We start from the raw sequence: 103,889 nt of genomic DNA on the forward strand, positions 1-103,889 counted from the left end.
CAGGCTGCCTCAACCGGTGTGACACTTTCTCCACCAGGATCGTATGGAGGATGATCCTCCATCTTGCAGTCAGCATACAAAAGGCCTTTTCTACTGTAATGCGAGCCCTTGACAGCCTGTAGTTGTACGTGCAATTAGAAAACTGCCATTTCTCCCAGAAACGCCTGGCCACCATAGCCCAGGTTTCTTCTGTTGGTTGGTCAATGGCCTTGGTTGTGTCCAGGATGCGTCTATCGTTTTCCAACCCAGTTTAGATGAAACCAGGCCCACTTCCGCAGTATACGGAAGCCGAAACGCGCTCGTTCGCCTCCTGCCTGGTCTTCAGGTCTCGCCCGCTGCGGAGTGTCTTATGACGGACCTCTCCGCCGTCCTTTTTTTTTTTTTTTTGAGGGAATGAAGTCACCAATGCAATGTATGGTAACTAAATACTTTGTAAATAAAGTAATTACAACAGTAACAGTAACCGCGGCTTCCGCATTGTTCCACAACAGGGCAAGTAGTACTCTGAGGCGTTTGTTCTCTGACCTGGAAAGGAACAATGCGGAAGCAATGCGAATTTTGATTTAATTTAATTGTAAAGTGAATTTTTAAATTCAAATGATGGTCAAAAGGACGTTACTTGCGACCACGGAACAATTTTTAAATTAGGCCGGAGCCCATTAATCAACACAGAGAAAAAACGATAGATTCTTGAACAAAAACGAATATAAACGTCCACACGCTGCAGTTGGGAGTATGGATGGTATGAAATGAACTGATCATAGGTGACCTGATATCTGAGGTAAACGCCCAATGCACAGCATGTTATGTTCTAGTTACTGAAACATTGAACAGTTGGACATGTGCAATTAAAAGTTTAGAGAAGGAGGAAGAAGGTCAAATTACGGTCACAGTTTTCACGATAACTTATATGAAATCCTCCCTTAAAGGTTCATGAGGCAAGAAATGCACATGCGTTTTAAGTTTTTTACTGCTAATGGGCGATGAAGCGTTCAAAACCAAAAAGAATGAGCCCACTCGCGTATCTCTCCGTTGCCTTGAACAGGCTGTGTGCTGCATAATGCGCTGCAATTCTGGGTCCGAATTTCCCGCGCTGTCCGCGGATGTGACGTCAAATGACGCTGCATGCGCGTCCTCGACAGCTTCGGCTTTCCAGCGCTGGATGTCTTGCAGCCTGAATAGTCATGTGAGCAGCGAGTAGAGAAATAACGTCACTTTTTTAAAATTTTAATATTTTTTCATGCGAGAAAGTGACAGTTTAGAGTCCCAATCTGTTGTCAGTTTATCCAAATAACGTCTGACTGTAAGTAGATTTGCTCCGACATTTTTCGGAGGAGTGCAGAGCCACACACACGCAGCAGCAGCAGCGGCTCGTCACAGAGGCTGCAGCCGGGGAGCTGAGCTCATCGGCCGGGCAAACTTTGTCCTCCTTACAGGGAAGAAAACGAGCCGAGTAACTTCCCCACAGGTTTTTAGAGGTTTTCTGCCGGCTGGTTGAATTGTTTTTACGTACAAAAATCACCACATTTAGGCTACTTCAATAAATAAATAAATAGTTTTAGCCGATTGATTCATCCGTGGTCAGTTTATCCAAACAACGCCTGTAAGGAAATTCTCCGACGTGTTGGGAGGAGTGCAGAGCCACTAGAGCAGCCGAGCGGCACCAGCGGCTCACAGAGGCGGCGGCCGGTGTGCTGACCTGATGCCTGGGCGGTCAACCTCCGGGTGGCGCGGTAAATTGAGCACTGTACAATGAGAGCGGCATGGCGCATTTACTGTAACAGCCAAGCGCGACGTGTGTGTGTGTGCGTGTGTGTGTCGTGAGACAGCAGGTAGAGGGGCTGACTGGCAGAGATGAGAGATAGTGAAAGCTGTTCTTTTTTTCTGTGAGAGACTGCTGCGGCGGACCCAAACGAAACTGTGGCGGCTGATTAATGTAAAACACTGGTATAGTAACGTTATGCCGTTTCCAATTCAGCCACAGTGTCACTGTCACAGCATCAGCTGCACTGCTGTGGAGAGTTGATGCGCGCTCCCGCACCAGCTTGGCTGATGGCTGCAGTAACCCTGACGGCCGCTACGGCCGTTGTATCGCTAGTGAGTTTTATTTCTTGATCTTGCCTCAAGCTCCTTTAAGTTTGGAGCAGTAACATAGAGTTACTATTCGTTATTATTTTATTTTCTTAGTTTGTTGTTTATGTTTACTGTAATGAAACGTGTGTTGTAATCTGTGTGTGTTTGTATGTGTCTGGTGAAACGAAATGTGAAGGAATGGTCATGTGAAAAAGAATTTCCTAGAGGGACAATAAAGGTCTAAAGTCTGAAACAACTGAATAGAAGGCTCAGCGTTGACAGGGCTGTTGGATGAATTACTGAAGGAAGACACACACACAGTCCAAGTCAAAGTTCTTTACAATAAATAGTGTTTATTACTGCAGTTATCAATCTAAATTCCAATGGAAAGCATTTCCAGTGTAAGCAAACTGTGGACACTACCACAGCTTGGATAGAGTAGACGTTGAAGTAACTTTATTTTTATTGCACTACACTAAAGCAGAGCAGAAGGCCTGACATTCATTTAAATATCTTTATTTACAATAAAGCAAAATGTGAACTCCTCAAACAAGGAGAAATGTAAACAGGGTTTGTCATTCAGTAAGCTCTTTTTTCTTCTCTCATCTAAAACAAGAAATCTGTAAAATTCGAGTCTTGCTTGAAATCTACATTCAGGATCTAAAGACATACTCTGCTCCGAGTCCAAAGTGGAAGAAAAATAAGGTAGCAAAACCTGCTGTCAAATGTTCACAAGGACATCTGATGTGGTGCGGACTAACTGCTGGGTGCAGTTAATCAAGTGTCCACTTGGAGGTGCTGGTCTGACGTGGCAGAGGGGAAGTAAGAGGGTCCAGTATCATCATGCAGGAGACCCAGCACTCATTCTTTTTCCTTTACTGTGCAGTGAAAACCAAACACCAGCTGACAACCTGGAAATAAGAGAAACTACATGGCAAGTCCTGGAAAACATTCAACACTGCGTTTTATGTCTTACTTTTATGTTTTACTGCTAGAATCTTATTTTCTACACTTGTTTCAGTCATTTCTGTCATGGCAACTCTTTGTCTTTCCTTTGATCCTTTGATGGGCTTTGATTTGGGGGGAAAAGAAAAACAGACATTACTATAGCCTAATGTTTCCAATTAAAGTGACTTGGCCATCGAAAGACTTGAAGTGAATGAAAGACTTCTCTTCTATCAAATAACCTGCTCTTGATGTTAAAGTGCACTACTGGTTTATTACTGCTGCTGCTGCTCCTCACATTTTCACATACGTTTAAAATCAAATTAAACTTTATTAAATTATTTCTTTTACACCCGCATAATTAGCTACTAAATGAATTAAAATTCTACTTGGGAATGATAATTATTTGTAATTAATTTTCAATGAAAAATTATTGTGTGAGTTTTTTTGAGACTTATACAAAACAAACATGTTACTTTATGCATGGAGGATATGGTTTGTAGTCTGGGACATCTCTGTTGAGACACATTTTACCCTTAACTAAAATAACTGCAGCTCTTGTGATTTTTCACTCACTCATAATATGATTTTTGATAATCTTTTCCATTAATTGTGTAGCCCTCATAATTTTTGAAACATTGGCTCTGATTTTAGATGGAGGTCGACCAAAGCAGACTTCTCATCTCACAAGTTTCATCATGATACGATATTAAATCGATTCAATGTAAAACGATTTGATGTTTGTCGATATCACAAAGCATCTTATCTAAAAAAAATTAAAAATAAAAATAGGCCTCCTGTTTATTGTGAAGTGTCACATCCTGAGTTATCGAGCTTACAATTTCACATTGAAAGAAAACTGAAAGAATATTAAATTCCTTTTTTTAGTGTAAGATTTAAGTGTGATCTTTACCACTATTTAGAGTCTCAAAGTAAATATTTTGTAAATGCAAATGAAATATGAAAATGCTGCAGTGATACTCATCACATGCCTGGGGAATTTCAAAATAAAGGCACATCTGAGAAATGATCATGTACAGTATTGATGCCTGATCAGTGTTTTCATTTTGGATTGATGGTATTGACTCGTCGATCATTGAATCCATGTATGGATGCCGATCGATGTAGGCCTATGGTTACAAACCTAACTCCTGCGACATGGCTGTCGATTATATTATATTTTAGCACTATAGCTCATTAACTAATTAAGCAAACATTATCTCCATCTCTCTTTGGTAGGAAACGCTAAGACTAAGACTGACTTTATTTTTTTCCAGATGACTTGATTTTAAAAGTAGATGAAAGTAGATATTGGAGTACTTTAACAAATGCTACCTGTCCCAGAGGATGTGTTACACAGAGGACATTATTCTTCTTTCATTCTCTGGAAAGAGACTGTTATTTCCTGTTTTGTCATATTTAATGTTACAAGAGAAAAGGCGTTAGGAAGATGACCACCAAATGACAATAGGCCTACTAATTGCAACAGGCTTTTTTAAAGGTCACCTACAACAACTCAACCTTAACCACTGCAGTTTCTACTCATTCAATTCCTTACCCCTTAGATTTTTTGTTTTTATTTTGGAAAGGTTGCCTAAAAAATGTTACACATTGCTCCAAAGCTCAACACACACTGCTCCATCCTGACTGACCAGCTGTGCCTAGTTACGGTTGCTAAGCTATGATTGGATAATCCCTGTACAGGGGATGGGTTTATCTTATGTTAAATTCCTTTTGCTTGACATGGTAAATAAAACCTCACACACAAGTCACAAACAGAGTGGAATAATCTCTGTTTCTCAGTGTCTGGTTGTACCAGTTGGTGCGTTCAGGGCCACTCCTTGTGATGGGCCCTGTCCTTCTTCTTCTTCTCGTTTTTCTCTTTCTGCAGTCTCTCCAGCTCGGCCTCGTACATCATCTCCTGGATCAGGTATTTCTCCCTGCGCATACGGTCCCGCAGGTCCTTGGGAAGGTCTGGGATCAGGTACGCGATCAGGGTCTTGATGGCAAAGACCATGTGCTGAAAAAAAACCAAAGCATGTTATCTTGAATGTTAACTAACACAAACTATATTATATTGGAAAAAGACATGCTTTCTATTTTAAAAGAATCAAGTTTTTGTAGCCCACCGGTCCATATGGACTGTACAGAGGAGCTGCAGCAACGTGACTCTAACAAAGGAGAAAGAAATAATGTCCTGTTCTCTGATATTATGTTTTAAAAGCTTAAATTTGAAAGCAGTGTAATCCTATCTGGAGGAGAGAAGTGTCACAGGATTGCACTAGTTATGTAACAGCGATGACACTGGTTGGGCTTCCTGGACAGGTCATAAATGAGGCCTGAGTGTTATGACCTATGAGTTAGGAATAGTTGCATCTGCATTAACTGACTGATAGTTGGTTTTCCAACATTCATTCTCCCTTTACCTGCTCTGATCTCTAGTAACACCAGGTGTTTTAGCCGCTAATGTCCTGCCAACTAGTTGCTCATTTTATCTGTCAGCTGTTTGGTGCTCAGTGCAGGCAGTACACAGCAGGTTTATCAGAATTTATTTAGCTGAAATCACCTGCTGCATCTGGCACTGAGGTCGATGAGAACAGAGAGAGTGAACCAAAACAGCAGGGCTACATGACACAAAACCACAGCCAGGACACTAAAATGCTCCATAGAGCTGAAGGCAACTGCAGATTGAGGCCGTGGATTTGACATTGTGAGCTGAATCTTTCATACTAGACATAACAATAGTAAAGTAGTAATTTGATCCATTGCAAGGCAAGTACAGATTTAATCCAGTTTTGAGAACTTGCTTTTTTCCTGTCTATGTAGTTTGGGATTTAACAAGATTATCTATGTTAAGTGGTCTAGGGTCTAGTCAGGTCAGTGAGGAAAACACAGAACATAAGAAGCAGAACATTCAAGTTAAACCCTGCAGTTAGTCCAGCTGTGACTGTAACACTCCTCCAGCCCAGTAAGTCAAAGTCTTGATAAATCTGTAAGACCTTTTGAAACTGATGTCAGTGCCAGTTTGAATTAATCAGAGTTAAAAGGGCACACTACACCTTTAAGTCACTTTAAAGGTCCCATGCAGTATAAATGTAGATATGTTTTTTTTAATTAAAAAGCAGCTCTAGGTTATTTATTAATACCCTCAGTCCACAGAGAAATACACAGTCTGTATTCATAAACTGAGCCTTAAAAGAATCCGTTAGGACTTCTGTAACTTTATGATGTCACAACAACACATTCGCATCCAGCCATGCAATCAGAAGAGAGGCTAACAGCCTCCTCCCTTCTGGACCTCCTCGAAAACGAGATGGCTGCTCATCTCAAGGGGCTATCCGTAAATAAATCTGAAATATGATTGGCTCAATGACCTGTTGTATTAGAGCTCCAGAGAGAAGTCTGAGATAGGAGATGTAAAACTACACTCAGGTGTTTTGTGGTTTATAGATTGTTTCATCAAACAGCACTCCAAACAACACACAAGAGAACTGTCACATACGAACGTTTACGACTTCATCACCAGACGTCTAAATAATGTCTTAATCAGTCCGGAGCAAATTTGAGCAGAAGATGATGTAGATGGACACTTATGGTTGGAGACAGAAATATAAAAGCCATTGACGAAGCAATGCCAAGGAATCCAATTCCAAACCCAGCCTCCTGTCCGGAGTCATTTATCACAGCCTGGAAACACTGACCTCAAAAACAATAATGAATGCCAGTCGGGCTGCCAGGACGTGCCAGAACTGCAGGGTGTATGAGTAGGGCTCAGCTGAGTCTGGAGGCTCCCTGTAGTCACGGTACCTGGTGGGTCAGAGCTTAGGTCAGTGCTCATCACAGAACAATTCAACACATCACTAACACTCAGCTAATGATGCTAATATTAAGATCCAAAATAACTTGAAACATGTTTTTAATTTCAGCATGGAAAATCTGCATAGTTGTGGTTCATATTTTATTCGGAGCACAGCGAGAGCCCCCGTGTGTGTTGTTCAAATGGGATCATTAATAAAATGATGGATGAACACACAATATAGGTCAAGTAATCCATGTTGGAGTTGCACAAATCCCGTTAAAAATTAACACATTTCTGAGATATTTTTGTGCAACAAATACTCAACATTAATCTTGCAGTTAATGGTATATTTGTAATGTCATGCTTGAGAACCTTAAACACACTATACCTGCAGTACTTCACAGCTTCACCAAAAAGCATGGAGCCATTAGAACTGGGTTGAGACCTCATCTCAAAGTCCGACACCCGGAAAATTGAGAGGCTGGCGTTGACGTAACCCATCATACAACTGAGGGACACACAGGAAATTATTTTATCTAGCAATTACAGTAAAAAAAAGAAAGAAAAAAACATAAATAATAACAATGAGTGTTGGACTTGACTTCACTCACCCCTCCCCTGCACGGCCCTGACCAGCACATGGACCATACTTGTAGGCATAAACAAGGCGAGGGATGAAGTCTGAGGTAACAGCGATGACGAAGGCGTTAGTGATGACGGACAGGATGCCAATGCCTTCCAGAATGCCATACCAGATCCCTGCCACAAACACACAGATTCATTGTAACAACACATTCAAAGAAAACAGGAAAAGTGTCCTTTGTAACTGAGAAAAAAGAAATTTGAAAATTGTAGATACCACTCATTTACCTATGTCTTTGGCTTGTGATGGCAGAGGGCGCCGCCACTGTGTGACAAACTTGTAGGCGTCTAAACGGATCTCAATGATGTTGTTGAGCAGAGCTAAGAGCGGAGCCAGAGGGAAGGCTGCCACAAAGATGGTGGTGAAGCCAAACTGTAAGACTGAAACACAAGCACAGAGAAGCTTTACATCCCATTTTTCTTCAGGGACGAGTTATAATATAGACAACCAGAAACATGTGAATGGCGACACAGGAGGAAACACATTGAAGTTCAGAGTCCAGGCTTGCTGTTGAAACAATGCTCCATCATCATGTACACAGAGGCTAACGTTAGCTTGTTTCAGCCAAGTCATTAGCAGAGTTTACATTGTTTAGCGCTTCAGTTCACTCACTAGCACTTTGAGCAGTAGCCTGGTGTTCGGTGTTAACACACTGTTGACCTGAGGGAACCTGCAGATCCTTTTTTTATGGCTTTGACTTTATCACACAACCAATTCTTCCCTTGTTTACGTAAATATATTGAAATAAAATAAAAATATCAATATTACAAACATGTTGATATCAATAGAGAGCGGGGAGAAAATGCTAAAGCTCTGCTTAGATTCATTTCACTGCAAATCATTGTCAAGATTACATAACAGGGGCTGCAGCTGCTACATCACCAAATGAAAAAATGTATTAGGACCTACTGCTCAAAAATGGTATGATATAAGATTAAACAGTGGCGTGCGTTTGGGATATCCTAAAAATATAAACCTGATCACATGGTCAAGTTGTGGGTTTCTCAGTACTAAAGGCCAAATACATGCGCTAGCCTACTGTGTTGGTCGTTATAGTCAGCTAAGAAATTTAAATAAAGCTGGTTATGGTTAAACACTTTAATCGTGCATGTTTTTGTTTTACTTTTTCATGAATATTGTTTGAAGATACTGGGTTTTAAAAGGATGAACTTGAGTACAAGACAGGATGCATTTTTAGACCTCATGAAATGTTGCCTCCATCCAAATAGCACCCACAGAATTACACCCAGGGAAGCCCTTAACACAGTTTTGTAACAATGGATAAACTGCACTTGAGTTAACACCTCATAACTTATAAACAGTTATAAACAGTGTGATAGTCAGTGCCAAATACTAGATACTATAGTACACTAGAAATTGAAGCTGATCTTGATGCACTGGCAGTGATGCTGATACCAAGATCATCAGTTGGCCAGTCATCAATAAGTTATAACCCCCCCCTGTTGACCCACCCTGCCCAAGTTCCACTGGCAAAGATGCATCCAGCCATACAAGCTACCCGGACCCTTAGCAACAACTGACCTTTCTAATGGGGTCAGAGACACACCTACTGCCCTTAAAGAAAAGCCAGTGGCCATTGCTCTCACAACAATGTCCATACAATTATCAATTATTTGCCAGTTGGCAGTGGTGACAGACCATCGTCTGACACTGTCCCACCTTGTCAAGCTGCAGCCTCTGTCTTCAAATGATGGAGCTGCAGTTGTATAACACCTGATGATCCTAAGAGTACTGAGACTGGCCCTGATATGAACTGTATTTCGATGGATTGGCAATGGGTGTGTTCAATAAAAAAATGCACATAAAAATGTGAATATATATGGTTTATTATTTTAATGAATTCAAATTAATTTTGGATGTAAAAAACTGGGTTGGCCATGTGGGATTATTGTGGGTTTTGCCCTGCAGTGCCCACACTGTCCCACGGCAAACCCACAGCTACCCACAGAGAGCCCACACAGGCATGTTTGCTAACCGTGTTTGCGGTACAACATACTCATCTCCAGGTATTCATCAAAGAGTCCATAGGCATTCATTGGCTGCAGGTTGTAATCCTTCTCCCACTGTGGGAAGCTGGCCTTGGCCTTCTGTCCATACTCTCTCCTCAGCCTCCGCCGCGTCCACCAGTTCTGGATCAGTCTAAAAAACAACCACAAGCATCATGATACTGTATGTTTTACATAGGCAGATTAAAAGAAAAACAACAACTTGGAACTCACGGGTAGCCAAGCTCCATGAAGTTATTCCAGGTCTGTTTTAGCACCATGATGATCCCCATCTGCATGCACAGGTCAATGAGACAGCCACTGGGGTGGCACTGCAAAGATACAGAGATACAGAGGGTCAAATGTAGTTCAGTCTTGACTAACAATGATCAGTGTCTCCATCCTCAAGTGTTGTAACCCTAACTCATTGGACTGTTGCTAAGCTTCTGTATTTCTAGCAGATGGACACATTCTCTGGCTGTGTCTCCCACACCCAATACAGTAGACAATTTATATGCAATGTATTAAATCTTAATAGTATTCTGTAAAACCTTTGGCATCAATTCGCCATCATGATGAATCACAGCACGGACCAATGGTGGAGACGTTTGTCAAGTGGTGTGATGAGCCTTTCCTCCAGCTAAATACATCAAAGGTCAAGGACATGGTTACTGACTCTATGACCAAAGAAAATCAAGTGTTTAATATTGTTAACAGCCATGTGATTTTCATAAAATACAAGACATATGATGGAGCTCTGGTTGGTTGGTGGTGCATAGAAACATCATTAGAGGTTATTACTGGCTCCATCAGATTGAGCTTTATCAAGATGGAGAGCTGCTAAAGTCTCCAGTGTGACACACACTGAACTGGCTGTTCTTCTCCTCCATGTGTTAACTCGTGTATTTATTAACAAATGGATTATAGAATAGATTGTTTTTGCATCTGTAGAGCATTGTCTACTTCTGTTATCAGAGTGTGAGATAGAAATAAATTAGAAATACCTTACACGGGTACTTTTGCCAGCTCATTTACATTAAGTACACATTACAGGGCTACACTGTACTGTAACTCCACTTTATATTCAGTTCATTCATTTATGCATGTTCTTTTTGTACAACCTTTCAGACTAACTATAAACCCTGAGGCTTTTAGCAGCTCTGCAAACACTCATTTAAGGTGCTATACCCTCCGAGCACTATTGTGACACTGCACGGCTACATAAAGGCTGACTGAAGCTACCCTTGTACCGAACATGTCTCATTACAGAGTTTTTTTTTCCATTTCCACTCCTTACAGCTCAGGGAACAAGCAGGAGCACATTAGCTCAGCACCTAAAAGCGCCAGCTCAGGGCCTCTGTCCCCTTAGACCACTTCAGTGTGTATTATTTCCCTGCGCATTCCCATAAGTACCGCAGGCAGCAAACTCTTTACTGCTGATGGGGGTTAAATGCCTGGTGGTTGGGCGTGCTGTAATAGCTTAATGTCCAATTTAGGAATACTTGGATCCATAGGGCTTTGCTGTTATTGTCCCATGGTGATGCAAATTAATGACTCACTTCTTCCAGTTTCCAGCGGTTGATGAGGCGTAGATATGCACCGGGCCGGCCTGTGAATCTGTCAACAAAGGAAAAGGTGCTATCACGTCAGGTATCAGGTGAGAGTCCTTGACATCTCTGCTTAAAGCTGTGTACACTGGCACGCCTGACTAGTTTATCTACCTTTTTTTTTTTTAAACTATGTTCCTCAAGGAGCCTCTGAGATGACAGAGTAAACTGTGGTCTGCCCTGTCTGTCTATAGGCATATCTCAGATGATACACACTACACTTCTGTTTCACCCAGAGAGCTCAGTTTCATGTTTGTGAATTTGACTATGACAGGATCCCCATGGAAATGAGCATTCATGATTGACCTTACAGTAGCTGACCTGATGGTCACCATGAACTTCCTGTGACTTCAGCAGCAGAGTATTAAATGAGTCAAGATGGACAACAGTCTCCTTTCTATAGCACGAGTGAACACAATTGTCACAATGTGCGGCAATCACATGACTGTTGTCACAGAGGTTGTTCATGGTCATAGCTGCCAGAGCAGAGCTAACTGTAGCTGCCTGACTCAGAAAACTGAGGGCACCTTGCGCTCATGATGTTTTAATCTAAGTGAGTCCCTGTAGATTTTTATGAGTCACCTGTTTATATTTCATTAGGGCTTTAAATTCTGTGCAGTAAAAGGCATGGCATCTTTAAGTGACAGGTTGGTGCATGCAACAAAGTCTCACCTCTATACAGTACATGTCTTTGAGGCAGACAATGCCTAAATGGTGAGTTTCTACAGAAACCCGTGGGTGAGGTCATGGAGGCTAGATCCATCTTTATCTACACGCCACATAAAGTTTAATGCACCTAATATCATCATATACCATCACATTACTCACTGCAGTAATGTCTCCCCATTGGTTGTTGGGGTACAGTAAGCTGTAGAACAGTGATTTCCAAAGTAATTATTACACCTCTGCATGACTTGCTCACCTTCCCAAAAAGAAGGCGATGTAGAAGGTTGAACTGTTGAGGTTGACAAACTGAAACAGGAACATCTTGAGAGTAAAGCTGTTATCCCACTCTGACTCTGTCCTCGGCTGCTCTGTGGACGCACAGAGAGAGAAATGTGGAACGGTCACATGAACGTATAAAATGAGACACATAGATATGGATGTATGGATGTATTCTTTCACTCATCCACACAAAGTCTAGATGAAAAAAGTAGGGATGAAAAAAGAGTCATATCAAAGTCAACTGATATTAATAATATTAATGTAAAACAGTAATTAAGCCTGCAATTAAAACACTGTTTCAGCTTTTATCACATTCAGCCTGTTGGTGCAGTTGACTTACCTAAATTGGTGAGAAGAAGAGCAACTTTTTCATAGAGCTAGAAAAGACATAAATAAAAGTTTTTTTTAATCATTTAAAATGCAAAATATGTAGCATTTTTCTATGCGTCATGGTCATGAAGTGCGAAGTGTTGGATGGTCATTGCCTGTCAGTGAGCAGCAGGTACTTACCACGTTGAGTAGCATGATGATGCAGAAGTTGATGCAGACCGCTGTGCCCGTGGTCGCCACCTGAGAGTTGTTCCTGATGAGAGCCCAGCCGAACGCTGCGAAGGTGCTGACGGTGATCACGCGGTAAATGACGATGCCAAACACAGTGGCGATCACCAGCAGGATCTGTGATGTCATAGTCACATGAAAAACACAACCTTGATTTTGTGCAATTCTGTGCTCGGAAACACCGATCAGATGATGACTCTTTGCCATTTGAAAATAACACACATTTGGATTTTGTGACAAAGATTATTTACATTTACGGAGAACAAAAGTTGTCCTAGTATGGAACCCTGGGTCACACCCCTGCAATAGCTACACATCAAGAAATGGATTTGAAAATATGACTCTCGTCTATACAGGAAATGTGGTTACACGACTTTCCATTAAATAAGAGAGGCTGTACTGTATGACTGCCTAAATACAAACAATGACATCTACTTGTTGACATCTATTTACCCCTGACACGCACCATGAAGAAGATTCCAGAAGCTGAGACGACGAGGCGACTGTATTTGTCAGTGAAGGCTTGGTAAGGCTCAGGCTTCCCAGATATGGGGTTCATCCTCTCCTTCTTGGAATATTTGGCCTCAAACTGAGGGCGAATTTCATCCTGAAAACAATGGACAAGACACAAATTATCAAAATAAATGTAAGAGAAAATAATGGACATCGTTTGTGAAACAATAATAGAGAAACTATCCTAAAATTAAAATTAAGCCGAGCATTAGTTCTGAATATTTTAATCTTAGCTTATTATAGGGACATAGATTTTGTTCATTTAACCTGTTGAAGAGGTTATTGGTTAAAAACTAGTGCAGGAACAAACTATTTATGAACAATAGCTCTTAATAATTTGGTAACATTTAACATGAGCTCATTTAGTTGGAGCCCCAGGATGTTCAAGATTAATTAATTATACAAATAAATGAGTAATTTATATAAACAAACCAATAAATTATAAATTTGATAAATTGCAAAATTCACTGTATTCATTCAGATATATCTGAATAATAATACCATTTCATCATTAATAGTTTCATAAAAGCATCTTTAACATTGAACATTTAATCTTCAGAGTCACTAGGTAGCTAGCTAGCTGTTGGGCTAGTTAGGACTGTTAGGCAGCTGGTAAATAGTTATTCAGATGAGTTATCATTTCTGTGGTTTCTGGTATTGTTGTTTATCATAATTAATGGGAGCTAATTGGCCTTATTTATTAGATTTTAATGAGCCTACTCAAGTTAGACAGGCAGGAGGCATGTGAACAATCTTACAACCTTATGCAATTGACTGGTGATTTTTGGTAGCCTACATTTTGGAGAAGTTAGCTCTCTGATTGGCATTCTCAAGTTGAGCACATTAATCAATTGTCAACACCATTTATTAACAACCATTCAACATGATGGGACAAACAAAAGTGGAATCAGAGAGTTCATCATCTCGGTCTTGTCGTTTGTTCTGTAAAGCAGACTGAGACTCTGAGTCATTTTCACACCCACAGACATCAGTCTGTCAAAGAACACATTTACCAGCTCCAGTGTGACGGACAGACAAGGGCTTGAGGCAAGAACATTATACACTCCCCAAAATGTCTGACTCAAGCAAATTACACTGACGGATGCGTGGGGGGTTTGAGTCTCTAACAGCCTTTATTGTACAAGTGTTAAAATTGTCCATGTTCAGTGAGTCATAAATTGATAGTCTGAATTTGATAGACTCTCTAGGTCCAGGCTCTCAGGACAACGATTCCACGTTTTTAAATATACTGACTGAGTGAAACACGACGTCAGCAAAGATCTCTCAAAGGCAGAACTGCTGTGAAAACCTCTACAGGAAGTCATCCATCCATCCATCCATACATAGCTACATCCATCCATCCATCCATCCATCCATCCATCCATCCATCCATCCATCCATCCATACATACATACATACATACATACATACATACATACATACATACATACATACATACATACATACATACATACATACATACATACATACATACATACACACACACACACACACACACACACACACACACACACACACGCGCACGCACGCACACACACACACACACACACACACACACACACACACACACACACACATACATACACACACAAAATTACAAAACTGAAATATACCGATCAGGCATAACATTCTAACCTGCTGTCTAATACTGTGTTGGTCCCTTTTGCTGCCAAATACACAACAAACTGTGCTGCACAGTGTATCCGGACAGCTTCCTATCAGAAGCAGCATGAACTTGTTCAGCAGTGTGAGCAACAGTAGCTGGTCTGTTGGATGGGAGCACACAGGCCATGCAGCCTTCTCTCTCCACGTGTATCAATGAGCCTGTGGCCGCTTCACCACTGTTCCTTCCTTGGACCAACTTCTGATAGATCCTGACCACTGCAGACCGGGAACAGCCCACAAGAGCTGCAGCTGCAGCACATGAGAGACCCAGTCGTCCTTGGAGAACTGGATCAAATCCTTACGCTGAACATTTTGAACTTTGAGTACAAAGTGTTGCCTAATATATCCCACTTGCCAACAGGTGCCACGATGAAGTGTTATTCAGTGTTATTCACCTCACCTGTCAGTGCTCATAATGTTATGCCTGATCAGTTTATAGTTAATTTTACCTCCTCTTCCTCCCAGTCAATGAGGTCCCAGTCGTACGCTAGAACGGCTCTGCGTCTTTTCCAGAACTCCAGGAAGACGGTTGCTGAAAGACATCAATAAAACAGCATCAGGGTTTTGTATGTGACTATATGTGTCATTGATAAAAGATATCCCTCACTCCTCATAAGAGCTTTTACTTACAGTATCCTCAAGAGTATATTACAAGTATATTAAAGGGATATTTCAACATTTTGGCAAATTCGCCGACTGCCATAATCACTATAGTTTTAGGAGTAGGTTCATTTCCTTTAATTGTCGGTGCAAGATGTTTTTAGATCGGCGGGGCAGATGTGAGCTCTGCACAGCGTGCAGTATTTCCAGGCTTTCCCTCATCAAACTCATCAAATACACAATCCAACAACTCCAAAACGCTCTCATGGACAAGTTGTGACCTGCACATTCACCACACTGAGATAATAATGGAGTTGTTTTCAAGGTAAATACTGGAACTACATTCCAGACACGGCTGCTCGGCAGAGTGACTTTAAAAGCAAAAGTGGTTCTGAGTATTTGCTTAATGTGTCCCAATGTTACATAATTATTATTATACATTATAATGTCATAGCGTGGTGAATGTGTAGGTCACAACTTGTCCACAAGAGTGTTTTGGAGTTGTTGGATTGTGTATTTTGTTTGATGAGGGAAACCTAGAAATACCACAAGCCTCTGTTGCATGAGCAGCTTATGTCTCTTCCCCGCCGATCTAAAAACAGCTTGCACTGACAATTCAAGGTAATGAACCTACTCAAAAAAAATAGGGATTATGGCAATACGTGAATTTGCCAAAAATGTTAAAATATCCCTTTAAGGACCAAAAACATCTCAATGTAGTTTTACACCTCCTCTCTCAGACTTTTCTCTGGAGCTCTAGTAAGAACAGGTCAGTGAACCAGAAGAGGACCTGCTGATGAATCACACTTTACAGGAGCATTGAGCACATGCACATTCTGTATTTCTTTAAAACACTAGAAAAGAACAAAAACACATGTATCACTGTGTCAAGAGCTTTAAGCTTTGCTGAATGTTTTGGTCCTGGAACGAAGTGTAACAATGGGAAGTTAATATTTTACTGTGAAAGGTCATCACACGGAGCTTTGATGGCACTATCAGTCAGTATCAGTGTTGACATCCACCCTTTTACACCCTCACCTCCATCCGGGACAAGGATCCAATATTTATTTTGAAAACTAAAAGGATCAACATGCTAATGTCAAGATAGTGACAGGGCAAAGTGACTCTGAGGGGTAAAGTTTATAGAGTATAATGTAATTACCACATGAAGAGATCACTGCCAGAGACAGTTGGGCTACTACTGAACAAAGTCCTAGGATAGCTCACTTATTGCATGTTTACCTGCCTCTGCTCAGCAGCATTTCTGCAGGGACTTCGCTCTGATCAGAAACTTTTATTCTCTGCGTTTCAAACACATGCTTGTAGGTTATTTTCTCTAACTTGTCCACATCCCAGTTGAGCACACAGCTGGGTGAGATGTTTTGAATGTGAAGGCCGAGCCTTCTGAAAGGCAATGCTTCCCGCGAGGAGCCAGCAGGGGAGCACATGTCTGAGAGGAACCTTAATGAAGGGATTTGAGCTGATTCTCTGGTGCAGCTGAACCTAAAACATATTCACTTGGACAGCGCCGGCAACAGCAGCTTCCGACACCGCGCCGAAGTCACTGTAAGGTCAGTACAGTACATTGGTGAGGTTTTTAAACTGGATCAAAATGTTAAACAGGAATGTTTGTCGGTAAGTGCAGCCTTCAGATACGAGTCTGTGCAGCTGTGAAAACAACTGTTGTCTGCCTCAATGCTTCATACTTAGTACTTCATGTCAATTTGGCATATTTTTAATTATGCTGTGATCTCTACATGTAAAATGTCATGTGTGTAGTAATGCATACATATAATTAACTAATCCCTAACCTATTGTAGATGAGAGAAATGTTGTTTTGACCATTCCAGGGGAAACACAGGAGATGGAAAATTATAGAATCTACCAGGGCAGGTTGATCTTTTGGACAATATGAAACTTTATTTTAAATATCAATGTCAGTTCAGTTAATTTATCCGTAACACCCAAGTACAGGTAATACAGTTGTATTTTTCCTCTGCCAGATAAGTTTCCTGAAAGGACACACACCTGCAGGGACTACTGTAGTGTGATCACATGTATTTGCAGAGCACACACACACACACATGCAGGGAGGAGCCTGGAGAATAGAAAGTGCATGAACAATTTTCTCAAGATCAGTAGCCTGTATATAGCAGCATTTTACTGAAAGTCTTCACATCTTGGCTGTACAGGAACTCTCCTCTGGTACCCAGACTGTCTGACTGATGGGGCTCCTCCGGCACCAGAACCTGACTCTGGGCTTCTCCCCGCAAGAGGTCACCCACTGGGAGTCAGCACCACAGCTCTCACCAGCCGGTACCATCACATTTACAATCAATGTCCTACTTCACAACTATAGGGGATCCAGTTCCTCCGAAGAATTTGGAAACCTAAACCATCCAAGGAACGCTATGTTACAGAAAACCTAAATTCAGCTCCACTACATCTACAAATCATCATCAAATATTAATGAGTGAGGTAGATAGAGTTACTGCAGCAATGAGGACAATATCTGAATATGTCTAAGCGTCTGAATTATTAACGCACTCTAATGCAACAGGGCTTGAGCTGTTTCCCTTAGCAGGTATACTGTGGAGTGAGAGCCACATCACAGGCTGTCCATGAATTAATCATCTGCTTTACTGTATGCTCTCAGTCTCAAGTAATGTATCTTACAGTATATTTTAAGCATTTGACCCTGTACAGGTTTAAATGAGGCTGATGCAGAGATTCAGTTTCTTAGAACTCTAAATCATATTAACCACAGTGCCTCTCCTCTTTACTCTCAACAGCTAGCGACGTCATCATTGTCCTGGTTGTGTTGACATTTGCCCTTCAGCTGTGTTTGGTTCTGTACTTCATGCTGAGATGTTGGAGGCTCGACAACAGAGTGAGGGAGGCTCTCAAACACCCAGACACTGTCAACAAGTTCAGCGGTGAGTATTCAGTTTGCTGTTGCAGCTGTTTCTGAGGTTGGTTTTTATTAGACCATTTAATTAAAGAATCTGAAAATAATGAAACTTCGCTGTTCAACATTATTTAAAGATTCAGAGCTTTTATAGTTGGCGGTTTTTGTCAATATACTTTTATTATAAAATGAAGGGTTCCAAATTCAGCCTCTAGATGTCATGTGATTGGCTGCTGGTGAGTCACTGGCCAGATGACATCCAATTATCTGATAAGATATAACTTTACAGACATTTATAGTAAAGTGGTAGATGTCCATGTGTTTTTTAAGTTATGAAGCAGGTCTAGGTTCTATAATAAAAGTATTAAAGCCTCCGTCCACAGAGAAATACACACAGCCTGTATTCAGAAACAGAGCCTTAAAGGGATAGTTCAACATTTTGGTAAACTGGCCCATTGCCATAATCCCTATAGTCATAGCAGTAGGTTTGTTACCTTTAATTGTCGGTGCAAGCTATTTTTAGAACGGCGGAGCAGAGCCGTGAGCTGCTCAGAGCTACACTACGGAGGCTAATGGGATTTCTTGGTTTCCCTCATCAAACTCATCAAATACACAATCCAACAACTCCACAACGCTCTGGTGGACAAGTTGTGACCTGCACATTCACCACGCTATGAGATAATAACGGAACGTTACAAGACGTTGTTTTAGAAGTAAATTAATGCAAAACCGCTGATGTGCATTCCCGTCGGGGGCAGTTTTTCGGCAAGCAGTCTCTGCATTTACCTCGAAAACAACTCTGTTTCGTAACATTCTGTTATTATCTCATAGCGTGGTGAACTCCTATGACTATAGGGATTATGGCAATGGGCCAATTTGCCAAAATGTTGAACTGTCCCTTTAAAACCAGCTGTCAGGACTTCTGTGAATTGTGAAAAAGCAGTCATTGCTCTCAGCCATGACTCAATCCCTGCCCACCTGGACATACCATCCAACCTTTCAAGGTTTAGTTTCTGATAGTGTTTTACCTAAAATCTGCTCTATTTTGATTGGATCACTCAGAAAACAACCAGCCAATCAGAAGACAGACTCCTCTTTGGGAGCCCCTACGTTTAGAGCTGCAGAGAGAAACCTGAGAGAGGAGATGTTAAAATACGTGCAAAGGGTTTTTGGTTCCTAAAACCACAAATATATCTTCATATGAATAAACACTTCAGAATAAACATGGAGCTTTAAAATCTAATTCATATTCACTTCAAGTGGAATTCATACAAATTGACTGCAAAGGTTCAGGAACACAGGTTTCCTGTGACTGCCTGGCCGGAGTCAGCATGCAAATACAAATCACATATTTTAGTCCTCCAGGGCTGATTTTGCAGCAAACACTTTATCCATATTACTCAGATTACATATGATTAGATGAGGTCTATTTAATGTGGGGTATTAACTGAGAGCAGCCGTGTGAAGGTCACAGGGTGAAAGCTCTCTCATCTGCCACAGAATGAAAACTGCCTTGTCAGTCACTTTGCTAAATTGAACTGTGCCACGTTGGTCAAATAGTTGATATAAAAATAGAAGGACATTTTTCTCATCATTTCTAGCTATATATTCTTTTCTCCTCTACTCTGTGTGAAGTGAATTTTTCTTTCTTTTTGTTTTTCTCCAGGCTCATCAATCTTCCAGCAAGACATTTATAAACAACTCAGCTATCCGCTATTTGTTGCAGCTGCTGCTACTGCTGCTGGTGGTGATGGTTCATCATCTGCAGAATATGAACCCTCCACAAACTCAATTTTTGCTCCTTCTATACCCTGGGACCTTGTTCAGGGCTGACAGGCTCCTCATTCGCCAAAAGTAAATGACAACATGGACATTTAAGGGTCACAAACATCCTCAAAACAAAGTGTAATCTACACACAACGTGTTTTTCAGACTGTTTTACTGCCTCAAGGTTGTGTTCCTCCTCCACTCAGATTAGTTCAAGGTTACATCCTTTTTTATCCAGCCAGAATTTGTTATAATTGATTTGTAAAGGCTTGATAATGGCTAAAAAGTTGTTTGTGAGGTCACACTGACATTGACCTGTGGCAACCAAAATCGAATCAGTTCGTCTTTGAGGTGGACTAATGTGCTAAAGTTCAAGAAATTCTGCCAATTCATGACTGAGAAATCAATGTTTCCAACAGATGGACAGATGTATACTTAGACAGACCCAAAACAATACACCTCTGGGTCTGTCTGTTGCCAGTGCAGAGGTATTAAAAACCTTCTCAAAGCTGCTGCTGTGCCAAGTTAAAGCTTATGCACTTATTGATATTTTCACAGTGTAATAATATAGGAGGTGTTGCTCATAGTGATGAACCTCCAGGGAATTATCACTGAACTTTGTTGTTCCCCTCGGCTCCGCGGAGCGTTTTAGCACATTTCATCTCATTGTTTCTGTTTTATGATCCATGACCTTAATGTTTTGTTTCAATCTCATCAGAGTCATCTCCAGCAGAAAACAGCTTCCAATAAACCTGCTCTATGGCCTCGTTGAAATCTGGTATCAACATAATGAAATAGCTGGAGAGGCGACGCTGTAACGTAAAGTGCCTGACTTACCCCAAACTGCCATGAAAACAGCGAAGAAAACTGTCGCCCCATTGTCGAAAAGATGTGTAACCTGACGTGGAGAAAAGAACATGATGCTAAAAAAATTAACACGGGAGCACAATTTAACACAGTTCACAATTTAAATGTTTATTTTTGTCTTTGTTAATGTAATTAATTATTTCAAATAAAAGTCACATATTGATAACGTAGTTGGCTGGAACCTCACTGTAAGAAGTGCTGTCGTACCTTGGCGTAGATACAACTGTCAGACAGCCTCAGGTAGGGGCAGTACTCGTCACAGATGGGGCACATGATGATGTCAGTGGCCTGGCAGATTTCTTTACTGGAGAAAAACCAACAACATTAAGATCATCATGTTCTGGTAAACCTTGAGTTAGTGTGAGTGTCATTGGGTAACCAACCAAAAAACCCCAACATTATGAGGTGACAGAAGGAATGCAAGTAGGCTGACTGCATGTGTTTGTGCCTTTTCAGTTCTTAAAAGAAAAGAAGCCAAATTATCCCTTTGTTAAGGGATAAATGCCCATATAACTCTTCTGCTATTTATCTGCTTTTTATTTATTTATCATGTTGCTCCATTAGAAAACATACTGTATTTCCATCGCAGCTCAAAACCTTGAATGGTGGGTCTAAGTGGGTGGGGCTTGCAACTACTAAAAATGAGTAAAAAGTAGTGTGGACTAATAAATCATATCATGCAGGCCTCATATACGTATTATGATTGTTGATTTATCATTTTTTAACAAACACATGTACCACTGTCTGGGTGTGAGAGCAGGATGCAGTTCTGTAGTGTGAAGTTTCACTAAATACTGCGGGCCTGTTGGAGCCATCTGCGCCAGTAAGTTAATATGACGGGTCACATGGAACTTTACTGGCACAATTATAAGTCGCCATCAGTGTTTTACACCCTGCTTTCTCCCTAACCACTATCCCCTATGTGAGCACAAAAGGTGACTCTACCTTTGTACTATATGGGGCATTTAATTTCCTGTATTTCATTTAACAGATGCCCTATATGTTACAAGGGACAATTTCACACCCCACTGCCTTATCTGCAACACCACATTAGTTTTGCAGTGAGAAAAATTGACTTTTTCACAAAATAAATTGAGTGTCTGAATGAGCATTTGAGCGGTATGTAATGTAAAAACAACACAGCTTGTTCCTCCACAGAAACTGACAGTATATATTTTTTAAATGCTTCCAGAGAAATCTCTTTTTTTTCGGAGAGAAAAGAGGAGGTGTGTTTACTGTACCTGACCTGGCAGTGGTCCAGAGTGAAGAGACCGTACAGAAATACCAGGAGGCCAACCAGAGCTGCAGGAAACAGCATCCCTGTGTACCAGCCGAGCCAGGCGAAGTACAGGCCGATCTTCTCCCCGAAATACCTCCTGAAACAGCAGCACAATGCGTTTTTACAATAGATCCTATATTTCTTTAAAGGGATATTTCAACATTTTGGCAAATTCGCCTACTGCCATAATCCCTATAGTTTTAGGAATAGGTTTATTACCTTTAATTGTCGGTGCAAGCTGTTTTTAGATCAGCGGGGCAGGGACGTGAGCTCTGCACAGCACGCAGTATTTCTGCTTTTCCCTCATCAAACTCGTCAAATACACAATCCAACAACTCCAAAACACTGTTGTGGACAAATTGTGATCTGCACATTCACCACGCTATGAAATTATAATGGGACGTTACGAGACAGAGTTGTTTTCAAGGCAAATGCGTAGCCACAACTACATCCCAGACACGGCTGATGGGCAGAGTGACTTCAAAAACGCACGTACTGTAGTTCCAAGTATTTGCTTCATGTGTCGTAATGTTACATAACTATATGTCATTATCTCATAGTGTGGCGAATGCGCAGGTCACAACTTGTCCACCAGAGCGTTTTGGAGTTATTGGATTGTGTATTTAGTTTGATGAGGGGAACGTGGAAATACTATGAACCCCCGTTGCGTTAGCTGAGCAGCTTGCGTCTCTGCCCCACCGATCACAAAACATCTTGCACCGACAATTAAAGGTAAAGAACCTACTTCTAAGACTATAGGGATTATGGCAATAAGCAAATTTGACAAAAACACAGCCAGAATGTAGAAGTCTGAACGTTGTTACCTGATGAGGTCCAGTGGTTGATACTTGTACCAAACCCCCCACCAGGCCCAGCACTCATACAGCAGGTGTCGGTGGTTGTCCGCTCCGTGTGTTCTGATGGAGTTTTTGCTGTGGTAGCTCCCCTGTTAACATAATGCACACACACACACACACATAGATATGGACCTGCATAGTGTCATCAGTGAATGGAAGTTCCTATTTTAAGACATCAGCCACCACACACACATGTGAGGACTCAGAAACAGGTGACGTGATTAAGCGAATGAACGGCTTCATGGAGATCAGTCAAATTACCTCGTGAAGAGGGAAAGCTGCTTCGTATGAATTATTGCTCAGAAGACGATTAAGCCCTGGAAGCATACAGAGCAAAGACAGAGAAACACATGTGTCAATGCAAAATGCAACAGGCCTTTAATTACATCTGTAAAATGCAGCGATCCCCTCCAGCTTCCATTTTCTCTCCGTTTTCATCTTGTGTAACATACAGAGAAAAACTCACCCATCTTATTTTTACCCTCCTCGTATTTGACCCTCTGGAGGATGTGGTGGACGATGCGGCTCCTGGTGGCATTGTTGAAAAAAGTGTCTTTGTTGTGGATGATGAAACTGCAGTGAAAAGAGCCGGTTATTACAAATCTGTCCGACGAGAGGCGACAGGCAGAATTTCAAGTGGCAGAAGCACAAAGGAGGAAATGGAAAAAGTAGCAGCCAGGAATATGCGATGAAGCGAAAATCACCAGGGGCTGAGTGTTTAAAGGGCCCTTCCGTGAAACTTACTGGTGTATCCTGGATCGGCTGAATGGGGCAGTGAAGCTCTCGTTCTCCTCCAGGTCGGGCAGCGTGTTGTTGTCAAACTTCATGGGCTTGCGTGGAAGCCAGCCACGGAATTTGTTGATGCGCTTCTCCATCCTGTGGGTGAAGCCTCTGTTTAAGCTGCCACAGCACAATCCAGCTTTGTCAGCTGATCTCAACGTTAGCAGCCTCTACAGTAACACTCACCTGCTCATAAACTTGTGCCGTCGGTGTCTGTAGAAGATTTTCCTTCTGGAACATGGAAGGTTGAGAATAATTAGCTTAGCACAAGATAGTAATTCAGTATTGAAGAGAAGGATAATGATCGATACAACTCTACACTACCACTATCTGCAATACAATCCAGCACTTTATTATGGGCATCAAGCAATACAAGCACTTTACAATCTTGTGGAATAATTTCATGTGGTCCCCCAGCTCCTGGTTTTTGTTGTGTTTTTACAGTCTGCTGTAATGTTGTTTGTCTTCTTTTGAAATTGTTTATTTTCACTGTTTTTATTTCTAACACCAACATACCAATGGTATAAGAGATGGAAATTAGCCACGTGGCTATAAACTCACATATTTACATACTGTGGTGGAACTTTTATTGATGTTAGTAAATGATTCTATGAAGTTAGTCTCTGTAGTTTTAGCCTTGTACAGTAGTAACCTGTTAAAGTCTATTAGAGGTAACCTGACCCTGACTGCAATAAACCTCAAGGTGAGTAAGACAACAGGATCACCTCTGTACTGTATAACCTTTTTGAGACTAAACTGTGACATAGATAAAGCAATAAATGGGGTTACCATAACATCACCTTTGAGACACATCTGTTGATTATTGCACCCTGATTGTTGATTATTGCCTAGGAGAGCTCATCTTATGACTGGGAATGAGATAAGCAGAGGCATGAGATGGAGTATAAGAAGAGGCTGCAACCACCGGTTAGTGGGCACAACCCTGAGTTACACTGCCGTGTGGTTCTGTGTGTGTCCCTCTCTGTAGAGAATAAAATCATTGCGCATGATATTTTGTTTGTCTTGTTTTTCGACTCTCCACAGGCAAAAAATTTTCCTCAACAATACTAAATGCTGATTGATATATTGTCCCATTAAAAATGAATAAATCATTCATTCATTCTTTACTAACCCTGTCTAGGAAGTAGTGCTAGTCCTGACATTCCCATCACAACTACTGCTACTTATAGTAATACTGACAAAACCACTAACAACAGAAACACTAAAAGGTACAGCCGGGGTCAGCTGGTAACTGTGGCTACCAGAACATAATCGAAGGCTTATTTAAGAATTTGACTGTTAAAAATGTTCACATTTGATACTGTGGCTCACAGTCAGTTTTTAACTAATTTGCTGCTCTCCTATACTGGTCTTATTTTTTTCATATGGAGTATCGTTTGTTAAGCATCAGAATCTTTAAAATTTCCTCGGCTCAGATCTGGCCTACATACTTCCACATCTGGGCAGAGTGAGTCCCTGGTATTTCTGTGTGGTCCAGATGTGGAAGTAGCATCTTAGAATCATGCTGTAGATGTACCAGATCTGGGCCATGTAAACAGGTAGCTACATACTAAAAGATTTATTCATTTTTTGTGGAGAATGTGATGCGAGCTGGACAGAGTGAAAACAGCATATGCTGAAATTCCTGATGTAATCGAAATATGAGATGCATCATAGAGGCAGGTGTGCATTTTCCCCACTATAAGACACTTAGGAGTGTCCGCTGACTCACCTAAAAGGCATGCGGATGTTCATGAGCTCTGCGTAGCGACAGAGAACATCCCAGGGCGCGTGGAGCTTCAGGAAGATCACGTCACTGTTTGTTAAGGACGCCTGACAAAAAAAAAAAAGACAAACACACAGAAGTATTTAAGTCTGGAAACAAATGTGGCTGTTAATCTGAGCTTCCACACAGGGACGGTGTAGGCAGCAGCTACTCGACATTCAGTTTCCTGAGATCTGCCATTGTCCTCACCTGTTGGTACTGACAGAGTGGGAGTGAGTCTAAAGGTTCGTGAATCAGCAGCTAAAAGGAAAGGGACCTAAAAATAACATAATGGCTCCAACACAAGAAACACAGAGAAGTGGGCTGAGAGAGACAAGAACCATTATCGCTGCCTGCAAATTTAGACCAAACCTCACGATGACCTTGGCGCCGCTGCACACACGCACACACCAGGTCATACCATCCACGTTTTCAACTCTTTCGAGTGACACTTCTGCTAAATAAGAAGCAGCAGGGGGAGAGTATTGCCGGCCTCTGTCTGCTCACCAACAAACAGCAGAACAGCGCTCAGCTGTTGGACCTGCTGAGACTGGGCACAAAGGCTCTGAGCATTTTAAAAATTGAGATTACATGCATTACAGGCCCGAGCATTAAACTGCGTCTGCAAACAAATTGATATTGATGTTTCTCGTGTTGCAAGCTATGAATACAGCTGGGGGTTTGCCAGAGTAATCACAGTAATGCTAATTCACCGTCTGTCAGTGCAGGAACCTATACAATACAGCAGCATCAGGTTTTGAGAGGTTAAGAGTTGAGCATGTTTTGTTTTACAGCACCTAACCAGAATGTTTTCCTAATTACAGATATGGAGGTCTATGTATATAAACAGTTACTGCACAATAATACGAGTTTTTTAGGTGTAATATAAAATAAACTAGTCACAGTGCTGTCTCTTCGTACTGTTGGCACCTTTACATTGTGACCAGTCCAGTCTTAGCACACCCACGAAGAAGCAGAGTGAATCACAGCTCCTCAGTGGAGTAATGGCACAAATCACAATGTTAGAAATATTTTATGATATATGATGAAAGGTGTGAATAAATCACCAACGCGTTATGAAACCGTGGCGACAAAATGTGGTGATGAATGTGAAGCATTTTACAAGTAGTAAGAAAGAAGCTTCTCTGCAGAGACGGCCGTGACATGTCACAAAGACGCAACGGCCTTCCTGAAGTACGCTTCATAATGTTCCTCTTGACCTAACAAAACATTTATAGAACATTTTCTGCTTGTGTGTAACAGGAACATTGTGCGCCTGCCAGTGTAGGGGTATATTAGTGTCTAATAATAACAGTGAAATACTGCACCACTGACCCCAAACCATGTTTTTGTTGGTCAGTCACCCTACGCTCAACACACCAACAACGTTCCTGACCACAACTCAATGAAAGACCAACACACTCATGGCTGAACAGGTGAACTTGCTATTTAAACAATGTTTAAGCTGGACGAAGAAATGAAATGAATAACTGCACTGATCTGAAACTAGCAAAGACACTTGGTGCTTGGTTAAGATGAAGCAAATGGAGGACAGAAAAATATTTCATAACATTTTTAGTTTGATTATTTATCAAGTGAATATAACATTCCAAGCATCTTTTCACATCTAAATATTTTCTCCCTCTCCTGCATTATAAATCTGGACAGGTAGCCAGATGAAACTTTTCCAGCTGCTCCAATCAATGTTTACAAAGCAATGGATCAAATGACTGATCACTGATAATTTGAGTCTCTGAGGCTCTGTGGAGCTCAGTGGTTTGTTTTACAGTCTGCATCTTTATTGTTTTGGTTCACCGCTCTCATCAGTGTTGTCTCCAGCTGAGGCAGGCAGCTCTATTTCTCCAAGTGATGAAAAACAAAATCTGCATTTCACACAATAGTGTTGATATTTAGATTCATTCTAAGCACTTGAAGGACCAATCATCACTAAAACAAGAGGGCCAATGAAACTGAAATGAATTGGTTAAAGGGATAGTTCAACATTTCAGCAAATTGGCCCATTGCCATAACCCCTATAGTTTTAGGAGTAGGTCTGTTACCTTTAATTGTCGGTGCAAGCTGTTTTTAGATCGGCGGGGCAGAGACGTGAGCTCTGCACAGTGCGCAGTATTTCCGCCTTTCGCTCATTAAACTCATCAAATACACAATCCAACAACTCCAAAATGCTCTCGTTGACAAGTTGTGATAGCGTAGCTCTGAGCAGCTCGCAGCTTGGCTCTGCCGTTCTCAAAATAGCTTGCACCGACAATTAAAGGTAACGAACCAACTTCTAAGACTATACAGAGTAGGGATTATGGCAATGTGCCAATTTGCCAAAATGTTGAACTATCCCTTTAAGGTTGTCCTACTCAACAAAACCTTCCTCCTGATATGTGTCTAGCAGCTGCAGGAAGCCTCTGAGCTGCACAGTGAATTATATGAAAAACATCCTTTCACTCATTATTTTCTGATGATGTAACTGTTCATAAAAAGGCAGAAATGGGTCCAGTACATGCTGCAAGAGAAGCAAAGACCCTGTTATACACATATATAAAGCTCTACTCCCTACCTCAATATGTCCACTCCAGTAAATTAACAACACTGTGTGTTGCATTTAATGCTTTATGGACAAAATGTAACAGATGTGGGTCACCAACTGTCAAAAGCCAAGCACAATAATGTCCAACAACAGAGGATAGGCTAGTGATGTAACTTGATTATTCAGCCGACCAATCATCAAAGTAATAAGAAGCAAGTGTGAAACCTTCTTTACCTCCTTTTCCATTTGTAAGCCCTCAGCACGGATGTTCCGCTCAAACACCTCCCTCTTCTCTGACAGCGAGCTGGACTTCCTGTAGACCAGGATGTAGTCAATGCGGCTCTTCCCATCGCTGAAGTAAAGGCCACTGGACTTACCCTGCCCCTGACAACGGACATCAAACACATCAGGTTATCAAAGAGGAAGCGTCTACCTTGCCGTACCTTGTCTTCTATGACCTCTCATCTATTATTCATCAGAGTGGGTGTTAAACTAGACTGACAGACCAGAGCTGAGTTTCACAACTGACCTCTGGGGGACCAGAATCAGACTTTGTGTTGTCATCGAGGATGCTGCTGTGGGTGCCCGGGTTCAGCAGGGTGGAGTCGTCGTCTCTGGATGGAGTGCTGATGCCCTCTGACCTCTCCCTCTCCAGCCGCATGTTCACATCCTTCACAGCTGGAGCCACAGCACCAGAGACATGATAGTAAGAGACATTTTACAACAACAGAGTCTGTTATGCGTTTGTGTTTGCAGCTTGACATTTTAGAGTGACTGATAAAGTCATTACTTTAATGCAATTAAACCTGTAATGAATGCTTTTGGTCACTTGGCACCAGTACAAACAGCTGTTTTTTTGGCAAATTAAAAAAAGTTAGTTAATGGCCATGACTTTCTCCATACACCACAGAGAAGTCACTAACAATTCTCTGTGGGGTCATCAATAAAAGCAACACCTCTTCCATTACACAGAGCAGTTCCACCCATTCCTCATAACACAAATACACTCTTTTTTTTTGCTGAATGTTGAACTGAGCACATCGATTTCACACCAAGTTAACAACATTAACTCACTGTTAACACATTAGTGCAGTAATTCCAACTCTCTGAAAACAGGAGAAAGGCAGAAAAACTGGCAGCACCAGAGAATTTATGGTGCTAAGCAGTTAAAGTATTTTTTATGAAGAAATCATTTCATCTTTTCAGATTACAATGGGAAAAAATGTCACATTTTGTTATGCAAATTGTGTCTAGTCTGAAAAGATGCATTTGACACTAAGTGAAATTCATTAGGTTTGGGAAGTGGCAGTAATAAAGACTTTGGACGTTTGGTAGGAGGAGGCACTAGTTCATAAATAGGGCTGTGAACTATGAACACAACTTTGAACTTTGATGCACAACCTGCTTATACATAAAATTTAAGGGGTTCTTGATTAATCATTTTATTGTCACACAGTAACTGGTGAGCAGACTAATTTCAGCCCTAAATGACAACTATTACTCCAAAGAATTGGAAGCCAAGTAGTTTCTCAGGTAATTAACAGTTTCAAGGGAACAGAAAACACAAGTTAAACATCAGAGCGTGTTATATTAGCCTCCGGTTCCATGTGGAGCGGAAAACAAGAGATGCTTCACTGGAAGGGGAAAGACCAATTAAAAAGTAAACAAGGAATACACGGTGGATTTGCTTTAACAGCCATGCCAGATTTCTGAACACACGAGGGTTCAGATGTTTAAGCCTCTTATCATTTCTATCTTAACACCGCAGCGAAGAGGAAGCACAGAGGTTTCAGACCCATGTTGGTGGGGGGCGGGGGGGGGGGGGGGCTCACCGAGAGGGGGCACATCGTCCTGGGTGCTGGAGTCTGGAGCTTCTGCCGAGGATTCCTCCATGATGTCTGCCCCCCCGCAGGAGGGGAAGGCCAGAGGTCGGACCGCTGCCTGGTAGCCGCAGGCCAAGGGCTGCAGCGGGACTCTGCGTCGGTGGGGGCTCCGCCGCTGGGGCTCAGACCCATGTAGAGATAAACTCACACCTGCAGTTCAGGACACAGAGGACAACATTTCACTTTGATTCGGGATATTTCAACTGAATATGGAATAGAGAGGGGAGCAGCCAAAACACTGTAGTTGTTATGTTCCACAGTTACAGTGACATGCAAAAGTTTGGGCACCCCTGGTCAAAATTTCTGTTAATGTGAACAGTTCAGCAAGTGGAAGATGAAATGACCTCTAAACGGCATTTAGTTAAACATGAAACACTCTTTTGCAATATTTTAATCAATATCAGTGTATTATTTTAGTTTTCTACAGTTTGGAGTGAAAAAGGGAAACAAAGCAGCAGCCTGCAAAAGAATGGGAAACCCAGGAGACTTGAGCTCTCAGATAACAAAGGGGGGGCTACTAGGTACTAACTATGCAGGGGGCCCAAACCTTTGCTGCAGGACTTTTTCCTTTTCTGTCATTTTGAAAATGTAAAAACTGGAAATAAAAAAAATATATATATGGGGAATGTGTCATCTGTAGCTTTTTGCCTTTTTGAGATAATTTCATCTTCCACTTGCTTAACTGCTCACATACCTGTGGACTTCTTAAAACAGCTTAAAGGAATAGTTCACCAAAAAATGAAATTCACCCTCATGCTGATGAATACTCCGGAGTAGTTTTTTATTCCTAATAGTGCATCTGGAGACCCGGGAGGCCGGTTCGTCCAAAGAAATGTGAGAGTAAGGGCCCGACACAAAAACGTCCATAAAACTACACAAACATATTCATCCACACTGCTCATCCACTGCAATCCAAGTGTCCTGAAGGGAGATAGTCCAGACTTTACTCGAAACAACGTCATTTAGGACATTTTTACAGCCTAAACAGTCCTGTATTGAATTTTCCTGGTGCGTGCTCTCGCGGTCACGTGGTCACGCGATGCACGCGGACATGACCGGACCCTAACCCTAAATGACGTTGTTTCGGGTAAACTCTGGACTATATCCCTTCAGGACACTTGGACTGCCACGGACGAACAGTGTGGAGGAATATTTCAAGGTTTTTGTGTAGTTTATGGACCTGTTTGTGTTGGGCACAATGCACACGTGCATTGCGTGAACGCGAGAGCACGCACCAGGCAAATTCAATACAGGACTGCTATAAAAATTTCCTAAATTACGTTGTTTGGGGTAAACTCTGGACTATCTCCCTTCAGGACACTTGGATTGCAGCTGACGAGCAGTATGGAGGAATATTAAATGGTTTTTGTGCAGTTTTATGGACGTTTTTGTGTCGGGCGCTATTACTCTCATAAAGTTTTCGTTGGACTACGAACTGCCCTTCCGGGTCTCCAGATGCATTTTGAGGAATAAACTATACTCTGGAGTATTCATCAGCATGAGGGTGAGTCACTAATGACTGAACTTCATTTTTTGGTGAACTATTCCTTTAATGTGGGGGTACTCTTCGGTCAGCAGTTCATAATAAACAGTATTAATATTAGTAGCTGCTTCTCTGACCTGCCACAGTGCTGAAAAAAGCTAACAGTGAGCTCTGAGAGCCAGACATATCCACAGCTGGCCAAGTATTGACTGAGTCGCTGGTATCGATCGGCCATCTATCGATCGCTACTGACGAATTATGGTCACTCAGTTGTTTGGGTGCACTGGTGTGACTGGGCAGTTAAGGTGTAAACTCAGTGTCAGCAACTCACATTACACAGCTATTGGTCAGATCATGCGAATCTTTAATGGGATGACACCATTCATTGGGACATTGAATTGTGCCTTTTTAATTCCCTCATATTTCTCTATTTGAAAATGAAACAGTCCATATAGGATGAAACTTCTTCGTATTTTTTATTTTCTTTTTAACAACTTTGGATTGTCAAGTGGCAACCAATGCAACCCCGTGTTTAACATCACAACAGTCTGAAGTGTGGGTTATATTTCGAAGTCTGCAGAGTTGTGGACTAATGCAAAGTGCATCTTATGTCTGGAGACATTCACAGTGTGGAGGACTCACTCAGTCTGTGAGTTTGAACATTGTGACCAAAAGAGAAACTGATGGATCAGGAAGTTTTACCTCCTCAACAAATATTAACCTTCAAAGCCCTTGAACAACACACACACACACACACACACACACACACACACACACACACACACACACACACACACACACACACACACACACACACACACACACACACACACACACACACACACACACACACACACACACACACACACACACACACACACACACACACACACACACACACACACACACACACACACACACACATACCTGGGAACACACAAACTAATTGGGCCTATTAGTCAACCAGATGGTGTCCTCCTCATGGGGTGAGAAATTATTCAAAGCTTAGCAAAACACTTTAAATCAGTTCTATCTAAATAGGTCTGTATCTCTTACTCTCAGGCCTCTGGAGAGGGGGGAGACTTCCTCACAGGGGGGAGGAGGGAGGGAGGGAGGGGGTGTCTCGGAGCTGAATTTTCGTTGGTGACAGTAAAGGTGACTCAGCTACATTTTTCTGCTGAGCCGTTGTACCGTAGGACGGAGATAGAGGTTGGGGAGGCGTCTTCACGCTTAATCAGCCATAGATGCTTTGGAACACCGAAGTCTGTGGATGCAGCTAATAGAAATGTGATGGATTTCCTGCTGGTGAAAAAAAAAAAACTGCGTCCTCTCCCTTCACTCAGATCGGTGATAAACATTTCACTTTGCTGCAGGCTTTAGTCCAATGTGGGACTGCAGCCCTTACAGGACACCATACTTTCAAATGTTGGGAATGTGCTGTATGTAAATGAGCCAGAGTCTCGTAATTAGAAGACTTTGCGCATACACATAACGACCATGGGGATCATCAGCGGCTCCGGCTTGTTAACTTCACCTCCCTGTGTTCAAGATGCTCAGCAATGCCCTGTTACCTCAGCACCCACAGCACTGCAGCACCACTCATTATAGGGAGAGAGAATTGCTCACTATAAATATTGGCTCTCAGAGGACCGACACACTACATATTAGCCTACATCATGCTGCTGTGCTCAGACAGTGGCCAGTCAAACAATGTATCCATCAAACTTTAATGGGCCCGCGGTACGTCTGTAACCAGAGCTCAGGTCACATGGTGCTGAGGCTTTGGCAGCGAGCAGACAGAGGTGCAGGAGGCAGATACACTAAATGAAACTTATGGCGCCGCGTCACAACATTAAGGAAAGGACGTCTGATCAACACGCAGCAGGGAAATACAGACAGCACGAGCTGCTAATGAAGAGTTCCTCAAGTTTTAATTACAAGTGGAACACTAACATTGGCTAACATTAGCTCACAGTCACTCTGACTTTGACAGTTGTTGACTTTGAACTCTTCATAATGGCAGTCTGACAATTCATCCTCACCCTCACCCTCCCCTGGCCCACATACAGTGGGGATGACTGGTGAATGGGGCATTTGGAACAAAAAGGGGAACATTTACAAAACACACACTGCAGTTGCACCAATTGCACAAAGTGAAAACAATAATTGATTTAAAAAAAAAAAAAACTTCATTCGAAGTACAGTAACTCAGATGGACAAAGTGCATAACAACAGATCCTCCTGGTCAAACATTACTCCAGTAAAAGTGAAGGTTGTTTAGTCAGATATCAACTGGAGAAGAAAGAATTAGAGAAGTAGATTTTAAAGTACTGATGTAATCAAAAGTATTTTTGTCAACTTGTAGTATTGTTCCACGTTTAGAGAACCCAATGACTCTGAAACAACCTGCTGACTATGAAGGAAGAATGAAAAGACAATAGAATGTGACACAAAGATGGAAATGGACCACAATAGGGACAGAAAGACAGAAGAACAGACAACTTTGTATGTGATGAAACAAACATGAACATCTCTGGTGAAGCATCTTCTGCCTCATCTTTATCTAAGGCAGCATCATTAGGACGGTGACATAACTGACAGTGGGGGAGCAGGCAGTGATTGTTTTTCACCTGTGATGGAAAAGGTCTATGGTCCATCAATCATATTTCAAAATAAAGGACATTTTATTTTATCATTTTTTAAAATATATATTTTTTTAGTAAATGCAGTGGAGTAGAAATGACCATTTGTCTTTGTGGTGGAGAAAAAGTCAGAAATTCACCACACACAAAGAAATAGTGGAAGTAAATGCACTGTTCACCCCTGCAGTTACTGAATAATTAACACAACTTGACTTTTTCAGTCGGGGATCAACATTCACAAACAGAGATGTCAACATTAAATTCCTTTTGCTGATTTAGTAATTTCTTTGAGTTGCGTATTGATCTGTGACGTGACTCATTCTGTCACTGTGTCTTTGTGCTTCAACAACATCTTGAGGGAGGTGTGTGTCTTCTGTAGTAAAATGATCCAGCTGATCCCATTATGTCAGTTTCAGTAGCCTGATTCTCCTTTCATGTACAGTATATCCCATCAATAATTTAAACAAGCCTCTAGTTTTGAATCAGGACCCTCAGCATTCGGAGCAAGCGGCTCATGAAAATGAATGTGTGCATACATCAGTAGGTAGGCTACAACCGTCATGTCACCGTGTTAGATACATATTTAATCAGCGTTTCATATCTTGTACGTGTGTTCGTCTCATTTTGAAGTTGTAGCTGCAGGTTGTGAGCATTAATTAGGCTGCGACTAAAGCTGCTGCTGCTGTACTGTAGTTACTTCACATTTTTTGAAAGGTACATCTAAATCAGTTGCTGGATTTGTGGATTAACAGAAGGATCTAAACATCTGTGGCTCTAAAGGGACTTTTTAAAGTATGAGTGTTGCACAATGGCACACAAAGTGAATGGGAAAGAATTGATTAGGGCCACCCTGCAACATCCACTGTCAGTTTCTGGTGGGTGACCTCACCTGTGTTGCGTGTCACCTCGTTCCCCGCTTATTTTCTGGCTGAGATTATTCTAAGACATGGGCTCGTGTGTTTGCGTATTTCTACTTCAGCATAAAAGTTGCACTGATCAGTACGGAAATGAGAGGGAAAAATGAAACAAGTGGAGTCTCTGATGAGCTGTGAGTTCAGTCAGAGGCTGAGCTGCACAAAAAAACACAGGCAAACTCTCACTCAGTATGTCTGCTACATGTACATCTGCTGCACTTACTGTTCCACAGGGACTATACTCACATTTGGGCAAATGACTTAAGGTGGAAATTTCCTTTGTTGTCTGAATGCAACACTTTAACATTACGCTGACAATGTCATTAATAGTAACTGTGACCGAGTGCAGGTTAATAATGAAACTTTGTATAGGATGGTCTCATAGACATATATATCTAGACACTGCTCTATCAGCATTGCCACCACATTGGACTGTGCAAGACCGGCCTTTAAACAAATGGGGCAGTAATACTAAAGAGTATGTAGCCTAATATAAATAGATTAATTTAATATAAATACATTTATATGAGTTCCTTATGACAATTAATTATTTTCCCCATGTCAGTCGTATAGCAGTTCACATGAACTTAACCCTCCTGTTGTCCTACTGGGTCAAGAGAAGGGAGAAGAAGGAAGGATGGAGAAAGAAAGATGGAGGAGGAGGCGGTGGGGAACAGATTGGGTCAAGGGAGGGAAGAAGAAGTTAAGGATGGAGGGAAAGAAGGGAAGAAGAAAGAAAGAAAGAAAGAAAGAAAGAAAGAAAGAAAGAAAGAAAGAAAGAAAGAAAGAAAGAAAGAAAGAAAGATGAAGGAGGGGAACATGTTGGGTCAAGAAAGGAATGAGGGAGGGAAGGGAGGCAGGAAGGAAAGAAGAATGGAAAAGGAGAACAGATTGGTTCAGGGAAGGAAGAAGGAAGGAAGGACCAAGGGAAAAAGGAAGGAAAGAAGTGAAAAGGGTGGTGGAAAGGAAGGGAGAAAGGAAGGAAAGAAGGATGGAGAAATGGAGGAACAAGAAAGGAAAGGAGTGGGGAAAGTAGAGGAAGGAGAAGGAAAGGAGGAGAGAAGGACCAGTCAAAACAGACTGTGTCAGTTTGACCCAGGAGGATGACAGGAGGGTAAATATTGATCCACACTCCCTACAGAGAGCAGTGCAGTCTAAACGATCATCATCAATAATCAGTGAATATATAAAATAAACATTCTGGAGCTTTTTCATCTAGAAAAACCACAGATCTTTCAATTATTCCCATTTGTTGCCAGACCAGCCTCATGCAGCCCTCTGTGGTGGTGGTGGTGTTGACTACTGCAGCACTGGGCTGAAATGGCCAATGCAGTATCAACATTATTTGTCAGTGGAAGTTCTAACAAGTGCGTACATCAACGTGCATTGTGGGAAATGTAGGCCCCAGTGTTTTTGGAGCTTGATCCACATTAGTGACTTAAAATCAGGACAACTTGACTTTGTCTGTTGTACCAGGTCAAATCATGTTTTGCAACTCAAACTTTATACAAGTGCAAAAAATATAAAACCCATTTGTTTGGCTTTTAATTTCTAAATCAGTTGTTTCATCATCTTAGGTCTTAAATGTAAATAGACAGGGTTATTGTTGGGTCAGATTAGCCTTTATAAACAGTAGGTTTCTCCTCATTATGAAACGTGAACTCTTTTTGATTGGATCAATTAAACCATTTTATCTTTTAACAAAATTAAACTTAAATATTCTCATCTACAAAAACAAACAAACGACAAAGCACACCTCAGCCTGGAAGAACTCACATCGCATCATGACAAGAGAATGAAAGATTGCATGGGGAAGTATAGGCAGTGGGGGGGAGGGAGGGGGGGTTGTTGCCAGGAGGATCTAGTGTCAGTCACTTCCCTGTTCGTTCCATTCGGATGCTCCCATCATGCCCCGGGGCGTACAAGGGGGAGGAGGGTTGCATGCAAGCAAGCAGTGGAGATTTCACACCTGCCGACCTGCTGCTGGTGCCTGTGTGACACACGGTGGCAGAGCTAGAGCGCACACACTCATACGCATACACTCACACACTCACAGAGGCATGACCCATTTCTGTGTCTTACAACTAGAACAGCAGCAAAAAAAAAATCACATTTACAATCAAGAGAATGCGAACAACTCAGAGTGTGTGTGGTGTGTGTGAAGGTCAAATGCAGGGAAAGAAGATGAAGCAGCGTAAAGAGAAGTGTGAGTAGGACACAGCAACACATGAGAGACAGAGAGAGAGAGGGAGACAGAGAGAGAAAGAGAGCACTGCAGCAAAAACACGTCCACAACCTGCGTTTGCTACAAGACAACTTGACGACACTCACCGTGTGAAGGTGGAGAGAGGTAAGGGAGGCAGCTTCACCACTCAGGGGGGAGGAAAGGGGGAGGGAGGGCCGCAGCAGATGCCAAAAAAGCCAGAAGACACAACACGCGTGCACGCTCGCAGCGGTCACCCCTCCTCCCCCCCCGGACCCAACGTGCAAACGACCTCGCTGAGGGAAAGAAACAAACGCGACGTCCCACGGGGGGAAACAGCATCCCCACTTTTTTAAGCCCCTCACTCCTTCATCACTGCATCGGCCGATCCATCACCACTGTGTGTGCACAAACACACACACACACACACATTCACACACACACACTCACACAGGAGGACGTGTCATTGTGGAGCCACCGAGAGCAGGCGGCAGAAAAGCTCAAAAAGCTGTCAAATCTCCTCTGGAGGAAAAAAAAACACAAGCATGAGCAGGATGTTTACGGTGAGAGAGAGAGAGAGAGAGAGAGAGAGAGGATGAGGGAGAGGGAGGGAGGGAGGGAGGGAGAGAGAGAGAGAGAGAGAGGAGGTGCGTGCCGCTCTTCAGCATCCATAATCAGTCTCCCCTGGCAGCCAATCAGAGGTCAAGCTGCTCTGGCAGCGACCAATCAGAGGAAAGGGCTGGTGTGTCGGTGTTGCTGTAGCCTAAAACAATGACAGTTGGCACTGATGGCAGTATCAGAGTGTGCCTCGGATGGAGACTCAAGGGCACACACACACACACACAGACACAGACACACACACTATGACACTGACAAATGTACCGGTGAGTGCGTATTAAAGAGCAGGAGCATGTTTACACACTGACACAGAGCTGACATGTCCATATGTTGTGGAGAGACGCCTTCAGAAATCAGTTTGAGGGGCAGTGATGCGGCACAAAACCCCCCCTGTGGAAAAATGCATTCCTACAGCCGTCTGTTACACGAGTTCACTGTGCAGCTCCCAAAGTCGAGTGCAGAAATCAGCCTGTGCTCTGACTGACCCTCCACTGCAGCTTATAAACAATACATAGAGAGAGGGCTTTGGAGTAAAAGCACTGCAGCTTAGAAATGTGACTGGGTTAATGGACTGCTGTAAATGTCATCCTCCCTTGTTTCTATTGAGAGCTCTGCTGATGTCAACAGGAATTATTATTATTATTATTTTTTTACTTTTTGAATGATTATAAGTATGGTTATGATTATTAACAACAACAGCATGTTTGCATGTCACGTTAAAATACTCTTTTGATCCAACCTCTAGTACTATGGGTAAAATAATAACATTAAAGGGATGGTTCAACAAAAATTTTGGCACATTGCCATAATCCCATAGTTTTAGGAGTAGGTTCATTACCTTTAAATGTCGGTGCAAGCTGTTTTTAGAACGGCGGAGCAGAGCCACGAGCTGCTCAGAGCTACGGAGGCTCATGGAATTTCTTGGTTTCCCTCATCAAACTCATCAAATACACAATCCAACAACTCCAAAACACTCTTGAGGACAAGTTGTGACCTGCACATTCACCACACTATGAGATAACCTGTGAGGAACCTCCTAAAACTGGATTATGGCAATGGGCCAATTTGAACTATGCCTTTAATTTGATCATGCAATTAAAAAAAGTTAGCTCTGATGATGATCATGTGTCATCATATCTGCCTCCTCGCAAACATGAAGCATCTCCATCAATCACAGCCGATCTGGCTCATATATATCATGTACGTACTGGTGCTGCTGTCGCACAGCGTCTCCTGGCTGGCGCTGAAGGTGGGCAGCGGGCTGATGGACAGCGACGCCGGGCAGGACACCGGTTCCAGGTGCTCATTAATGGGCGGGACGCCGGAGGTCTCGGAGCGAACGCAGTCCGGACTGGGAAGGTCCTGACTGCTGGGGAAAGGACTCTTCCAGTGGGAGAACCCGATGGCCACTTGACCCCCGCAATCAAACCCTGGAGGAGGAGCACAATCAGAGTGAAGATGTTGAACATCCAAACCAGAAAATATCACAATATGACAAATAAATCCTCAAATAATCTCATTTGAGGATAAGACTTTATAATATGTACACGCTATTAATTAATTAACTCATTAGTATGTAGTTTATAAACACAGTTAAAACGTTTTACTCATCATTGATAAGCACTAACTGTATTTATAAACTACACACTAATGAGTATCCATGTGTTATAATGAAGAATTCAGTATTTATTAATGCTTAACTAATGCTTAATAGTGTGCAGCCTACTTATTATAAAGTGTTATCCATTTGAAGAATTAAAACCAGTGAAATTTTGACATTTGTAAAACAAAAATGACCCAAAAAGCTGCAGATTAATTGTGTTTTAAGACTTAGTGTCTCTACAGTGAAATACTCTAAAAGCTGCTGTTCATCTCTATTACACATGATCATGAGGGAAATGAGTTCCATGTACTCTCTGGACTCAGTTCACTGTCAAAAGTAGCTATGACAGAAATCTCTTCAGCAATGCTGCCCTCTGCTGGTAGAAGCATTGAACAGCATTGAAACACAAGCCCGGTTAAAATGTGATCAGGAACTAATCAGCAATTTGACACCACAGTCTGACATCAGTGACACAAAATATAATGAGATGTCATTATGTAAACCATGAGGATGTTGCCTGGACATGTTTGTACCTCTCATTGCAGACCTGTTTGTTCTGTAGCCTACTTTTTGTTGCTATATTTGTCTTATGTCAAGTCTATTTTTTTTTATGTAACTGGGTGAGACCAAAGACAGATGTCCTGCTTTGGCTGGTCAATAAAGTTTTCTATTACAATTCATATTAATTTGATAATGAGTGATTGTCCAGTTGAAGGAGGAGATGTGTACTGGACCATCAGACAGCAGGCTACACGGCTCTTTAGCTTCCTTCTTTTATCCCTGGTTGACAGAAGAAGAGCAAACTGCCAGTTTCCCTGCAGACTGCTGAAGCAGCTCGGCTCGTCTCCGCCCGGCCTTCGATTTCACCTCAGCAGTCCTCGCTTTCTGTTTCACGAGGCCTCTGAGACCGGTCACAGACCTCGGATCAGCTCCGAGTCGCCAGGTGTCTTTGACAGGCAGAAAAAAAATGGCCAACAATTCTGTTTCTTCCTTTAGTTTAAACAAATCATGGCAAACTGACACTGTTAATTATCTTTGGTTTCAAACTTTTCTCTCAGGTTTCCCTCACTGATGACTTGAATTAAATGCATTTTGGGAAAATAGGGGTGGGGGAAAACATCGATACAGTATAGTATTGTGATACTTTGCATGGCAATACTGTATCAACACACGGATCCCAAGTATCTGAACGGACTAAGAAGTTAATCTTATTCGAGAAAATAGATGTTCACAAAATTTTAATTTGGAGAAATCATCTGCAGCGGAAAGCTAATAAATCGCAATATAGCCTACTGCAGCATATTTTTTAATATTGCAATAATATCTTTTTCCAGTGAATTCACTAATGACTTTGGAAATCCTACTTTGAGAAGAAATATTCTTCACACAACAACTTTTGTCAAAACACAATTTGTATCATTCACATATCAACACTTAGTGCATTTACCAATTGTTTAAAATACAGTTGGTCACAGTCTGTTTTCTTAAGCTCCTCTCTAGAACTTTGGCATCTTTTTAACTGAGACAAACGCTACAAATCATCTAAAAGAGAAGATTACCTTCAGACTGAATTAATTGGCATTTACATCTGGCTGTGTGTTGTTACATTAAATACAGTACTCTGCTGAATTAAAAGTTTCAAGCCACTGCCAGTGGTCCTGTCCATCACTTGCACCACCACTTTAAACTGGCTCTGCCACCGGCCGATGCGAACCTCATTTCTGGAGATCATATTTGCTTTGCTGTTCTCTCTGCTCTGTTTCCCTGATTTGTGTGTCTGTTTACTCTGCTCACACAGTCTAGACTTTATAAACCTTGACTCTGCTGGGAATTGAAAGTCAGAACCACTCTCACCTCACCTCATCTTAAAAAAAGACCCACCAAGGTGTACACAACACTGACACACAGGATATGATGTCATTGCCAAGCGACCAATGAAATGGAACATAACTACAATTAAGATCTTTGGTTTGAGAATTGATGAAAACATGTAAAAACACAACTCGACAACATATGAAACATAGGTCTAGTTCTTCTGAATTGTTTTTTAGACCTGACTTGATGTAGTATTTATGGAAATTTAGGATTTTCTGCACATTCTTGTTATGTAACACACCGGGGGGCCAGGTGGGACAAAGGAACTCAACTCCCCCACCCCTGGTTTCCTGTGAAACACAAAGCCAAGCATATTTCAGAGGAACATCAGCAATGAACAAACACAGGCCGATCAATAGCAGAGTGGAGGAACGCCTGGCAGCCTCTCAGACTCGACGCTCGCTCCTCGCTCTGCACTCGCAGCTGCAGGATAAATCCTGAGCCGCGCATCTCATCACAGCTGTTTTACAGCCTCCAATTCCTCAAAGAATAAAAGGGGTTTTCACACAGTGGAGCGCAAACACCTTCAGCTGGGCGTCCCCAAAAATAATGTTTGTGCACAAGTCAGCACTTGCAAAAACTAGAGCACTGAGAAGGTCTTTATTCTCCCTGAGGAGACTTTGTCTCGTACAACACTTTCTGGCAAGAAAAATCTCACTGTTCTCCTGCAAATTATACAGAAACAAACATTCTTTGCTGTGTGGAACTTTATAAACAAAAACAGTCATTGACCATATTCACAGCGTCGCCATCTTTCCTTACATCATCACTCGGGGTGGGTGATTTGATTACGTTAGCTGGCGTGTTAGCTGCAACTGTAACGGTAACGGTAACGCCAATGTTGATATGACACCCTTACTAATGTAATGTAAGATAGGAAAGCAGTAAAACTGTGGACAGTCAACACACACCCGAGATACATGTCAGGTTATTCAAGCCTGGAAGATGCTAACACGCTTGTATTTTAAGCTGATATCAGATGTTGTGGTGAACACTGGAACGTTAAATAGCTCAGCGGTTGTTATGTGACGGCATTGAGTCTTCCCAACCCGAGTGATGACGTTTAGCAAAGTTGGCGAAGCTGTGAATATGGCTAATGGTGCACAGTAAATGACTGCACACCCCGAGGTTCCTAAACATCTGTGTAGGCCTGTCACGATTAATTCATTTTACTTGATGGTTCCAAATGGTTTCCATTGGTATAAAAACAGCTGGATGAAACTAACAGAAATGTTACATTTCCATCACTGTTTCCTTGTCGTATATAGAGAATGTAAAGCTGACGTCACGCCGCTTTGCGTTGTGGGACGTCGGCGCCATCTTTGGAGGAACGCAAATGTAAACAGAGAGTGGGGACTGGATTCAAGACCCAGATTTACTCCCTCCACTGGCTTATCCAGACATCGTGAACTATCTCGTTTTTGGTATTAGTGCATATACTACTGTGGCATTTTTTTACGCAGCAGCTGTCCCACCATGATTACTTTTAGCGACTTTGGGGAACTTTTTTTTAGGGAGCAAGTGTTTACATTCGCGATCCTCCAAAGATGGCGCCCAACGTCCCACGGCGTAACGTAACTTCACATTCTCTATTGACATTATCATCATGGATTTAGTTGCACAGCCAATAGATGGCTCTTCATCTTCTTCATAAGGTGTATGTATGTTATTAAACTATGTTCAGTCTTATACTATAATAGTGGCAAAAAATGATCAGAAAAAGACAATTAAATCGTTAATCACAATTATTTGTACGGCAATTAATCGTCAACTAAACTTTCATGACTGTGACAGCCCTACATCTGTGTGTTAAAATGAGTGAAAATATCACTTATTATGAGATTTCAAAAAGCCTTTGCAGCCTGCTTCATCTCTGCCATAAGATCTGCAGTGTAAGCTCTGGACTCTTTCATTTTCTAAATTAAAAACATCCAACAACAGCTCATTCATTCAACACATTCGGCCTGGAGCAGAGGTTTTTTCTCCACTTTAAGCGATGAACAGACACAAACAACTTCTCTTCTTTAATCAAATGAACCATAACACACTGAGACTTGATTTAATCCACATCAAACTATTGCTATGCTGAGGAATTTCTTATTTGTCTTTTACTTTATGGTTACAAATTACAATGGCTTAGGCTAGAACTAAGCTGGAATTATGTACTGTGAACATCACTGAACCTAACAGGAATAAATAACATGGGTAGGAACCTGCAGGTCACAGAAGCTTCATTATTATACTCCAGAATAATTACACAGAGCATTCCTGATCAATGTTTCTACATGATGATGATGGTGATTTTCTGCTAATGTCTGCCTTCCTCTCATAGACAACACACTGCCCCTAAAGAAAATCACAAATCGAAGGCGCAACCAATCGTCCTTTTACTTGGTTTTTAAGTATTTAAGTTTTAATTAGAACGTTAAGTTGCTGCCCCCAGCTCGTCCTGCTTTCTGTCCCCTGCATGCCTGGAGGGGAACTCCACCGTCTTGGACTCTAGCTGGTGACAGGGGTCTTTGTTCTGCAGTGTGATCACCACTGTCTCCAGCTGCAGGCTAGGCGTTACATGGTCTAGGTAGGAAGGAACATAAATCTAGCACCGCCATGTAACGATTAGAGGTCAAGATCATCCATAATATAAGGTCATCAGATCAGATGACCCTATTGAGCTCTGCTTTGATTAAGGGTCAGATTTAACCCTTGTTTGGGGCGGTGCGTGGCGCAGTGGTTTAGGCGGCCGCCCCATGTAGAGGCTACAGTCCCTAGTTCGAATCCCACGTTGTGAAGACCTTTCCTGCATGTCATTCCCCCTTTCCTGTCTATCTCACTATGTGCTATCAAATAAAGGCAAAAAAAGAAAGAAAAAAAAATGCCAAAAAAGAAAAAGAAAAAAAGATTTAACCCTTGTTTACAAATTTAAAGTTTTTCTAATACAAACCACTGTTGACAAATGTCTGGCAGAACTAAAGGACAGGGTTAATTTGGAATGGAACTGAAAATCAAAGCTTTAGGGAAAACTGATTTTGCCTCTGAGACTCTGCTGGGGAGAACAGAAACACTGAGAATAAATATTATCACTATTATTTATTTATTTATTTCATTTTTGCCTTCATTTGATAGCATAGTAGAGAGAGAAACGGGAAATGGGGAGGATGAGAGAGTGGAAATGACATGCAGTAAAGGGCCACCCAATGCGGGATTCAAACTGGGGCCAACTGCAGTGAGGACTATAGCCTCTGCATATGGGGCGCCTGCTCAACCCACTGCACCACTCTACGCCCCAACACTATTATTTTATTTGTGTTTCAGCTATTAGCAGCAAAGGAATATGGAGCAGACACCCACAACAACCAGTGTGAGTGGGAAGCATCACCGAGGGGATGTTGTGTATTACCAATAAAACAACAATGAAATGTCTTCATAGACGGTGCACACACCAACACAGAAGCAATGAAATCTCTCATCAAGTAACAAAACCTTCTCAGCTCTGGCAGCACATGTGTTCAATTTATACTGAAGTATAAAGTTGATAAAGTTTTTTTTAAAAAGTCTATTCAGAACAGTCATTAACTGACTACAGCTTCTTCCTTTTAAATGACTTTAAGAATAACATTGAGCGCAGCGATCTTCAACATCCCATGAAAGTCACCTGAAAAGGCGGGAGGAGGCGGAGGCGGTAATCTACACCTGGCATGTATCCGAACGACCTCCAAAACTCACGGCAGCCTTTTCGGACATAGTGTGTTCTAAGCAATATCTATGTCGCAGTCATCAGAAAAAAGTGCGCACGTGGCTCTCTGAGGAGAGAGAGGCCCAGATATGTAGCTCCTCCACTTCCTAACGCCCTCAGAGGTAAGGAAACAAAATGCAGGTGCAGGTATCTGGGCCACACACTGCTCTGTGCAGTGACAGGTTTGAGCTGAGTGTCAACAATAATCATAGAGAGACTGTCAGCGGAGGTCCTGAAGGTTGGAGGAGGATGGAGGCAAAATAAACAGATACTTCAGAAGTCACTGTCAACAGAGCAGCAGTAGTGGAGCACACATACAGTCAAATATTAGACTTGAAGATCTCATACAGTATAAAGGTAGATGTTTGTGTTAAAGCTCCATACAGTATAAAGGTAGATGTTTGTGTTAAAGCTCCATACAGTATAAAGGTAGATGTTTGTATTAAAGCTCCATACAGTATAAAGGTAGATGTCCATAAAGCAGCTCTAGGTTCTATATTAATACTGTGAAAATATCAAAGCCTCAGTCCACAGAGAAATTCACACAGTCTGTATTCAGAATCTGCACCTAAAAACCAGCTGTCAGGACTTTGGTAACTTTGTGATGTCACAACAAAGCAGTCATTGCTAACAGCCATTACCCAAACTGCTACTTTTTTACTGGATCTTTCAGTCAAGAGAGGATCAGGGCATCTCCTCCAATTGGCTGGTGACATTTAGAAGCAGCAACCTGCACCACTGGAGATGATTATCCTGGATGTGGTAAATCCACCTCTAGCTAAAGCATGGAAAAAAACAAATAACATTTACACAATACCATCAATAACTGACTGGACACATTTTGTAGATTTTGTATTTTTACAGCTAAGTTGAGTTTGTACTTTTGAATTGTGAAATGTGCAGTGACCTCTTGTTGTTTTCAGCTTGCCGGGAAGGTTAAATAAAGTTTTAATCAAATAACATCACTTGATGGAAACAGACCATTTACCACTGAGTTTTGTTGATTTTTTTTTTAAAAAGCACTTTTCCTATTTTGCACAAAACTACAATAGAAACATGGCTGGACACCGACAATGAGATTTGTCATTTGATCCGTCATTTTGAGGTCATTTGGAGACAGAGCAGCATTTTACAGCTTCATGGAATCACTCTGCTTCCTAGGTCTCAGTTTGCCATTCCAGTTATTTATCTTCCCTTTTAAACCCTGATACTGTATTAAGAGTAGAATCAGACTGAACAGCTGCTGAAGTTTAAAAGTACAATAGAGCTGGAGTGATTAAAAACTGTAGGTACTGTGCAGTGTACCAAGACATCTGTAAGACTGTCAATAAATGTTTTATACACAGTCTGAAGCTGCTATGATTCTTCAGTAACTCACACAATAAAGCTGATAAACCAAAAAGCACAGAGTCAGCACAGCTCTGCTCCTCCAGCTCTCAAACATGAATTCAATCAGTTGTGGCAAAATGTCGAAACATCAAATAATATTGCGGAGGCCTAAATTGAGCTCTCGGCTGTATGAATGTAGAGTCAGTCGGCGCTGCACAGATTACAACATGCTGCATTTGTTTCTCACGTCATCCTTCAGTGAATTGGTGCCACAGGCTGAAGATCAGCTCTGTCTGTCTATCAGCCGCACAGATGCAGCAAATTCCTACAACAATGAGAGAGGCTGGAATTAATGGACAATTACAATCGATTAGAACTTTTAAGAACCTACAATGATGCTGACGAGTATTTTCCTCTCAAACAAGGACGGGGGGCTTTTAAATCACAGGCAGCACACCAGCTCCTTTTGATCTCACAGTGCAGAGACTATAGATCTTTCCCTTTGTAAAAACCAGGAGGGCGAGTCTCAGCGGACCAAAGCTCTCCCTCAGCACTTCATTAGTTTTTTTTTTCTTTCTTTTTTTTTTAAATTTAGCACAGAAGAATAGAGGGACACCTGCATGCAGCAGCAGCAGCAGCAGCAGCACAACCTGAGCTGAACCCTCAGGCTGAGTCTTCACTGTCACAGCATCAAGCTTCCAGCTTCTCTCACTAAACAGGCACCGCTGTAACAGTCATCGAAAAAAAAAAAAAAAGTGAAAGGCACAGTCTGAATATTGCAAATGGCAGGAGGCTGCAGCACTGTGGCAGTCAGGAGAGCAGTTTGGGACAGCTTAATCAGCAATGCATTATTTGCTTTGGAGAACCCTAGACGCACACACAGAGTTAACATGTCAAAGGAAATATTTAATTTTCTGTCATCCCCTCAGGCCTGCTGTCAGGGAGCTTATAATTTAAGAATACAGCTCAGCAGTGAGCTCTGAAATGTTACTGCTGTTTTTATGACACATCTGCAGTACCTTGTAATGTGCACAGTCATTTTGTACAAAGCTGTGCATATCATAGTGCCTATAGAGATCGTGACTGTCTTGGGGGGTTTTCCTGAATCATCTCAGGAGACAAAAGATCTGCAGGGAGGATGTATTTTTGTATTTCTGGAGTTTAACCCTGCAGTTACAGTAGCACCACCTTGGTTCCCTCAACTGAAATCTAAGTGGCATGTTTCCAGTGTCTTTTGGATAAAATTAAAGCAGATATCAGCTTCACGGCCGTTTCGGCTAATGCTGCGTTCAAGGCAGGCTTTTGAAACCGTAAGTTACAGCTTCAAGTCACAACTACGACTTGGTAGCGTTCCAGGTAACCCGTAGCTCGTGTTTTTACCATCCTGTTGTCTGTGAAAGTTCCCTATAACGGCCACTCATAACTTCCGACCCGTGAACTCGTACCAGATCGAACTGGTATGACTTCACAGGAAGGAAAAACACAAAGTACGAGTTTCTTTGAACGCACCATGAGTTAGCAGCCCCCGCCCTTGTCAGGCATCAATTGGTCCTCGTGCTACGTCACCACATTCACGCGCATCCCTTGGCTGCACACACAGCCCTTCATGCCGTTCTCTCTCCTCATTGGATAACACTTGTATCCCACAAGGAAAATTTTCTCCTCGGGTTACAGCAGAGCAGAGTGACGGAGAGACTCGTGTTTAGGCTGAAATACTTCATGTAAGTGATTGCTGACGGAAAATAGGACTATTTAGGACTTATATTAACAAAAACATTCCACTGATATCTGCTTTAACAGAGTATGACACTGAGAGGGTAGTTCAGCAGGATCATCTTCACGATCAGCCACTTCATGATGTGTTTGAGGCTGTAACAGTGGACTGATGACTAGATCAGTTTACATGTTCACTGTGATGACATTTAATGTCCCTAACAACCCCTGTAGTCTCATTTAGACACTTGTTAGCAACCAGACTTTTTTTTTTAAGAGATTAAAGCCTGACTATGTCGTTTTTTGACCTTTAAATAATGTTTCTAAACTCAGTTAGAAAAACGGTTAATAGGATGAATCGTGCCGCTGCTGCAGCCTGAGCGGGGTTGCGTCGGCTGCAACTGCACTCTGTAACTTTCCTGTGCGGGTAGGAACACCGTGGTCCTGGTACACCGCAGCTCCGCTGAGCTCCAGAGACTGAGCTCAAGCCCAGTCTCTCTGCTCCTCTCACCCACATACCAGCGCCCTGTGCTGGGCCGCACAGCCGGCCAGCCTCCCCTTCAGAGCTCGAGCTCTGGAGCTTTGCTTGGCACCGCTACCGGCAACACCACCGACACTGACGGCGGCAACAAATTCACGTAAGCTACTGTGCTTCTCGGGGAACGACGTAGCAGACAGTTTCTCTTCTCAACCAGAGTACCATGAACTACGATTCATAGTGGGAATCAGGAGTACTGATGTTTCTTAGTCAGGGCCGTTGCTAGGAATTCTGGGCCCCCTGAAAGAATACTAAAGTGGGCCCCTGACTTTTCCACTTTTTTTCTTAGACTACAAATGTATTATCATTTTTTATTTAGCCTACTTTGTTTTGATGCTAATGCAGCATTACTATGAGTATTAGTCAGGGTCTTATGCAGAATAATTCAGTCATACAAAGATTAGACTACTGGGTTTTTTTGTGGGCCCTACTGGGCGCTGGGCCCCTACAATTATCATCACCTTTCTCCACTATACAACGGCCCTGTCTCTAGTAGGATAAAAATCTGAGAGAAAACACAGACCTTATTTTAGACAAAAATCAAGACATCCTTCGAGACAAAGGAGCAGGAAGAGCTAAAATGCTAATTCAGTTCCTGGGTATATAGGACTCGTTCCAGCTCTCTATTGATTGACGGGTCTGTGTGTGTGTGTGTGTCAGCTGATGTGGTTCACCTGGGCCTTCCAGGCTATAAAAGCTGGTCCAGGAGCTCTCTCAATCTCCCCTCTTAGTTGCTGACATTCATTTATTTTTGGTATCATCTTTTCCATCAACAGATACGACGCCTCCACAGAACATGAGCCACTCACACATGCTCTGCTTTCATAGCTGAACCTGCTCTTTTGTCTCATCTTTTAGTTCAAATAAATTGTCTTTAGTGAAAAGCTTCTTGTTACATTCACTGGACCAGGGACCCATCTCTGATGACACCCCCATGTCAATCAACCGCTTGCAGAGTTGGGCCTGGACCACCACCAAGAGAGTGGGCTTACAAGTGGTGTAGATAATGAATATGATATTATTGACAAATAGTAAATTATGTTATTTCTTACTACAGTAAGTTTCCTCCAGTGAGGAGGAAATGGAAAATGGAAAATGTCACGGTGCAGCTGAAAGAGGCTTTACACTGCTGATAAAAATCTGTGGTCTGTTTGTGTCCATCAGGAAAAGAGGTTCTGTTGTGACAATTTTATTCAATCATAATTTTTCATTATTTTTATTCATTCACTCATGTTCTCAAATGCTATTCTAAACAACATGTTGATGTTCTATTTTGAATGTACATTTCCATGCCTCTGCCCTTTGAGTTGGTTATGTCTGCTTGGTGCTGAATAAACAAACTTGCCTCACCCCCCCAAAAAAAGCAGTGCCGGTTGTGACTGACAGACTCATGATGGACAGGTTTTTTTGTAAAGAGAGATATCCTCTTTTTTATTCCACACACTCTTCTTCCTCATCAAAGCCTGGCAGCTGCATCACCCACAACTTGACAGTCTGTTGTGCTAGCAGCAGCTAGCGTAGCCTGGGAAGCTCACTGCTTTCTAACACAAACAGGTTTTTCTTCATTGTCAAACTCTCTCAAGTGACATCGCTTGAGAGAGTTTGTCAGATTTGGAGAAGCTTCCTCTGGAGCTACAATGGCTCCATGGTGTGGAACTTCCCAACACCTGGAACTGACTGTCTGACTGTAATGGATACCATCACAGGAGATTGTCTTTAAAAGGTGCCATGTGGAGGGAGCTGCCCCACTGTTGCCATCTTGGCAGTGTCTCTGACTTCACCTCCAATTCCCAGCTAGTCCCAAAAATGAACAATGCAGATGGAGCTGGTTTGTTTGTTCACTTACTTGACTTCAGGCCTTAATAAAATGTAGTTGGGAGCTTTGGTCTGTGTGGACTGAGTTACTTTTATCAAAAGCAGCTTACGCTTCTGAGTAACACACCTTGACCTTGAAGTAAGCAGTCAAGGTGCTATTCAATCTACTGTATCTATCGAGATCAGGTGAAGAAGTGCAGGGTACGTGTGAGTTATTCATGTTAGTGTGTTCAGGCTGATTTATTTACCCCTATGCTGTCACCTGATGTGCACCTCTAAAAATGTCCAACTACGCATCGAGGCGACGCAGACTGCAAGGGCTTTGATTGGTCCACTCAGAATGTAATTTCTGGCAGTTAGCTTTCCCGGCGTGGCTAATGTGCCCGTCCTCTGTGTTGATTTGTTCAGTGGGCGTACCGACCGCCTCCTCAAAAGTCTTCTCCTTCGTCTGCGAATCAAGATTTGCAATAAAAGCATTTGTAGTTCAACATCAATCAGCTCCAACCCCAAAGCACCCACTGCGCCTGGAAATTAAACAAAGTTTCACAAACGACCCCTCTGAATCCACACTCCCTAGTGGGATGGTGGTGAATTGCACAGCAACGCATTCCCTCGATGCAGAACTTCAAAGGTGCACGACGGCGTCGAGGTACCAGCATATTTACGGCGTTGAACTGATGCAGGAGCATAAACTATGCTTTAGAGGTGTTGGGGAGGAGGTGCTCTCTGTGAGTCTTTAACAGAGTCCTGAAGGACGTCCTGCTCTCATAGACTCTGGCAGCTTGTTCCTCCTTCAGAGAACCACAGAGCAGAACGGTCTGGACTGAGACTGACTTGTGATCACAGTCATTAGAGGAACGCAGTGGCTGATAGTGAACATACAGCTGGATGATTGAGCTCCAGTAGATGGAGCAGACCCAGAGGTATTTTTGAGGGACATGAACTGTCGATCAGTGGAACAGTGTGCATGTGCATTCTCTGCAAGAATTTTTTATGTTTTATTTTTAAACCCCAAGCCACTTACCGATGGTGATTTGACTGACGCAGCTGTAGAAGGTTCCTGAAGAGACATTGTAGCTGCTGCTGCTGGGCTCACGGTCTGTGACAGGAGAGAGATCACACATGAGGTGGGGTGTCAATTCATTCAAAGCAACTTCAAACAAAGGCATTGATTTCTAGTACAGGTGAACAGTATTTCATTTTAAAGCCATTGCTTTTGTAATGAATGTGTATGGGCAAAATGTTTGGCTTCCATCAGTCACTAGGGACATAGCAAACTTTATTGCTTTGAGGCGCCATTCAGTCAACTTATTGTCATTGCGTACCTGAGATGATTTATATTTTAAATAAAATGTAACTCTATGTTATACAGTTAATTATGCACTACATTGAAACCTAGCAGAACTATGGACCAAAAGTCATATCTGATCAAATCTTTCTCCAGATATCAGTGTCCGTGTGAGTATTAATGAGAGAGCCAAAGAGAAGTGGCAGAATCAATGTACAATTTACACTTTAACTGCAAAATAGATTTTTTTGTGTAATGAAAAAAATCCCAATAAATGACTGTGGTGAAGAGGTTGGATAAAGGCTAAACCTTTGATAAACACTGGAACAGCTGATTTTATAGCAAATCTATAAACCTGTCTTATCTAACCTGTCTTCAGTTTATATCTGTCCACAACATTTGTCCTGGACACAATGCAGACAGAGGAGGAAAAGTCTTCTGAATATAACAATGTAACTTGTAAACTGTCCTGGTCGATGCGGAACATAATACATCACCCATTGTTAAAAAAGAATATTAACTCAATGTTTGATTCAATTCTGTGTCACAAAATGGTTTTACAAAAGCAGTTTAGGTCTATTCACGAGGCTTCTGCTGATGGTATAAAATTTGCTGACTGACGTCACTGTGATCACCTTTTAAATACAACTATGGCTGCTTCTTTGATGCAATGTGTGTCTGCAGAATTACACTGTTTTTATTTTCTTTCCTGAAAAGAAACCCATAAAGCATCTGTGATGAAAACATTTGTTTCCAACTTATTCTGAACTCTTTAATATGCACTTGAATATACATGCAACTTGAATGAGTCACTTAATATTATATGAGAGGTAGTGATGTACTGTAGCACTGCACTGGCTGTGGCCCAAGGACTCAGGTGTGCACTGAGGTATTCTCATCTGACAAGCAAACATCATTTAATTCAAATGCTATTTCCCATATTAATATTGGTAAGTTTACTGAAATCTAATATTGTACTCCATATCAACACTTATGAAGTGTCTTTTGTCCAATCAAAGCGCTTGATCTGAACTAACAGTTGGAGTAGATTTTATTAGCTTTTGACAGAAATACAAAAATATAACTGAATGATCGATACAGTAGCTTAATACAACAATGTATTTTAGCTATAAGTTATATGAAATCATTTCTTATTTATCACATTGAAGATGGCAGCTGAAGGAGCTACAGTGTCTGACTTTCACATGGGTTGGTAGGATAATATCAGCAGAAGAATCAAGTATGAGCTTTTTCCTGTTCCAAATTATCATTGGTCTTTAAAAAACCATTAGCCAACCTCTAGTGTCAACTTAACCACTGGACCTAATGCTGCTCCTGAGAGAGGGTACGACCCTGCAGCATTACAGGAACCAAACTCTAATCTTGCAATGTTACCGCCCTGCTCCACATGCTGAGCTACACAGGGAACAAACCCTGACCTTGGCAGAGTTAGTGGAGTAAAACCATGACTCTGTCAGCTTTACTGCTTTAGTCTACCAATTTATAAGAGAGGGAGGAACGAAACCCCTCCACTACGATGGGACACGATGAATGAAATTCATGACACAAGCAGTCAAACGGGAATGAACCCATATAACCTTTGAAGACTAGCAGGAGGAAAACCCTTTACTACTCCTGACAGTGTTTGAGGAATAATGCCTTAAACCCTGCAAGAGTTTCTGTTTGCCACTTCTTGATCTGGCTGCTTCTGAGTCTGCAGTTCTGAAGTGCAGCATTTCCAACCTCTAACCCTTTAATCATTAGGCTTGTGCAGCAACTCACAGTAACTATCTTCCCTGATGACTGTTCGCTCAGAGTAGCACCATTAAACTACCACTACATACAATATCTCACTGGATGGTCAAGTTTATCTTGTAGACCAGCGACAGCTCAGTTTATTTAACTTCAAAGCTGCACTGATTTCACTGTGTAGGGTTCAGACTGAAAGTTTACGTGGGACCCAGAAAATGTCCCTTTTTTGAGTTTGGGAGTGACTGACAACAGCTTTAGCAGTCTGATGGTTTGTGAGCAGGGTTGGGAGGGTTACTTTAAAACTGTAATTTGATTTGATTTGATTTGATTTTTTATTTAGCACACATTTAAGTTCAATGGTGCAAGGAGGGAGCGAAGCCCAAATGGGCTTGTACAAGAGTTCCACCCCTTTCAATAATTAAAACAACAGATTTCTAAGGCTAACAAAAAATCTTTGAAAAAGAAGAAGATAAAGTGCATAATCAATGTTATATAGGCAAAATGAGGAGATAAAAAACAGAGTAATCAATAACAAGTGGAGAGAGCGAAAATAAAGTAAAAAATATTCAAATGTATGTCTGGAGAAAGCGGGAAGTGACTGTATGTAGGCCTAGTGTATGGAGGACAATTATAAGTACTGATTACAGTGTAATCAGTAACTTACTCTAAGTTTCACACAATCAAAGTAATGCACCGTATTACTTTTAGCAAATCTTTTGGATCACTTCAATACCAGACATGCAAATTAAGAAGATCACATAGCCATCACGCATCAATTCACATAGATTAGATCCCTCCAAACAGGAAGTCAAACACACCGGGCATTTGGTATATTTCAGAATATAGCACAATGGATAAACTCTTGATTGTTAAATCATCACTTTGTCAACACTAGCCACACTCACTGGCACAAGCCGTGCATCATCAGTCAGTCAGAGGGTCCTGAAGCTGACAGGACCTCATGGAGGAAAATAAATAGTAATGGAGGTGGAGAACTGCAACATTTTATGATGGAAAACATCCATTCCACAAGAACACAAACAGAAAGTTTAAGAAAAAAAAAGAACAGCAAATCAAGTTCAAAAACGCAAAGTGATATGTTGTTTATTGTCACATTTATCTCACTCTATACATGGCTGCTATCCCATTAGCTGGTAGTGCTCTTGTGATCTTGTGATCTCGGGTCTCCAGAGACGGAGCAGTGGCCGATGTCTGATCCGACACTCGGAGCTAAACCGCAACGGAGGCGGCATGGTGTGTGGAAACTGGGGTACACACTGATTCCATGTGTTGGTTTGTTGTGTGGTTGTGTTGTAAAATGTTGTAAAGTGTCCTATGTGTGCACACTGTGCAAGTGCTCAGCGTTGATTTTAAAAATGTAATCCTACTCAGTAATCCCTGTTTTCATCCAATATACCGGTAATCTGATTACTTATTTTGTTCTGTAATGTTACGGATTACAGTTACCTTCTTTTGTATCCTATTAACGTATTGCTGTTAAATGTAATCTGATATTCCTCAAGCCTGTTAGTGAGGGTGGCCAGGATGGTTATTGCTTCAGTCCTTCAGTAGCCTACTACAGACTGTGGGTTTATCAGAGCTGTTTCACTGTTGTGACAGGAAACTGTGCTGATGAGAGCTGAAAGCATGCTAGCTGTGAGCCGCCAAATCAATACAATATGAAGGACACAAAAACAAAAACACACACAAGTGAGGGGGAATGGGAAAGAGAGTGATAATCCACTGTCACCTTTGACATCAGACACACACCTGAGCCAATGTTAACAGACATATTGAGTATTGCAGCTTTAAGATAACGAGGTCAAAATAAGATCAGATACACAATAAAGCTACTAAACAAATCACCGTAACCTTCTGCACCATTTGCACTGCACCATGAGTTTGTTCAGTTCTACAGCTGTGATGAATTTCACACTCAGTCCACCGAACCACAAGTAAACAGGCTTGTTGTGTCATGCTCGTAGGAAATCAATACCGCAAGAAAAATGTTCGGTAGATACACAGTATTGAATTATTTGACTTGTGTGATGAGGTATAGAGCTGCGTGCGTATCACTGAGATTTCATGGCCAATTGGTGAAATAACCTTGACACTGGAAACTTATGGGCCTAATTTGGAGCTCCAAGTCATCAGGGGAGACGGAGGTTAAATCATTAATCCGTCTCGGCAGAGGGAAAAGGCCCTCCCTGGCACTGCAGCCCAGTACCACCTCAACGTTTTCTCCTCTCGCTGGGAACTGAATACAAATGCTTCTGCTCATTTAGCAATTTGTAAAAAACTTGTATAGAAAACTCTCATTTCCTTATTCCCTAATCTAACACCTACAGCTGCATCAAAGAGGAGCGGCGGCGGCAGCACGCCGTACACATTCATCACTGACTGAAAGTGTTCACTTACATGTTTGGAGATAAGACTGAAGGTATTATTTATTACCAAAGCCACGGGAAAGCCATCGTGTGGGGTAAACTAATCCTATCAGACTCTGTGCAGCTTCCAATGATGTTCATTATTTATCATCAGATGGCGCTTTATGTTATGTTAAACATTTTTTTTCCCATCTCCACTTCCTTCACAGTGAGGTCAGTAGCTACTTTATGAATTACACCAGCAGAATTGGCCGCCCCATCCCAGCAGTGGACCATGCAGGCTCCAGTGACTGAAACATCTTCACAAGATGAGAGATAAACAGCTGTTTTATTGTGCGTGTCAGAGAAGAAGTCCAAGACTGTGATGCAGCAGCTGTGTGTCTGCATGATCTTCCCCTCTGCAGACAATTGTACTTTTGATACCTCTTTATGAGTGTGTGGAGATTTTTCAGTTTAAATGGAAGATTAGGAGTTGTATCTGTGCATTTCGGATTAATACCAGTCACTTATGTCCCACCCTGTTGGCCAATCTGAACATCTACATTAAGACTTTGTCCTGGGAACTGAAAACTGCAATCAACTGCTACATTTAATTACCTCAATTAAATTTCCTTAAGACCCTGGTGGCCCCTGCACCTCCCTCTGAAACCCGATGGCATGAACTCATAAAGGAGTTAGTTATGTGGGGTAATGAGGTGTTCCTCTGATTCTTTATGTGACTTTTATCGTCCCATGCAGTCACTTGGACCCCCACAGCCCCATGTCAGCCTCCATCAGAGAAAGCGCTGATACGAACCGAGGGGAGAAAAAAAAAAGACTTATTGACTAAGTTGTGTATCCTGCCGCGTGTGGATCTATTTGCTGCATCGGATGCCTTTTACTGTACCTGCGGATCCGGAGGAGAGGCGGGTCGCGATGGCGCGGCGCGGACTTCCCGGACAAACCCGCACCACCTCGTCCTGACACTGCAAACAGATGACCTGGTTCTCCGGGTTCTCCCCGACCTTGCTGCAGCCCCTGTGCTCGCCCCCCGCCTGGATCTTCATACCTGTGTTGATCTGACGGACGAGTCGCATGTCTGCCGCTCCTGCCTCATGCTCGAGCATCCTCCTCTCACCGGCGGCGGTCACACTTATTACGCATGGCTTCGGTGTGTGAAGGCATCGTCAACTCTCCCCCCCACATCCCCACAGCATCCATTACTCCACCCCAGCGCTGCCGCCGTTCAGATCTGGCTCCGCACGCCGGACCGGGCTCAACTCCGCTCAGCCTCTCTCGGCTCGTGCAGGTTGACTGTTGATGTTGCAGTCTTTACGCACGGCAGCAGGCGTGGCTGCTGCACGTGGGCGGAGAGGTCGCAGTGTTAAGTTGCTGTGGGAAAACTGGTGGTAAAGAAGGTGATCACGTCTTAGAATAAGGTCTTTTGTTCTGACTTTCAGGAAAACAGCATAAAGTCAGTTATGCACATGAGTTGCATAAAGGAGCATTATCCTACATGAATATGACTTACTTCTTGTTTGAGAATTTGTCTCCTGAGTGGGTAAAAAGGAGTGGGACTGGTCCAAGCACCAATCAGGATTCATTTGTATTGATTGTGGGTTGGCTGATCAGTGCAAATCAAATTACAGGAAAACGGTTACTGATTCTTAAAGTGTTAATAATAGTAAATCAACATACTGGCAAACACTTTAGATGTGAATTTTTCACAGGCACAAAATAGGTCATTACAGTGAGTTAATAGCAAACATGCACATTCATTTTCACAAAAAATGTTATAATAAAAGATAGAGTGGGAACCAAAGGTTGATAAAAAAAATCAAAAGGTCTAATAAATGGGCAGTTGAAAAAACCCATCCATATTTACTTAGTCTCTTTACCAATCTGACTCACACACCTCCTTTAAGTCTTAATCAAAAGCTTTACATGAGCAATGCAACATAAACAACCATACAGGTCCCACAGGAATAAAACAGCACCCATATGTAGGCTACTGACCTGAGTTGTCATAGTTACCATAATGAGGATCCAACTTTTAATGGCCAGTATTAAAGCATGTCCTTATCATTAGACAGTCTTTGCTGTCATAGTTACAATAATACCAATGTGTTTCACTTTGTTGAACGCTCATGAATAGAAGAACAGAAAATGCTGCTTTCCAACGGGAATTTAATACCTTTCTCACATTCATCCATCCATCACAACTTCCTCCTGATGTGGACTTTGTCTCTTACACCAAGTCGCTACACTTTTCCGTTTCCTCCTGTCATAATTAGCCTAATGCAGCCAGTCTCATGGGGGCTGTTATAATGAAATACAGGCAGAGAAATGTACAGTTTACAACCAATCAACCTGGAAGTATCACTTTATCACTCAGTTTCCCTCCACACATATAATGCTTTTCTACCATACACACACTGATAGACTGAGTGGGATTTACTTTTACCCAAGGATGTGCCAGGGATCCAACCAACAACCAACTAAACCTGCTCCACCTCCTGAGAGACACCACCTCCTCTGTCAACAGATGAAATCTTTCATAACCTTTACTTCAAATAAAGCAAAGATAGTAGAATTAGATGGTGACGGCAAACAAAGCAGTGAGTAAAACAAACCGATATATCTGGCAAATGAGCTAATGGAAAACTGTCAGTGTTATACAGATTATTACAGCCAGCACTACCACTTGACAGGCATGAGTCCACTCAATGTGCAGTCATCCCCTTCTGAATGCCCTTCTCTACTCTGCTGTGTGGTTTCACTGACAAACTGTAAAAACCACAGAACATAATGATATGTTTCTGCAGCACTGCAGTCCTGAAAGTCTGCAGCACAACATGCTACTTTCTCTCTTTTTTCCTGTAACACCAGTGCCATCAGCAGCAGCAGCATCATCTGATCATGTTCAGTGCTTGTTGAGAGGAGAGGCCGGGTGATGCAGCTGGATGATGCAGAGCACAGTTCAACCCACAGTACCATCATCAGTCTAGATACAGAAAATAAAAAGAGTTGTTTTCTGAGGTGTTTTTTGTGTTGTCACACATATGTCACCTTAACCAAAACCAAAATGTCTAGTATTTATGGTAAACTGAAGTGGAGTCATACATACTGTACTGTAGGCTTCCCTATGGTATCACAGAGCAGAGTGTCTGTGGAAACATAAATGTCATGAATTAAATATGTTGTTTACAGTATTTATTCCACATACGCCATGTTTAATATTTCTCACCAGACTCCCTGCACCAGACTAATCCTCACTGAATAGATGCTGTGACCAGTGTTAGTAAATAGGGCACTTTACTTTCCGCTTAACTGGGCGGGTATAAATAGTTTGGGGCAGGTTGTGATCATTTAAAGCAGAAGTAAGTGATCCGGTCGTTTTGGCTAATGCTGCGTTCCAGGCAGGCTTTTGAAACCGTAAATTACAGCTTAAAGTCACGACTTATGACTTTGTAGCGTTCCAGTCAACCCACTCGTGTTTTTCCGAACTGGGCTGCCTTGAACGCACCATAAAGTCTTATCAGCCGACGGAGTTAGCAGCCCCCGCCCTCGTCATGGATCTATTGGTCCTCGTCCCTACGTCACCACATTCAGGCACATCCCTTGGCTGCACACACAGCCCTGCATGCCGTTCTCTCTCCTCATTGGATAAAACTTGTAGGATACGAGAAAGGTTTTCTCCTCGGCTCAGAGCAGAGCAGAGTGAATGAGAGACCCGTGTTTCGGTCCAAACACTCTATGTAAGTGATTGCCGTCGGAAGATATAACTATTTAAGACTTATATTAACACAAAAATATTGCTTACTTCTGCTTTAAGCTATACTGTTTCTATCATTTGGGCACTTTTTCTCCTATAAGGTGAAGATATGTTGCAACAAATCCTCAAAAAGCATGATTGAAACCGACAGGGTTCCCTCAACTCACATCAGAGCTTTATTTTATATAGTTACATACACCAGCTGTGTGACACCATTAAAAAGATGAAGCGGTAACATTTGGTGTATGCCTTCTGTATATTATGATGTTGACCAACGACATTAATCTCACAGACAGTGCAGACAGATAAAGCTGCTGAGCTGTACTCATTCTTTACAGTAAAGTGCAAAATCAGAGCCAAATTAGAGCAAGTAAAAAAGCTAAATGACTGACTCCAGAAACTGTATATAATCTGTTGCTTCCAGCCTTGGCAGTGCACTACTAAATACTTGGAAGGAGAAAACACCAGAGTGGAGGAAGGCCCCTTGGCTCAGGGGAAATAGCCCAGATATGTCGGATAATAACTCAGCTGCTGCAGAGGACCTTTATACTGTTCTACATTCACCAGCAGAGACCAGACTCAGCTGAGCCGGGCTTCATCTGCTGCCTGGTGAACAGTCTGTCATCTTCTGTGTGCTTAGTGTCGGCTTTGAATCATCTCAGACTTCATATCGAAACACACTAGGGGTGTTTTTGAGGGATGCCGTGCATAAGCGAGAGAGTTTTAACAAAGATTTAATCAGAGCTGCTGAAAGAAGAGGTGATTACTGAGCAAACCTGTTTTTTAGCATCTATCCTAGAAACAAAGACCAGGTTCCGCTAATCTGGTTTTGTATTTAAAGGATCTGTTTATATAGGCCTGCTCTTTGTTGTCAGACACTGCTCACAGAACGCTTTACAGGCAAATCCTCTTGTTGTCTCATGTTACAAAAGTCCTGTCTAATTTTTGCACTTGGAGTTGAGTGCTGTTTTCCTTTTCCCTAAGAAACTGGAATTTACCACTGCTTTTACCTGCTTAATATTTAATTAGCATTGCTGACTAGTTTGAATTATGGACTAATCCCAACATATAGTGGGTATGGAAAGTATAGAAAAAAGTTCCAGAAGGTCAACCATTGCTACAGCCCTCCACCAATCTGGGCAACGTGGCAGAGCGGCCTGATGAAGGCCTGTCCCTGGTTGACCTTCTGGAACTTTCTCCCATCTCCACACAGGATCTCTGGAGCTCAACCAGAGTTAAGTGATCTTTAGGTTCTTGATTACCTCTCTAACCAAGGCTCTTCTCCCCCAACAGGAAGAGTCCTGGTTGACCCAAATGTCTTCAATTTCAGATTGATGGAAGGATTTTTCAAGCCTTGCTACTGTGCCTTGCTACAGTACAATTCTGTCTCTGAACTCTTGGGGCACTTCCTTCGACCTCATGGATCTCATTTTGCTCTGATACACACTCAGCAGTAAGGCCTTATTTAGACAGGTGTGTACCTTTCTAAAACACAACTGGAACACAGCTATATTTATCAGAAACATGCATTGTCCTTTCTCTCTTGATCTAATAAACTAAACTAAACAGTGGGTAGTGCGCCCAGGTGAGACTCCTCCCCCAACCAGGTAGGGTATAAAATGGTGTCTGCTGGTTTCAGTCAGCTTCTTCCTGGCTCCTGATGGAGGGTGGGGTAGGTGGCTGCATAATAGCTATTTTACCTTGAGGTGGTGACTAGACCAGGGTCCTCACTTTTCTTTAAGACCTGTAGTTTTAGGGCTCACTGACCCTGTGTCCTGTTTTGTCCCTTTGCCTTTGTTTCTGCCCTTTTTGTTTTTGCCTCGCTTGGTTTTGGGATGTTTAGTTCTCCTCTTAGTTTGTTAGAGTGTTCCTCATTTTGGATTCTTTTTTCCTAATCGGCTGATGATCAATTGGGTTGTTGGTTAGTTGGATTTGTCCTCTTTTTGTATGCAGTTCTTGCTCTTTCGGTGCAGCTGGGTGCTGTAAGATGGGAGGCTAGACACCTTTGGTGAGGCCCCTACACCTTTAGCATATAATTAAGAGCACCCGGGCATAATTGTTGGGGCATGTTGGCCATGGATTGCTGTGCTGCACCCACGGTGAGTGAGAAGGGGCACCTCCGGGCACTTTTCAGTAGTCTGCCTCCCCACTAGTGGCCCAAGACCACTTTTTTGTTTGGATGGATTTAAAATTATTTTCAGCCCATGTGACTTATACCTTAGACTAGTTAGGTTTTAGACATTGTGAATCATCTCTTGTTAATAAATGAGGTTGTTGTATACGTACCACCACTCACATCTAATTATTTCTCCTCATCTCCAGCAGCTTCAGTCCTCCTCACCATTTTAAGTTTCTTCAACAAATGATTTGGCCTGTTACCACCACATGTCTCTGCCTGTTCAGTCGTGAACCTGTGTCCTTAAAGCTTTAAAAGCTGTAGTGCATAACTTCTGTTGAACCCAAGAGGAATTCTATATAATTACACAAACGCTGCAGGCGCTTGCATGACGTGACTGGCTGCATAGGTTGCACATACATTCCCTCTTAATCTTTTTATGTTTTCTTCCTTGTACAGTAACTGTTCAGTGTACTCATTAAAGGGACATTGTGTAACTTCTCCTGTTATCTATTCACGAAAATCGATTATTTGGTTCAAAAGTCTGTTTTTCATTAACCAGTAATCTCCCCCATCAACAAACTGAAGTGTTCCTTTCAGCTCTGAATGAGCTCGGTGCTGGCTGCCATGTGGTGTCGCCATGTTTTTACGTTCAGTGGCAGACAGACGGTAGGAAACCACGGAAACTCAGCAGAGACACCGGAGGCAAGGCAAGGCAAGGCAAGGCAAGGCAAGGCAAGGCAAGGCAAGGCAAGGCAAGGCAAGGCAAGGCAAGGCAAGGCAAGGCAATTTTATTTGTATAGCCCGTTTTTACAAACAGTTTGTCTCAAAGGGCTTTACATGGCATCGTAACAACATCCTCTGCCCTTAGACCCTCACATCCACTGAGGAAAACTCCACGGAAAACCCTTTTTTCTGAGCTGTCGGCTCAGGTTGAGGTGGCGTCTGTGAAAAGTCACAGAAGTCACAGAAGTCGAGAGAAAGCCGGTAAAACGTGGGTCAGGTCAACAATACGACATCGCCATGACAACATATTGTCACGTGTATTGTTTTGCCTCGTGCTGACGGACTACTTGTTTACATAGAGGCTTGTTTATGCCGTTACGTGCAGCGGCTGTCGTCCGTCTGCCCAATTTCACGTGAATGCAGCATGAATCACTTTCTTTCATTGTTTGTTTTCCTTATGGCGAATGACAGTCCACTTCTGCAGCATGTCTTGGGTGCTTCAGCGGGTTGTCGGCCATGTTGGTACCTTTTGCTAGGAGACCCACTGCTCCTCCTCCCCATCTCTTCCTGTTGTGAGGAAACACGTTATTTCCTGTGCGCAGTGCCGGAATGTTGCGGGTCGACACAAAATGTAAAACAAAAAATACTGAAAAACAAAGAAGACCTGTTATACATGTTTTTTTTTTTTTTTTTTTTTTTTACCTCTAGTATATCCTGGGGTGAAAGTCCACAGTTGGCGTTGTTGGCCACTTTTCGTCACTGATGGCTCACCCCGCTCACTGAGGGGATGAGACTTAATTCTCTGAACTATAGTTCAAAGTAATTCAGCAATCCTGCAGGTTTCAAAATGCTTCTATCTGCGGTGGTGGATCAGCTGACATGCTACAGATTGCTGAGTTGAGATCATCACAATTTGAACAATAGTGACAAACTGCAGAAGCAGAGGGACATGTAGTCTGTGATAGGACATGTAATGAGAGTGAAAACATGCTGCGAGTGTACAGTAATTGTGCCATGTGCACGATTGCAAAAGAGTGCAGTGTCAAAATGCTTTCAAATATTTACCCTATCCTGCAAAAGGTTCATGGCAGAGTCACCTGATGAAGTGTAAAGAGAGGCTGCTGTCAGCAGCTGTGGTTGAATACTGATCAATAAGGGAGATTTCTAATGTGACTACAGTGCCTGGAAGCCAGACGGATACGACAAACTATTTGGATAGTGAGGATTTTACAATTTGAGTTTTACATTATTTTGCAATAACAAGTTGTGGGTTACAACTTTCTTTTGTTTGATTTTTTTAATTCCAGTTCCAGATGAACTGGTCACAGTGGGCTGCAGCAGCCAGAGAAGAGATGAAGACAGATTCCTGATCAGGATGGTCCAAGCTTGTAAAAGAAGGGAGGCAAACTTTTGCCTTCCAAAGTATGGAGTCATCTTCCTTTTACTGGCTGCGTTTGTTTTAATCTATGTGCTACATGACATCAACTTAGAGGAGGTGAGGACCAAGTTTGTATGTTTACACAAATAGGTTTAGTTTTGAATCAATTTGTGTTTGTTAGAAACAAAGGATTGTTTTTTAAAGACTAATAAAGTAATGCAAGCCAATCTTCTTATGTTCATAATCTCAACCATAAAACCTTGTTATCTTTACTCTTTTCTACTCAATAGCTACCAAATACCCATCAGCTATTGATAAAATTATGTTGATCTTACATGCATCTTAAATGCATATTTCAGTAATTACAAACTTAATTTGTGTAGATCAAGCATGATTAATCTTTTTTTAAACTTCTCTCTTTTTTGTACATAAGGAAAGTGTAAATGAAAAGTAATATTTAGCCATTTAGATTCAACAAAGTTAAACTTGGTATTAATTCCATTATTTTTTCTATGTTCTAAATGAATGAGCAATAAGACAAACAGCAGACAGTCATATTTACACACTGCAGTGGCCAAATATCTTCCTTGCAAGTTTGACAGTGTGCAGGAGTTTTGGGTCTGCCTGTCACTCTCCCACGCACCTGTCTGAAAATAAATGTGTGAAGTATTTTTTTCTTTGAATAATTCTTTAAAAAATGAAGTTTTTATATAAGTAGTTTGTGTGGGTGGCATGGTGGTGTGATGGTTAGCACACGTGCTTCCCAACCAGAAAGTTCAGGGTTTAAATTTAATGATTTAACCTAGCTTGATCTACATTGATTTGATTGATTTTAAGATGATCAGTGTAGATGACCCTATTTGAAATGTTCATTGTTAGTTTTCACAATATAGCCTAGTTCTTTATGTTTCTAATTAAAACGTGAATCAAGGCAAGTTATATTCTTTACAATCCTGCACTGTGACTGGCTGCCAGCAGTATTGTTATTATCTGAACCTGCTGGTTCCCTTTAGTTCCCAAAGACAATATACAAACCGGTCAGATATATTTAAAAAAAAATCATATATCAAAGTATTTGTTTATTTAGACAAAGGTCCTGTAAATCTGTCAGCTTGTTTCAGTAAGTTACAGCCCATATGCAAACAGACCATGTATGCACAACTCTGGTCACTGTAAATTTATTGAATTTACAAAATTTAGGTCATAGAAATATATGTTTGAATTGTAGATGTGATTGCAGAATGTGAGCATAGACAAAAAAATTAAATAATGAGAAATTCATAAATCCACACTCACAGCTTAGTGAATTAGTCTCTATGGGTATATGCTCATTAAAATATTCTATTTTTTAATGTACAAACATATATATATATTATTTATTCATTTATTTGTGCTGTTAAGATTTATTGTAATTGAGTGCAGGACATTACGACTGTAAACGTTCAGTTGAGGAAATCACTGAAGGATAATGGCTTTTCCCTGTCTCCACCTCACCAGAAGAGTTAGTGAGTTAAGTCCCTGCAGGCTTAGTGTAGTTCAGTCCAGTGTGAATGCACACACTTTAATGTGTCTTACAACCATAAAAAACTAATAAGTAAGTAATTTCGTACTGTGTGGCAGGAAACATCTTCCTCCCTTGCTCATTTGTTTCCAATACTTTCTCATGTCCCACTTTCAGCAAAAAGTCAACTCCACTATGATCCTCCCAAAATTTTTAACAGACCCTTACATGCATCACGGCTTCTGCACCTTCAAACCACTAACCACAAATGACGCTCAGGAAGAGGACCTCATACTGGACTCCATTGCATGGCCTGAAACCGCAGCTCTGGTTTCTCTGAAGCAGACCAGTGATCCTGCTCACAGCACCTTTACAATTCTCCCAAAGAAGGGAGGAGGACAGTGGCGTGTAGGAGATCAGCTGGAGGTTATGATTAAAATGTACGACTTCCAAGGCCAACCCAAGCAATCTGGGGGGGACTTCTTAGTCAGCCGTCTACATAACCAGGAGCTTGGTGCAGGTGTGGCTGGGCAAATGGAGGATCACCTCGATGGCTCCTATTCTGCTGTGTTCTCTTTGCTCTGGGAGGGGAGCGCTGAGGTTGAGGTGATGCAAAAATACTCAAGTTCATTGTTGTTGTAAGTCTTTATACAAATTGAACCTGACGCTCTCCGGAGGCCTGTGCTTGTTTTCTCAGTGAAAGCTCTGTTTCTCTATCCCATCAGGTGACACTGGTTCACCCTAGCGAGGCTGTGACCGTCCTGCGAAGACTGACCAGGGAACAGCCAGACAGGATTTACTTTGAAAGCGCCTTCCGCTCAGGCTCGGTGTCAGAGAAGACCACCTGTAACGTCTGTCTGCATCCGACCCAGCAGCCGCTGTGCAACTACACTGACCTCCAAACAGGTGACCCGTGGTTCTGCTACAAACCAAAGAAGCTGAGCTGTGATACCAGGGTCACACACTCTAAGGGGGGGTTCAGACAAATCCTCAAGGCTGAGGAGGAGCAGCTTTTTCAAAGGTGAGGGAGTAGAGACAGGTAGGACCAGCTTTTTGAATGACTTTACATCTCAACATCATGTATTCATTTGTATATATTTATTCAAAATTGTGTTTATTTTTCTTTATTCTATCTATTGGTCGTATTTTTCTATTTGTATTGTGTTTTGTGTGTTATTTGCTTGCTGCTGTAACACAGTCATTTCCCAGCCTGGGATAAAGAAAGTCTTCATTTTAGTATTAATCTTAATTTGGAATACATACAGTAGAGTATTACCTATATCTATTAGATGTGCATGTTTAAAATGGATTTACAGTTTTTGAAGAAGCACAAATTAAGCAGTCTGCAGTAACCCATCTTATTATGTTCACTCTGTTTTCCATCAGTAATGTCAACATGAAAGTCTCCATTAAAGCTTCAGGATCTGCCAGTGTCACTGTGTTGCCAATAACAACAGGTAAAGCAGGATTTTTACAATAATGATTGATCACTGTTGTTCTACTTTAAATATGCAACAGGTTGTTAGATGTAATTCAGGCAGAAGCTTTGTGCAAACATTGTATGTGTGGGTGGTGGTGACTATATGTTGCTACATCAGTGTTTGTATTCACCGTTTCCATATTTTTTGCACACTTGTGTGTGTGTTTCTCTTTTTAAAAAGTTCTTCCATGAAAACGTCAATGCACAGTAAGCTGCATATAATTCATACTCTCATCAAAAAACCTAGTCAATAATAATAATGATAATGTAGGAGGATCAATAAATGCAGATAATGACCGATATGTACATATTGGACATCGAGACAGAGGGAGAGAGATGGGCATCACAACTGTCACAGCAACAGCAGCCGCTCTACTGAGCTGATCAGCTGGGGCCAACCTCCGTCGTCATCCCGGGGGAGAAAACGAGCCAACTAACTTATCCGCACGCTTTTAGAGGTTTACCGCTGGCTGGTTAAATTCTTTTTAGGAGATTAATGTTGGTCTCATTGATGAAATTTAACAACTGTGGCAGTCGCATTATTGTTTGAATGAAAAGTGACCAGGGCTGCCTCTGGGCTACGTACTGAAATCACCACATTTACGTAAATAAATAAATGTTTTACAATGAACCGATCAGTCTACAATCAATTTTATTTGGTTAAGTCAACATGGTTACTGTAAGATTATGACTTCAATTGGTCGGTATTAGAGACTGATGGTTTTGGTTCTAATAAAGACTTGTTTTCAGTGACAACCCCAAAAAAAAAAAAAGAAGACTCACTAACGTCTCTATTCTTCTCACTTCCCCTCATATCCAGCAGAAGTGAACAACACTGATGTGAAGTCTGGACATGCGGGCTATTACTACAAAGGAAGGTGGAGAGCACTGAGGGGAGCCCAGTTTCAACAATTCAACACCTCCTCCTCCATCAGTGACTGTCTGAGAGGCATGAAGGTCCACCTGTATGGAGACTCCACCATCAGACAGTGGTTTGAACACCTCACTGAAGCACTACCAGGTACCTGATCTGCAGGCGTTTCCTCTGTTTGATGTTATTCTCACTGTGGATTAATGCGTTTCTTGGTGAATGCTTCCAGATCTCAAGGAGTTCGACCTGCACAGTCTGAAGCAAGTTGGACCTTTCATTGCTTTACATTATGCACACAACATCTTGGTGAAGTACCGCTGCCATGGTCCTCCTATCCGCTTTGTTGACGTTCCCACCAGCGAGCTCCGTTACATCGCCAATGAACTAGACGGTTTAACTGGAGGCAGAAGCACCGTTGTCGTTATTGGCATCTGGTCCCACTTCAGCACCTACCCCCTTGAGGTATACATCCGCAGGCTGCAGAGCATCCGCAGGGCGGTGGCGCGGCTGCTGGACAGAGCTCCAGACACAGTGGTCATCATCCGGACCGCAAACCTTAAAGCACTGACGCTTTATGAGACACTGACCAACAGTGACTGGTACTCTCTGCAGCGCGACAAGGTGCTCAGAGCCATTTTCAAAGGGCTGAACGTTCACCTGGTGGACGCCTGGGAGATGGGCCTGGCCCACCACCTGCCACACAGCCTCCACCCACAGCCTCCCATCATCAAGAACATGATTGATGTTGTTTTGTCCTACATATGCCCTTAATAGGGTGGTTAGGTGTATGTGTGTGTGTGTGTTTGTTGGGAAAGGAGAGCACATTCAAACACACATGCTGAGTTTACATATTTCCACCAGGTGCTGCTTTTTTCAAGCACACACAGACTGGACTATTTAATTTTTCTAATCTTTCTCTGAGCCAGCACAAAGGAAAGAGTTGGGGTCTGCCACTGCTGAATCATCTCACTTAAAGAGGAACTATGCAAGATTTTTACCTTAACTACATGTTGTGGGAATTTTAGGCCTGCCTGAGGAGAGTCAAAAAAATGAGACCAATGAAACATCCTGCGCAATGATTTAATTCTTTATAGAGAGGTATAGAGATAGAGGTATAGAGATAGAGAGGTATAGAGAAGGGACACAACACAGAACCACACAGTCTAGTAGCTCAGGGTTGTGCCCCCTAAGCAGTGGTTGCAGCCCCTTCTTATACTCTATCCTATACCTCTGGTCATCTCATTCCCAGCCATAAGATGAGGTCACATGGGTAATAAAACAATCAGGGTGCAATACTGAATGGATGTGTGCCAAGTGTTATGTTAACCCCATTTTTTGCTCAACTATAGGAGTTTACAACCTAGATCAGTCTAAGATTTTCTTGAGAGGGAAGCACAATGGGGTTAATGTATTAAATATGAATTATTTTTAGAAATACACATTTGGGTTCTGATTTTTTTTTAAACACAAATACACATTAAATGCTAGAAGTTTAAGAGAAGTTTGTGTAAAACTAAAAACATTTCTATTCCATAATTCAGTAATGAAATGGAAAACAGAGAAATAGTAAATGGAAAATCCTTATTGTGTTGGTTGTAATTGTGCAAATGTGTGTCTGTTCCTCAACTACAGCCCAGCAGTGTGTGTGTGGAGAGGTAACATTGATTTTATTTGTGCCATGACTAGAAAGAGCATTTTCCAGCCAGTGTGGTCCCAGACTTTGACCTTGACAGACACAGCACCACTAAGATAACACATGCTTGTTGGTTTGGCCACTGTTGGTTCACCTCAGTTTTCTCATAGGAGCCATGACTGTTGTGGTTCCTGGAAATAATAGTTTAGGGTCCAAAAACACCTTTGCATTCAAGGCAGTTCATCCTTTCATCTCAATGTCCATGATTTATTGCTGTATGCCTTACAGAATTGCAGATTTGTTTTGTTGTTTAAGTATTCTTTTACATTTGTCTTTACTTCTTTGTCTGTTTACATTGTCTTTAATTGTTTCTGTAAGGTGACCTTGAGTGCCATAAAAGGCGCTTCTAAATAAAATGTATTGGTAGAATCTGTAATTTTACATTGGAGCTCATCATTTCTCAGATTAGGTTTTATACTGGAAGTAAAAACCTGTTTGACTGTGCACTGAAAAATAAGGTAAAACAGATTGTGACGGAGGTTTATTGTGACAGAGGTTTATTGCAAAGAAAGTTGGACTCCTCGTTGGAATATGTTTCACCATGACAGTAAACGTGGCCGTGCTCCTCTCACACAGACTTGATCATCATTCTGCTGGCCTTGGCTGAGTACGGTGCAGGAGGTTTCCAGGTGCGCCAGTGAACACCTGAACCCCAACCAATGTGGTCACCAGCTGGATGCCACTCACCATTTAGACTGGCAGAACCACAGCGACTGTACCACCACCCACCACCTTCTGACGAGGTGCAGTCGTGTACAGCAATGTCACCAAAGATACACGGGGAGCAGCCGTCGTTGTCCCGATCGACGGTGCTGAAGCCGAGGCCGTTCTGGTCGATGCCTGGGTAGGCCCCACGGATGGCGTCACCTGTAAACACAGTTTGGACACATTTAGTCTGGAGATTAAACCAACACTAAGGAACTTTTCAACCCTCATAAAATATTTTCATAACTTTTGTGATGATACATCGACTTACAAGTTGAATGACACCTCTGTCATGGCCTGAGGGGGTCTGTATCTCTTTCTCTGGCACTAAGCAGCTTTGAGGAGCATGGTAGGAACCCTGCTCTCACTTAAGTTTCACTTTCACGAGTCACAACAAGGAGGGAACAGGCAAAACAGCACTTTAGCAATGGATTATGTTTGTGTTTTCACTTTGAAATGATCCACTGGAAACAGAAACTTAGTTTTGATGTCTTCTGTTAATTTTAATGCAGGATATTTACAGGGCTTCACGCTAGTGTTCATGGGAAATGGAGTCTTCCTTCAGGCAAAACACTACCTCTTGGTCCACAGGCGCCGCCAAACTCAACCAAAACTGAAAGTTCTTTAGTACTGCTTTAAAACCCAGACAGCTCCTTGAAATTTAGCTTGTGCTGAAAGCAGCTGAGGGCACAAGTCATTTTTCCTAATATCTGCTTGTTTTACAATCTGTCTCTGTGGAATGAAATTGTAGAGTCATAATATACACAGTAAAAGGCATTTCTCACTCAGTATTTTCACTTCCACCACCAAGTCTGGGTAAAATTTACAAACATTAAGGGATAGTTCAGCTTTTTTGAAGTGGGGTTGTATGAGATACAAATGGCCATTAAGTATGCAGGAGAAATGTCTCTGCTCCCCCACCCTGCTGAGAAACACAGGCCCATTGCACTGCACCCAGACACAGGCAATACACTCTTGTCAATGAGGGAAAATGAATCAGCATATTTTTCTATTGCAGATATTATAATTAATGGCCATTTGTACCTAATACAACCCCACTTCAAAAAAGCTGAACTATCCCTTTAATATTAAAAGTAAGAAGTAGCATAAAATCGTTGCACTCCATTTATCCTTTCATTTGTAAGATGAAAATTTTCATTTGGAAAGTTTGTCTCATTCACAGCTGCTGTGTGTAGACTCAGTTTTGGATTTGAAGCTGCTGGAGTGTTTTACCCCACAGAGCAGAAAGAGAGCGCTGTTGTTTCAGAAAACACAGCTGAATGAGAGTTTGTGCTGACAGCGGGAAAGTAAAGCTCATCAAAAAAAGAGAAGCAGCTGATTTTCTTGGCGCCATCTACTGTAGTCATAATTTAGTTGTTTCCAAGAGAAATTCATGCCACCATCAGTTTGTCACGTTACCTTTATGCAAATAAAGCAAAGCAGGGGAAAGAGCACACAAATGATTACAGAGAGAAAAGCTGAAGCACAGCAGTCAGAGACTTCAGTACTGTACCTGCGTCGCCACTGTACTGCCCCACACGCAGTTTGAAAGCCGTTTTCTCATCTTCCAGTCTGAAGTTCTGGTACTCAGCGAAGGCACTGCCACCTTCATGGTCCCACAAGTCCACCCTGAGGGTCCACTTCTTGGTCCTGCCCCTGGTCAAAGCGTAAACCGGCAGCAGGCCGAGCCAGTGGTCGTCTGAAGGGATCAGCAGAGCACAAAGAGAGGATTTAGGTCTGTATATTGGTGTAAAGAAGCATCAGACAAACAGTTTGTCCCTCTCCAACAACAGTCCTCACTGCTGCAGAGCGTAGATTTTATGTTGTCTGGAGGTGAGTTCAGGGTCAGCTGGTCAGCAGCTGAGCACTCTTGGAGGCGGCTGAGGACAGAATCCACATAAAATTCTACAGGCTCATCAACACCACCCATCTCCTCCATAAAACACTGGACAAACTCAAGAGCTCCTTCAGACTCCCCCGCTGCGCTTCATAAAATCTTTCCTACCCACTGCAATACAGTTATACAACGCCTCCCTCTGACTGAATTCATATGCACTCTAGCCCCTGTACTACCACTTTTATTCATCTAAATTGTGTCTTTATACCAAGTAATGAGGGGTGAGGGGGTATCTGTATTTTTCTGTGACTCATGTTTTTCTCTGTGCTATGTATGTCTCAGCTGCTGCCACATTTTAGATTTCCCCTTGGGGAATAATAAAATAATCTAATCAAAACCTTACAGTTTGTGCTTGTACAAGGACGAGGCTGTTTTCCACCAGGTGCAGTTCCCTCCATAGTCTGATGTATTTGAGTGTGTTACTATCTCAGTGCAATCTCATTTAGATTAAAAACGGGCTTCAGTTGGCACATAACTCTGCAGTCTGGAGGACAGCAAGTGACTTTAAGAATAAGAATTGCTTTAGTGTCTGCCAGTGTCAACAAGAAAAGAAACAACTTTGTTGGTACAGTTGGAGATTGGAGAGATTTGTCAGTCAATATGAACGAGTATTACCTTTTAATGCTAAACAATAACCAAGGACAGTTACACTGCAGTGTTTTATGTTACTCACGTGTCAGGTTTCCAAAACCATTCCTATAAGCTGCCCACTTCCTGCGGAAGGAAACCTCAGGTCCGCTACGACTCTGAAACACCGTCCAGCCTCCGTCTGCTCGCATCTCACAGTACACCTGAGCAGGTGGAGCAGGAAAACACGTTTAGACACAACACACGCACGTGGCTCTGGAAAAAAGGAAGCGTTAGTCAGGCAACTTAGTGGCCAAAAGTTTTGAGAATGACAAAAGACTTGGTTTTAACAAAGTTTGCCGCTTCAGTGTCCCCCCCCCCCCTTCTTTGCTTATTTTCTTAGCAAAGAAGGATTTTGTAATCCATCTTCTTCATAACATTCTGGAGTATATGCAAATTTCCCCATCATAAAAACTGAGAAAGCAGACTGAAAATTAATATGTGTCATTCTCAAAACTTTTGGCCACAGCTGTAAGTACACATTGCTTTAAACACCACGTGTGTGTGTGTGTGTGTGTGTGTGTGTGTGTGTGTGTGATACCGTGAAAGGCCTCCTGACTCCGGGAGGATGGATTTCATAAGCTCCACTGGATGCTTGAGGTGAGCGAGCCTTTATCTGTGTGCAGTCCGTTCCTGAGACCAGAGTAAAATGAGAATAATACAGAAGGAAACAACCTAAACCCAAAGAAGATGAACAGTTATGGATATGGTTCTTCTATAAATTACATGAAACTTTACACTGTTAATGGCATGTTCTGTACCTTGGGGGGAACGCCATCGCCGTCCCTAGCAATACCAAAGAAACAGGTTTAAAGTGAGACTTGATGCAGTAATATAATCAAGTAATTAGAGGGAAAGATATTCAACAGCAGAGATGTTTCTGTAGATTATATTTTTACCTGGGCCTGTCCTGTGCAGCTGATGAGAAAAACCAAGGTGAGGCCACAGAATCCAACCAGACTCTTCATTTTCACCTGATTTGAGAGTTTGATGGACACATTTTAGTCTCTGATGTCTTTTAAAACATTTTCTGAATGGAAGTGATAACCCTCAGGGTTAATGCTGAATGGAAACTGGAGTATTCAGATGAGCCCTCAGAGGGTTTACAGACTCGGTAGAGGGACAAGGCAAACATTTTGATCTTCATTCACTTATCACACAATACCATTAAAAGTCAGTCATTTCCTTTTCCATGCACTTACCTGAATGTTAGGTAAACTTTGTAGCTAATCCCACAGTAGAATGACAAACCTTTTCCCACTAATTAAACTGCCACAAGTCCTTCAACATGGGATATGAACTGTAGGAAAAACAAACCAAAGCCAAAACAGAAGAAAGTGAGAAAATAATGCCTCTGTAGGGGTTTTTAAATTAAGAGGCTGCATGTGCACATGGAGAGGAACCTCCCCCCTCAGCTGCAACCACTTCACCGAGACGAGAGGTGATTGATACTTCCTACCTGTGTCCTCTAGTTTCACCTCTGCCATGACATACGGTATGTGCATAAACCACATTCAAATTATTCTGGACTGTAGAGTCCTGCCTCATCTTTGTGTCTCTAAAGCACATTAGTCTGGATCAAATATGTCTTCCATCCACTTCTGATTACGCTGCAATTTAACTGCATCTTAAACACTCTGTGATATATTATTTTCCTCACCATTGCTGCTTCTGCTTTCAGTCAGCATTACAGATTACAGAGCCTTCCTCCTCCCAGGTCCAGCATATTAAAGCGTATCTATGGCAGCCATGTACAGTGTTGTGAAAAACTATTTGCCCCCTTCCTGATTTCTTACTCTTTTTTGCATATTTGTCACACTTACAGTATGTTTAAGATCATCAAACATATTTTAATATTAGAAAAATATAGACAGGTTCTATTGAATCAGCTTTTCAGACTAGTGAGGACTAGTCAGACCAATGTGTTACAAACTCATGAAGCCCCTTGGATAAGAGGCAAAACGTCTTCCTAGACAAATACAAGTCCAGTTTCCTCAGATTCAATTTATTGCCCAGAGATTCAAAACAGGAAATCAACTTTTTTTCCTTTGTTTCTACACAATAAGTTTATTAGCATTTATCATGAAGTACATCAAGTGTAGTTTTACTGTGAGGTCAGTGGAAATATTAGATAGTCTGGCAAAGCCTTGAATCTCCATCACTGTGGATGAAGCTCCACTGAGCTGTGAGGATCAGATGTAGCTCCCTCTGCTGGAGACCTGCAGGGAGGTAGATCATCTCCAGCAGCTCCTGCCAGGAGCTCCACACCACTGAGGACTGAATTCTCAGCTCTGTGCTCTCCACCATGTTGAGCGAAGGTAAGATTCTCCATCACCAGTGAACATAAAGGACATAAAGGAGCGTCCTGAGTGTGTCCCTGCAGGAGCAGACATCATCTGACCACAGGAGGCTCAGCTGCTTCCCCTCACCTCCTGTTGGTCCTCCTGGGAGCAGCTGTAACATCTGTCTTAGGCCTTTCTGGTTGCATCTGACCCACTGACTGTGTCTCCATTCAGGTCATGGTGGTTGCCCATGCAGGTGACGGTGTATACATTAGAAGAAGTGCGTTCAGTTCCACCTCTGTCTGTGCGATCAGTTCCATGCGATCAGTCCTGGTCCAGAGGTTGGTGTGTGTTGTCGTGTGATAACAGTTGTAGATAGAAGTGTGTGTTGCAGTGTCACATGTCTGATCGTCTGCTGTCAGTGGGCTCTGTAGGCTGAGCTGTAGCAGCTCAACGTTTGGAGGCTGTCACATCTGTCAGTGAGTCAGTGTGTGATATTGTGTTGGGTTGTGGTTTTGCTCGAGTATGCAAATACAATAAACAAACAATATATTAGTATTTTACATACATAAAGTTATGTGGACTGGTAAATGAAACAAATATATGATACAAGACAGAGGGATACAGAGATTAACATAAGAGGTCAAAATAATGACCTGGAATGGTCACACGGGGGCGCCCCACACCACATAATTACAATGATATCAAACCCATCCAGCACACAATCTATTCACAACCGTATTATTTGTTGAGAACATACATACCTACACCCATATGGCAACAGGTGAGCATATTTAATCCGTATGTTGAAATATATTAAGCAAACTCTGTGTGCTAGAATAATAGAACAAACTAATAAATAATTTATAAATAGCCTAATAGAACAAACTCTGTGTGCTAGAATATTTTTCATAAACATCATATTGTAAACAACAAACAGATAACGTAAAACTACTTCACATGCATGCACAGCTAGTACCTACTAAGAGCGCTATTCGATCAGCAGTCCTTCTGAGACTTTCGGTACGTCCTCGGAATCCCTTGGGGCCCCTGGGGTCTTTCCGGTGCCGTTCGGCTCCTCCGAACCTGGCGGGATGTCCAAGCTAATGACAGAACAGCCAGATCATTTGGAATGGAGACGCCCTACTGTTGTGTGACATCATCATTTGGTTTGATGGGGATGTGTGACATCATCATTTAGTGTGGTTCCGGATGTGTGACATCATCATTATTTTTTGTGATGTGACATAATTTCCTTTGATAGTTGTGACCTCATCATTTATGGCTTTGATGTGTGAAAGGGAATGATGTCACACACTAGGTATATACCATTCTATCGTAGTAGTCAAGACATTCTGCCAGAGTTTGACCACGTGTTGACAGCATTTTGACAACGCATAATGGAGGAAAACACAAACATGGAAAACCTCACTGAGGAGGTTCCCGTGGAGAAAAGAACTGAGAGTAAAAGACAAGATAAAATGTTTTCTGCTGAAGATATCCAAGAGATTGTGCGGGTATTTAAAAAGTATGATACGGACGGCTCTGGAGGGCTGGATGTGGAGGAATTTGCTGGAGCAATGGAAGAAATTTACGGTCCAATGAATACCGAAGATCTTGAAGTCCTCCACATGCAGATTGACGCAAACTGTGACCTGAACGTGGACATTGGTGAGCTGCTGGGTTTCCTGATCGACAAACACACAGCATCAGAACATTGTAGAAATGAACCCTTCCCTTTAGCTTTCAATGTGATACCTGTGGGTCACTATAAAACAATTGTTGCTCTGGTATTCCACCCCGAAGAGAAAGTCAGGGTCCCGAAACAGAAGAAAATAAGGACGTACACGAAAGGTCACTACTTCACTATTAGCTCAGACGGCGTCTTCAACATCTGGGATGACAGCTTTGAGAAGTCATATGCAATTCCATTGTATTCAAAACCAAGCACTCTTCCTTATGGACACAAGAAGTCAATCCATGTTACTGACATGGTGTACATATATGAGCTCAATGAGGTGGCTGTCTCCACTTCTGACAGGGAACTGATATTCTACCATTTCAAGGACATCCCTAAAGAAATGGGCATCTCTCACTCCTTAATCTTGGACAGCGTCATCATAAATGTAATGAACTACTGGTCCAATGGCACAAAAGCATTGTTTTCCTTTGGTGATACGAGAGGAAATTTTTTTGTGTTTTATTCCCAGAATGTTTCTAAAAACAGGATCTTTTGCTCAACGGCATTTGAGGAATTATCCATGTACAGTTATCCAACTGTTAATATTTCTACTTTGTTGAGGACCCACACAGAAAGCAATATATGTGTCAAACTCCCAGTCTTTACAGATGTATGTAGTCAGATCCAATACATTCCATCCCTTGACTCATATGCTATCTGTGGCTGTACAAGCCGGACTATGGCGGTGGTCCCGCTCCCTAAGTTACCAAGTGAGCTCCACAAAACGAAAGGAATTCTCAAAGCCCTGAAATCTTTTCATAGCAAAGGAGATCAAGACTTTTTCACATGTGTTTCCTACTCCCCTTCGGCTGACCGTCTCCTCACTGGTGGTACAGATGGCTTCCTGCGGGTGTGGTTTAGGCACAATAGCACATACTGTGAACATGCAGTGAAAAAGCATGTCAAACCCATCACCCACATGAGGTTCAATCAGATTGACAAGGTACTTATCAGTATATCTGATGACATGAATGTCTGTGTGTGGTCTGAAGGTTCTTGGCAATGTAGGCAAAGTTTCCAGATTCACGGTATGGGGCATGGTCGTATCACCAGTGTGTATTATAACATATACAACAATGAGTTAGTCTTGGCTAATTCAAACATCGGAAAAACTCTTGGTAGAGGAACCAATGTTTTTGAAAGAATGCTGACCTCCCATGACAAGCCCCTGTGCGGTGTACTCTATCACATCGTTTTCAAACAGGTTATCTCTGTCTGCCAGAATGGTGAGGTGACAGTGTGGGATGTCTTAACAGGAAAAGCCATCTCACACTTTAAGATCACTGTGGATCAGCAAGTGGGACACACAGCCATAGCATTTGATGAAGCACGGCGCAGACTAATCACAATTTCCCAAGATGGGAAAGTGAGATTATGGAACTTTAACAGTGGAAACGAGCTTGCTGTGGTTTCGGCGACTGTGGCAAAGCGGGTGACAGGCATCATCTGCGTAAACGATAGGATGTTCGTGTCAGCAAAGACGTCAAAGTTGATTTTCAATCTCGACATTGAGGGAGATGATCACAGATTCTTACAGCACGACTATTTAGATGACATTTCCTCCATGGATGTACATGAAGATGCATTGATTACTGCGTCCAGCAATGGAAATGTCATTATCTGGACTACTGAGACTGAAGAGGCTATATACTTCATGAAGACAAAAGAGAACCCTCAAACAATGATGGCACATAAACATGGCCATGCTAAGGTTGGGATTTTGCCTGATGCGAACAATCAAAAAAGTTTCAAAGCCAAAAACCAGAAAAAATCTGGTACAAGAACCGGCCTTCTTGTGAAATGCCTGAGGACCAGGGAGGTCACCTTCGACACAGCCACCATACTGACCTTTGCAGAGGACTACGTCTGTGCCTGGTCTGCTAAGGTGAAGGGAGGTTTGCTAGCAAAGTTCAGGGCAGTTCAGGATGAAGATGCAGTCATTACCACCATGACAACCGATGCCAGTGAGAAGATACTAGTGGTGGGGGACAGTACCGGAATGGTTTATCTGTGGGACATTCAAGCATTTGGATTTAAAAAGAAGGAAGACAAAGGGCCATTTGAGAATATAAATGGTTGGCAAGTGTCTATGTGTCAACCTCCACTGTTGGGCTCTTGGAAAGCGACTCCCACAGAGGTGGTGAGTATTGCTTGTGACCCCGTTTGTAATAACATCATAACTGCAGGTTTGGACAACAATGTCCGGCTATGGACAAACACAGGCTGCAACAAAGGCCTCTTTGGGAGAGACCTTTGGGGTACTGAAGCAATATCCCAAGAGGAAGAGGAGGAAGATTACGAGAACCTTCAAGAGAAATCAGGCAAACCCGAAGAACATGAATCAATGCTTGATTTACTGACCTCTGCCGATCGACCAGAATCACCGCCCACCCCAACAGTATTTTTCTCAATAGAGAGATTTGAAGGGGAAACCGACGATGATGATGATAAACCAATAACAATGCGCGACATCCGTGCCTTAGAGAGGAAGGTAAATGATTGTCTGATTAATTTGGACAATTATTCCAAAAGCTTTATCAGCAGGGACAAGCAAAAACCTGAGAAACAACATTTACCACCAAGCTCTCAAAAAAGTCCTCTTTCACATCACCAGGCTAACAAGAAGCCAAAACTGCCCTCGATCAAAGGTCCCCCAAAAGAGCGCTCCATTTTCCCAGAAATGACCTGGCATAAAGACAAACATGGCCTGCCTGTGCTCAAACGCACTTTTCCACCTCGTCCAAGAACAACACAATTCCCTCATACTGGTCCGCACAAGCCCCTCCAGCCACAGCCACCTCAGCCCCGACACACAGCAGCCTATGAGGAAACAAAGAACTCACCGCACATGCAGGAATCGGCTGGTACAAAGGTTCAGCCCACCAAGACCCCGCTCATCACAAGCCGAACTAACAGCACAAGTAAGAAGCAAGTAGGATTTAGCAAGGGAGGAGATTAATACACCATTATTCCTCCCTTGTAATTGGGTTTTCTCCAGTTACCTCTGTGTGCTTTGCTTCTCCCACAAAATAATATTAAAAAATAAAAAAAATAAACTTATATTGTGAGTGAGTATTCATTAATTCAACAAAAATGATTGAACTAGCTATTAACTTATGATATTTCATTTAATGTAACTTGTTTTTGTTTTTTTTAGCAATTCACTCTACAACCAAAATGCGATCATGATATTTTTACGTGTTGACTGATATCAATATAGATATTAATATCAATCAACATGCGAAATAATTGCATGTCTGAACAAGAGAATATCCTCAGTTTTGGAGGATACATGAGTTTGCTTTCACATTCACTAAGCAGTGTTTGGTGTTAGAATATTTAAGAAATATTCTACATTAAATTATTTTTTTAGAGCATAAATAGTATAGCATTTTTTATATACTATTTATGTACTACACAAGTGTTCTTTTGTATCACAAATAGAACAGTTTTTGTACAAATATACAGTTCAGTTCATATGATGGTTTTTGGTTCAGTTGAATAAACATCTTTTACATTTCTAGTTTTTGAACACTCCAGCTATACCATACCATAAGCATAAGATATATTATACAACATCAACATGACTGTTTTCTGTTAACTCAAATTAAGTGGAAGAAGTCTAATTACATGTCAAATCAGTTTATAACAGTGCCATGACTGTTTTCCTTGAATTGAAGTGGAACAATTTGAACTTTTCATTAAGATGTCATCAAGTCTCATTACACAGTCAAATGATTTAAAGCTCTTAGCAAAAGCACTGAAGGGCTCCAACATACAATGTAGAGTTGTATACCTTAAAACTCTTGTGTTCGTTTGATGAAGTAGCTACGCAAGAGACAATCTTGTGTCTTTAACAAGTTTTATTCTAAGTTCTCAGCCAAGCTAATACAAAGTAATACTAAGAGAAAGAGATCGTTTACAGAGCTCTGGACAAGACTACGCTTCCCTGACCAACAACACTCCCAGCGTCAGTTCACGAAGTCTGACGAACTGTCTTTCCCTGGTCCAGGGAACTACTTATTACTACTGTATTGGAAACAAAAGTGATAATGTCATCTTGACATTGATTGGATGGCTCTGCGCTTGTTTCCTGTTGATAGTGCTCCTCTTCTTGACCTTCTGACTCCATACGTGTGCCCTCGCGATGCACCCCCCGAACTTTCTGTTCTTTAGCAAGAGAAGCAGAACAGTTGTGTAGCAATATAGCACAACAGCTGTGTAGCGATATAAGCAGAACAGCTACGTAGCGAGATAAAACAACAGAGAGACAGCACATCCTGCAAGATAAGCTGATACTTCTCGCTTTCTTCTGACACTGCACCCCAACAGTCTAAAACGGTTAAAGCAGAAGTGAGTGGAATATGTGTGTTAATATAAGTCTTAAATAGTTCTATCTTCCGACAGCAATCACTTACATAGAGTGTTTGGTCTGAAACACGGGTCCTGTCAGTCACTCTGCTCTGCTGTAAGCCGAGGAGAAAACTTTCCTTGTATCCTACAACCTTTATCCAATGAGGAGAGAGAACGGCATAAAGGGGCGGTCCTCTCTGTGTGTGCAGCCAAGGGATGCGCGTGCATGTGGTGACGTAGGGACGAGGGCGGGGACTGCTAACTCCATCTGCTGACGAAGAAGTTAGCCAAAACGACCGGATCGCTTACTTCTGCTTTAAGTGTCATGTTGCAATAAATTGACGTGTTTATTCAGATGTTGCAATAAATTGACTTGTTTTTTCAGATGTTGCAATAAATTGACTTGTTTTTTCAGATGTTGCAATAAATTGACGTGTTCATTCAGATGTTGCAATAAATTGACTTGTTTTTTCAGATGTTGCAATAAATTGACCTGCCTATTCAGAATTAAAGTTTGTAACCTTTCCATCACCCCTGAGCATCTGTTCCACATCCTCAAATACATAATAGTCTATCTTGAGTGCAGCTGGGTGAGTGTCAGAGGCACTTCCTAACTTCATATGTATCAGTACCTTAAGCAATATGAGAGACAGCAGTAATCAACTTTAAATCATAATCATACAATACAACAATAAGCATAACTGTAAATATCATCAACAATCTGTATGTTTGTAAAGCAGCTCCCACTGAAGCAGCAACATTTTGTCACATTTAGCTTCAGACAACATTTTAAAAATGGTGCACATTTTAGCACACTTACAAATATATTTGTACACTTTTATTTCTTAATATATGTACTGTAATAGTTAAATCGAAATATTAAAATTTACACCTAAACGTTCAATGCTAAATCTAAATGTAAATGTTTAACAAGCATTCAGGTGTTATATTTAATATTTTGATGTAACTATTTCTAAGTTAACAAATATTGTTGAAATGTGCTTAAAGGTTACTTTCAAAAATTCACATCACTTTTTTAAATGTTATTTGAAGCTGAATGTGACAAAATGTTGCTGTAATATTCAATGTGAGCTGCTAAATATTATTTTATTAAAATTTATTTTTTTTGTTGTTTTTTGTTTTTGAGAGTCGAAATTATAAACTGAATTTAAACTGTGTAACTGACTCTGATAGCTGCTGGTTATATTAGATTCAGCTCCTTTCCTTCTGCCTCTCTGGCTATAGCAACATCTGACCTCACCAGCCTGGAAGGAGGACACACACACACACACACACACACACACACACACGCACTAGTTAGTAGATGATTGTTTCATTTCCTTCTTTGTTTCCTTTTAGTTTGTTAGTGTAAGATGAATTTTATTTTTGAAATGATGACATTTCATTTGAAGAGGGGGAAGAATGTAAGATTAATTTTATTTTGTTATAAGGGACTATTCTATGTTGTGTAATTGTGTAACTGTTATGTTAGAACGTTATAGGGCAGAATGATCTGGTTGGCCTAAGGTCGAATGTTGGGGGTGTTATGTCAGTTGAGGAGTAGAGGAGACGAGTGACTGGCAGTTGTCGTTTTGGTCTTGTTGTGTGCAAATAAACCATCGTCCTTTAACTAATCCGGAGCTCCCGTGCTGTTCCTCATCTACGACCCACGGATCTAACAACACAGCCTTACACTCACAACATAATATAGTCCCTTATAACAAAATAAAATTCATCCTACATTAGTAAGTTGTAGCTTTTTTCCTTTATTCAACTACCGACAGACCTCAGAGGGTGAAAGTAAATGGCTTTTTATCTGATGTACTTTTATCTTCCACTGGCTTTCCTCAAGGCTGTGTCCTTTCACCACTTTTATTTATTTTATACACAAATGACTGTCGTAGTCAACATCCTGATAGGCACATTCTTAAATTTGCCGATGATTCTGTGATTGTGTCTCTTTTAAATAACCAAGATTGTACCCACGGCCCAGTGGTTAATGATTTTAGCGAATGGTGTGAGAGCTCATTTTTAAATTATTGTTCTGAAAACTAAGGAACTCATTGTTGATTTTAGGAAAAAACCTCCGCCATATCCCCCTGTTTTTATTCATGGTCAGGCAGTTGACACTGTTCAACAGTACAAGTACCTGGGCACTATCATCGACAGCAACCTCTCATTTGAGGCAAACACTGATGCCATTTGCACAAAGGCCCACCAACGCATGTATTTTTATCGAAAGCTGAGAAGTTTTAATGTAGACACCACTTTTATGAAGATATTTTATTCTTGTTTTATTGAGTCTATTTTAATAATAATAACGTTTTCTGAACTGAACTGATATAGATGTTTTGGGGGACGGGTGCCACCTCATCTGCAGCTCTCACCTCCACTAGATGGCACTCCACCCTCTCCCCATCCACAGCTTTCCTGTAGACCTGACAGGAAGTTATCCTCCCTGACACCACAACTGGATTCTTGTCCAGGCGTGTGGGAGGATCCTGACCTTTGCATCATGCACACAACTAATTTCCAAACTCCTAATCCAGGGATATGACTAGAAACTCATCCTCCCACAAATGGAAGCTGAGGTGGAGCTACAGGAGCAAAAACATTTGACAAACAGGTTCTGCTGGTACAATGCAGTTTATTTGTGCAGATTTATTTTCACTACTATTGCAAAAGCGGAGCTCCGAATGAAGGTTTTGCTGGACCTGCTGCATCTAAATGCTCGGCAAAGTGACTTGAAAATCAGTAAAATCACAATTGTGGCTAAACACTAGGCAAGGCAATTTTATTTGCATAGCCCGTTTTTACAAACAGTTTGCATCCAGCATCAATGTACTGTTGTCTCCAAAAGCAGAAACGCCTCAGAAGCATCTACAATAAAAAGCAGCTTTAATGCAAGAAGGAATCCACCAGATGTGTTTCAACATGACATTAAAGCAACACTATGTAGGTTTTTGACCTTAAAGAGGAACTATGCAGGATTTGTAGCTTAATTATGCTACCCTTTACCTTAATTAAACAGCTTTGGAATAATTGTGATGGTTTGATAAATGGCTTAACTTGTTCCGAGGCAGAATGGAGGCTCTCTGCCTTCCATGTGTGTGTCACATATTGCATCTCTTGGCTGAAAACCAACCATGCAAGTTTGGGGCCACCGCCTCGGTGTCCCAGCTCTTGTCTCTGCGGCACCGTGACACAAACACGCAACATAACCTTTAAATTCTTGTTTATGACAGATTAAACTACACAAATATCCACATCGTCACATTGTATATAATATATAACGTTATCTACGCTCTATTGATTGATTTCTCGCCGTTTCATTGTAAACAAATGCACATGGCCCAGAGGAGGGTTAGCAAAACAGCGGAAAATTTACCAGACTTGCATAGTTCCTCTTTAAAATTTCTAAACTCGTTGAAGTGGTAGAAAAACCCTGCTCAGACTGCAGGCAAGATTCATCCTGTATTCCCACCACTTAAATGCGTTTAAGGCTGAGAAACTCCACAGTATTGCTTTAAACGCAGCCATGCTCCTCTCACACAGACTTGATCATCATTCTGCTGGCCTTGGCTGAGTACGGTGCAGGAGGTTTCCAGGTGCGCCAGTGAACACCTGATGCCCAACCAATGTGGTCACCAGCTGGATGCCAGTCACCGTTGAGACTGGCAGAACCACAGCGGCTGTACCACCACCCACCACCTTCTGACGAGGCGCAGTCGTTTTCAGCAATGTCACCAAAGATGCACGGGGAGCAGCCGTCGTTGTCCCGATCGACGGTGCTGAAGCCGAAGCCGTTCTGGTCGATGCCTGCGTAGGCCCCACGGATGGCGTCACCTTTAAACACAGTTTGGACACATTTAGTCTGGTAAATAAAATTCAGACAGCTCTTTCTAAATGGGGGTTCTGCTCTGAAATTGCAAGAGAGTAACAGTGATTACCTAATCAGAACTGTAAAACTGGGTTTGAATTCCATTTGCAAGAGCATTAGTCACTTCAAATTACTGGTCAAAGCAGTTACAACATCTTTCTAAAGCTGCTGTGTGTAGCATATAATCATGACTCAATAAACACAACCATTAGTCTTGATTGACTACAAACTGCCTGTAGCTGCTCTCTGTAAGAATCAGTGTTGGATTTGAAGCTGCTGGGTCTTTTTTTACACCACAGAGCAAACTGTTTCTAAAAGATTGACTTTGCGAATGAACTTGAATTGCCTTGTTGTTTCAGTGAACAGAGCTAAAGAGTTTGTGCTGACAGAGAAAATCACCTATAACGTACAAGAGGTCTTCAAAGAGAAGCAACTGATTTTATTGGAAATATCTTCAAAGATTTAAATTTAAAAAAATGTACCTCCCATCATTCTTTTCATCATATCAGTTATTCTCAATTAATATAATAAGGGTGTAAAATCTAAGAAGATAAAGATGAAAAGCTAAAGAGCAGCAGTCAGAGGCTTCAGTACCTGCATCTCCACTGTACTGCCCCACATGCAGTTTGAAAGCTGTTTTCTCATTTCCCAGTCTGAAGTTCTGGTACTCAGCGAAAGCAGTGCCACCTTCATGGTCCCACAAGTCCACCCTGAGGGTCCACTTCTTGTTCTTGCCCTTCGTCATGAGGAAGACCTTCTTCAGGCCGAGCCAGTGGTCCTCTGAAGGGATCAGCAGAGCACAAAGAGAGGATTAAAGTCTACCTGATGCTTAATCTTTCCACCAATTTACAAACAGTCCTCACTACTGCAGAATGTAGATCTTATGTTGTCTGGAGGTGAATCAAACAGGAATTCGCGTTCATGGTTGCCCTAACTCTAACCCTAACCTTACAGTCTGTGCTTGTACAAGGACAAGGCTGTTTTCTACCAGGTGCCGTTCACTCCATTATAGTACAAGGTTAGGGTGGATGAGTGGGTCAAAAAATGTCTTTGTGATTGCAAGGTGTTAACTTTATAGTAGGCCTACTCACTAACATGAATAGGATATTTATATTCACTGTGTGTTTAGTAAGATGCGTTGCAGCCAACATGAATTTCACCTGATAAAAAAAACACAAAAAACCCTCCTGAGGTTGGTGCCATCATATCGCCAAATGATAGCAATGTAATTGTTAATCTGTGTGTTTCAAACAAATATGTGGAATTTATTTTTTCATTTTTATTTTCCTTTCTTTTTCTGATCATATAGCCTATACTGTACATTCATACTGTATGACACCACTACAGAATGAATATTCTGAAAGCCAAGGTTGTCCTGAAAAAAAGGATGTGAGTTACTTGATTGTGCATCACAGGGCTGAGGTTTCACAAGGATTAACACACAAGGAGACCGGGCGAGAGAAATACAGATGAAAATGCCAAGGGTTAAGAATAACTAATAATGACACACAACAGTGTTTTATGTCACTCACTTGTTGGGTTTCCAAAACCATTCTTATAAGCTGCCCACTTCTTGTTGAAGGAAACTGCTCCTCCACTGCGACTCTGAAACACCGTCCAGCCTCCATCTGCTCGCATCTCACAGTACACCTGAGCAGGTAGAGCAGGAAAACACGTTGAACCCTTTTACATCCACTGGCCTGTGTTGCTTCTACTTAATGCTGGGCCTGGACGGGCCAGCGGGTTAAGCAAAGATTAATTGAAATGAAAGGTCTCATAAAACTAATTTTAGTCATGCATCTTACACAGGTAACATACATTTACTATAGTGTTTACCTTTTCTTTTATTAATTTTTTTAATCTTTTATTTGCCTTTTATTTACTGTCTGACATCAAGGCGCCAATTTCTCAAAATTCTGAGTGAGAAATAGGCCATTGTTTACATGATAATGTCAAGAAATCGTCAAGAAATAACAATTAATTGTGTCATAATGTCAGGAAATAGCCTAGAAATAACGGTCAATTTCATAATAATGTCGAGAAATATAGCCAAGAAATATCAATTGGTTGCGTAGAAATAGCCCAGAAATAACGGTCAATTGCAAGGACTTGGTGGAGAAAAAATTTGACCTATCCTAAAAAATTCAAAGCATGAAAAGCACGTGTAACCTTTTGCCTTTATGAAAAACATGAGATTACTATTAAATTGCTCGTTATTTCCAGGCGATTTCTTGACATTACTACACAATTCATTGTTATTTCTTGACATTATCACGTAATTAACGGCCTGTAAATTAAAGGGTTACTGAAATCTGCTGTCACGGTAAACTTGTGCACACACAATAGAGAGCTTTAGTCATAGCAAGCAGCAAGCAGGGTGTGGCAAAACATACACACTGCTCTGTACACCAGATGTTGTGTTTGCTACCTTGAATGGCTTCTTGACTCCGGGAGGCTGGATTACATAAACCCCACTGGACGCTTGAGGTGAGCGAGTCTTTATCTGTGAGCAGTCTGTTCCTGAGACTGACATGACAAACATAGAGAAGGATGAGCAACACTCATTATATGATTATACACCTCATACCTTCCAGAAACGGTAGCTCACACTGATGCATGCTGTTGGGAATCATAACATGTTTTGTACCTTGAAGTGAAGCCCCCGGCTGCTTTCTCTGTCCCTGGCATTAGCAAAGAAACAGTTTTAAAGTGAGGGTTAATGTAGTATAAAATACACAACATTATCAGAGCTTGAGGAGACTACTTTTTGACTGAATTGAAAGACATTCAAGAGAGAGGAAATGAGTGTGTTTTTATTATTAGGCTATTTTTTGTTTGTTTGTTTTTGTTTACCTCAGTCTGTCCTCCATAGAGCAAAACCAACACGAGCCCCCAGTATCCAACCAGTCTCTTCATTTTCACCTGGTCAGTGTTTCAAAGTGACATCTTAGTTTCAGTCTGCTCTCTTTCATGATATTATCTTAATAACAACCTATTTTACAAACATGCACACCCATATTAGGTTATGTCTTTAAACGACAAATGAAAAGTACAGTTTCAGTTCCGAACCTCTCACTCCACACACTCACCTAGGTGTTGGCTGGACCTTGCACCACGGCTCAAATGCCGCAGCGTAGGCAGAGCCTTTATATCCACTGACGGAGGCACCACACCTCCATGTTTATGATAAATGTTGTTATTTCCTGTCTTGAGGAGCAGGAGAAAAGTCTGAGTAACTTCCCACTCTTCCCCCTGAGTCACTTCTCCTTTTTAAAAAGATTTGTCCAAGTAGCCTATGTCACATAACTTTCACAGCTGCAGCACGCTGTCACTATTCCCATGTTTAGCCAAGCTGTCTAAATTCCTCACTGGCTCCACCAATCCGGCTGCTGGACCTCTGGTGGAAAACACACCACAGGGCTCAGCACCGTCTTTGCATGCCAGTCACAACAGAACTCTCTGTTCACTTGAACACCAGCTTTCTCCTCTGAAATTCAGACTAAGCTTATCTGTTTGGCATTTGTTTGACCTCATGAGCTCATCTGATGTTTTTCAAATTAAAAGCCGTATACAGGCAGGAACTCACCCTTTATTTCTTCACAGGGCTTTCAGAAATATACTGTGATAAGAGTATTGTCTGATTTCTTGTTGCTGGTGTTTCTGTTGTTTGCATCCTATTCATATCCACTAGTCTCTTTAGCTTAGTGGTTAGCAGAGGCAACACTGCAGGCTCCTGCCATCCCAATAGAAACTGTTACAGTAACATCAAATCATTTGAAAGCAACAGGCAATGGGGAAACATGGCATCACCATGATCACTCAATCAGCCAGTCAGTCAGTTGGTTATAAGACTGGCCACATGTTGCAGTCCAGCCAAAATGATATAGCCACATTTGCATTGTTTTATTGTGATGCACATATTTTCATACTAACTGTCTGTGTGATTGTGTCAAATGCAAAATGAGTATGCAATGCAAAAGCATGAAGACATCATTGATGTATAACATACTTGTGATTTGTGAGTCTTGAATGAATTGTTCGAAACTGGAGATTCTCTTTATTGACTCAGGGGGAAACAGTGATCTGCTGAGCTTTATTCAACAGACAACTGTTTGTCTCTGTTCCTCCAACACTCTGACTTTATTGTGACTGAGCAAAGAAACAAACTCCACCATCAGAGCTTCATCAACTCTCAAGTCTGTAGCTGCTGGTTTGTGTAGTGGCCACTAGGAAGAGCCAACACTTTGTTAACATCAATAGGCCTATGACTCAGCACATGGACTTGCTGATTTATTATTTGAAATGACTCCAAGAAAACCTACAAATTTGTTCCAAGACACATAAACTGTAGAATTACACAAATCAGAAGTCTTAAATGCTACAAAAACAAATAATAAAGTCAGACAACTGGCAGTAATGCATTCCCGAAAACTAAGCTAGTGCACTCCCTGCACATACTGCATCTTTCTCTCTGAAATCATTATTATCATCATTATTGAACTGACTCTGTTGTGTTATTGAACATGAAGTTGAATAAAACCTGTGCTTGATGAAATGATATTGATCAGAGTCTTCACTGGATCATCAGCTGCTTCTTTGCTCTGTTGAAGCTTCTGTTGAACTTTACTCAACAAATGTCTGTTTGTCTTTGTTCCTCCAACACTTTTTTTGACTTTGTTGTGATAGAGCAGAGAAACACACTCCACCTACAGGACTGAGGGCCGATGCTGTGTGGACTGAGAACACGCTGTTTCAGTATTTAAAACTTAACATGAAAATCACAACAATTGTCTGATTTTGCTTCAATGACAGTTTGTATTGAAACAGTCCTCTTCATCCTGCTGTTCTGTATAACAGCACAGGGATGTGGAGGCTTCAGACGATGGGATGTTGTCAGAGGGAAGTGTCCACTGAGCTCAGGGTGTCATCAGCAGGTTGGACAGACACACAGAGAGACTGGGACAGTCACCAAAAGACAAAGTCCTTTGGTCACATGACAACTTATTGACACATTGAAATGTTTTGTTATGGCATACCCACCATTGCTGTTAGCTTTTGTTTCCATACATTATTTGAGATTAACAAAGTACAATTACATACTTCTACTTAAAAACCCTACTTTTATCATATAATATCACTGTAGCAGAAACTTTTTAAATGTTCCATAAATTTCACCCGAAAGTCTAATATGTTGAGTAGTGTATTTTGTCTTTGATTTGTTTTACTTCTATTCAAGAGCATGATTAGAACAATTAGGATATGTGTTGCCTTCCAGATTTGATATGACATTTACAAAAAAATGTTTGAAACCAAAAAATGTTGTGGCCTGACTGAATTCATAATTCATCTTTACCCTTTAACTATGCCTCATGTCATTCTCAAGTGTGTTTCTCTCACTACCTGCACTTAAAACCCAATCACTCTTTCTGCACTAGTTGAGCGAGGGATGAGCTGCGGCATGGCCTAAAGTTGTGCAAATGATCACGGAGCAGTCCTCCTCCTCCATCCCAAACCCAGCGTAGAGGGGCTCTGTGAAAGAGCTGTAGAACGTGTGGAGGTGACCGAGTCTCCCCGAGGAGACGCTGTAGAATGACAGGGTGCCCCCAGGCCAGTCCAGATAGACTCCCACCCTGTGGGAGCGGGACAGAGGTGCCGGTATCCTCACTGACTGGCGGTCGTGCTGAGCGGTGTAGTGATCCTCAGAGCAGTACAGACTCCACGACTGGTCCGTGCTGCCAAACCCACAGAGGTGAGAGCCAGCCCTGCGACGGATCCCCCTGGTGCACACGGCGACATCCACCCAGCGTCCTCGCCACTCCACCTCCCAGTAGTGGCGCTGGCTGAGGTCTTGGACACACAGCACCTGCGAGACACTCTCGAACCTCTCAGGGTGATCCGGGTAGCGCTGCCTCTCCCTGACCCACGTCACCTGGTTTCCCCCATCGTACAGGAAGAGAGACTTGGCGGCTGTGTTTGTGTTGAACGTCAGTGAACACGCATCTACGATAAACACACACACATGGCTTTTCAGTGCTACTTTTTAATCACTGTTTTAAGTAATAATACGGTCCAGACCCATGTTAATGTAGTGAGCCTTAGGTCAAACATAAACTGAAGGACCTTGCAAATCTGTCAGCACTGTGTGGGTAGTGGATTTACAGGGTAGTTAAAGGGATAAGAGATTTTTTGAAGTAGGGTTGTATGAGCTACAAATGCCCATTAAAGGGATAGTTCAACATTTTGGCAAATTGGCTCATTGCCATAAATCCAATAGTTTTAGGAGTAGATTCGTTACCTGTCGGTGCAAGTTGTTTTTAGAACGGCAGAGCAGAGCTGCGAGCTACTCAGAGCTATGCTATGGAGGCTCATGGAATTTCTTGGTTTCCGTCTCACTCATCAAATACACAATCCAACAACTCCAAAACGCTCTGGTGGACAAGTTGTGATCTGTACATTCACCACGCTATGAAACGTTATGAGACAGAGTTGTTTTCGAGGTAAATTCATGCAAAACTGCTGATGTGTGTTCCTGTCGGGGGCAGTTTTAAACAACTCCGTCTCATAACGTTATTACCGGGTGAATGTGCAAGTCACAATGTCCTGCCTCAGGCTCTAAGTTTGATTTCTTGTAGTGTTTGGCGCCCCCTAGCAGTGGGTTTCGTTCTAAGCAGGAAATAGTCTGTCCCTTTAATTTATGTCATGTGACTTATGATGAGCAGCCATTTTGTTTCTCTTGCAAGCTAAGGATCAGGCGCGCTTCATCTGCTGCCATCTTCTTCTTTGCGCTTGTGAACGCATCGTCTGTAAGTTGATTATTGTTGTATATATAAAGTGCAAGTACATTGTTATAATTTAATATGTTTACCTCAGAAATTCATGTAACACAAAGTATTTAAAAATCATAATTTAGCATTTGTAGCATAGCAGTTAGCTAGCAGTTAGCTACACTGGTGGTTGAACAGCTCTGTAAATTTAAGTTGTTGATGTACTTTATTTTGGTGTTTTTCTACAGTTTCACTCTGTGTGAGTGCAGCTAAGGCATCTTATTAAAGAGTATTACGAAGATGACTCCTGACTCCGGCACTTACTAGAGTTTGGCTTGCTGTTGAATCATGTCCCGCATGATGAGAACAGTATACACAACTTGTCCAAGAGAACATTTTGGAGTTGTTGAATTGTGTATTTGATGAGGGAAACCATGAAATCCGACAATTAAAGGTAATGAACGTACTCTTACAGCTATAGGGATTATGGCAATGGGCCAATTTTCCAAAATGTTGAACTATCCCTTTAAGTACCTACACTATCTGCGGGGAGAGCAGAGACCTTTCTACTGCAGATAGTGTAGGCTACTTAATAGGCATTTGTAGCTCATAGAACCCCACTTCAAAAAAGCTAAACTATCCCTTTAAGTACCATGACAGGACAAGAGCTTGTCTATCCTGCCTTCTGCTGGATAAATGAGATTATTACAAGTCCAACCAAAAACAAGCAATCAGGCTGGAGGAGCATTCATTTGCCAGGTTTATATTTAAGCAATATCACACGAGAGGGAGTGCTGTTGTACTGTATATCAGCACGGCTGTGATTCGGTCGTAGGCACGAGGCCGCAGGCCGAGTGCCGCAGATAATCACACCGTGCTGATATACAGTACAACAGCACGACCTCGAGTGTGATATTGCTTTTATACAACAGTGCTACGAGCGCATTTTTAGAACAGTAATAAACTACAAGAGATTATGATTTGTTTGTTTATTTAATCATTTATTTGGCTCCGCCAACAGAAATAGTTCTGCAACTGGAAGGGAGACAAGGCTGTTGCCAGGCAACACATAAACATTTCATACTAGCTTGCTACTAGCTACAAGCTTCTCCACCGAGCTGCTTCCAGTGCTGGTTCTGGTTCTGAGCCCGTGTCTGATTAGCACCGCAGCAACAGGACCAGCATGAAGACATACAGAGACGTTATCGATACCGAATTTTGTTCATCATCTATGTAATCAATATAAACACAGCTGAAGCTAGTAGCTGAGCTACGTGGCTAACAACAGCTGACGCTAATATCAAAACACATCACCGTCAAAACGTAGTTGCCCCCGCGGCGATTTTTTTCCCAGCCGGGTTTAGTAGAGATTTATCGCCAATTAGACGGACCAGGTCAGGTCCAGGTTTTAATGTTCAGGTCCGTTTATAACTGTAGCAGCAGCAGCAGCAGCAGCAGCAACAGCAGCAGCAGCAGAGAGATGGGGCAGCTCGTGGCTCTGACTTAGCTCATAATACATCCATGCTTAGCTCCTGTCCAGCTGAACAGCGGAGTGATTATGTCTGTGAAAAGTCCCAGTGCTGTTATACTGTATATCAGCACTATGGAATGTCTCGTTGTCCAATCAAATTGCTCGGTTGGGACCGGTCGGAACTAACTGTTGTATAATTGCACATAATCTGAACTAAACTAAAACTGAACTCAGGCCACAGATAATATTTAAATACAGGGATCTGATTCAATATCAAAACACAATCCAAATGCATTCATCTCTTACAAAGTGATTTCTATTCAAAAGTTACTCTCTTATTCTCTTGGATTACAAGAAGGTTTCATGCTGATTAGCCCACAGTAAAGATTCTTCACTTTAGTCTTTAGTAAAAAAAAAAAAAAGTTAAATAAGAATAATATTATAACTATATCACTTACAGTTTTTCAGTGTTGATGTCAGGTAGCACTCTGCGTTGTGCTCCACGCTGTTGACAAACGGATATAATAATATAATTATTAACAGTACAGCTTTACATCTTTTAAATAGATGTTACACATGTGAAATCTGCAGTGCGACTATTTTAACCTTGCTTCCTCAGTTTATCATACTGAGAGCTGAGCCAATGTGGTCACAGCATTTCTGTGAAAGGCCACACCAGCTGAGCCTGGTAGGTGAAGGAGTTTAATTTTATGTATTTAATATGTGGAAAAAATGTCACATTTGCATACAGATCACTCCCACTCCGGACAGAGAAAAATCCAGTTTCATCCCCACCTCAATTTGACTTCTCAACAGCTAACTCCATCTCCTATCATAACATTTTCAATTAACCTGCTTTTAACTAATTTTATCTTTGTATGTGTCCTTTTAACCATTGTTGTGAGTACTTATGTGTGGTATGTGGGGATGTGTGGTATCATTGTGTTGGGTATGTCTGCTCCTGCACTAATGATGTTCTTCTGCAACAAAGTTCATAACGGAAAAATAAAGTACTTTTCACTTTGACTTGATATAGAAAGGAAAGACACACCACGGTGGTGACAGACACTGTAACTGTAACAGTGTAGCTAAAACAAGCACTGACCTGAGTGTCTCCAGTGTGCAGTGTGGACTCTTCAGTCCAGCAGAAAGCAGAGACACACCAGAATCCTTCAGGCTGTTGTTACTCAGGTCAAGATTTGTCAGGTGACATGACTCTGAGCTTAAAGCTGAAGCCAGGTCTTCACAGCAACTGTCTCCCAGTCTGCACTGATTCAACCTGCAGAGAATAGTCCTCCAGATTAAATGCAATCTTATTTTCTTTAAAAAGATTATAGAGTCGGAACAAAAAGTCTCACTTGAGTGTTTGCAGTTTGCAGTGACGGCTGCACAGTCCCACATACAGCGCCTTCACTCCTGTCTGCTGGAAGTCATTAGCGCTGAGGTCCAGCTCTGTAAGACGGGTTGTTTCTGTGCTGAAGGCAAGAGCCAGCGCTTCACAGCAGTCTCCTTCAAGTTCACACTTGTGTAATCTAAAAACAAAATGATGCTTATTTCTTATTCTGGCCTCCAGAATTGTACTCAACAACATTAAACCCAACCCAGGTCAACCAGAAGAAGCATTTACCTCTGTTTGCATGAGGTTTATGGTGCAGCGTTTGAGCGTTACAGACCTTAGGTTCTTCAGTTTGCAGTTCGGACTTCCTAATCCAACAGAAAGCAGCTTCAGCCCTGAATCCCTCAGTCTGTTGTCACTCAGGTCCAGGTGTGTCAGGTGGGAAGAGGTCGAACTCAGTGCAGAGGCCAAAAGCCTGCAGCAGTTCTCAGTGAGGTTGCAGTGATTTAGACTTGAAAAACAACATAAGATAGATTGATTAAGTGATAATGAAAGTCCAAAACAAGCTGCGGTAAAGAGAGGAAATCACTTTTGTTCGCAGCTTAGAGAGCAACTAACCAAGACACAAGAGGAACATGTCATGTGGAGAAACTCACAGGGCTCTTGTGGAGGAAGTGATAACAGTCAGCAGCCTCTTCGCCATACCTGACCAATGGGGGTCAGGAGTGAAGATTTCACACCCAGGTGTGAAAAGGTGAAGGATGCTGGGAGACTGAGTTCAATGGTTTCCCTTTGTCTGGGAGACAAAAGAAGCCATGTGGATTTGTCTTCCATTTTCCATTTTCTCAGAGTCCCAACAAATCTAACAGTCAAATTTTACTTTTCAATTACATTTTACCTTTCTTATACTTCTTCTTCAATCCCTCAGCGTGCAGTTTTAGTTTCATTTTCCCCAGTATATCCACTGTGACAGTCACAGCATCATCGTAGCCATATGTCTGCACTAAAGCAGACACAGTGCCGGGTATGTCCACACCGTCAACACGAGACCTTGGAATATGTTGGAAACCTTCGAGAACATCGCTGTAGAGAAAGAACTGGAAGGTCCTCAGTTGTCCCGCACTCAGTTCCTCTAAGGTTTCCAGGAGCAGCAGCGGGGCACGCGCCATTATCTCCTCTCCTGTAATCGTGTGTTCATCCTTTGTCTGAAGCCAGGCTCAAATGAACAGTTCAGTTTCTGTTCTGAAACCATACACATAGGCTCTGCCTACACCGCGGCCTTTGAACAGAGGCAGAGCTCCACTGACGTAGGCACCACAGTTTGGCATTTCCTGTATCTCTTGAAAACAACTTCCTGCTTATCTCCCTTGGGGCGGTGCGTGCAGTGGTTAAAGCAGAAGTAAGCGATCTGGTCATTCTTGTCACACATCAAAAACATAACAAAGATAGGTTTTTACCATCTTAAGAATATAGCCAGAGTCCGCCCGTTTCTCTCTCAGGCCAGCACGGAGGTGCTGATGCATGCTTTTATCTCTTGTCGTTTAGGTTATTGTAATGCCCTGCTCTCTGGTCTTCCTAAGAAGAGCATGTACAATTTACAGTTATTACAGAACTCAGCCGCACGCGTGCTGACGAGGACCAGAGGGCGGGAGCATATTACACCTGTTTTAAAATCACTGCATTGGCTCCCCGTGCGTTTCAGGATTGATTTTAAGGTTCTTTTACTAGTTTCTAAGTGTCTTAATGGTCTTGGGCCTTCTTATTTATCTGCATTACTTTTACCCTATCAACCCTCGCGGACCCTGAGGTCCTCCGGCGCTGGCCTTTTAACAATACCACAAGTTAGAACTAGAACACACGGGGAGGCGGCATCCAGTTATTATGGCCCTCGACTGTGGAACAGCCTCCCGGAGAACCTCAGGGCCGCAGAGAATGTTGATGTTTTTAAAAAGAGGCTCAAGACCCATCTTTTTAATCAGGCTTTTAACTGACTTGTTTAACTCTTTATAATTTTTAAGCTCACCCCTGTACTTACATTTTTTATTACTATTCTATTCTATATTAATTTTTAGTTTAGATTATCCTGTTTTATTATTTTATTGTTTTATTTCAATATTTTAGTCATTATTTATGGTCTATTTTATACATTCTATTGTTTTATTCCTTCAGTTTGAGCTTCTATACCTTTTATCTTATTTTACTGTTTAGCCCCTCGATTTTCCAGTGTTTCCTCCTGGGGGCCTACCACACCGGGAGTTGTTTCTGGTCCACCGATGGGGGTGCTGCAAGTAAAGAGTTGATATTCCTGTGTTTATGACACAAACGGTAGCTTTTCCCACTGCACCTGAACACACCGAGCACGGCAACTGGGTCTCGCGCGAGACTCTGGGAGACTTTGAATTGGATCTAGTTTTACAAACATGTCGGCTTGCTTGAAGTAAATAAACTTCTCGGTGCATGTTTGAGTCGCCATCTGACGCTGTCTGTGGAAAGAAATTGCGGCTTTGAGGGCTGTAAACAGCCTAAACAGCGGAACTTACATCCACTCCCATTCATTGCTGCCGTGGCGATGCGGAGACAGACGCAACTACCGCAAAACAGGAGTGATTAAACTGAAAATCTTCAGATTCCTTCTTTTAGACCTAAAATGATAGGAAAATACACCCCCGAGTTGAATTCGCCTGGAATTGTCCTTTAACGCAAATATTCCGCTTACTTCTGCTCTAAGGCAGCCGTCCCATGTAGAGGCTACAGTCCTCAACGCAGGCGTCCCCGGTTCGAATCCCGTGTCGGGCAGACCTTTCCTGCATGTCATTCCCCCTCTCTCTACCTCCCCTTTACCTGTCTATCTCACTTTGTGCTATCAAATAAAGGCAAAAACGCCAAAAAAATATATATACACTTTAAAAAAAAACTGAATTGGGAACAACTGGAGTCAATGTAAGAGTGGCATTTTTAAACATCACATTTTCTCTTGAGAAGCATAACACTTATCATTAAAAACAAATCGACAACATTTCCATGTTGTCAAGATGCAATTTATGTTTTATCAGATTTTTGTTTAGATATTAGAATTTGTGACAATTTGACCAATTTTGAAATCTGCCTTGACAACAGCTGCTGCCTGGCTTGTGACTCCCTGAGTCTATTTGAGAAGACACACAGCAGGTCTCAATTCCAGACAATTAGCTCACTGAGTTAGGAGCTGGTTCTTAGTGTTGGAGGATGTGGGTTCAAGACCCAACAAGGGAGTTGGCTAAAACACAGATGGTCTTTGTGAAACAAATCTTAGAATCACAGTAGATGTTTAACAAATACATATCAGAATTTAACCTGTAGCATCCCCAGCTAAATGATGGTCGGACTCTCAAACTGATGGTTCACAATGTTTTATTCCTTGGACCGTATTCAATGCAAACACACCGTAAGAGCTATGAAAAGAAGAAAACAAAATACAGTTACCTTTACTCTTACTTGAAATTACCTTTAACTACCTTTATCACAAACAATCATGTAAGTTGACTCTCTTTTTATCTAATAAACTTATTGTAGACTCACAGGTTTTACTCCATGAATTTAAATATATATTTTAACTGCTACGATTGATGTTACAGTCATGAGGGAAAATTCACATTTTAACTTAAAGACAACCTCACATAGAGTGCAATATAAAACAATATTTGACATGAAATTAGCATTTTTAACCGTTCGTTTTTAACCCAATAAACAGTTTTTAACCTTAGCAGACCTTATATAACACAGACAAAATACGTCCCGTTGCATTAATAAAACAACCTACGAGTTAGCTCATAGCTTCATCTCACTTCAATACAGACCGACACGGCAGCTCGCCGATGCTAATAGTAGCTACCGCTAACCACAATACGTTTTATGCATGAAAATATCCACGGCAACCAAACTCGAGCCGGACATAAATATAGCATGAAATGGTAACAAAACAAACCTTGTGCCCCTTATTAGCCAGGTGCTAGGGCGTTTCATGTGGGTTAGACACACTTTGCTTGCTTTTAGCATTGAAGACACTCTTTTAGCCTTGCAGACATACTTTTCCTTCTGCCGGTAAAGTCCGAAGCACCGGATGTGTACGAGGTCTCGGCGAGACGCTTTCAAAATAAAAGCACTGAATATCCGTCTGCTAAATGTATAAAAAATAAAAGCCTGGCTTTATAGAATGTTACTAAGTAAACATAAAAACACATTTATAAAAATACTATGCTCATATTAAAGGTCATTTACACTCCCACCAAATCATTACTGGTTTTTCATCCCCTTATTAGATGTAAAGCATGAATGATTTCTAAACCATGTGACCTTTAACCTTTAGTGCTTGAGTCAAAAATGTCCATAAACTCTTCATACTGTAAAGGATAGGTTGTGGAGTGAAGGGGGTGATTAAACGGAGCAGGATCAGCTTCTGCACTGGACGTTCAACGATGGATGGCTTGCCAGAACGCTGTCCCTCCTTTCCCATCTTCTGATCTCCAACACGAATCTTCACTCTCCTCACTAGTCCATCTTTATCAGTCACTGTCTCTACAACTTTAGCCAATTTCCACTCGTTGCGAGGTTGATCTTCTGTCTTTTCCATCACAATGTCACCGACTTTGAGGTTTCTCCTTGGAGTATGCCAGCGTTGTCTGGTGGCGATGTTGTACACATACTCTCTTCTCCACCGGCCCCAGAACTGCTCTGCAAGGTACTGAACACGGCGCCACCTCTTACGAGCATACATGTCCTCTCTGATGAATCTGCCAGGAGGTGGCAAGGCTGCCGTGGGTTTCATGGTGAGCAGGTGACTGGGCGTCAGCGGCTCTGGACTATCTGGATCATTCAAGTTGTCAACGGTGAGTGGACGACTGTTCACAATAGCTGCTGCCTCACAAAAGAACGTCCGTAGAGAGGCATCGTCCAGCCTGCCCGATGAGGGCGAAAGAGCCAAACGAAGAACATTCCTCACCGTTCGGATCCGTCTCTCCCACACGCCTCCAGCATGGCTTGCATGCGGAGCGTCCATGCCGAAGCCACACTGCTTCTCAGCCAAAAACGCAGTCAGACGATCAGCATCCAATTGCTTGAGAGCTTCACTCAGTTCATCCTTAGCTCCAATGAAGTTCGCTCCTTGGTCACATCTCATGTCACGCACTGCTCCTCCTATTGCAATGAAACAACGAAGTCCATTCACGAAAGCATCTGTCGACATGTCGTCTAACATCTCAATGTGGATAGCTCGACAGCAAAGGCAGGTGAAAAGCAGTCCGTATCTCTTTTGTACCCTGCGTCCTTGTTTGGTGAAAAACGGACCGAAACAGTCCACTCCACAATAGGTGAAAGGTGGTGATGGATCCACACGCTCAGACGGCAAATCTGCCATTCGCTGCTCCTCTGTGAATCTTCTGAGTTTTCGACATGTAACACATTGATGCAGATGCGTTGCCACAGCTCTGTTGATTCCTGGAATCCAGAATCCATTTGATCTGATCTCATTAATAGTCAAGCCTTTTCCTTGATGTTGGACTTTCTCGTGACAGTGAGCAATTATTGCCTTGGTGATGGGATGACTCTTTGGTATGATCACTGGATGCTTCAGTGAGGTAGGGAGTGATGCATTTTTCAGTCTTCCTCCCACCTTGAGGAGTCCATCCTGATCAAGAAAAGCATCCATCTGAAACAGTTTACTCTGAGAGGGAAGTTGAGTTACCTTACTGAGCAACTTTAACTCTTCTGGATATGCGTGTCTCTGTAAGTCTCTTATGATGATGCAGCGTGCGTCTTCTCGTTCTTGGACGGTGCTGTGGTCTGTTGACTTATCACGTCTGACACGACGCATGAGACGAGCGACAGCCTGAGTTGCTTTTGACCACGAAGAAAACTTTGACAGGCGGTCTGAGAGACTCAGCTGTTCCCGTGTCTGTGTGTTTAGAGTCTGAATCCTCTTGACTTCAGGATCTCCAATCTGTATTTCTGCGCTAACATCTGTAGCTAGAGGTATCTCTTTCTCCCATAGAAACTGAGGTCCTTTGAACCAACTTGATGTGAGAATCTCACTTGCGCTTGATCCCCTAGATGCGATGTCTGCAGGGTTATCAGGTTTTTTCGAGTGATACACTCCGTGGTGAGGAATGTACCACTTCTCTCCTTCCTTCCCTTGATCCTGAACTTCCTCTGCCTCACCCTTTTCAATGATTTCATTCATAAACTTCACATAATGTTCTTTGTACTTGTCATCCTTCGCCAGCTTTCTTTTAAGGTGACTGAGCCGTACCATCGCCAGTTGTTTGTTGTCAGGGAGATAGGGTCTCTCTTTAAAGGGGAGTGGCATCTCGTAATGTCCATGAATGTTCCTCTTGATCCCTTCCTTTAACACATCCAGGAAGCGGATGTCATCCTGAGACACAGTCTTTCCGTCCTTATTGGCATCTTTAAAGCCAGACTCGAGAACCCTGAGTGCCTCAGCTGGGGTCACTGGAGGAAGCTCTCTGACTGAAACTCTGTGACACATGTTGGTGATGCTTGGTGAGTTGTGGTGAGGTGAACAGCCTACGATACTCCACCCCAAATCCGTCTGAACTGCATATGGTTCGCTATCTCCTCCAAGGATTACCTGCCGTGGTGCCAGTGCCCTTGAGCAATTGTAGCCGATCAGCAGACCGACTTCACATTCCAGCTGTGGTGGGATTTCATCTGCTATTTTGATGAGATGATTCCAGTTCCGTGCCGTGTCACAGGTAGGAATGTGTGTTCGATTCACTGGTATACAGTCCTTGGTGTAAGCAGGGGGGAGATCAATGTGGATAGCAGAGCAGTAACCTCTCACTCTCAAACCTGACACTCTTTGACTATGCATTAATGCATCCTTTCCTGTCATGGTTGTTAGTTTCAGTCTTACAGGATGAGTTTCAGTCTGTAAACTATTGCTGACTTCTTGGTCAATGAAGACTGTATCGCTTTGGGTATCAAGCAGCGCATAAACAAGTCTTTCCGTACCTGGATTGCTGACAGAAGAAACCCACACTGGCACTATCATTGAAGTGTTGGTAGATGGCTCCTTAGTTGCCACACTGAGAGCCAATGTGGTTGCTGTTTCCTCTGTGTTACTTTGATTTGAGACTGACGTAGGCTTGGCCTTGGTGTAGGTGTCATCATGGAGAAGCGTAGGATGTCTTGCTTTACATTTGTCGCATGAATGTCTATTGCGGCAGTCCTTGGCGTTATGGCCCGTCCTCAAGCAGCCATAGCAAAGCTTCTTTTCTTTCACATATTTCCGTCGTTCCTCCAGAGCTTTCCCTTTAAACTCAGGACAGCGATGAAGTTGATGTTTACTGTCTTGACAAAACACACATGGTGGCTTTAAACCTGTTCTTAACTGTCCTTGTGTTTCATTCTCTGTAACTGTCTGTGTGTGATAAACACTGGATTTACATTTCTTTTCTTTCAGATGACGTGATGAGTTAGCCTCTGATGAGTGGAGAGCGTGGAATGAAGTAATAGGATTACATGCAATTTCTGCCTCCGTTACAATGAAGAAGACAAACTCCTGGAAGCTGGGAAACTCCTGGTCAACTCTCATGACTTGAGTGACCTTGCGGTTCCACTGTGATGCTGCCCAATCAGGTAGCTTTTGGACCTTTGACATAAGGCATGGCTTCCAGACATGAGTGTAAGAAATCAGCGAATGCTCTAAGTCCCTCAGCATCTCTTGGATGGACCTTTGGCCAGTTTGTTAGTTTTTCCCTGAATGCCTTTTGTATAACAAACGGCTGACCATACCTGTGGTTGAGACGGTTCCATCCATCTTTGTAGGCTTCATCATCATTTCTATAAAATATGCCATCAAGTGTCTTTCGAGCTGGACCTCCTACATATTTTTTCAAATAATGTAATTTGTCAGCTGAAGCAATGTTCTTTTTGTCTATGAGGGATGTGAAGGAAGCCTTCCACTCAATGAACTGGATAGGGTCACCAGTAAATACAGACGGTTCTGGCATTGGGAGCCTGTTCAGAGCTATGCTATCTTGGACTGCCTGAGCCAGATAACTTACATCTGTCCTTGCAGGTGATGCTGTCACTGTGATATCAGTGGGCTGCTGGATGAGAGCTGAAGGAGGACACACAAACTGATGTTCTCTCGTTCTCATCTGATCTACAGAATGAACACTTGCTTCCTGCATTATTTCCTGATCATAAGTTGTGAACCTAGCTCGTGCAGCTTTAATGTCCTTCTCTGCCTTTAATCTTTCCAACTCACGTTTTTGAGCTTCAAGTTCTTTCCTTTGTTGTCCCTCTAGGAGTTGAATCTTTTCTTTTTGTTTCTCCTCCTTCAATAACACTTCATACTCTGCTTCCTTTGCTGCTAATTCTGCTGCAGCGTCTGCTCGTTTTGCTGCTATAACAGAGTGTTGACTTGAACCTTTACTTGAGTGTTGACTTGGAGGTGAAGCTGTGGATCCGTAGATGGAGTGAGCATAGTCTCTGTTAAAAAGCTCATGAAGACGCTGCTTTACTGCTTCACTATCAAATTCTTCATCTATGCCTGATATCCTTTCAAGAGCAATTTTAACAATGTCCCTTGTAACTGCCTCACAGGCATCAATACGACGTCTTGTCTCATTAGATGGAGTGAGGTGAGCTCTGATGTCTATGTACAGGTTTATAACACAGTTTTTTCCTTCTTCTAGTGTGTCTATAAGAGTTGCAATGTCACTTTCAGGAATGTTTAACTTTAACTGTTTTCTAGCCTTACGTGCCTGGATCTTCCATTGTTCATAAATGTGAGTCAACCTTTTCTCCTTTTTGTGGGCCTCCTCCTCATGAAATGCAAGCATCTTTTCCGTGGGATTCCGTAGGCGACCAGAGCGACGGAGATCCTCCTCTTCAGTATCCTTATCCTTCATCTGTTCGGAGTCTCTGTCGTCTGGAGGCGTCTTTAGTGATGCTTCCATGTTGTGAGCAGGTACCACAATCCTTGACCATCACATCAGGTCCCTCTACAGTTGTCCTTGGTCAGCGGCGTGATGTGACGGATGAGGTGAAGCTCTTACTGTAGCATCCCCGGCTAAATGATGGTCGGACTCTCAAACTGATGGTTCACAATGTTTTATTCCTTGGACCGTATTCAATGCAAACACACCGTAAGAGCTATGAAAAGAAGAAAACAAAATACAGTTACCTTTACTCTTACTTGAAATTACCTTTAACTACCTTTATCACAAACAATCATGTAAGTTGACTCTCTTTTTATCTAATAAACTTATTGTAGACTCACAGGTTTTACTCCATGAATTTAAATATATATTTTAACTGCTACGATTGATGTTACAGTCATGAGGGAAAATTCACATTTTAACTTAAAGACAACCTCACATAGAGTGCAATATAAAACA

General features: G+C 42.0%; 6 protein-coding genes across 10 annotated transcripts; 3 read left to right on the forward strand and 3 right to left on the reverse strand.

The window, feature by feature from the left end:
* Positions 1-2,594: 2,594 nt before the first annotated feature.
* On the reverse strand, positions 2,595-57,020 carry LOC311006375 (anoctamin-4-like). Its single transcript, XM_083999192.1, has 29 exons — positions 56,800-57,020; positions 51,511-51,585; positions 39,089-39,310; positions 29,970-30,170; positions 28,667-28,815; positions 28,372-28,521; positions 25,566-25,666; positions 24,020-24,064; positions 23,798-23,929; positions 23,520-23,626; positions 23,315-23,370; positions 23,021-23,142; positions 22,159-22,293; positions 21,125-21,221; positions 20,888-20,948; positions 15,225-15,307; positions 13,043-13,183; positions 12,529-12,693; positions 12,359-12,395; positions 11,996-12,107; positions 11,026-11,083; positions 9,701-9,798; positions 9,478-9,620; positions 7,688-7,840; positions 7,429-7,576; positions 7,206-7,325; positions 6,720-6,825; positions 4,835-5,038; positions 2,595-2,984 (listed from the first exon to the last, which is right to left on the reverse strand). Exons 1-28 carry the CDS (start codon positions 57,017-57,019, stop codon positions 4,847-4,849), a joined length of 3,429 nt encoding a protein of 1,142 aa, XP_083855318.1. The 5' UTR covers position 57,020; the 3' UTR covers positions 2,595-2,984; positions 4,835-4,846.
* LOC311006374 (uncharacterized protein) lies at positions 16,453-21,087 on the forward strand. The gene is made up of 5 exons (XM_083999191.1): positions 16,453-16,946; positions 17,568-17,691; positions 18,168-18,311; positions 19,950-20,137; positions 20,769-21,087. Exons 2-4 carry the CDS (start codon positions 17,601-17,603, stop codon positions 20,114-20,116), a joined length of 402 nt encoding a protein of 133 aa, XP_083855317.1. The 5' UTR covers positions 16,453-16,946; positions 17,568-17,600; the 3' UTR covers positions 20,117-20,137; positions 20,769-21,087.
* A 6,567-nt stretch (positions 57,021-63,587) lies between the features above and the next one.
* LOC311006761 (NXPE family member 3-like) lies at positions 63,588-69,801 on the forward strand. 4 transcript variants are annotated; one of them, XM_083999702.1, is made up of 7 exons: positions 63,588-63,727; positions 63,817-64,004; positions 65,566-65,994; positions 66,114-66,409; positions 66,775-66,845; positions 67,689-67,889; positions 67,969-69,801. In XM_083999702.1, the coding sequence occupies exons 2-7, from the start codon at positions 63,885-63,887 to the stop codon at positions 68,508-68,510; spliced, it is 1,659 nt and encodes a 552-aa protein (XP_083855828.1). In that variant the 5' UTR covers positions 63,588-63,727; positions 63,817-63,884; the 3' UTR covers positions 68,511-69,801. The 4 variants fall into 4 exon arrangements, with proteins under 4 accessions (XP_083855828.1, XP_083855827.1, XP_083855829.1 ...); XM_083999701.1 differs by having other exon boundaries at positions 63,658-64,004; XM_083999703.1 differs by having other exon boundaries at positions 63,660-64,004; positions 67,692-67,889.
* Positions 69,802-70,000: 199 nt separating this feature from the next.
* On the reverse strand, positions 70,001-74,968 carry LOC311006586 (angiopoietin-related protein 5-like; the record flags this gene model as incomplete). The annotated part of the gene is made up of 5 exons (XM_083999437.1): positions 70,001-70,299; positions 71,651-71,836; positions 72,708-72,825; positions 73,203-73,294; positions 74,824-74,968. 5 exons carry the CDS (start codon positions 74,966-74,968, stop codon positions 70,001-70,003), a joined length of 840 nt encoding a protein of 279 aa, XP_083855563.1.
* A 2,395-nt stretch (positions 74,969-77,363) lies between these two features.
* On the forward strand, positions 77,364-79,643 carry LOC311006587 (WD repeat-containing protein on Y chromosome-like; the record flags this gene model as incomplete). The annotated part of the gene is made up of 2 exons (XM_083999438.1): positions 77,364-79,175; positions 79,299-79,643. The coding sequence occupies 2 exons, from the start codon at positions 77,364-77,366 to the stop codon at positions 79,641-79,643; spliced, it is 2,157 nt and encodes a 718-aa protein (XP_083855564.1).
* A 4,041-nt stretch (positions 79,644-83,684) lies between these two features.
* LOC311006774 (angiopoietin-related protein 5-like) lies at positions 83,685-88,213 on the reverse strand. 2 transcript variants are annotated; one of them, XM_083999723.1, is made up of 7 exons: positions 88,007-88,213; positions 87,771-87,839; positions 87,565-87,598; positions 87,346-87,437; positions 86,450-86,567; positions 85,512-85,697; positions 83,685-84,883 (listed from the first exon to the last, which is right to left on the reverse strand). In XM_083999723.1, the coding sequence occupies exons 2-7, from the start codon at positions 87,831-87,833 to the stop codon at positions 84,585-84,587; spliced, it is 792 nt and encodes a 263-aa protein (XP_083855849.1). In that variant the 5' UTR covers positions 87,834-87,839; positions 88,007-88,213; the 3' UTR covers positions 83,685-84,584. The 2 variants fall into 2 exon arrangements, with proteins under 2 accessions (XP_083855849.1, XP_083855848.1); XM_083999722.1 differs by having other exon boundaries at positions 87,346-87,443.
* Positions 88,214-103,889: the final 15,676 nt, after the last annotated feature.

This window comes from Trachurus trachurus (genome assembly GCF_905171665.1).
Source record: "Trachurus trachurus genome assembly, chromosome: 23".
In the NCBI taxonomy this organism is placed as follows: domain Eukaryota; kingdom Metazoa; phylum Chordata; class Actinopteri; order Carangiformes; family Carangidae; genus Trachurus; species Trachurus trachurus.

Coding starts and splice junctions, on each gene's coding strand:
- LOC311006374 (XM_083999191.1), top strand. CDS start 17,601: ATGGGGCTCCTCCGGCACCAGAACCTGACTCTGGGCTTCTCCCCGCAA. Junction 17,692..18,167: donor ACCACAGCTCTCACCAGCCG/GTACCATCACAT, acceptor TACTCTCAACAG/CTAGCGACGTCATCATTGTC. Junction 18,312..19,949: donor CACTGTCAACAAGTTCAGCG/GTGAGTATTCAG, acceptor GTTTTTCTCCAG/GCTCATCAATCTTCCAGCAA.
- LOC311006375 (XM_083999192.1), bottom strand. CDS start 57,019: ATGCTCGAGCATGAGGCAGGAGCGGCAGACATGCGACTCGTCCGTCAG. Junction 51,586..56,799: donor CCTCTCCTCCGGATCCGCAG/GTACAGTAAAAG, acceptor CTCCTGTCACAG/ACCGTGAGCCCAGCAGCAGC. Junction 11,084..11,995: donor ATCGCCTTCTTTTTGGGAAG/GTGAGCAAGTCA, acceptor CTTTGTTGACAG/ATTCACAGGCCGGCCCGGTG.
- LOC311006761 (XM_083999702.1), top strand. CDS start 63,885: ATGGTCCAAGCTTGTAAAAGAAGGGAGGCAAACTTTTGCCTTCCAAAG. Junction 64,005..65,565: donor ATGACATCAACTTAGAGGAG/GTGAGGACCAAG, acceptor TCCCACTTTCAG/CAAAAAGTCAACTCCACTAT. Junction 67,890..67,968: donor CCTCACTGAAGCACTACCAG/GTACCTGATCTG, acceptor GAATGCTTCCAG/ATCTCAAGGAGTTCGACCTG.
- LOC311006774 (XM_083999722.1), bottom strand. CDS start 87,833: ATGAAGAGACTGGTTGGATACTGGGGGCTCGTGTTGGTTTTGCTCTAT. Junction 87,599..87,770: donor TCTATGGAGGACAGACTGAG/GTAAACAAAAAC, acceptor TGCTAATGCCAG/GGACAGAGAAAGCAGCCGGG. Junction 85,698..86,449: donor TGGTTTTGGAAACCCAACAA/GTGAGTGACATA, acceptor TGATCCCTTCAG/AGGACCACTGGCTCGGCCTG.